Source organism: Onychomys torridus, chromosome 17, assembly GCF_903995425.1.
Source record: "Onychomys torridus chromosome 17, mOncTor1.1, whole genome shotgun sequence".
NCBI lineage: Eukaryota > Metazoa > Chordata > Mammalia > Rodentia > Cricetidae > Onychomys > Onychomys torridus.
In genome coordinates this window covers 38,750,204-38,857,873 of record NC_050459.1, presented here as the reverse complement: position 1 = coordinate 38,857,873, position 107,670 = coordinate 38,750,204, and the positions used below count along the sequence as shown (strand labels likewise).

At 41.8% G+C, this 107,670-nt stretch overlaps 2 protein-coding genes across 3 annotated transcripts; both read left to right on the top strand.

Annotated features, from left to right (window-relative positions):
* Window positions 1–5,842: 5,842 nt before the first annotated feature.
* On the top strand, window positions 5,843–56,235 carry Fam149a (family with sequence similarity 149 member A). 2 transcript variants are annotated; one of them, XM_036166657.1, is made up of 14 exons: window positions 5,843–6,772; window positions 35,016–35,123; window positions 35,368–35,506; window positions 36,782–36,924; window positions 38,370–38,495; window positions 39,665–39,838; window positions 41,101–41,291; window positions 41,641–41,795; window positions 43,942–44,054; window positions 45,553–45,756; window positions 49,544–49,664; window positions 51,366–51,494; window positions 51,582–51,660; window positions 53,793–56,235. In XM_036166657.1, the coding sequence occupies exons 1-14, from the start codon at window positions 6,177–6,179 to the stop codon at window positions 53,864–53,866; spliced, it is 2,352 nt and encodes a 783-aa protein (XP_036022550.1). In that variant the 5' UTR covers window positions 5,843–6,176; the 3' UTR covers window positions 53,867–56,235. The 2 variants fall into 2 exon arrangements, with proteins under 2 accessions (XP_036022550.1, XP_036022549.1); XM_036166656.1 differs by lacking the exon at window positions 5,843–6,772 and adding an exon at window positions 31,761–32,343.
* A 12,223-nt stretch (window positions 56,236–68,458) lies between these two features.
* On the top strand, window positions 68,459–92,282 carry LOC118568885 (cytochrome P450 4V2). The gene is made up of 11 exons (XM_036166413.1): window positions 68,459–69,023; window positions 73,088–73,200; window positions 76,913–76,998; window positions 77,646–77,836; window positions 78,359–78,428; window positions 80,135–80,261; window positions 82,756–82,941; window positions 88,277–88,379; window positions 89,365–89,499; window positions 89,603–89,782; window positions 91,170–92,282. The coding sequence occupies exons 1-11, from the start codon at window positions 68,810–68,812 to the stop codon at window positions 91,337–91,339; spliced, it is 1,575 nt and encodes a 524-aa protein (XP_036022306.1). The 5' UTR covers window positions 68,459–68,809; the 3' UTR covers window positions 91,340–92,282.
* Window positions 92,283–107,670: the final 15,388 nt, after the last annotated feature.

The following is a 107,670-nucleotide window of genomic DNA, read 5'->3' as shown; positions in this document are numbered from 1 at the left end:
TGCAGTTCTAAGAGTGAGTTTAGATCCAGGTACCATCTTCTCTTCTAATTCTTTTGTATCACACCTGTTCTTTAGGAAAATACATTAGTTTTAGACTTTAACATTGAGAAAGAATGAAACACACACTGTTGTTGGTGCAAGGAACTACCAAACTGTGGCTACACTTTTACGTTAGCTGTGTGACTTTGGAGGCTCTGGGACCATGTCTTCCTCCCTCACCCTCTACCCCTCACCCCCACCCCACCCCCGCCCATAACCATTCTGTGCCAGGGGTTTAAAGGGCTGTTTTGCTTAGCCTGTTTTGGGAGAAAATGATCTCAAGTGGGAAAAACACTAAGCCAAATGAGATTGCTCTTCCTTGGAGAAACTGTTTCCTAAGCACTTGCAGAAAAAACAGTCCCTCTAGACTTTGCTGATAACAGTTCTACCTGGCAGCTCAGTGCTCAGTGCCTCTGGAGTCTCTTCTGACATCATCCATCTCAGGTGGCTTCTGTGACTCTAGGTGACCTTGAGGTTTGTTCTCTTTTATCCTATCCCAGCCTAGAGAGTGGAGCCAGCAGGATGGGCCTGTCTCCACATATTTGCTTATTAGGGATACTGGTAATGTCTCAACTCACTAATAGTGTATATCAAAGGGAGAGGTGGTATTTAAGAGATGCTCCAAGATTGTGTCCAGGGTGTAAGGTTTTCTGCTGATCATGGCATAGTGGATTTTGACCAGTGTACCTTTGAAAACATCCACACACTCCAAACTTCAAGGATAGATCAGCAATTTTATATTATGTCTCCCACCCTCCTTTTATTCTTACTTCATTTTGTTTACCTGTAATTAATCTCTTTTCTTCTGTCTTTAACTTTCCTGGATTTACTTATGCCTTTCTCCAGTCATGTTGCAATGACTTGGGTGTGTTTTGTGTGTTTCCTAAGAATCTAAGTATTGAGAAACTTGCTCCACAAGGGGGTAGTATTAGAGATGCAATAACACATTGAAGAGGTAGGTAGATCCTGGCAGAAGGTCCTTGGTTCAGGTTTTCAATGGGGACTAAAGTCATTCTTATATGACTTTTTTGTGGTTCAATATAGAGGATATTTATCAAACAAGCAACAAGACCAGCTCCTTGTGTTGTCTGCTTCCTGACTTGAAAAGGGAACCTTCCTCCATAAATGCTCTTCCAGCTACCATTTTTCATGAGACCGGCACCTCCACCATGCCATTTAGACTCTCAACCTTCAAAACTATGAGTGCAGTAAATCTCTTTCTTATGAAATGATCCCATCTCAGTTCAGTTAACTAACACGTGAGAAAATCTGGGGGAGAAAACAAAAACAAGCATATGCACGTAGCAGCTATTATTCTTTTATTTTATGACCCCACAGAAATCCTATGTATGCCATGGACAGTATCATCCAGAAGTGTGATAGCTGAGTTTGAGAAGATTTAATGACAGCATTTGGAAGGATGAAAAAAATGCTCTGTGCTGAGTGTTGTGTACAGAGAATATTGGGAGTTGTGGACTCATGTTTCCCTTTTCATCTGATAATAACAGATGATTTGCCCACTGTTTAACAGTTCCTCAAGAGAAGGACCATCTCACTCAGCTGCTCAGTGTTCATGTTGGTAAGAGTTTTCTCCGGTGCACCAGACTGAACGCACCTCGAAGGTGCTTTCCTCTGCAGCAGATCCTGCTTATTTCTCATACAATGAACATCACTACCTCTCCTTTACTGTGATGCTTAGACTGTTGAAGTGTCAATACACGAAGCAGTGGAGTCCTCCTCGGATGCTAGGGGATGCAGCTGGTCATGTTAATTCTCTTCATTGATCATTAGTTGAGAAAGGGCTTTGATTTAGGTCTCGCTAATGAGGCCTGAATGGAAGTTAGTTTAAGAAACTTCTGGAAAGTATTTTGCTCCTCAAAAGACAATGTGAACTAAATCTTCCTCTTGCCTTAAATGTAGCTATTTAGGAAAAGGTGGCTGGTATCACAACACCCTGACATTGTATAAACGAAAAGGAGAGAAAGACCTTGAGTCTCTGATGACATGGATAACTTACTTCAACAATCCTAGAACAAACAAAGGATGGACTTCCTGTCCTGTGAGCAACTTAAGCATCATGGTGCTCAAAGCTGGGTTTATAAGGGCTTTCTCTATGACATGGGACTCAATACACCCAGATTGCTTACTGGTCTGGTCCTTTGTGCTTTCTACTACATAATATCCACTATGGTATCCCATGTATATTGTTGTGATCCACAAATTGCTTGTCTTAATGCAGCTTGTGATGCCCTAAAAGTTTTATTTTCTTGTTATTTTAATATTTTTCCCTTAGGGAAACACATAGCTTTTAATCAAATATTAAGAAAATTGTCCCAGGGCTTTGTCAAAGTTCACATTTGTTGTGTTTAGCATGGAAAAGAAATAGACACATCCATTGAAAGCAATCAAGTTGTACAAAAATAAATCAACTTAGAAGTAAATACAGCTATAGTTCCTTATAGTCCTTTGTCTCTGGTTATTCAATGTAACCTGGTGTCACAATAGAAAAATTAACTGAATAAAAGCTGAGAGCTTGTTACCTGCTAAGCTCCATTTAATGATCTCTACTCCATAAAAAAATGTAACTCTCACAAGATGCCCCTAGTGGAGACAGTCAATTCATAAGCAAACTAATTTCTCTTGTTTGTTTTTATCAAATGTTAAGTTTCCAAAACATAAAATTTCTCCCTAGAAATATCATTATAATTTCCTAATGCTTTCTCAATGTCGTAGCTAAACATCAGAAGAAAAATAAAATCCAACACTTTGACATTCCTAATAGCCTGTCTAAAATGAGTACAGTCCCAGTACATGAATGATTTACTTTCCTTGCATTATTCTTGAAATAATGGCTCAGGCAGAGCATCATGGTCCATCACCTAAGGCTTGCATCATGAAAACTGCATGCTGCTGGTAATTAAGGATTAGCCTGGTAGCATCTCACATCTGTCTGAGAAGCTGTTGACAGATGAACAATGGATGTAAGAGACCCAGCATCTCGCTTAGAAGGGTTTGCTATGCTTGCAATTATAGGTCATTTTCAAAAGCAGTACCTGCAAACAAGAGGATCAATCATTCATCCACTGTCCCTTTATTTTTTTTATAAGGCTAGCTTTTCAGAAAGCCATATCCACCAGTTAACTGGCGCTGGGACTTCCTACAATGCCACCTCCCTTTCAATCACTTTCTCTAAGGATTAGAGACTACTGTTATCATCACTTGAATTTATAGCCATCTGTTTAGAGTCTATATACCTACTGAATACTATTCTAGAATTATAAGTAATAGTGTGATTGTGAGGGCTCCTCTCCAGTTAATTAATAGCCTAATCATTTCCCAGGGTTATCATAATAAATTCCCACAACTGGATGGCTTAAAATAGCACACTTCTGCAGGCTGCAAATCCTGCACTGGTTATCTGCAGAGCTGTGATCATCCCTGGGAAACCTATAAGTCAAGATTTTTCTCTTCCTCTTCCACCCTGGATGGTAATTTTCAGCTGTGGTGTCCCACACCTCTGTCACCACATGAGCTGAGGTTTTTTCCCATGTGACTGTTCTCAAAACCCTCTCCTCTTCAGAGTACATCACCCTATTTGATTAGGGTCCATGCAAATATCTAGGTCTGAACTTGATTATGCTGTAGCCCCATCACCCAGGTTTTTGTTTTATGGTTTCATCTGAGGTCAGCTGTGATCCAAAAATATTACTATAGTATAAACAGGATTTATATGAGTATATGTTGGTATGTATGTATGTATATAATATACATATCTCTATATATACATACATACACACACACACACACACACACACATATATATATATATACATACTATATAGTTATACACATACATATGAGAGAGAGAGTAAGAACAAAGGATCAGCCATTCACATAGCATTTATTGCAATCCTGAGGAGCTATATGAAATAGTTCAATGCTCTGATGGACTTTCCATACTTTGGGGACCACCTGGGAAGCTGCAGCATAGGGGAATGACAAGGATATAGAAAGTGGTATTGGCCAATGCCAGCCTGCTTCTGGTGGCCTTGTATTCTTCTAGAGTTGGCATAGCTTTTCTGGTCTGCCTCTGGCACCTTGGTCTCTATGGTCCACCACTTTTGCTCTTGGTTTATCTGCCAGTCACTCATCCTGATCCTTACCTCCAATCCTCCCATGTTGACTGAGACACACTCTTCCTAGTCTCAGAATCTAACTGAGACGGGGACCTTATTGCTCACTCGTTTTTTCATTCTCTCTGCAGATGCTCACTGACGTGGTGGTTCACATGCTGCCCTTGTTTCTCAAGGCTTATACCAACCACAACATATGATAGATAAGAAACTAGTTTTTGTTCTGTTTGTTTTTCTATACTTCAGGAAGAACATACCTCTTTACCTCTCGGTGCTTAAGGAATCTTGAAATTTGATAAAAGTGCCTCTGGCATGCACATTAGTAGGTTTGGAGGCGGTAAAAAGATCATAACCAGTTTTCAATATGCTAGGCACTAAATGAGTGAGCTGCTTATAGGAAAATGTGAAGCATGGCACTCTTATTTGCTACCGTTTGATAAATACCCCAACAGGTCCACGTGCTGAAGGCTTGGTCCTCAGCGGATAGTTAGTGCTACTTTGGAGTTGCTTGAAATTTAGGAGGTAGAGCTTACCTGGATGAAGTGGGTTTCTGGCAGCATGCGCTTAGGTGTTATATCTTGCCAGGACCCCACTGACTTTCTGTTTCTTGCTACCAAGAGGCAGTGTCATTCTTGCAAATGCTCCTATAGATGCCTCATCTTAGGCCAAAGTGATGAGACTTGAGCAACCATGACCTGACACCTTTGGCACTGTGAGCCAAAGTGGTATCCCCTCCTTGAAAAGTGTTTTATAAAACACATTGACATAGTAACAAGTAAAGAAGCAAAGAAAACTAATAGGCATGAAAACATGGCTCAGAATCCCATTTGTTATCTTGCGAAAGACAAAATTATATAGAGGTCAAGGCTGACTACTCCTCATATCAATGACTAAACCCTGTTCATGGCTTGTGCAAAACTTTACTCAACACAGGTCTCACCGTGCTGCAAGTGTTCACAGGCCTACTCTACATTTAATAAATATTCTATCAAGCTGGGTAGCAGTGGTGGCACACACCTTTAATCCCAGCACTCGGGAGTCAGAGCCAGGAGGATCTCTGTGAGTTCGAGGCCAGCCTGGTCTACAGAGTGAGATCTAGGACAGGCACCAAAACTACATGGAGAAACCCTGTCTCGAAAAACCAAAACCAAACCAAACAAAAATTCTGTCAAACAAGGTGAACATTGTTCCACATAAGCTCTCTTGATGCTGCCAGTGATAAACAGAAAATAATCTCGGAGTAACGGAAGATGACCCTGTTTCAAGTATATTCCCTCAATTTGCCTTCTTGCTCACCCACCCCACATTGAAGAACTGATTAGGAGCATAGTACATTTGGCCTTGTCAGACTGAATGAGTTCCAGAACATTCTGGAATTGATGCTTTTGCTTGGAGGGATTATGCTCAGTCTCCTAGCTCCTGGGGTGCCCGAAGCTGTAAGGATGATGGAGAAATTTGAAACTGTTGCTTTAAGGCAGGAGTCAAGGAAGGGAGCTGCTGTTTCTATTGTGGAAGCAGCCCAGGCTACAGTCTGGAGTCCAATTAGCAGGGAGCTTAGCAGGGTTTTGTTTAGCTTAGCAACCGCCTCTGCTGCCCCAGGGGCCAGCCAGGAAGGGAATCTCCAGTGAGCTCAGGGCATAATCTGTACACCAAACACTAGTCCTCTTTATCTCCGTGAGCCTGTTCCTTTAGAAGTCTCACTACCCTGTGAGACAGGCGGGATTGCTCCTAACAAAGGGTGGCCCGTGTCCCTTGGTCACAAATTTAGCAATCTGTGGTTCCATTGGGGAGGTCTGTCAGACCCTTGAGGAGCTAACCAGGTTGCTGTGGTGGAGAAAGAAGCCTCAGGCGCCCTGTGTGCCAGGACCCCAGGACCACGCTTGTCCCCAGGGCCGCCTGGTGCAGATCGCTGCAGGTGGTGGTGGATGGAGCCCTGCAGCCCAGCTCTTGGTGACCTCGACCTCCCTGTGGTGGCAGCAACGGAAGCCTCTCCAGGATCAAGGCATGAAGGTCGCTGTGTTGGACCTGGGGTCTCTCTTTGCCAAGATCTTCAAGACCTCGGCGTCCTCTGCTGTCCCCAGCCATCCTGGAGACTCCACGACCACAGGATCAGTGATCTCGGGAGCCAGCGTGTCGCTTAGCGAGGCAGCGACCCTAACTCTGCTTCCACCGCTGCCTCCAGATGCTGCAGCCTCAAGGGAGCCCTCCACCCCTCTGCACCCTGCCTTGCACCCCAGGAGCTCCGTGGCCACCCACAGAGTGGAAGCCATAGGGTGCCCGGGGTCTCTGCCCAGCAGCCCTGGAGCATCCAGAGTGCCGCCCCTAGCCCCCTGCAGCGGCTCTGCAGGCTCCGTGGCATCAGTGGTTTTGCCCGGCCCAGGCACTGTCTGGACGACCCTGCCCTCTGTCGCTGTCCCTGCCTGCAGCAACAGCAGTGCAGCCTCCAGTCCAAGGAACACCCGCCAGCTGACAGGTCCCGGAGAGCGAGAGTCCAGCACGTGGATGGGCCCAGGGCCTGTCCCCAAAACTCTGTTCTTCACCCTGCCCGACATCGGGGAGGAGTGGGTCTCTGACAGCGACTCCCAGGACGACCCAGAAGGGTGAGTCGCAGTCTGTCAAACTTGAACCCCACCTGACACACATCTCTTCCTAGGTTCATTTCCGCCCACTCCCAGGCTTTGTGGTCTTTTCCAACACAGACTATGGGAAACTTTTCCTGAACATTCTCAGAGTAAATTTCTATTAATCTGGGGAGAAGAGGGAGGGAGGGGCGGGACTGCCTGCTAGGTCTCTGCTACCTGAAGCATTGCAAACTAGTTGATGAGCCAGTTTTCACAGGGCTTTCTTTGGGACAGAATACACGGCGTGCCAGTGACCCACTCTACACCATAGCAGCAATGGTTTGATTTTAAAAACCTAAGAAACGGCTAAACAGCAGCTCTTCCATAGTTTCCAAGGATCAGCCAAAGTCCTTCTCATCCCAAGTGGGATGGCTTTCTTTTCCGCGACGTCTAGTTAATTTACATATGTATAGCATCATCCAATACAAAGGAGACCTGTGATGCTTGGGATCATGTCTCTCCCAGAGGTCTTGAGTTCCATCTTGGGCCCTGAGTTACTATAGAAATGTGGGCTGACTTCACCTGAATGGAAATTGAAGGCTATTTTCCTCAGTGAATACACTCTGTCTCTGTCTGTCTCTGTCTGTCTGTCTGTCTGTCTCTCTCTCTGTCTCTCTCTCTCTCTGTCTCTCTCTCTCTCTGTCTCTCTCTGTCTCTCTCTCTCTCTCTCTCTCTCACACACACACACACACACACACACACACACACGCACACATGCACACACACACACACACACACACACACACACGCACACATGCACACACACACACACACACACACACACACACACACACGCACACATGCACACACACCCTTTTGAAATCAAGAGCACAATGAACACATCATTCTTCCAAAAAAAATTCTAGACGCTAGCATGACAGTGGATTCTATTTTTTAGTGAGAAGAGCATATTGCTGTTTGTAAGTGCGTCCTTTTTTATCTTTTTGAATTCTTATAGAAGAAAGGTAAAATGGTCAAAGGCAGACCCCAGTAACCCATTTTCAGACAGGTTTCCACATGAAGGGTTGGGTGGCATACCTCAGCCATTTTCCACCTTCACCCAATAGAGTCTTGACTGAAGTCTTCTTGAAGACGGACTCTAATTCATTCACAGTGTAACTAGGTACAGTTTCACAAAAGTGCCTGACATCCTAATCAGTGCTTAAGCAGGGAATTACATAATAGTAAGTTAAATGAAGCCATTCATTTGAAATATTATATTCCAAAATGTGTTTGTCAACCAGTTATCTGCCCCCACCTCTCCAAGGAAAATCAATTGCACTTGGGAAGCTGCTCCAATTACCTAAGGAATTAAGCCTTTGTTATTAGCAACTGGCCCTTAACAGTTATACAGTTAATGTTTTATGAGCAAACAGATCAACACAGTGACCTTAAACTCTAGGCTCGGCACAAATAGATACTAGAACAGGCAGAAAAGCCAGGAAAGGAAGTGGCCTTAACCTTGATTCCTGCATATATGAGTTCGTGTTTGAATTTTCCAAAGCCTTTGCAAGAATTATTGTTTTAAATAACTGCATTTGGTGTTATTTGCAGAAGCTAATCTGTATTAGCAAATACATCTAAATTTACTGAAAAAGAAACTGGGTTTTAGTTGCTTCTAGAAATAAAATGCACTGAAGGTGTGGTTTTATTCAAAAATCTTCCCAATGATGCACCAACACTTTATAGCTGAAGCCAAAGGTATCAACAGAGGCAGACAAGCCGACAAGCCAAAGCATATAATTTTCTCTATAGATATGTATTTCTTTTCCTCACACCTAATTCTTTTCTCAGTGAAATGTAGAAATGAAGAGGAACAGGCTGATGTATTCTGTATTTTTTCCTTTATGCTGTTTGTAATATGGAATAACTAAACATTACCAGAAAATGAATTTAGATTATCTCCTTGTTGGCTCACCTGTCAGGAGATACATGCTGCTGGTGGTCTGCTTGATTATAATGTTAAAAGTGAACACTTAATTTTCAAAAAACCAATGGACCAGGGAAGAGAGACATGGTTAATGTGGAGATAGGGGGAGGCAAAGTGTGACTAGGGAGAATTGTGAATACATGTAAAACAAATGGGAACACATACCTGAGAGACAGATCCAACTCTGAAACCATAGCCCTCAGTTATAGAAGAAGATCTGAAATCCTGGGTTAGGTAGGTGACTAGAGAGAACCACACAGAGAGAAAGAAAGTCAGAGGGCAGAGGGGCACAGAAGATAGGTGGGTAGACGACAGATGAATGGACAGATGGTAGGTAGATACATTGATAGAGGATAGACAATCAACAGATGAGTGGGTAAGTAGATAGGGCTACCTTTGAGTCAAGGTGGAGGAAGCTGAGGTATTAATTTTGTCTTGCCTCACAGCCCTGGGTATGTATTCCAACCCTTTCTGTGTTGGCCTCCACCTCCTTCCCTGTACATGTTCTCTCTACGCTGCATTCTGTTTGCCTCACTCCCCACTGGCCCTTCACTCCTCTCACTTTACACTTCTAGTTCCCTGTAAAGGCTGCATGGATTTACTCTGCAAGTGCAAGAATTCCTAGTGATTGATATAACAGGTATACGAGTATTTAACACCAAGAAGGAAGAGTAGCTCCTTCCCTGCGATCAACCTCTGAATGTTTAGGGAAAATTCAGAATGCTAGTCATTACCCACCCTTTATACAGAAATTGTCCATTTTCACCCCCACAATATTGTGATCCAGTTACATTTTATGTTCTTTATTAGATAACCATGATGCTCATGGCAACACATGCTCATGAGGCATTTAGTACAAACACATTAAATGAATGAATGAAAATATTTTCTTCCTCATATGGTTCACTTTTATGAATTCTTAATCTCAAAAGCCAAGGAGCAATTTAATTGTCCTTCTTTAACCATGATTGTTCTTAGGCCAATTTGTTTTGTCGTCGTGGTATTTTCTCAGAGTAAGTAATGCTTTCTCCTGGGACTTGCTGTTCCCCAGCAATGACTCATAAGCTCAGCCTACAAATGTTAAGTGGCTATTACATTCTATTAGACATATGACCACGTCTTTCATTAAAACCTTTCATTAAAAGTCATAATCCTGGGCTAGAGGAATAGATAAGCTGGGAAAGTGCTTGCCACACAAATTCAAGGACCTGAATTCCATTGCCATAAAGTAAGTTGTGCACATAAAACAGGTTAAGGGTGTGTGCTTGTAATCCCAACACTGTGGAAGTGGACGCATTCAAATAACTGGACCTGGCTGATCTGCCTGCCTAGCTGTATCAGTGAGCTCCAGACCAATGAGAGACCCTTTTTCCAAAAACAAGATGGACAGAGTCCTTTGAGTTCCACATGCACATGCACACACACACACACACACACACACACACACACACACACACATGCACACACACTTGCATGCACACACATGCATGCACACACATACACACATGTATGCTCACAAATACACGAACACGCAAACTTACATGATTTTCAACATATAGCTTTTTTAAAACATAAAACAATTTTTGTCTTACTGCTTACAGACAGCAGCTGGCTTTAACTTTAAATTGTTCTCGTTATTGTATTTAAAAATCTTAAAACTGTGACTGAGTTAGTGTGGTTAGTCTCCTGCTGTATCTTGACAGAGGTATTTTTTCTATGTAACAGTTTGTATACACAACATGTGTATGTAACAACAACCACATGCTATGGGACTGGGATCCTTTCAAATTGCATAGTAGCAACAATTCACCCAAATTAGTACAAGTTTTTAGTGCATGTATTAAAGTCAGATTAAAGTAGATCCAAATCCTCTCTTATGGTTATTTTCTTTTAAGGAGTCCTAACAATGCTAACAGCTGTTCACCTCATTCAACTCACTTTCTCTTCCATTAAACTGGAAATAATCATCTCCAGTCAAGGATACTGCAGAGGTTAAAAGAGGCAATGTATAACATAAAAGTCCCTAGTCCAGTGTCAGCTTCACAGCTCAAGGCTTCCCTGTGCCTATGGAGCCTGGGCCCTTCGAGCATGCACAGGGATGTTGCTGGCACATCTGGAAATTATTCTCATCTTCCCACCTCTTGCTTATCCCAATCTCTGACCTGTTGGTTGTCTCAGACCTGCCTTTCTCTTCTACACACCCCTGGCATAGATCCACTCCGTAAACAGCTATTGCTATTATTTTAGAATGTTCAGGGGTTGGGGATTTAGCTCAGTGGTAGAGCGCTTGCCTAGCAAGCACAAGGTCCTGGGTTCGATCCTCAGCTCCAAAATAAATAAATAAATAAATAAATAAATAAATAAATAAATAAATAAAAAAAAATAGAATGTTCAGTATTCTGAATATAGTATTTATCACTCACAGTTAGCATCCTTTGTACAGAGTAGAGTTTTCTGCTACAATCTTCAGTAAAAGTTAGTTATTTTCCAAACATGAACCGTCAATCTATATATTACAAATACCTATACTATACAGGATCTGCAGGGAGTTAGACTTTGTCAGAGTATGAAAAAGGTTAATGATCCAGGAGAGGGCTTGAATGAATCTCCAAGAGCACGGAGCCAAAAAGGAGGGGTACTCATAAATCAACCTGCAGGGCAAGGGAGATGTCAGGGGATCTGAATTATATATATATGAAATTGGGGCATTTATTTACTCAGGATTTGGGAGAACATTCTAGAAGACTAAATCTGAGACAAAGCATAAGGGTGCAAAATAACATACCATGGGAGGAGATGACATTATTAAAAGCCAGCTTTTGTGTTCAGTTAACATGGGAAGAGCAACTGATGTGTTTATGCAGAGTAGAAGCACTTGCAAGGCCCATGGTATCAATGTAGACCCATGTAGAAAAGTCAGGACCAGGCCAGAGACAGAAGGATGGCAGGGACTTGCTGGCTGCCCGCTTTGCTTCAGGTTCACTGAGAGACTATGTCTCAAGGTAATAAGACAGAATGAAAGGACACAAGTCACATGTGTGTGCACACCATACCCACAACACACAGATACGAGGAGGAGGAGGAGGAGGAGGAGGAGGAGGAGGAGGAGGAGGAGGAGGAGGGGGAGGAGGCCATTGTCAATACTGGAAAGGGACAGGAGTCTGGATACAGATATAAAAAACTTTAGTATGACAACTATTACAAGACCTGGCAACACAGAGGAAAAAACAAAACAAAACAAAGGAAGCTAGAGGAAAAGCTGATGATACTTTCATGTACAGAAGGAAAATGTCATTAACACAGAAGAAGTAGGTCTGTCCAGAAGATGAGGAATTCATTTTGTGATGTACCTTGAAGTCTCAAGTAAATGTCTAGATAAGCTGGGAATTTTTGAGACAAATTTGGAAGAAAGGTAAGATCTGGATACATAGACAGCCTTCCAAGTAGCTGATGATGGATATGCACAGATTATGCATTCTCTAACAGTTGCCTTATATTAAACATAATACTTAATGTTCTTTATTTTTATCCCTGGATATTTTAAGATCTTTCAAAATGGGAAATGTGTTTCCCTTGTCTTGCTTGACAAATATTTCTCTAGTTACCTCTGTCCACAAAAAGAATACAAGCTAAAAAAAGCACTTATAAACTTCAATAAAAATTACTTTGTAAGTTGCTCTGATTATAATAATTAAGTATTTTAAATCATGTTTTGTATCATTCCCCCCAATAATTCATTTGTTACATTCTTAAGATATCTGCAACTACTTGAAATCATTTTATTAAAAAGCCCAAGTACTATAGACAGTTTGAGGAGGGTTAAGGTAGCCCTTACTAGATATATTTTTACTACACCAACAAAAATTTAAAGATACCAAGAAAAAGGCAGCTAAGTGATTAAACTTTGCTCTCTTATGTAGGCTGAAGAGTAGTCAAAGTGTATCCTATAGTTGAAGATGAGGTTTTCTAAATTGCTCAGATAGGTTGAAATTGAAGATGCTTAGCCATGACAATACAGACGCCAGCCAAGAATAGAGAGAAAGGAATTACTGATACCTTATGCTTTGCTCAGAGCTGATAATGTAAATTAATAGCCATGTGCTATCAGTCTCTATTAGTCATCTCAGTCCCCAATGGGAGTTTCTTTCCTAAGTCAGAGCCTACCTAAATAATTCCAACCAAGGAAAGCCTTTGACTTATGCATAGGAAGTTTCTTGTGTTACAAATGTGTGGTCTGTCGCTTAAAACTAGTGGGGGTAATGGTAATTCTCAACTCAAGCATCCTCTGTCACAATGAGGTCATTGGCTTTGTGTCCCATGAGGAGGTTTCCCCATGGCTTAAATTTAAATTTGTATTTGAAGTTTGAATGCTGCCAAAGAGTGGAAACTGAAACTCTGTTGCCTGGGATCATCCTTGCCTTGGTCTAGTCTGGAGCCATGTTCTGATGTGTTACACAGAACCAGGAGATTCATGGAGAGGAGGAAACCCACTTGTCATTTGATGTTTTCTGACATCACTGGATCCCCTGGTACATCATGTATTGTCCTTCACCAGGATGAGCTCACAAAGGCCCATCACATTAGAGGTGGCTTCCCCCTTGCTTCTGTCACATTCCCAGGAGCTGCTGGAGATGATAGTCTTGTGCTTTATCTGTTTTATGAATCTATTCAGAACAGCAGCAGCAACGATGACAGCAAGAACAACATACAGAAAAACATGTGCAGACACTCACACACACAGTCACACATATGTAAACACATACACATGCAAACACACACACAAACCATGCAATCACACATACACGCAAACACACACACATGAAAACACATGGACACACACACACACACACACACACACACACACAATCTTTTAGACTTCTCAAAACATGGGAAAGAACCAAGAAAAATGAAAACATGTGGAAAAAGACAACAGCTAAATTCAAGTATTCTTGTATTCTTGAATTTAACTGTTGTGCTTTAACCATAATATAGAGAACACTCTTGTCTCCTGAGTACAGTGCAAATAACTGTTTCATTTCATTTGATGATAGCAGATCACATACATGTATTTTGATATACAGAGTTTTATAATGTGTGTACAAAATCAAAATTCCCTAAATATTTTTGTTTTTTCTCTAAAGATTATTATGGCCTAATAAATAGCACCACATAGGCATACTTAGTAGGATATGACTCATTAAATACTGTATATGCTTTATTAAATAATCAAATAAACACTATTAATTAATACCATTGAAAAAAATCAGACTCTGCCCATTGATTCTGGAGAAGCAAAAGAAGCTAATAAGGATATCATATTATTTTATGCTAAATAAAGCCCTTGCAATGATTATATATATGAACTCAGAAAGGAAGTTCTTTGGCAATGACCAAGATAAATGTCATAAAGGCTTTCCCTATTGGTATTTGTTGAGGATAACTACAGCTAAATAAAATACAAATATACTGAAGAGTATATATATATGCATACATATATATGTATATATATATATATATGTATATAGACACATATGTGTATTGTTCCTAGAATTATTGTCTCCTTCAATTCGTATTATAATTTTTGAAATTATTTTCAAATAATGTAGTTGTTTGAAAGTGTTACTAAAATGGATGAGGATGAAGCCCCTCTGGAAGCTAATAGTTTATATTCATGTGTCTTCACGACTCTTGAAGAAGAAGTCTGTGTTGAATAAAATAAGTCACTATCTACAAATAAACACAATCATTGCTAAGTCAATACCTTAAAACAAAGCATAGAGAGCTATAGTGGTACTGTGTTAAGCACACTCTAAAGAAGCAGGTAATATATCCCCCAAGAAAAGTTCTACTTGGTCAGATGTGTGTTATGCTTACCAGTCTTACCATTTTTCTAAGTGTGCCGATGTGAACATCACTCAAATATATACTGTACAGATATTTGAAATAACAGCCAGAGGACTTATTGTCCACCAGTTACCAAATGCTACAGGGGTGCATTTTATACATTCTCAGGAGCCCTCAAGTACACAAGGCAGTAATATATTCCCATTTACAGATGAGGAGACCAGGCTAAGTATAAGAAATTGTCTATTTCCATACAGCTGATAATTCAATTCTAGTTGCTCACATGCATTCACAAGCCTCCTACACACACACACACACACACACACACACACACACACACACACCACACACAATGGGGTATTTTTGTATGATTAATTCAGGTGGAAAAGACATACCTCTACTTCTCTCTGCTTATAAAGAATTGTGTAATAGTTTTCCTGCAACAAACTGATTTTAATGGGAAAAGTATCTATTTTCTCAAAATTATGTAGCTGTTAGTGTCAACAAGGACACCACATAAGGCACTTAGTTTTGCCTATATTGAAGAGCAGACTAAAATACCAGTCATTGTATGGTCACACCTTTTTTAAAAAATGCACTTTATAGACTCACTTCTGGTTCATTTTTAGTCTGTACATACATGTACACATATGTACACTGAAACATTTTACTATACTATACGAGTAAATCAGATAATAACTAACTACTCTTCCTAGAAAAAAATGAAAAGGAGAAGCAGTTGGACAGACCACAGGCTGGGGAAAGTCTAGCCTGCTGTGTAGGCATTTTCTCAATTAAATGCTTCGGAGTCTCACTTAGGCGGCAGCATTACAATCAAATCTTGACAAATTGTATACTGGCCAGGTGCTGATATCCGTGTTTGCCTAATGAGGATCTACAGGACATCATTTTTGACCATTGATTTCTAAAGTAAATGAAACAGTTTTGAGGATCTAAAAAAACCAATTTTTTAAGTTTCAAAGTTTTTTTTTGAGCTGGGGATCGAACCCAGGGCCTTGCACTTGCTAGGCAAGCACTCTACCACTGAGCTAAATCCCCAACCCTCAAAGATTTATTAACTAATGATTTTTAAAAGTATAGTAATTTACTCCAATTCTTTATAATGATTTTTAATAGAACATATCAAAATCACATTGAAAGCAATGATGTCAAAGAAACGTTGTCTAAGTTCTGATGACCATACGTCTACATGGTGGATACTGTAGCAGCCACTTCTCATGTGCAGATTTGGGGTAAAAATAAAGCATGTGTGGTTGCCATTCTATATCCAGCAATTGTTTTGCTGAGTTCTCTCATCTGGCTCCATTTGATCTCTATTTTCATCCTTTTGTCTTTGTCTTGACCTAATGATGGAGTCCAACCTTGGGCTTGATGAATATGTTTGCCTCCTGATGTAATAATCCATTACATGTCTGAGAACACTAACTCACATACCCATACATTTAATCTTGTGGAATTTTCTGTCAACTGTCCTAACCAATCCAGATCCAGCTCACTGATCTTCACACGACCCTGACCTCCCGGCTGGTACCATGTCTAGATCTGTCCTGTCTACTCAGGAGACATAAATAGTTAATACTTCATTTCTCCTTTTTTCCTTTCAGTCAATGATTATTTAATGCCTTCAAGTTAAGTGTAAGTATTTCTGATAAAATGTCCACAGCAGGAAGAAAGACACCACGAAGGATTTTAAAATACAAACCTATTGCTAAAGAAATTAGAAGATGAATTCAGAACATGAGGTACTTCACATGGCTGCTCTTAGCAGTTCTTTCTTACAATGCTTTGGTGCCTGACAGGCATGCATGTCCTTCTGGACCTCCTGTGGCTGCAGTCTTCCCAGAGGAGAGCAGCTTAGCCACATCTTTAACTCAGGGTAGTGATGTTACTTTTCTGCAGCTGGTGAAGGAAACTTGGAAACATGTGGAGGACAGTCTGTGCATCAGCTGGCCAGGGAACAGGAAGCTCTACTGTAGGTGGGATGTAAATACATTGAGATGATTTCTCATGGGAGGAAGAGGGAGAGTTACTAGGCACCCTTGGAGGGGCTGTTGTCAAGTGGAAGTGAGATAACTACACTAGGGACTTAGAACAGTACTAAGTTATAATATAGGGGTTTAATACATGTCAGGTCATAAACATTAGTATTGTTAATAGAAGGAAACTTTGAGAGAAGGCATATTAGCATTTTTCTTACTGCCATGACAGAGTTTCTGACAGACCAACTTACAGGAGGAAGAATTTATGTTGTTTTGCAGACCAAGGTTAGAGTACAGCCCTCAGTGACCTACAGAGTAACCTACAGCTGGTGGCTGTATCCTCAGATTCAAATACTCCCTAGGCTCCCAAGATAGCACTGTGAGCTGGGGAACAAGAGTTCAAACATGGGAGCCTTTAGGAACAAGTCACATTCAAACCATAGCAGACTTGAGGGCCACAAATAACAATAATGCTTGGAAGCAAAGACCAAGAAATAGCATTGGATGGAGAAAGAGACATTGAAGAAGCAACATAAAAGACCTGCTGTATTCTTATATATAAAGGATTCCTGGGCCAGTGAAATAGCTCAGTCCATAAAAGTGCTTAGTTACTGCCAAGCCTGACAACTTGAGATTAATTCCTAGGACAGCAAGTTGTCTGTCTGGCATCCATACCTCTACTCCAACAAATAAATAAATAGAAAAATACACAAACAAATAAATGTGAATAGGTTTTTTTTAAAATTTAAAGGATTAATTCATTGTGTTCTGTAAACATCATATTTTCCATAGGACAAGATGGTGGGCTGGTCTCCAGCTCCCTGGAAGGCTGAATAATAATGACGTTAAAAAATTCCAACCATGGAATTTCTGCTCTTCCTATATACTTTGAGTGGCATTGCCCTTTGGGATCTGGAATCTATTCTTGTTATTAAAAATGGATTTTTAATATAAATTTTTGTTATTAAAATATTGTTTTTAATAATCCCATTTTAATTGTTCCCACAAAGCAAAAGTTTTTCACTGTTGTGTCCTTACTTTCCTAGTTCATATTAAGCATTCATGAGCAATTGTTAGCATATTTGCTTCACTTAAACCCTTAGTCTCCCCAGGAAAATAAGGGCCTATAAGAAAAAAGGGTGCTAGAAAAATAGTTTATTCCCTTATGCAAATCATGGACAAAGTTAATTTTACTTTTCCGGGAGGGGGTCCCACATTACCACTGATTTTGACATTCAGAACTGTGATTTGAGATGACTCATGGGTAAGAAGGAATTACACTCTGCAGCAGTTATTTTGGGATTTTCTGTCCTTTGGGAGAGATTCCACTAAATATTATAAAACAAAGGAAATGCAGAATCTTCTGTGGAAAACCTTAATACCTACTGTTATTTTCTTCTGATAGTAAAAACAACAACTACAACAAAAATCACACTGTTATCTTCATCATGCTGAAGAGCTAATCTTTATTTAATGGAAATGCATCTGCTGCATTCCAGAGCTTATTTGCTCCCAGAAGAAATTGAATTCAAGGTCAATATTGAATTCAATTTCTTCTTTATTATTTATCATATCTCAGTTGTTGGTAACGAGTGGCACACTTTGATTGTAGCACTATTAGTGCGTATGTGCTACAAACACGCATTGAATCCATGTATTTGCTGTCTTTGGTAAAAATGTTTGATTTTGCCCCACAGTGACTATGAAGCAGAAGGCAACTTGACTTTCCTTATAAATAATTAATGGGTTATTTTTGCATTAAATCACGAAGAAAAGACTATATGATTTGGTGAGGATTCTTTTGGAAGATGAATGGGCTTTCACATCACACGCTGTACTATATTTCCTACAAATTACCTCTGCTTTACTTCCAGCTGCTATAGACTAGATTGTTTCAGACCAACTACCAGCTGTGAGCAACTGCTAAAGCTTAGAAACTTCAAAGCCCACTCAAGAGTTAAGATGAGCTGGAAATTGGCCAGCTTGCCTGGCTCTGAAACCCAGTTTCAGATCTCAGTTCCTGATTGGATTAAGGAGACCTGCAGTAGCCAGGGCTCACAGCTCAGTCTGTCTTAAGAAGGAAATGTAATAATCCTCTATGAGTTTAAGCTGCAAGCAACAATTCAGTACTGTTTACTAAGGACATCACTTACATATAAAGAAGTAGAAATGTTTACATGTGGGTTAAATGTTGGTACATATAATCATTCTAAATACAAGAGAGCCAGTGTGGGTTTCAGAATATCAGAGCAGGTTAGGCTTTCAAACAGGAAGCAAGAGCAAAAGTTACATGGGCTGTTACATAAAGATACAAGGACCAGTCTATGAGAAGATGTAAAAATTCTTAATTTATAAGCACCAATAAAATATACTGAAAAAGTATATGAAGATGCATCACTTAATGAATCTGAGGACATCAGTGCCTACTCTTAAGGTTTCCTCTACAGATTACAGATGCAAGAAAAAAAATGTTTGTGGTTTCTGTCCATGGACCATGGCAATGAAAATCAGATGGGAGGGTGCAGGGATCCTAAAACACAGGGTGAGATCATTTTTATAACCATGAAGTGAATTTGTCCAATAGTCAAAACTGCGTTTTAGTTTTAAATGCAGATCTAACATTTGAGTATATAAAAGATTAATACAGTCAAGAGAACTAAAACCGGGAAGTAAATCCAATAAATTACAGTGGGTAGTTGTGTACACAGAATTCTTCAGACTTTGTTTGTGCCAGGAAAATAATCCCAATTTCTTGGGAAAATCTGAACAATGAAATAGTTACTTTAACAGGTAGAAAATGTACTAAAAGTTATAGTAACAGCAAGCAAGGCAGCATGATACTGGCATTAGAGAGTAAAAACAAAGCCAGAAGCAGAGGTTTATGTATGTGGATGTTTGGTTCCTGCAAAGTTGGTATTGTGGCTATTGCTGACAAAATGGCTGGATATTCATCCACAGGCTCCTATGTTGAGTCCCCGATCCCCAGTGTTTTGGTGTTTTGAAATGGGTTCTCAGGAAATAATAAGATTAGATGGGTGGGATGTACCTAATAGGATGTGAATTCTTATGAGGTGGTGGAGATCTTTCTCTACTCTCTATGTACACAGAGAGGAGCCCATGTGAGCTCCCTGGGAGATGGTGACCTTCTGCAACAGAAACCAAGTCACTGGGCTCTTGATCTTGGATTTCCAGCCTCTGATACTGTTGGGGAGAGAGATTCTTTGAAGCATTCCTGTCTGTGGTATTTTGGTAAAGCTGCCTTATCTAGACAAAGGATATTTTATTCTTTGTAGCATCTATTAATTGAAAATAGACTTCACTATTACTGTCGCCTACATGAGTATAAAGCACTCTAACCATTTCCATCAACCCACCGCTGCTCTCTTATCCCTCATCCTCTTCCTGCTGGACCTTTCGTTTTCTCAAAGTCCCCATTCCTCTTTCTGTTACCCCCACCTCTCCCCACCTGTGGTAGTTTGATGTAATTGGTCCCCATTAGCTCATAGAGAATGGCACTATTAGGAGGTGTGGCTTTGTTGGAGTGGGTGTGACGTTGTTGGAGGAAGTGTGTCACTGTTGGGGCAGACTCTGAGGTCTCTTTTGCTCAAGCTTTCCTCAGTGTGTCTGCCAGTGGACTTCCTGTTGCCTGCAAGATGTAGCACTCTCAGCTCCAGCGCCACATCTGCCTGCACACCACCATGCTCCCCATCACGATGATAGTGGACTGAACCTCTGAAACTGTAAGGGAGCCCCCCAATTCAATGTTTGCTTTATAAGAGTTGCTGTGGTCATGATGTCTTCACAGCAATAGTAACCACAACTAAGATACCACCCCTTTCTACTTTCATGTCTTAAACATTTATTCCCCCTATGAGAAAATAGACTTTTTCTGAACCTAATTTTGCTTAATGGTTCCACGCATTTTCCTGCAGAAAAATTCATCCTTCTAAATCATTGACTAAAACCCTACTGTGTATATATATGTGTGTGTGTGTGTAATATGCATATATGTATTCATAAATACATTATATGCATATATTTATATGTAATATATATATATGTATGTTACACACACACACACACACTCACACACACTGTTCCAGGAGAAAACTTAAAACAATCATACAATCATGCCTGGGGATCGTTAAATATTGCTTTACTAACAGGGCAAAGTAATTCCTAGCTAAAATCACGAAAGATTTATCAATTGCACTATATTAAAATGAAGGAAGTCTTTTCATGAAACAGACCTCTTATGGGGAGATTTTAACTACCCCAAAAAGCTTTGTAAAGCCAGCTAGCCCTAGAATTGTGATTAATTGCCAGAAATAGCCTTTCAGAATTCCTTTTGCAGGTCAAATTAATGTTTGTTGCAGCTTTACTGATCATGTCTGTGAAAGACAGGAAGACAGAGACCTAACTTGTTACAGGGTAAGGGTTAGAAGCAAAGATCAAGGCACTACTCACAGCAGGAGCTTATTAATACTCTCCTTAGAGTTGTCCTCTCCGTACAATATCATATCCAGTTTCATCTACTTATAAATATATTTTTTAATATGCACGGGTGTTTTGTTCATTGTCTTAGGTAGGGTTACTATTGCTGTGATGAAAAAAAATACGGTCAAAGCATCTAGGGGAGGAAGAAGCTTGTTTCATTCACAGTTCCACATAATAGTTCATCACCAAAAACAGTGAGGACAGGAACTCAAGCAGGGCAGGAATCTGGAGTCAAGAACAGATGTAGAGGCTATGGAGGAGTACTGCTTACTGGCTGGTTGGCTGCTCTCCATGGCTCGCTCATAGAACCTGCCTTCTTATAGAACCTAGCTAGCATCACCAGCCCAGGGATGGCACCATCCCCAGTGGGCTGGCCCCTCCCACATCAATCACGCATTAAGAAAATGCTCTGCAGTTGGATCGTATGGAGGCATTTATTCACCTGAGGCTCCCTCCTTTCAGATGACTCTAGCTGGTGTCAAGCTGACATAAAACTAGCCAGGACAACTGACCCTTTGTCAACTGAATGCACAAACTCATCACTATTAACCTTTCCTTTCTTGTTCTTCTCCAAGATCACTCACTAATATCAACGTTTCAATATAAACATTCCGTTTTAAAAGTCACACAGTATTTAAATATTCAAACACCTAAAAATTCAATCTCTCTAAAATAGTCTTTTTTTTTAATCCAAGGTCTTTTAAAGTTCAGTCTTTCAAATGTAGACATCTGTCAAAGTAAATACTTTTTTACTTCAAGAGGGAAGAACCAGGACACAGTTACAATCAAATCAAAGCAAAACCAAACTCCAAAAGTGTAAATAACCCAATGTTCAGTTATGTGAAATTTACTCACAGTTTTATGGGCTCCTCCAAAGGGCTTGGGTCACTTCTCCAGCTCTGCCCTCTGCAGCACACACAACTTGTCTTCTAGCTCGGGCAGTCTCGACACCACAATTGCTGCTGTTCTTGGTGGTCATCCAACAGTACTGGCATCTCCAAAAATGCTGGGGTCCCTTGCCGCAACTGGGCTGCACTTTCACTAATAGCCTCTCCAGCTTTCTTCAGGGACTCCAGGATTGCCACACAGTGCCAAGCCTCAGCTGCTCTCCATGACCCTTCCATGTCTTCAAAACCAGTTCCACCTGGGTGACTCACATTACCAAGTTCCACTGCCAGCATGAGGCACAACCTTGGCCACCTGTGCTTCCTTCTGAAAGTTCACATGCCAGGCATCCATAGTTTGCAATGTTCTCAACATTTTTCTTTCTTCCAAGCTCCTACAGAACAGCTCACTCAATGCTCAATGGCGTTTCTAGCCCAACGTTCCAAAGATCTTCCATAATCTTCCCCAACACGGTCAGATCTGTCGCAGCAATATCCCACTATCCTGGTACCAACTTGTCTTAATTAGGGTTACTATTGCTGTGATGGAACACCATGACCGAAGCAACTTGGGGAGGAAAAGGTTTATTTCACTCACAGTTCCATATAACTGTTCATCACCCAAAGCAGTGATGGCAGGAATTCAAGCAGAGCAGGAACTAGAGGCAGGAGCTGATGCAGAAGCCATGGAGAAATATTGCATATTGGTGTTCTCATCTTGGCTTGCTCAGCCTGCTGTCTTGTAGAACTCAGGACCCCCAGCCCAAGGATAGCAGCACTCACAATGGGCTGGGCCCTCCCGCATCAATCACAAATTAAGAAAATGCCCTACAGCTGGATCTGATGGAGGCATTTTCTGAACTGAGGTTCCCTACTTTCAGACAACTTTTATCAAGTTGGCATAAATATTAGCCAGCACAACCACTTAACCACATGTGTGCTATGCCTAAGGAGGCCAGAACAGGGAGTTAGATCCCCTGGAACTAGAGTTCCAGCCCATTCTGAAAGACCCTGTTGGTGCTGGGAATCAAACTCTGGTCTCTCAAACAGCAGCCGGGACTCCCAAGTGCTAAGCCATCTCTCCAGTCATTCTATTGTGCTACATTTAAATGAAAGGAATACTATAAGGCATACTTGACTCTGAGACTAGCTTTGGGATGCTGAGGCTCGGATATCATGGCCTGAGGCCAACCTAGGAAAAAAAAAATGAAGTTTAGTAATGTCTGATGTTTTCTCTGGGGAAGGTGCTGCTTTTGAGACAGGATTTCAGTGTGTCTCCCAGACTGGCCTCAAGTGCTGGTATTGGAGGCATGTATGCAAGCTTTGGCTTTTTGTAAATTTGCTTTTGTTTTTGCATTCTATTATGAAGGAAAAACAAACCCTCAAATTATTTTACAATTCTTTGTCACTTAGAATTCTAACTTTTCCTTTTTGTAATAGATCTTGTAGACTTGCTCAAACTTTTAGAAATCATGACTATTCTTGTGCTCGCATAAAAGGAAAAATACAACCCAAATGAATTCCTCAACACTAATTATTATTATTATCAATAAGTGATTCCAAAGGGCCCTTTCTCTGCTTGGCATTTGTTTCTCACTCCCTATGTTCTGTGCTGGTAAGACACAGGAAGGCTAAGAAGGCATTGAGAATCAGAGCCACAGCTACCTCATCTTCAAGCTGCCTTTGCAGCTGTGTGGGATCAGCCTCCACGTGCTGCTGCTGAGGGGTTTGGATAATGTTATCTGCTTCTCCACTGTTCACTCGTTTCTAGTGTTGAGCTTGGTAAAGATGAAACAGGTGTCTTTGTTACTTTCTTACCGTATTGCTCCGATAAGACACCATGACCAAGGCAACGTGTAGAAGAAAGCATTTAATTTGAGGTTTATAGTTTGAGGAGGTTAGAGTCCATGATGGCGGCAGGAACAATTAGGGGCTCACATCTTGGTCCGCAAGTAGGCGGCAGGTAGTGGTCGCGAATGGCTCAAGTCTTTTGAAATCTTTGGTCTGCCTCCAGTAATAGACGTCCTTCTACAAGGCCACCCTCTGTGCCATTCCGAAACAATCCCCACCAACTGGGAACTAAATGTTCTAACTTAGGAGCCTATGGATGCCATCCTCATTCAAAGCACGGCACCATGTGTTCCGCATTATTCCTAGAACTCCTGTCAAGTTGGGGTTACTCTGAAAGCTGAGAGGTGTAGTGTTAGGTAGTAATACATACAAATGTCAAAAGTGTCATTCTCACCATTTTTAAATGCAATTGTGGAGTTGGGTAGATTTTAATGTTGTGCAACTGCCATCACTACCATCCATCTCCCCCCTCCACCTCCCCTACCCTGTTCCTCCTCTCCCATCCCCCCTCCTCCCTCCCTCCCCAGAAAACACCCCTATGCTTTCTGCCTCACACCGGTAGAACCTTGTATCATTTTTTTTTTCTTTTATGTCTTGCTTAGTTTACTTAGCATCATGCTTTTCAAACTCGAATTTACATTTCCGTATTTACTGCATGTACTGAACAGAACAGAACAGTTTAATGAATGTGAAGTGGGGGTGGTGGATCTCTCTCATGTTTCATGACAAGCACTGCAAGATTCTCACCCAGGTGTTTGGTGTCCTGAGACGCTGTGGATGGTAGACACACCCCAACGCCCGGGTGAAAACATGGAAAGTTGTGGCCTTTATTTTCTATTTCCAACCTCTTAAGCATTTTTTTGGTTGTCAACTAGAAATACAGTTGTATGTGAAGTGTTTTCAGGCCCGACTTTGTGCTAAGCGCTGTCTGTGCACGGCGGAAGAAGCACAGTCTCACTTCTCGTGAGGCAGGAAGCAAATACATAGTGCACAGTCAGCCCTAGAGTCTTGTAAACGGAAGCTCTCCTTTCACCTTTGCTCAGTGAAGGCCCCCACAGCAAGAAGAGGAACTTCTGTGTTCTCACAAGTGTACTGTGCCTGAGCCCTAAGTATTCCCCAGGTACCCTGGCCGGATGCAGAACCCAATGGTTCTGTATTCCCCAGTTATCCTGGCCTGATGCAGAACCCAATGGCTCTGTATTCCCCAGTTATCCTGGCCTGATGCAGAACCCAATGGTTCTGTATTCCCCAGTTATCCTGGCCTGATGCAGAACCCAATGGTTCTGTATTCCCCAGTTATCCTGGCCTGATGCAGAACCCAATGGTTCTGTATTCCCCAGGTACCCTGGCCGGATGCAGAACCCAATGGTTCTGTATTCCCCAGTTATCCTGGCCTGATGCAGAACCCAATGGTTCTGTATTCCCCAGTTATCCTGGCCTGATGCAGAACCCAATGGTTCTCTTCTATGACTGAAAAGAGCCTTCTTCCTCTCATGATCCCACCCAAAGACAGGGTGGGTATTACTTAGGGCAATAGTAGCAGGTCAGTCTGGCTGTTCACTTCATGTGCTAGAGCTAGGGTTCGCGTGCCTGGTTTGGAGTGACTGGTGGTGGGCCTCATTCTCTTCTGTCATAGGAAAGCTTCAGTCTGGTCCTCCTTATCATCCATAATCAGAAGGCTAGGGCTGGCAAGGTGGCTCAGTAGGTAAGGCTGCTTGCCGCCACTCCTGAAAACCGGAAGTAGATCCCTGGGAATCACATGGTGGAAGAAGAGAACCAATTCCTACAAGGTGTCCTCTGACCTCATGTGTGCCCTGGAATGCTTGTGTACACACACACACACACACACACACACACACACACACACAGAGAGAGAGAGAGAGACAGAGAGAGAGAGAGAGAGACAGAGAGAGAGACAGAGAGAGAGACAGAGAGAGAGAGAAATCAATCAATCAGTTCAATAAGCAAGCAAACAAAATAGAATAATCAAATAACCAGTATGTATTGGGGGATGAGTCCAAGCCCAACAATGACACGGTTCCTGGGCTCCAGTCCTTCGAGGGGTAGGGTGTAGTTGTGAATGGGACAGAAGGATAGAATCATCAGGCGGATGAATAGGAGTTATGACTCTCACGGGCTCAGCTTGGGTCCACAGAGAGCAGAACCCCTGAGATTTTGTGAGAAACCCAAATTCTCACCCCATAACTGCTGAAATGGAAAGAGTAAGGCAAGGTCTGGTGACCCCTTTCTCTGACAAATACTCAGGGGATACAGGTGCAGGTTAAAAACAGAGACCTGCAGAACTCAGCAGTGATCTGTGGGAACAAAAGTCAGCGGGCACATCACATTCTGTATGTAGAGTCTCCAGACTCGGAACTAACTATAATACTTAAGTTATCTCCATTTATAGGGTTTTGGGAGCATTTTTGTCCTTGTCATATTTTACCAGGGCTTTGAAGCTGAACAATAGATTTTGAAAGGATTATATGGTAATGGTTATAAGTATGACTAAAAGTATGAAGTGAATCTCCTTATGCCCTGTAGAGACACTCCACGGAGTTGTATTCAGGCTAGGCAAGGCAAACCAGTATGAGCAATAGGTTCCCAAGAGCCAGCCAAAGTGTTAGGAATACCCCTGCTCCCATTGTTAGGAGTCCCACAAGTAGATCAAATTACACAACTGTCACATAGATGTAGAGGGCCTAGGTTGGTCCCATGAAGGCTCCCTGGTTGTTGGTTTAGACTTTGTGTATTCCTATCAGCCAGGTTAGTTGTTTCTGTGAGGTTTCTTGTGATGTCCTTGACCTCTCTGGTTCCTACAATCCTTCATCCCTCTTTTCAGCAGGATTCCCTGAGCTTGGCCTAATGTTTGGCTGTGGGTCTCTGCATCTGTTTCCACCAGTCACTGGATGAAGGCTTTCTGATGACCATTGAGGTAGTCTCCAATCTGATCACAGGGGATGGCCAGTTCAGGATATGCATCTACTATTGCAAGGAGTCTTCAATGGGGTCATCCTTGTAGATTCATGGGAGTTTCCCTTGCGTCAAGTTTCTACCTTTCCAGTCACTTGTTTCAGTACTCTTGCCCTCCAACCACATCCAATCTGATCCCCCAAATTCCCATCTCCACCTGCCCCCAGTCCAACCAGGATATCTCTTCTATTTCCCCTTCCCAGGGAAATCCACTTTTTGTTACCTAGAATCTCTGGGTCAGTTGTTGTAGTCTGATTATCCTTTACTTTATAGCTAATATCCACTTATGAGTGAGTACATACCATATTTGTCTTCTGGGTTTGGGTTACCTCCCTCAGGATGATTTTTTTTCTAGTACCATCCATTTGCCTACAATTTTCCTGATGCCATTGTTTTTAACAGCTGAGTAATACTCCATTGTGTAAATGTACCACATTCTCTCAACTCTGAGATTCTTATACCTGTCAGAATGGCTAAGATCAGAAACACAAATGACAGCTTATGCTGGAGAGGATGTGGAGCAAGGGGAACACTCTTCCATTGCTGGTGGGAGTGCAAATTTGTACAGACACTTGGGAAATCAATATGACATTTCCTCATAAAATTGGGAAAAAAATCTACCTCAAGACCCAGGTATACCACTCTGGGGCATATACCCAAAGGATGTTCAATCATCCCACAAGGACACTAGCTCAACTATGTTCATAGCAGCTTTATTCATAATAGCCAGAACCTGGAAATAACCTAGATGCCCCTCAACCAAAGAATAGATAGAGACAAATCTTAATAAAGTAAATAAATGAGGTCAGAATGGGCCAATTTGGTTAAAACTGCTTGCCCTTGGCAATTTGCAAAATGTTGCTGACCATGTTTTTCTCTTCTGTGTAAGAGAGAAGAATCACTTAGCATAGTTTTGAAGCTTAGAAGTAGGATACTTACTGAATCTACCCACGGCAGATTCTAATACCATGACACATCCTGTGTGCTGTGTTTGCCAGATAATTGCCACAGAAAAGGTGATTTCTGATCTACACAGGATTCTTCAGCTATTCTGGAATGAAAATGTAGTAAATCTTAAGTCTTGGAGAAACAAAAACCAAAAACTCAAAAGACAAAACAGTAACAAAAACTTGTAGTATTATGTTCAGAGCAAGGATTATAATGACAAAAAGGGATATGGCGCCATCTATTGGCTCCCCTCCAGTGTTGGATGACAATTATTTCATGCCAGAGTCTTGGGTAGCCAGCAATAGGAGGAAAAGAATAAGGAAGGTTAATGTAAGTATTTTTAAGTATATTTTTTCAAATTTTACAATAGTTTCATATTTAAGAAGGCTCTATTTTTAACATCCATTACATTTGCCACAAAGAGCCAATCACCATTGATGCCATTGATGTTACTAATAACTGAACTCATTTTTTTCTGATTTCACTAGATTATTAGGTATTAGTCAATGTTCTCCAGAAAAATAAAACAAATTGGAAGCGCACGTGTGTGTGTGTGTGTGTGTGTGTGTGTGTGTGTGTGTGTGTGCAGCTGTGTGTATAAATGAATATTAATTTATACATGTGTATTCACTTGTTCTCTTCTGAGCAGTGGTGGACAGTCTAGAATATGGATTCTAGATTCTTTAGATCCATTGAATGAAAAGATTTTTTTCACTTTACTACTTCAGCAAGCAGTGTTGTTCTAGATGATGAAATTGGAGCAAGATAGATGTGAATTAAATGTCATAGGAATAAATTAAAATGGAACTATTTGGGTGTTGAAGAGAATCCACAGGAAATAAGAGTCAAGGCAAGAGATATGAATAATTAAGCAGTCCCAGTCCAGGCATGGACTAGATGATCATTGTCTCAGCTCAGATCCTGCACCTTGGTCATCTAAGTGCCCGAAGGTAAGACTGTCTGTCTAGGCAATACTAGGAAGTGGGCTCTGTGCAAGGATCAGATCCTAGACAACAACAAAGCTGAAATCAAGGATTTGGCTTAGAAGACCTCAGGAATAGCTGAAGCATTTTCTTATATCACATAGCTTTCAGAACTCAAAAAAAGCCTATCAGAAGCCTTAAGATAAACCCAAGGGCCAGGTCACAAATAAGAACGTGGCTTATAATTAACTCAGGGAAATCTGATGACATTGAAGTCATCAGCAATGTATAACAAGAGAGTGGCGTTGGAGGAGCAGTAAAGGACCCCACCATCGTGGACTAAAAGGAAACAGGCTTTTGGACCCCTTACCCAAACTTCTGGGAGGAAGCAGGCTGTGAGGCTACTTAATAGGTTGCAATGGCACAAGTATTTTCTCCCTGATGGTGACAGCAGAGGGTGGAGACAGCAGAATAAGAACCGGGGAGAGGACAGAGAACAGAAGTGAATATTCACCAGGGAGCAGTCAGCATATGCCTGCCAGTGCCTCCCACTGCTGTGTTTGTGGAAGAGGGTCAACATCATTCTTCCATCCCCACCCTACTGTTCACTCTCGGGGTAGATGGTTGATTGCCCTCTCTTGTAACTAGAGCTTTCAGGGCCAAAGCCATAGTTCTTGGTAGCTCCAATAGGCTCTGCCATCCGTTCCATATGTCAATCAAAATGAGTAATGGTGAAAGTATGGGTGAGTAATGGGAGGGGGTGGGCTTTATCCAATGTGACCATATTGGGAGGAGACCAATAAAGGGATTCAATAAGCCTACATTCATCCTCTGGATCCCGACATGAGTTTCATGTTTTATTTTGTTTTGTTGAGACAGGGTTTCTCTGTGTAGCTTCGGAACCTGTCCTAGATCTCACTCTGTAGACCAGGCTGGACTCGAACTCACAAAGATTCTCCTGGCTCTGCCTCCCGAGTGCTGGGATTAAAGGCGTGTGCCACCGCCGCCCGGCGAGTTTCATATTTTAAACAGAAGAAGTTGAGCAAGGGCCAAGACTGAATAATTAAGCACTCTTGGCCCAGATGTGGACTAAATGATCATTGTTTCAGCCCATAACCTGCTCTTTGGTCCTCCCTGGACATCCACAGAAGTCCCTATTTCTGGAAGGGACAAGATGGCTCTGAGAATATTACTTTTGCTCCAGGGTGTGACACAGTCCTCATGAATAATTAATTGCCTTCCCTTGGGCGTGGTATGTCCAAAATTTGGGACGATGGCTTATCTGTGCCTTCAGCTAAAACAAAGGTGAGAGACACAAAATGAAGACAGAGATATCAGTTTTCATCCTGCTTTTTTCAATCAGCCCTTGGGCGCAAGTGAGGAGTAGATACCCTTCAGCAATAACAGTTTTGAGCACCTGTTGGAGCTGCTTTGTTCAGACCTTTGGATGCAAAGGAAATGGCCTGTAAATAGCTGTGTGGTCCACAGTTGAGTGTGCTGACACTTCTCAGACTCTTGAGAGCACTTTAGCATGTTAGAGGCCAGGAGCAGTGTGATTGTGATTGGTTGGAGGATTGCTGTGGATCCAAGATGGCTGCAGATCCTTTGACATCCTTCCCGGTGAGAAGCGGGATTTGATGTCTCTGCCTTTGACTCCATGACTGCTTTAATAATAGTACATAGCAGAAGTGTCACCATACATTTTCAGGCCAGGTTTTGATGGAGTTGAGTGTCTGCTCGTTTCTTGGAGTCCTGTGCTACCGTGTTGGATGATGGCCATCCTGTTGCAGGAATTGTTTGAAGAAGTCTTGAGACTACACAAGAGGAAGGTCCAACTAAAATCAGGGTTTTAGCTACTTATTAGCCACCTCTCTACCCATTGAGTGGACACCTGCATGAAGCCAATATGGATTCTCCAGACCAGATCAGTCACCAGGTGAGCTCACATGGAGCAGGAAACAATCTTGACAGCATGTCTAAATTCTGTCAACTGTGAACATGGGGAAATGAGATTTTATATTTTTTAAAATTAAAATATGATTACATTGTTGACCCCCATCCATTTTTTTTTTTTTTTTGCCAAGCCTTCCCATGCATCTCCCCCTCACTCACTCTCAAATCCATGGCCTCTATTTTTTCAATTGTTGTTATATATACATACTTATGTAGGAATAAATAAATAATCCTAATTATATAAGTAAAACCTGTTCAGTCCATATAATGTTACTCATATGGTTGTGATTTCAGGGCTGACCATTTGGAATTGAATAGCCAATTTCGGGCTCTTCCCTGGGGAAGGCTCTCTCTCCCACTCTCAGCATTTTTTAGTTGCCTGTTTCTTTGAGGATGACGGCAATGGACTTGCTAACACCAAAGAGCAGATTCTCACAGGGTCTCAATCTTGGAGTTTTTTAGCTTGATTTTTTTGCAGCTGGAGATTGCACTCCAGGGTCTTATACATGCCAGATCAGCAGTTTACCACTGAGTTGCACATCTAAAACTATCGTTTCATTCCAGTAAGTTTGTTGTGCATTGGTTTTCAAAAGTAGATATCTGGGACACACACACACACACACACACACACACACACACACACACACATGCACACACACACACACACACACACGAACGTGAGGGCTCACATTTGTAATCTCAGTGGTCACTCAGGACTGCTACAGTTGGAGGCTAGCTCGGGCTACATAGTGAGTTCCTGGCTACTTCGGGCTACAAAGTGTGAGACCTCATCTCAAAGCATACAAGAAAGCAAACCATGCATTAAAAATCCAATGAGTCAAACAACAATGATGCTCTCTGGTTTACAGTAAAATGACTGGTTCGCATGACTTGAAGCATCATCTGTCTGCAGAAAGAGAAGCAGCACAGGAAAGGATGCTAATCTTGTGTGTCATGGGACCTAAAGCTCCGAATAATTGAATAATTGATCTTCTATTTGCTAGATCTGGGACGTGGTTATTTTAAACCTCTCTTGCCTTCTCACTTGAAACCTTGCATCTCACTGATGCGGGGAGGAGGGATGTGGAAATCTCCTACGGTTCTTTGCCTTTCTCTCAGGAATCGATATGCCATTTCGGAGAAGCTAGGTTGGAAGCACCGGGGCGTGGGAAATCAAGATTTTTAAAGAGGACTATGGGGTTAGCTCGGGGAGGCCATCAAAACTCTCCTTCCTGTATAAAGAAATCTGCGATCAGCCAGAGCAGAGAACAGCTTTTCCAGAGGTCCTGGCCGGAGAGGGCGGGAAGGGGCGGGGAGTGCGGGCCAGGATTCTGCCCACTCTAGTCCCGGCCGAGGCGGGAGGCTGGAGAGATCGGAGGGTCGGGAGACCTCGCTGTGGCATCCAGCCTCCGCCGGACCTGAGGGTCCCCGGCGAGAAGCCGTGCCCGGCGCCCCGCGACCCGCCGCGCCCATGGGCCCCTCTGGTCCGGCAGGGAGAGCCGCTGGCTGCGTCTCTGCAAACTCGCGGGTCCCGGGCGCCCCGCGGCGGCAGGAGCAGCTCTAGCTGGACTCGGGGCGCAGGGCTGGGCGGGCGCGGAGCTGAGGCCCGGGGGACGCGGGGACATGCGGCAGCCCTCGCCCCGCATGGGGCCGGCGCGGGAAGCCACCGCACCGGGGTGCCCAGGCCTCGAGGTTCCAGGCCTGGCCTGTGGGATCCCGGCCAGAGTCTGGGGCTGATTGTGATTGGGTAAGTTCATCGGGACCGGGTGTAATGAGTTCTAGATCATGGCTTGTTTTTTGGTTTTGTTTTTTTTTCTCTTGTGAGAAGTGCGTGTTTTTTCCCCTGGCCTACAAAGGCGCAATCCATCTATCTGGTCTGTGCGTTCCTTCCTGCATTCATTCATGAAATTGTGGCGTGCTGACATCAGCAGGCCTTCCCAAATGACGTTACTTCTTTGCTTCTCAAAGCGGCAATTATGGTTGCTTCTGGGGCTCCGGAGGACCACCCTTGGATGTGTTTATTACAGAGTCTAAAATCAGATCCTTTGCTGGCTTCAGTTCGGGGGTAGAGTACTTGCTTAGTTTGTATGAGGCCCTGTGCTCAGCACCCAGCCTTGTGTGTGTGTGTGGCGGGGGTGGGGGTGGTGGGGGTGGTGGGGGTGGGGTGGGGTGGTGGTGTCAAAAACAAAAAAAGAAAACTCCAGTGATCTGCATTTTAATCTAGAGACTGTGTCCATTGTATCCATTTCAAATACTCCTTTCAAACAGAAGAACGGTATTTTGAAGGCTGTGCGGATCTGAACTTCCACAGGGCAGTTGACCCAAGGTTTGCAGGTTATCAAAAACCCATCTTAAAAAATAAAAGTAAAAACAGAGTAAGTCAAGTGTCTGGAGGAACTACTGGAGATGACTATTCAGCCCTAACTTAGATAAGTCAGCAAGTTAGTTAGGTTCCATTCAGTCCACCCCAAGAGAATTTACCACTTGGTTTAAATTGTGCACAGGACAAAATTGTTACTATCTCTAAAATTTAAGCATCAGGAAAGAACTAACATAAAATTATCAAGTGTCTGTATGTTAGATTTCATAACTTTAACAGACATTGCACCAGATGTAAGTTTTAAAATACTTACAGCATGGAATATGTTCTGTAATTTGCATACTTTTTTCAGGCTGAGTAGATTATATAGGAGTTGAAAGTTCACAGGGGAGTAAGATGTTCAAAGCTACACATGGATTGACAGATCAGGGTTTGGCTAGAGAACAGAGGAACCTAAGGGCTAAAACATAATAATAACATAATATAAGAAAAAAGACCCTTTAGGATGTGGTTGGAATTCACCATGTTAGTACCTTCTGTGTCCTGGAAAGTGCTGGTGTTAGCCATGCTGCAGTGAGGTTACTCCTATCTTCTCCATGACCTTGGAGTCAATGATTCTAGGATACCGGGAAGATGGCTGCTGTATTGTCTACAGTTTACAGAAGTGGGTGTCGAGCTCAGGTGTCAGTGGCGGGTCCATTACACCAAAGTTTTAAAGTTTCTGAATGGCATGTTAGCTCACATGTAAATCATACTCCTTAATGTTCAAAATACATCTACTTGATGTAATGTTGGTTGATCATGGAAAAGCTGGTGTGTAGGAATTTCTTTGGTTACCTAAAAGTTGATTCACAATGAAAGTGGTTTTAAAGAAGGTTTAGAAACAACTGAACCAGAAAGTAGCTTATTAGCATAAGAGTTGCGCAGAGGGTGTGGCTCAGTGGCAGAGCATCTGCCTCACGTAGACAGTCTCTGGGTTCAAGCCCAACAACCCCAGAATAAAGAAAAGTGTATAAAGCCTTATACTAGGCTATGTCCTTTTCTCTGCTCCTCTCTAACACCTTTGCCTCAGAATTATTTAACTACCTAAGAGATATAAGTAGTAGGAATGGAAAACAACACAATTCTGTTCATCATTGTTGTACAAACAACGTCACTGGAAGGCAGATAGATGTTCAGATGGCGTTAATCTTTAAAAGAACCCCCTTTGTCGTAGGGGACTCTAAGTATGCAGGGAAAGGCAGGGTATGTTCCATTTATATATAAAAACACTAATGTTAAAAGTTAGGCACCACTTTAATTAAAAGCAATGCTGGCCTTTATTTTCCAAGCACGCTGAGTGGTGTCCTCATCTCCAACACTGAAAGCTGGAGTCTTCTCCCCCCCATCTTAAGTTAATATGTGTTTTATCTGTATGGAAATTATGATTCCTATTAGCAAACAGAAGTGGTTTACTGCCGCTACACATGCATAAGATATTTAGATGAGGGGGAAGTAAATGTTTTAGAAGGTTCATTGAAAAGGCATGTTAATCATTAACATGAACGGTACCACGTTGGTTTAATAGTTTACTTAGGTTTCAGAGACTCTAATTTTCCATTCCACTTTAATATGTCAGAGCCTTTTAAGACTCAGAGTGCACACCAGATAACAGTAGTAAAATGAGATGTTTGAATGCCTTCTGAGTGATTCAAAATAGTTTGGTGTATTTCAGAATTGATCTGGGATTGATGATCGCTGGCTGCTGTGCTCACTGGGGTTTATAAGCACGAAGGGGCCTGGTTAAGAGACAACAAGGACCTGGCTCATGCTCCACTGGCCAAGCCCTAGGCCTTGGAAAAGAACCATGTCAGAAGGACTGCCAACTAGCTGGATTTTCTGACTTTGTCACAAATAGCTGTTAATTATATTTTCATTGCATAAATATTCATGTAGGTTTATTGGCAACCTTGATTCTACAAAAAATTAAAATAAGGAATTCCTGGGCCTCAGTGGCAAGGGAAGAGGAGTGGCCCTGGACAGCAGGGGATTATAAATCAACGAAGGATGTGTGATCACGTTAGAGCCTTGTCCGACTTCATGATTTCCTTTCTTTTCAGAAGAGGGCTTTCGGAAGGACTCAGGAGGCACAGCTCTGTAAAGAGCAAAGATCCTCTGCCTACAAATTTTACACGAAACGTGCAGAAAGCCATTGACAAATATGCCAGGTAAGAGGTAATCATCTTAATTGCTGCTGGTGGCCCAAGCAAAACACATGCATAATAAACATGGGGGAGGGGGTCAGCGGGAAGGATACGTTACCGAGTGACTATGCAGCCAGTTTGCTGTGAACTTCGCAAACACATTTAAGGGAACGGGAAAGAGGAAGTGGACCTAGAGAAGTCAAGTCCATGCAGAATGTCCATTCCTCGCAGCTCATGGGATGCCTGTCACCTGTGTTCTTTCCTGCAGTGATCCCCCCTCATCCTTTTCATCCAGTGGGAGCCACACGCCCACTGAGGCCCACAATTCATGGCCTGGCTCTTCCACTCAGAGTTCCACCACTGGATTGTCAACAGAAAGAAGCTCAGTTTCTTCTTGGAGAGATGATGTATGTCTTTTTATAATTTCAGTAACTTGTGGGTGTGGTTTATGAGGAAGTCCTTTCTAGTAATTTATTCATTTGTGTATGTGTGGATGGATGGAGGATGTACATTCAACTGTGATGCTCATTCAGAGGTCAGAGGTCCACTTTGAATATCTTCTTCTGTAGTTCTCCATCTTTTTTGTTTGTTTGTTTTTTCTTGACAGGGTCTCTCACTGAACCTGGAATTAACCCAGGGATCAGCCTGTCTCTACCCCATGCCCCAGGACTGAAATTAGAGGTGCATGCTTCCACACCCAGCTTTCACTTGGGTGCTCAGGATCCAAACTAGGCCCTCACTTGACACAATGACCTACCTCCCAGCCCTAAGAATTGTTTTCTTATGTTCAGAAATATTTAATAATAATCTAAATATTAAGGATATCATATATTATATATATATGTGTGTGTGTGTGTGTGTGTGTGTGTGTGTGTGTGCATTTATACTGTTACATGTGAAAGTATCAAAGTGTCAAAATACAGAGAAAAAATAGATTTTCTGATTAACTCCTAGCCCAGAGTCCTAGCTGTTGTCTATTTTGTTTTCCCACAACTCTGCCTCCCATTGTGCTTCACTTTAAATAATTTCCTATGGCTAAAACTTAAGACAACACCTTGACAGTTAATGCAAGTAAGAGAAAGTTTTGGGAAAGCAAAAAGTATGAAGCATCTTCATGATTAGAGGACCCTGGTACCCCCACATGCACCCTCCCCCAAGCCATATATTTCACTTTTGCCTTCTGAGGCAAGCCATTAACCCTATGATGGCTATTTTATGATGGTGGGATTCTCATGTGTGAGTTATTTAGCTACAGTTCTGGGTTTTCTAGGATTTGCAGAATCCTTATTCTCCTTCGTTCTGCCCCCCCACCTCATCCTCCGGGATGACGACTATGTGAAGATGTGCATCTGTACCTATGAGGGACCTTAAATGAGTCATAACTGATGTTGTAAACCTTATCTTTATTTAACAGTTGATGAACTCAAGGCTTAATAGCATTGCCATTGGTCAGTTGTCATCGATCAGGAAAGTAAACATTGGTACACTGGTCTATCTAGCTACGGAGCCACACTTTTACCTTGTTTTACTCTTTCTTATTTAGTGGTCTTCAGTTTATAAATACTGATTATGAAGGCCATATTCCATAGCTTTTAGTGTGGTATCTGTGTGATGAGATCAAGCATTTCAGGGCCCTGTGACCATAAACTAACGGGGTATTTGAACATGTACTTCTGTTTTAGGAATTTGACAGAGTCAATGCTCAGAAAGTCCAGCAGCTGTTTTGGGAGGTTGAGGAAATGCTATTCGAAGGCAAAGTGAGTCCCCAGACCCAGAATCTCCTGGCTGAATGCAGTGAGTGGGCAAGAAGATCCCTCCATCTCAGGTACAGCAATGGCCATAAACATCTTCCCACATGGGGTTCTGATCTACACACAATTGATTTACTCTTATTCGGCCGTTGTGACTGAGCATTTATCCAGTCGGAGTACTTGTCCGGAACTCAATCCTTTCGTGACAAGTCACACCTTTCATAATAGGTCCCAAGGGAACCTTGACACACGGCGGTGTCACATGCCTTGAATTTGTCAGAAGCAAATCCAGGTCAGTCTCAGAAAGATGTCATATACATGGCAGATGCAAGACTCTGAGGAGTGACCCTTCATTTCCCCATTCACTCTGTGTGAGTGGCAAGTGTCTGTCATCACTGAGGGCGTGAGTGTGTGGGGTTGGAGGGGGGATGATAATGGTGATGTTCCAGAGACTGAGTGATCCTTTGCTGAAAAACTGGCTAGATGACCCTATTCTCTCTCTACTTTTCTCCACATCAGAGGAGACATTTATTATTATTATTTATATATTCAAGGTGGAAAAATGTGGATTTGGTAGAAAGGAAGCATTGCTTTCTCCATCCAGCCTTGCTACTTAGGGGGAAATCAGTTTTAGTGTTTTCGAGTTCTGTGCTGAGGAGAATGAATTAGAATACTAGCATAAATATACGTGACTTTCTGATTAGCTTCTCAAGGGAACTTAAAAAAAAAAAGATGTCTTCGCTAGCTGTGGTGATGCATGCCTGCAATCCCGGTATGTAGAAGGCTGACAGGAGGTTGTGAGTTGAAAGGCAGCCTGGGATACATAGTGAGACCTTCTTTCAAAAACAAACAACAACAACAAAAACCAACACCCCAACAGCCAACAACAAAGAAGTCTTGCCGACGCAGTTTTAAGCGATTCTTCCTGAGGCCTCTTCTTAAAGAATATGCCATGTGCGGAGGATAACTGGTTGTGAGTGTGCACTTTTCTGGGCATGGTGCACTTCCCAAAATGTCAGGCCACAAGGCTCCTATCTCTCACCATCATCTTACATTTTACTATGAAACCCCAGAAGGGAAGATAGAAAAAGAAAAGGAGCCTAGGCCAAGTGTGTGTCTATGCATTTTTATTCACTGGGCCTGTGCACTTGCTGCCTGTAGCAAGTTTCTCTGTGTGTTTCTTTGCCCTAGAAGTTCAGGTCAGGTATACATTTTCTCTAAACCATTCATCATTCCTGCAAGGTAACTATGATTCTGATTCTCACCTGACCAACCACTAAAGGAACTGGACACCTCTGCTCACCTCTCAGTCCAGGCTCTGAACAGAGAGCCCTTCTGCCTTCTTCAAGCCTGAGCTTTTTCTCCGACACCATGGTGATTCTCTTGACCCAGTGCATGCTACATCACATTCTGTGTGGCCTTCAGGATCATCAGCAATGCATTCTGTTTAAAGTCATGAAACATTTTCCCTTGTCTGCTAAAAACAATTGTCAGCTTCTTAATTTTTCTTCTCTTGCAGGCTGCTAGGGAGGCAGCTCATTCCACCAAGTGATGAAGGTTTCCGACATTTCCAGGGGACCCTGCCTACTTCTGCTTCCCACAAACCCTTACCTCCTGTTCCTGACCACATCAGCAGCATCAGAGAGTAAGTTTATATATGTAGTGTGCACATAAATAAATGAATGAATGAATGAATAAATAAATAAATAAATAAATAAATATTTTTACTCAGCATGGTAGTGCACACATGTAATCCGAGCAGAAGGAATGGGGAATTTTTAGCTACTTTGCAAACTTGAGGTAAAACCTGGGCTACATGAGACTCTGTCTCAAAAAACTTAACCCAAAAATATTTGTTAACATTATTGTAACTCTCCTTGTTTAAGTCATCCATGAGCCTTGGTTCCCACTAATTTGCATAGAGATCCAGCGAGGGACAATGTTTTTCACAAGATGCTTCTGATCCTAGATTGATGCTTTGCCTTTAGCGTGTTTGTGTGTGCGTACATGCAAAACATACATGGAATAAACACAAAAGCACCAGGGAGTTAATATCCATATATGTTTCAAAGACCTTGAAAGGTAGTCTCATGCAGAATCAAACACCTCATTGTGATGGGTTCTAAGCCTCAAGGCATACATGGAAGAAATGAAATTTCTATCCTGTTGTCTTTCGGTCACTAACATATTTTGATGACTCCTTTTGATGCCATTTATGCATATGGGAGATGGTGTTGTCACATCCCTTTTTAACTGCAAAGAGGATGTAGTTACATATTCTGGTTTATGATTTTAAGAAGCCTTTAAATTTTTTATGCTCTGGGGTTCAACATTTTAGAAGGAAGCTGGGAGTGGTGGTAGGTACCTGTAATTTCAGTGCTGGGAGGTGGAGGCAGACAAATTCCTGGAACTCACTGGCCAGGCAGCCTGTCCTTTTAGGCAAGCTCCAGGCTAATGACAGAACATATCTCAGAATATAAGGTGGGTATCTCTTGAACCAAGACCCCCAGTTGTCCTCTGGCTTCCACCTTCAAATACACACACACACACACACACACACACACACACACACACACACGTATACACACACACACACACACACACACACCTATTTGCATAGACATGGAAACACAGGTGCGCGCGCGCGCGCACACACACACACACACACACACACAAGTTCAGAATATAGGAATTTTGTCAAATGTAATATTTGGTTATGTGTACCTTATAAATAACTTACAAGCCTATCACTGCCATATAAGCATTATATCCTTTTGTTCTGTAAACTCCCATGTAGACTGTTTTTGCTCCTAGGTTGTGTATCTTTGGCTCTCAGATAGTCCCTGAGGAACTCTCAGCCTCTACCCTGATAGACTCTGATGATGGCACAGAGTTGAATGACCCCCCATCATGCTCATCCCTGAAAGAAGAGGTGTACCACGTGGATGGAAACATTGAAGAATATTTTGCTTTTGACGGAAAACAGGAGTAAATTGAATTTTATTTGGCATACTTCATAGTATAATACCAATTCACTATATGCTTTTAATATTTTGTGTCTTTGTTACTTATAGAAGATTCCTGTCCTTTTGAGAGAAAGATACCCCAAAAGTTTTAGGTCCTGGCATGAAGTGGAAATGCTAGAGCTGGGCATTTCTTTCTTCTCAACAATGTGGAGTTTGGTCTGGCATGCTAGTGAGAGTGGACAAGGACATTGGAGCCTCATGCCCTGGGGCTCCAGGTTCTTTACACTTAGCTTCCTGGGGGATAGAGAGGAAGTTCCAATATTGGTGCTAAATGCATATTTTCTATTAAACAACAGTGACATATCGTAAAAATTTTCCTCATGATTCAAAAGCAATACATTCAAAAGTCATGGGGTACTGAGCAAGTACTAGCAAATATATGAGAAGTCATATGGAACATCATTTCTGAGCACCATGGCTTTCAAATAGAAATCTATAGGAAAGCCACAAAATTCGAGAGAGAAATTAGATACTCTTGAATTATCAGTCCATCTCAAGACAAATAGAGATAGGAACTTGGCACAGCAAAATCGATGGTCCCCAACCATAGCAGGTCAAAAAGAGGGTGTTGTAACACTAAGTGCCTATGTTTAGAATTAAAGGGCCTGAGCTGATGAGAAGGCTTGTTGAGTAAAAGCATTTGCTGTGCAAATCTAATGAACTGAGATTAATCCCTGGATACTGTAGTGGAAGGGCAGAGCCTACTCTTGATAAGCTGTCTTGTGACTTCCACATGCAGGCCGTGGTACACATGCCATGTCACACATGCCCACACAATACACATCATATAGACAGACCATAAGAAGACATAGCAATAAAGAGAGACCTTCAGTAAGCTAATTTTACACATGAAAAATAGAAGAAACTAAGTCTCCAAATGGTTAAGGAAATAACAAAGATCAAAATAGAAATAAAGAAATATCAGTTCAAGGGAAAATGAATAAAACAGATCAGTGAAGTTGACATTTTTCTTCTCAGTTTTGTTTTTCCCAGTTCTGTTGACTTTTAATTAACAAATGAAAGTTGTATATTTTAAAAATAACAATGGGATGTTTACAAGGAATGTGCCCTACAAGGTAGATGGTATTAGATATATACATACATACATACAGACAGACAGACAGACAGACAGATAGATAGACGGATGATAGATTAAAAACACATAGGTAATTATTCGACCTTAATGCTGGCTATTTTAGTAATTCAAGTTGATTTCATCTTTAGTGGAGATGAGCATCTGGAACAAAACTCAACACTCCGCGGCAGGAAGTGGCGGCGACATGGGCTTCCTCCCATTTCCCCTCATGACTGTATCAGAGATGCTGTGGCAGCAGAAGTATTTGATCATCTTTGGACCAATGTGGTAGAACTTTTGGAAGATCTCATTAGAAAAACCTGGGAATCTGCACTCACAGGTACCGATTTCCAGAGTCTGGCTTCCGGGGAAGGATAGAAAAGACCATCACAGCCCTCACTCCTCACCTTATGTTTGGGCTGGACCCAAAACATGACTGCAATAAGAAGCAACCATTCTGCCTTATACACAGGCCATCTTTGATCACATAAAAAGACATCCTTCTTGTGGAGAGTTTTCTTTGTCCCTGTGTATAATCTGCTCTCCTATCTCTGATAAGATCATTACAGCAGCCAGATGTCCCCTGGAGTCTCTGTCCTCTGCTGCAGGGTTGTTTAATCAATGTCTGTAGCATAAACTCATGGTAACTCAGGACATACATTTCCTGTTGATTTTTTCTGTTGACACAGATGAAAAGAAACATAAAGAAAATTTGAAAGTAGCTGACAATAGGTCTCCACACGCTCTTGTGCCTCGTCTCAGCACTGATGTTTCCAGTGTCCCCCCGTCCCGAAGCTCTGAAACTCTGCACACATCCTTGACCCCCCACTTTAATCCACCCCAGGTATGTGCACTGACACTCTGTCTTTCTGTTCCTTTACTTTTATGTCTTTTGCATCTGCTTGTGAAGAAGAGAGTAATTTTAGTCACCTCACACCAGACTCCTATGTTTGAGGACACTGGATAGCTTGTATCACTATGCTTGATACAAGGAAAAAAACAAAACAACTTAAGATAGCAACAGTTGCCCCAAAAGGGTAGTAAATACAAAAAAAAGGTACTTGGTTGTTTGTCAAAAAGTTTAAAATGTAATGTGGTTGTTTCTTGGTGTCTAAGAGAATCACAACTTTCTTTAGTGAATTGGCATTGATTTGAGATATGGAACTAGTTCCTACATTTTAGGAGAGCAAAAAATCTTTTTTTTCTAAATATTTAGCCATCATAAATGATCTCCACCCATAAAGTGGAAAACGTATTAATGAGTATTCACAGAGTTCATGGAGCACTTATTGTTTATATTACATGTACCCTGTTAGATGTTTTGAGGAAGATACAGGGCTGAATGAAACTAGTCACTAACTTAGTGAAACAAAACCATGGCACAGGGTCAGAGAGCATACACTCTGCAAGGGATGGGGAAGGAAAGAAGAGAGGGAGGGAGGGATGGAGGGACGGGGGAACGGAGGGAGGGAGGGAGGAAATTGAAGAATTGAGGGAGACTTGTGTGTCTTGGTTAGAAATGGAGGGTTGAGCTTTTTAGAGATGACACCTGAGCAGGAACATGAAGAGACGAACAGCATGGGTAGGGTTTTGGGTTAGGCCATTTCAGACGCGGCACAGCCGTGTGTCTGTGAAAACAGATGTGTCTCAGACCAGCATTTGAACTGAGAGCTTAAAATGACAGAACACAGGAAGCCACAGGGCACTGGAGCAAAATCAGGGGGTTTGGAGTTAAGAGACGACGTGTGTCCTCGAGGTACTGTTTCATGTGTTAGCTCTTCCACACATTAGTCTCTACACATGTTGAGGGTAAGGGTATATGGTCTAAGGATTGTTCTCGGGCTCCTATTCTAGGAATACAAGAGAGATCACAGCATAGAATCTACATAAGCCCTCAATGCAGTCTTTCGTAATTTTGTCTTTATTTAAAGATGGAGTAGCAGGTGAGGCTAGAGAAGGTTGGCTTGTTCATGGGAATCTTTGGGGTAGCTGGGAGTCTGAACATGATGCTTAATTCTGCCCACCTTGTGTTGGGGAGCAAAGTAAAAAGACTATTTGCAAGTTTTCTCCTAGAGCTACACACCCTTATCCCCACCACACACACACACACACACACACACACACACACACACACACACACACACACGAAGAAGCAGTACAGTTGCTAGTTGAATGTCTAAGGATTTGTGCTTTACATATAGGGTACAAGTCTGGAGCCTGACGTAATGTGAGTCCTTTCCTTGCAAAAGCTCCCTGTTATTCTCTGTGTCATTTGTGCAGTTGGAAGTTCTAAGAATTCATGGGTTTTAAGCCATTCACTAGTGTATCAAGTAGACAGTCGGTATTGGCTTCCATTATAACCACATGCTATTTATATATTCCATTTAATTAAATTGCTTTAGATCATAAGTTTTGTGGGGCTCAGAGAAAAAATCCCATACCTTTTACAAAGCTGTGTAAGCCTAAATGAGTAAGATTTGTTAAACTGAGAAAGAAAGAAGAAAAACAACAGCAACAACAACAAAAGCCAAAACAGTAACAACAAAAAACCAAGAGACAAAATCCAGATCTAGCATGGAGTGAGTACATAAACAGACAACCTTCATAAGACTGAACAGAAACAGGCCTGAATGGAGACTTGTAGTTGGGGGTGAAGCTGAATCTTCCAGTCTAGCTTTGCTGTCTAGCATAAGACCTTAATGATAACCATTCTTTGCTTTTCCTCTTTGGAAGTAACTTTTGAAGTTGCTACTTGCTTGCTATTGCTTTTGGTCTCTGATACAGTCAATACACTAGCCCTTGCTTTGTTTCATATGAATATGAATCTATGAAGATGGCATCGATAGTTGTATCTATTTCTAAAAATGCTACCTCTCTTACGCTTTCCTCTCACTCACTGACTGGTGCCATTTGCTGCCTGCTAATTCCCACCAGGCATCTGTCAACAAAATGGCCTGGGTATTGATTTAACGATGCTATTCTGTTTTTAGTTTTCTCAGCTCCATCGCTTTTCCAGCAACTTCTACAGTGATTTGAGTGGCGTAATGATGATTCAAGCCAAGCCGCTGCAGCAGAGACCCACCTATTTTGCAGATAAAACACAGTAAGTGTTAAGAAAGAATTTCTCTCAACCATTGCCAGTAGTCTATCGTGGAGGTATCTTTGTGGATTTCTGGGGACCTCTCTAGCTCTCTGCTTCTTCCTATTCCCATGGGGTCTTCATTTATCATGGTATCTCTTTCCTTGTTCTCCCTCTCTGTTCCTGACCCAGCTGGGACCTCCCACCTCCCCTAAGCTGTCTTTCCACTGACCTTTGCTCTCCATTACCCCACCTCATGTTCAGTTTGCTCCTGTAGATCTCATCCATTTCTCTGTTGTTGGGTGATCCCTGTGTCTTTCTTAGGGTCCTCTTTACTAGGTAGCCTCCCTGGAGTTGTGAGTTGCAGTCTGGTTATCCTTTGCTTTACATCTAGTATCCACTTATAAGTGAGTACATACCATGTTTGTCTTTCTGAGTCTGGGTTACCTCACTCAGGGTGATTTTTTCTAGTTCCATCCATTTGCCTGCAAACCTCATGATGTCATTGTTTTTCTCTGTTGAGTAGTACTCCATTGTGTATATGTACCACATTTTATTTATCCATTCTTTAGTTGAAGGGTATCTAGGTTGTTTCCAGGTTCTGGCTATTACAAACAATGCTGCTATGAACATAGCTGAGCAAATGCCCTTGTGGTATGATTGAGCATTTCTTGGGTATATGCCTAAGAGTGGTATAGCTGGGTCTTGGGGGGAGATGGATTCCCAGTTTTCTAAGAAAGTGCCATATTGATTTCCAAAGTGGCTGTACAAGCTTGCATTCCCACCAACAGTGGAGGAGTGTTCCCCTTGCTCCCCATCCTCTCCAGCATAAGCTGTCTTCAGTGTTTTTGATCTTAGCTATTTTGACGGGTGTAAGATGGTATCTCAGAGTCATTTTGATTTGCATTTCCCTGATGATTAAGGGTCTTGAGCAATTCCTTAAATGTCTGTCAGCCATTTCAGCTTCTGTTGAGAATTCTCTCTTTAGCTCTATAGCCCATTTTTTAATTGGACTGTTGGGTATTTTGATGCCGAGACACTTTGCTCAGCCTTGGTGTAGGGAGGAGGGGACTGGACCTGCCTCAACTGAATCTACCAGGCTGGGAACTACCCAGGGGACACCATGCCTTGGAGGAGGTGGGAATAGGGGGGTGGATTAGAAGGGAAGGCTAGGGGGTGGGAGGAGGGAAGACAGGGGAATCTGTGGCTGATATGTAAAATTAAATTAATTATAAAATAAAAATATTTTAAAAAAGAATTACCCAGCATGCAAGGACAGAAGCAAATTCTTCTAGTATGAGCCACAAAATGATCACTGCTGTGTACTAGTTTGGAAGGGATGAGGAAAGGAGACCGTAGCTGTGAACTGTTCATCTCTTGGGCTTTCCTATTGGATTATCAATCTTTCTCCTCCGGCTCTTCATTGACATAGCAGTGGAAATGTCCATTTCTTCTGTTGCTGTGTGTCTCCTGCCCTCAGGAGATTTAGGTATGGGTACTTAACCCACATTTTCTTCCCCAGGAATGAGCAAGATGACAAAGTGTCTGGGGCAGGGGTTGGTGCATCTTCACGTCACCGACTGGGCCGCATCCCAGAGTCTCGGGGACTGCTGACTTCTGCCAAGAAAACACCAGTGCACAGGAGACTCCCTTCAATTGCTTCAGACCCACAGAGACTGAAAACCCCCACCGTCTGTAGTGATGAAGTACTGAGGGGAACAAAACTGTGAGTCTTGTTTTTTTTCATGGCAGACTGAAGGCCACAGGGGTCAGGGGCACTTGCCAGTCAGGGCTGGTGAACTGGAGGATCTGGTGAAAGGGTCCTCCATCAGATTTTACACCAGATTCTTCTAAATGAGTTCATCTGCTGGATTTTGTTCCAGCCATGTGCGTAGCTGGAGTAAAAGTCCATTCAAAGGCCAGAAGCTCAGGCCACTAGGAAAATTAAACTGATGGTAGATGAGCTTGGGTTAATTTATTGGCTTCATTTGTAAAATTGATCATTAATACTTCTAAAATTACAAAACCCTTTTTATGGAAGGGTTTAAGTAAAATAATGCACAGTCTTGCACTGGATACTAATGTTCTGGTCAATTACAGACCAAGCATATATAGACAGTGGTCACTTAAGATTGCCTTGACTCCTGACATCATAGCTGTTTGTGAAGGTCCACTGTGTGACGTTTACACGTGACGGGATGACCTGAGGCTGCATTGCTCCAGTAGTCCCATCATTGAGCTACACCTGGGTTATATAAAATGCTTAAAAATCAGCAAATAAAGGGCCAGGGTCTGGAGAGATGTCCCAGTGGTTCAAAGCACTGCCTGCTCTTCCAGATGTCACAGGTTTGATTCCCAGCACCTGCATGGTAGCTTACAGCTTACAGATTATGGTTCCAGTCCCACATGACCTGACTCCCTGTTCTGACCTCCAGGGGTACTGCATGCATGTGATACACTGACATACATGCAAACAAAACACCCACACACATAAAATAAAATGAATCTTTTTGAAAAGTTTAAAGGAGTGTTTTTTCACTTTGTTTAGAACAGAAAGAGCTTTCTTAGGAAATAACACTAGAGGTTAATGAGCGAATTATTTGTTTCTTCCTTCATCACAGAACTCCAAGGAACTTCCTTCTGACTACTTACTTGTCAGGAAATACCATAATAATAACAGCTGTTACTTTATTATTATTGTTTTTAATCAACACCCAAGTCAATTGTAATTATTCTGTACTACAAATCTCCATAGCATGCCCAGATCTAAGCTGAGGAAACAGACTGAAAGAAGCTGGAAACATCTTTCTTGCTGATGATCAAAGCGCTTGAAGGCACGGCTGGGGAGCCCCAGTCAATCAGTTGCTGAACTTTTCAGGAAGCATCCACAGCACCTCTTAGTTACTTTGCGGTTGATGTGAAGAGACACCATAACCAAGGCCACTTATAAGAGAAAACATTTATTAGGGCTTATGGCTCCAGAGGGTTAGCATCCCTGATGTCCCAGCAGGAAGTGCAGCGGCAGACAGGCAGGCAGGCATAGAGCTGGAGCAGAGATCCATATGATCCATAAGTACGGCAAGGCACGAGACAGAGAGGTTGATGGAGCTAACTAAGGTATGCCATGGGCTTCCGAAACCTCAAAGCTCCCCCCGGTGACACGCTTCCTCTAACAAGACCACACCTTGTAAACATTCCCAAGCAGCTCCAGCAACTGGGGACCAAGTATTTCACAGCACCATTTTCAGCTTTCTGGATGTCAGCTTTGGGCAGTTTGGGTCTGCTGCCTGTATTCATTCATTTAAGCTGTGTCCATCCCCCTTTTCTTTTCTCAGAATGGCCACCTCTTATGCTTTCTTTATGCCTTGCCCATGTCAGCAGCATACTGTCAGCTCCAGTCTTCATGAGGTTCACCCTCTGACTTTCACCCAAACCCACTTCTGTTCCCTACGGAAATAACTCTAGTCCCCTATCTTGTGTGTTCCCTCTGCTTTGCTCTCTCTCTCAACGTGGGTGTTTATAGTGTTATTCTTTCCGCTGTCACTAATGAGCCCTTTCAGGTCATTGCCCTTCATTGCTCGCCTGTGGGATGTTATGATAAGCTGCGTATCTACATGTCCAGCAGTGTTTTGTGTATAAGAATCCAGGTGTTGCCCCTTTGGGGAGACCTCTCCCTCTGACAATATGTAATTATTTACTGCTCGCTTCCCTTATCATGATTCTGAACGGCTTTTTCTTCACCCACCAGCATCCAGGGTTGCATCCTCTTACTGCCAATACTTTGTATCTATTTGTAGTTTTTCTTTTCTTTATTATTGTTACTTTGGTGCTGGGGATTGATTCCGGGGGCCTCATTCAAAAGCCCTACCACTAATCTATACCCTTAGCCTTGGTCTTTTTCATTTATTGAATCGATACTTTTTAAAGTACCAAACATTGTTGAATATGACAGCAGCATCAAACTATGAATAGAGAGGCTGCAGAGACAGCTCAGCAGTTCAGAGTACTTGCTGTTCTCCCGGAGGATCTGAGTTCAGTTTCCAGCCCCCAAGGTGGGCAGCTCAAACTCTGTATCACAAGCTCTGGGGGATCTGACAACGTAATCTGATCCTTCTCACACACATGTGGCAGACACGCAAATAAGCATAACTAAAAATAAAGATAAATCTTTTTAAAAAGTATACTAATCAAGGATCACTCGAGTCATAACTATTGGTTAATTTCCTATCGATTAATGTAGACTTTTACTGCTTCTTCTCTATTATTTCCCCTCTGCTCTAGAATTACCTGTCATATAATGCATCACTTTGTTATATAATTTTTTTCTGACATTATAACATTGGTATTTCCCACACTACAAATTTTTGAAAGTGATTTTAATGACCACAAATTAATCAAACGGCTCTATGGTTATTTAGTATTTGCTATTAGTGAAATTTCCCATTTGTTGTTTATATTATCACTGTGAAGTATAGTGAATGTTTTTTTTATCACTCTTAGTAAGAACAGGTTTAAATTGTTTCCTACTGGAACTGTCTAGAAGCAAAACTGTCAGGTCAAAGGTTATGAATATTTTTAATATTCATATTTTGCCAGGATGTTCTTTAGAATGGCTGTGCCTGTTTACAGATCACTGACAGCATAGGTTCCTCTCTCTTTCTCTGTAGCCTCTACTAGTCAAAAGTTTACTATTTTGAAAAGGTCATAATTTCATTACAAGTAAATAAATTAATTCAAGTTGTTTCTAAAATATCTATTTTATAGAAAACAAATGGCATATTTAAATACTGATGCCTGATAGGGATACTCTCCTGTCATTACTATATTTTAATTAGGATTTTTTTTCTCAAACCACCAAAAAATGAACTTGGCCACCAGTGTGTGAAATTCAAAACAAAAGTATCATGTGGATATCATAGCATCAAATCTATGAAAAACATGGAAAATGGGTCTGAGTTCTTCCTAGTGGCTATCGTTCTCCTGACAAACAGCATTTGCTCACTAATTCCACATTGCTTTTTAGCATCTTGAGTAAAGCTTTGCAATTGTCCTCATTTAATTCTGGGCTTTTATAATTAATTATATTCTTCATTGATGGTTCCACTCTGCAAATCTCTATCGCCGACAGATTACTATTCAGGATTACTGTTAATTAATAGATTAATATTCAGAATCTATACTACAGCACCTTGCTGTAAGCTGGATCATACTGCAGGGTTGCATGGCTCTCATTTGCATTGTCCTTAACTTCTCAGATCCTTTGGGGAGGATCTATCCTGAACACCTATGTTCTGCATACTTCCTAGCATAGCCATGCACTCAGTAGATGCAGGCTGATATTCATTGGTAAACACGGTCAAGATGAGTGGGCTTGCTTGCCCTGGCTTCATATTTACCTGCCTGAAATGCAGTTTGTCGTCACTGTTTTTAGAAGCGGTTGCAATCAGTAGCTCAGACTGTTCCTTTCTCTTCTGTGTGTTCTGGTGTTTACTTGTATGTTGTTGTCTTTACAGGCAAACCGGCATTGACCACTTGCCTTCCTCAGCAATTCCAACCTCCCGGAGCCGGTTACCCCCAATAGGCGCAGAGGCTGGAGAGCAGAACACGGCAGTTTCCGGATCCCGCCCTGTTTCTGTAAGATGAATTCCATTATAACTGCAACCATTTAGACAATCTGTGGGAAAACAATCTTGACTTTTGGAGAAGTCAGTCACGCTGAAGAGGGATCTAGTTGGCTGTGTTCAACACGTCTTCATAATCCAGTTCTAGAAACCGAATGGCTTGTGAGAGTCTAGAGCGAGTGAGGAGACTGATTCACCATTTTAGGAAATAATCCTCATCTTGAACTAACTTAGAAAGCCCAGGTGTTAAGGAAAAGACCTGAAATTCTGGCTGGTGTAGTGAAGACAAGAGCATAAGGGTGAGGAGCAAGCGGCTCTGTGCTTCAGTGTGTCCACACAGGTCCTGTGAGTTGATGCATGTTACTTCAGTGGTCCCCAATTGGTGATATTTTATTTGTGCTTTAATACCTAAGTTTTGCCTGGAGATCAGAGGAAATAGCAAGCCATTTTAAGTAAACAAAGAAGTCAGAAGTGGGGCAGTGGTATCACACGCCCTTAATCCTATCACTTAGCAGGCAGGATCTCTGTGTGTTCAAGGTCACACTAGGGAACAGAGTCAAGCATGGTGACAATCGCCTTTAATCTCAGTACCAACCATGGTGGCCTGGAGGTCTGTACAGACAGACAGGAAGTGACCGAGCTGTGTAGGAAGAGGAAGTGAGGTAGCTGGGCTAAGAGAGCCAATGAGAGGGCAGAACACCAAGGCAATAATGGCTTGGGTAGACAGGAAGTAACTCGCATTTGGAAGCTGCCGAGTTGGTGAGGTGAGGTTGGCTGGTGGCTTTCCCTATTTCCCTGATCTCTCTAAGGCTTCCACCCCTATATTTGGCTCCGTGTTTTTCATTTAATAAGACCTCTTAGAAATTCGTCTACACCCAATCTTAGTTCTCACTTCTTTAGGAGCATAATAGCCATTCCTGCATCAAGGATTCCTTACACGCATCAGATGCATTCATAAACTTTAAACGCCTTGCGCAAAGTAAGAGCTCAGTAAATCGTAATCAATGTCCTTTACATCTGCTCCCATTTTTATAGCTAATCTTTTCCATGTTTGTGCAGGGCAGAGCCAATCACCCAAACCCAGCTCTGGCACGCAATCATGGGGATGGGGACGGAGTGCTGCTGGCAGTGTATATGACCAGGCCTCTTGCAGGCTCACAGTAACTCCCCCACCCCACCCCCACTTTACTCTGTGTAAGCAACTTGTATCTGCAGGGCACAGAAAAGTTCCAGTTGTAGGAACATAAAGCAGAGAGGGAGAAAACAAAAGCTGGGTTTGTCTCACACACACCTCAGGCAGTGCCAGGACTCATTCCCAGAAGGCAAGCGCTGTGGAGCTAGACTGTTGAATCCTAGGATAAAGCAATCAATGAAGGCAGATGTCACAGAAACAAGTCTGTGTCTCAGAATGCACTGTCACATTTCTAGTACAATTTCATGACTACAGTTTTATGTGGGCAAGGTCTCTGGACCCCATTTGTATCCCATCACACCACAGCTTTATTGAGTTAAGTGACAGGGACACATACTTCACACACAGACTCATGTTTAGGTGTGTCCACAGCAAACTGTACACTTAGCAATGTGCAAATTAAAATGTTCAGATGAGTGGGTGATTGGATACATGAGTGAACAATTGAAACATTTATAGCTTTCTTTTCGATGTGATGAGGTTGTGTGTGTTCTTTAATAGAACATGTTGTCTTCCACTTAGTACAGGGGAAGGCACCCTCAAAACCGTGTGTTCAGCGCGATGCCTGACAGTGTGGAACGGTCGCCTCTTCGAGAAAGAACCATTGTCCTGGAACAACTTTCAAGGCCCAGCACCACACACACCTTCCGGGTAGGTTCTGTGTCCTCCTCTAATTTCAATTTTAAATAAGAACTGAAAACAATACAGCTCACCCCATTTTTCTCTTTCTCCTAACAGTCAGATACACCAAGAAAAGGTTCCCTGACACCCATGGAGTTTGTTGCTCACACTTGGACAGGTCAAAGTATTTTGACAGGTTAGCATCATCCACGTGTAAGGACAATGGTAGGAGCTGGGCATGGTGACATACTTCTGCCATTTCAGTGTTCCAGAGGCTGAGGCAAGAGGTTGGAAAGGTGGAGGCCACTCTGGGCTGCACAGTGAGGGTGTCAGAGACAAGGAGGGGGGAGAGGGGAGGAGGACACAGGCACACACACACACACACACACACACACACACACACACACACACACACACACACCGTGTGCACACGTGAGGAGAGAGAGAGAGAGAGAGAGAGAGAGAGAGAGAGAGAGAGAGAGAGAGAGAACAATGTGCTATTTGTGAGTTTTAAAAATTTCAGAAAATGAAATTGAAGATTATCTACCTTGATGCCCCTGCCTTGACCATGTAGGAAGGAAGAACAGGTGCATGTGGTCCATGGTTGGCCTGACCTCAGACACCATGCCAGACCATCATTTACCAACTGCTGAGTGGCAAGTGGCAATGGGAGACCTGCTCTTAATCAAGCAGGACCCTGCTCTCCTGAAACAAAGGACAGGCAGCCTTCAGAGAGGCCACTGTCTCCTTCTCCCATTGTGATTTCAGTCCTTCTGAATGAAACCCTTATTCTGGATCCTCCCTGAAAAAAATCCACAGTGACAGTGCTTGAGAAAATTAATAGAGACTTCTTACATGTTTTGCAGTGTAGGGTTTGACATAAAAGTACTTATTCTTGGCCTAGTGGATGAAGGAAGTTCTCGTGGGATAGGGACCAGTGATGTTTTGATTTTTAAAGTGTTGTCATATTTCTGTCCATGGAGGGAGCATAGCGTGGGATGTACAGATCTGTAAGCTCAGGCATGTCCCAACCTCTCTGGACAAGGTCTTCTGTTTTATGTCAAGCCATGTGGGTAAAATAATCCCTGGAAAAATCCATGACAAGGGAATAATAGCTAGTTGCTGGACATGCACCATTTTCTCAGAATTATAAGCCATTTTTGATAGGGGCAGCTGAAATGTTAAGGAAACATTGTTGGAAGAGAAAATTTTAATGTTATAATTCTAAAATTAAATTAGGTTAGTGTTGCATAACTCATTCATTACTGTTTTAGATCAGCCTTCCTTAGCCTAGTGACATCACAGATTTTAGAATTTTTGTTTTAATGAGAAGACTAACCCAGAGTCCTTTATGTATCAGATAAATGGGCCTACCATTTACCTACACCCTAACTTGTTTTTTAAGAAAGTCATGCAAGATAGCCCAGGCTAGCCTTGAGTTTATAATAACCGCTTGTCTCATCCTTCTGGCTGCTATGAGCACAGGTATGCTGTGTTCATGGATGCTTTAGTCCCTTGAGCTTTTCGTTGTCCTCTAGTTTAGTAGCTTTTTGATGCTTTTTTTTTTTATCATCCCTGGCAGCATTAATTGACATCATTAGTGATGATAGTACTTTGTCTTAAGAGCAGCCATGTTTCATGGTGTGTATATGTGTGTGTGTGTGTGTGTGTGTGTTATGGTGTGGTATATGTGCATGATGTCAGTTATTCTCCTCAGTCACTCCTCCCTCCTTTTTTTAAGCCTTGGCTGGCCTGGAACTCACTATGTAGACCAGGCTGGTCTCAGACTTGCAGAGATCTACCTACCTCTGCCTCCCAAGTGCTGGGATTAAAGGTGTATACTGTCACACCCAGGCACGTGACTTTCTTGTGAACTCTGCTTCCAGAACAAAGATCACTAGGAGCTACTGTCTTAGCTTTGTTTGTTCTGTGGTAGGAAAAAAAAAAAAAAAATGGAGATGGCTATCTCAGGTAATTGGGGGTCCATCTTTCATGTCTGGCACAGTGGTTCAAAGGTACCTTCTATCTCATCATCCTGGGCCTTAGACAGATGTCTGCAGCAAAAATTCTCATAAACCCCTCAGCTGGGGAGAATGCATCCAAGCTCCTGGGTTTGGTTGTGGGGTGGGGTGGGGGATCCCTTCCCCTTACTCAGGATTTTCCATGATGGCATTTGCATATGACTACTTTGTAGTTTATGTAAACATGACATTCAATAAAATATTTTTATTTTTCAAAATATGGTCTGCATGGAGCAGCAGACAGAGCACTCTTTGGAGGTTGAATTTTAATCTTTTAAGGCAAATGCCTGTGTGTCTTGTGTTTCAGGTTCACAGTATCTACCCAAATCTTACCAGAGAGCATCTGTGACTTCGAGAAAGAGGTTTCAAGTGGCGTCGTGATATCACTGCTCAGGAATTATGGACTTGCTGGAGCATGTGAGGCCTTGGCCATACCATTTGTCACTTGAAACTGTAGGAACCAGTATTACCTGGTGTCTGTACTCACCTCTGTCCGACAGCAGGAGATGGTGGGACACCCGAGAGAAACACAAGTGAGGAAGTACTGAGATTTGGACACTTGCATTGTAAAGAGAACAAAAGGTGAACTCCCTAACCCCTACGGGAAGCGTGCCTGAAGCTCCTTAGGACCTAGTACTTTGCTCAAAAGACCCAAGTGTGCCCTTAAATTCCCTCTTTTCATCACTTATACTTACAATGAGTGTTGGCACACTGATAATACGGGTGCATTCCCTAAGAATATGCCATTTTGTAACTGTAGACCATCATGTTTATTTTGGTGTCATTTGCTTAATGATTCCATCAAGACTAAATAGCAGCCGTATGTGAGACATTTTGTCCATTTGAAAAAGATTCTGGTTCTGCTACTCATTGTGCTGACTTTAAAATAATTGCTGCATATGCGATGTATAAAGTGATGGGTTTCATGATGAGATTTCTCACACCTTTGTTACCACTTGATGAGGCCCTGAATAGCGGAGAAATGCCTTGCAAACCAAGTGTGTTAAAACACAAAGGTAAACTAGTTTTCAGTGTCAAATGTAGGCAGTGCATTTAAAAGTCTCCCACATTTAAAGCTGAATATAAGCATAATCAAAATCTTTTGCATATGGCTCCAGCATTAGCACTGACGACTGGACCTCTGAGAAATGTAGCACCAGCAACCTGATGTCATCCCAACCTAGTCTTTGCTCCGATGTCACTTCTTCATTAGAGCCTCCCTGAGTCCTTGCTGAAAGCAGCAGTTCTCCCCACCCTTGGCCCTTTCTCCACTCTGTTTTCTTCAGACCATATGTCCCACCTGACGATTACAGTCAGGGAGTGGAGAACATGGAAGAAATGTCCATTAGAGGCAAGGCCCCTTTCTGTTACTTAATCCTGGTTTATTTTCATACACACACATCCCTAATCAGCATAATTTTTAATTGGATGATTACACTACATCAACATAAATCTCTTTCTCTAAAATAAACTTTACATATATACACATGTATGCACATACCATTTAAACATATGAGAGATGGTTCTCAGCATGTTTCCTGCTATAAGAAGTGGGGATCATTGTCTACTTAGAGATGTTTGGAAATTGACCTCTCTGTGAAGAGTCGATGCTCATTGGACCTGCTCTTTATGTAGAAGTGACTTCGGAGCTCTGTTCTACTTGACACTTTCTCCTTCACTCTCTCCATTTATTTACTACAGCACCAGGACAGGGTAGGTAGAGAATGGACACCGGTCAGGTTACTATATTGGTCCTTCCTTTCAGATAGCCACGGGGCATAGAGTGTCACTCTCTGTGCCTAGGGAGTGTGTCGAGTGCTCAGTTTCTCACATACAAGGGTTTCTGGATTGATGAGCGGCTAGAGTCCTGCCCACCGGGTGCCTGGCTGGCTGCTCTGTGGTCTGTTATTACTGCTAAGAGAGCCATCGACTCCACTCTCCATTCAGCCCCCTTTGTATCGGTTCCTAGGTGCCATCCGACTGTTTCTCCCTCAACCCGGTGTTAAAAAGGAAGTTAGCGAATGGGACTTCTAACAATACAATGGTGGCTCCAGGATAACAGTTCAATGCTAGCCTCACCGTGTTGGCCTTCAGAGGTTGGGAGGTGGAAATGTATTATTTCTACCGGCAATGAACTGCAGTAAAAATCAAACCAGGTGTTTTGATTGGAAAGCAAAGTACTGCTTGAAGGGAATCTAGAGACTCAGAGGTCTCACTGATTCTAAAAGTGACCTTCTCCTGGGACTTATTTTCATGCCTGTGTTAAAGGTATCTTATTTATAGGTGAAATGAGATTGTAAGTTAGTAAATGATGCTGTTTAGATTGAAAAGGGAAAAATCAGGGGCATGCTTTTACAATATTCTATTTTCATAAGCAAGTCTTCGGCTCTCTCTGGTAAAAATTGCAACCGGGAAATCACTTCTGAGAAAAAAATTCAGATGTGGGTTAGTGACTCTGTGAACTAAAATATCTTTAATTTATCCCAAACCAAAGAAAGGGTGAAAGAATTTAAAAATAGTTCAAGAAAATATAACATTTAATGGAAAATGGCAAGATTGCTAAAGAATATAAAAGGAAGCATGGATTTTTGCATTTGTGTTACTCTGAACTAGGATGGAGTTTCTTTACTAATTGAGAGGTTCACTTTAAATGCCATAAATCATTTCAGTATATTTTTATTATCCTTGCTTTCTTATAATGATGGATGATTGTTCAGTACTTTTAATCATTTAATTTTTAATAAAATACAAAATGCTAAAAGAGTCTGCAGAATTTCATTGAACTCATAAAAACATCCTTACATTCCCAATTTTATGAGTTCTGCAACTATCTTTCACTTTTCAGTTTCTAACACAGACATTTGTTCTCTTTCTTCCTTCCTTCCTTCCTTCCTTCCTTCCTTCCTTCCTTCCTTCCTTTCTTTCTTTCTTTCTTCCTTCCTTTCTTTCTTCCTTTCTTTTTTGAGTTAAGGTCTCATGTAATCCCAGGCTTGTGGTGATACTGTGTTCCCCAATTTATTGTGCACCCTAATAAACTTATCTGGGGCCAGAGAACAGAAAAACCACTAGATAGACATAGAGGTCAGGCAGTGGTGGCACACACCTTTAATCTTATCACTTGGGAGGCAGAGATCCATCTGGATCTCTGCGAATTCAAGGCCACACTGGAAACAGCCAGGCCTGGTGACACACGCCTGTAATCCCACAGGAAACAGAAAGGTATATAAGGTGTGAGGACCAGAAACTAGAGGCTTTTAAGCTTTTAGGCTTTTAGCAGCAGTTCAGCTGAGATCCATTCGGATGAGGCCTCAGAAGCTTTCAGTCTGAGGGTTCATGGAAACAGGATCCAATGAGGAGTTGTTTTGGTGAGGTTGACTGTGGCTTGTTCTGTCTCTGATCTTTCAGAATTCACCCCAATATCTGGCTCTGGGTTTTCTATTAATAAGACCATGCTACACAGGCTGGCTTCAAATTCTCTAAGCAGATGACCATGACTCTGAACACCTGGTCCACCTACCTCCATGGCCCAAGTGCTAGAATTTCAGGCATAGGCTACTACACCCAGATTACTCAATTATTTCTAACAGTTAACTTTTCCCAGACATTTCAAAATAGACGGATAGGTAGGCAGTAAGAGGGCAGGCAAGAGCAGGGGAGCAGGCAAGGGACAGAGTGTAAGAGCGAGAGACTGATTTGTGGAAGTTCCTTTCATTAATAGGTACTTCCAAAGAACACTTTGTTTTTAGAAGGTAACACTTCTGTAGCTGAAAGTTTTCCTGTGTCCCTCCTGGTCCACAGCTGCTCAGACCCAAGTAAACACACAGAGGCTTATATTAATTATAACTGCTCAGCCATTAGCTCAGGTTTACTACTGACTAGCTCTTACATTTAAACTCTGCCCATTTCTGTTAATCTATATGTTGCCATGTGTTCCGTGGCCTTACCTGTGTGCCAATACATGCTGCTCCCTGGATGGCGGGATGGCATCTCCTGACTCAGCCTTCCTCTTCCCAGAATTCTCCTTGTCTGCTTATCCTGCCTATACTTCCTGCCTGGCAACTGGCCAATCAGCGTTTTATTAAACCAGTGTACAGCAGCATTATCCCACAGCACACTTCTGTGTTGTACTCACCAGAAATATATTATTCTTTCAAATAGTAATTACTGTGTATTAAATGTTTTTCTTATCAGGCTCAACAAGACAAAGGTTTTGTTTCCAGAGAATCTAGATTCTAGGGGAAGAAATAAGCAGTAGACAAATTAAGTAGAGGTGGAGGGGCGGCCAGCAATCAGCGATACACAGAACCAGACAAGAGAAGGTGACTGAGCATACAACTTCATGTGGACAATCAGCCAAGGCTGCATTTCAGAGGTCATACAGTCAAAGGCCCAAAGATGAGAAGATAATCCATGGAAATATATATGAGAAGTCCAGAGTGAGCATTAACACCCAGGAGCAACACTGGGAATACTCAGGAGCAGCAGAGAGGCAAGGAGGGGTAATGGAGAGGTAATGGTAAAGAATGATTCATAAGATGACATCAGAGCAGTAGCAGAGTCTGAGTAAGATGCTTTTGCAGCATCATGAGTCATGGTCAGAAATGGGAAATTACTTTGGTTCTGAGGATGAAGGGAATCTCTGGCAAGAAAGCCTCAGGTTGCAGGTTAGATGGCAGTAGCTAGGCAGATGAGAAGCTGTTGGCTTTTAGATTTTGAAATTGAGCTGGTAAGATTTGATGTGAAGTGTAGTTGTGAAAAGGATCAAGAATGCTCTAGACCTTCTGCCTTTGTCTTGAAAATACAGTGGAATGGGAAAGAGAGCAAGAAGATAAGTATTGGGGCATGTTAGAACATATTGTGCTTTAGATGCACATTAGAAGTGAGATAAAAATGTCACAGTATTTGGATAGCTGGAGAAGTACAGACTGGAGGTATAATGTGAGTACTGTCACCATGTCCACCTGGTTGCAAGACCCCTAATGTGAATTGAAAGTCTGATAAGGAAATCACGCATTTAATTTATCTACCATACCTGCTAGTTTAGCTTACCTTGAACTTTCTCAGAGCACTGACACTTGGCCTACTGTTGGACAAAAATCATCTAATGCAAAGCCTTCTTTAGTACCTCCTACAAAGTATTGAATACCCGTATCCAAAATGTGCTGGCAGTACAGAGCTCCATATATTATGGTTGTACATTTTTTTCTTTATTACTATGTGTTTTAAATTTTATACATCAGCCATGGATTCCCCTGTCCTCCCTCCTCCTGCACCCACACCCACCTTCCCCCCCAGCCCCTCCCCTCCATTCCCATGTCCTCCAGGATCAAGGCACCCCTGGGGATTCATTTAAACCTGGTGGATTCAGTACAGGCAGGTCCTGTCACCTCTTTCCGGACTGAGCAAAGTGTCCCTGTGTAAGCCCAAGGTTTCAAACAGCCAGCTCATGCACTAAGGACAGATCCTGGTCCCACACTGGGTGCCTCCCAAACAGATCAAGCTATTCAATTGTCTCACTTATCCAGAGGGCCTGATCCAGCTGGGGGCTCCACAGCCTTTGGTCCATAATTCATGTGCTTCCATTTATTTGGCTATTTGTCGCTGTGCTTTTTGCAATCTTGGATTCAACAATTCACGCTCTTGCAGACCGTCCTCTTTCTCGACAGTTGGACACCTGGAGCTCCACCTGGGGCCTGGCTGAGGATCTCTGCATCCACTTCCATCAGTTATTGGATGAGAGTACCAAGACGACTGTTAGGGTGTTTAGTCATCTGATCACCAGACTAGATTAGAGCAGGCTTTCTCTCGACCATTGCCAGCAGACTACAGAGGATGTATCATTGTGAATTTCTGGGGACCTCTTGAGCACTCTGCCTATTCCTGTTCTCATGTGGTCTTCATTTATCATGGTCTGTTATTCCTCATTCTCCCTTTCTGTTCTTGATCCAGCTGGGATCTCCTGCTCCCCTAAGCTTTCTTTCCCTTGAACCTTGCCCTTCATTACTCCCGCTTTCGTCCAGGTTGTTCATGTAGATCTCATCCATTTCTCTGTCATTGGGTGATCCTTGTGTCTTTCCTAGGGTCCCGTTTTCTAGGTAGCCTCCCTGGAGTTGTGTAGCAGTCTAGTCATCTTTGTTTTACATCTAGTATCCTCCTATGAGTGAGTACATACCGTGTTTGTCCTTCTGAGTCTGGGTTACCTCACTCAGGATGATTTTTTTCTAGTTCCATCCATTTGCCTGCAAACCTCCTGATGTTATTTTTTTCTCTGCTGAGTAGTACTCCATTGTGTATATGTAACATATTTTCTTTATCCATTGTTCAGTTGAAGGGCATCTAGTTTGTTTCCAGGTTCTGGCTATTACAAACAAAGCTGATACGAACATAGCTGAGCAAATGCCCTTGTGGTAAGATTGAGCATTCCTTGGGTATATGCCCAAGAGTGCTATAGCTGGGTCTTGGGGGAGATGGATTCCCAATTTTCTAAGGAAGCGCCATATTGATTTCCAAAGTGGCTGTACAAGCTTGCATTCCCACCAGCAGTGGAGGAGAGTTCCCCTTGCTCCACATCCTCTCCAGCATAAGCTGTCTTCTGTGCTTTTGATCTTAGCCATTCTGATAGGTGTAAGGTGGTATCTCAGAGTCGTTTTGATTTGCATTTCTTGGATAATTAGGGATGTTGAGCAATTCCTTAAATGTCTTTCAGCCATTTGAACTTCCTCTGTTGAGAATTCTATGTTTAGTTCTATAGCCCATTTCTTAATTGGACTGTTGGGTATTTTGATGTCTAATTTCTTGAGTTCTTTATATATTCTGGATATCAGCCCTCTGTCAGATGTGGGGTTGGTGAAGACCTTTTCCCATTCTATAGGCTGTTGCTTTGTCTTGTTGACCGTGTCCTTTGCTCTACAAAAGCTTCTCAGTTTCAACAGGTCCCATTGATTGATTGTTTCCCTCAGAGTCTATGCTACTGGTGTTATATTTAGAAAGTGATCTCTGGTGCCAATGCGTTCAAGAGTACCTCCTACTTTCTCTTCTATCAGGTTCAGAGTAACTGGATTTATGTTGAGGTCTTTGATCCACTTGGACTTAAGTTTTGTGCACAGTGACAGATATGGATCTATTTGCAGCCTTCTTTACATTGACATCCAGTTATGCCAGTACCATTTGTTGAAGATGCTGTCTTTTTTCCATTGTACATTTTGGCTTCTTTGTCAAAAATTATATGTTCATAGGTGTGCGGGTTAATGTCAGGGTCTTCAATTCGATTCCATTGGTCCACATGTCAGTTTTTATGCCAGTACCAAGCTGTTTTTATTACAGTAGCTTGAGGTTGGGGATTGTGATGCCTCCAGAGGTTGTTTTATTGTACAGGATTCTTTTGGCTATCCTGGGTTTTTTGTTTTTCCATATGAAGTTGAGTATTATTCTTTCCAGATCTGTGAAGAATTGTGTTGGTAATTTGATGGGAATTGCATTGAATCTGTAGATTGCTTTTGGTAAGATCTGTCTGTAGTTCTCTTTCTTTGTGCATCTTTGTTTGGTTTAGGAATCAGGGTAATTGTAGCCTCATAGAAGGAGTTTGGTAATATACCTTCTGCTTCTATTGTGTGGAACAATTTAGAGTATTGGTATTAAGTCTTCTTTGAAGATCTGGTAGAATTCTGCAGTGAAACCATCAGGTCCAGGGCTTTTTTTTTTTTTTTTTTTTTTTTTTTGGTTGGGAGACTTTTAATGACTGATTCTATTTCCTTAGGGGTTATTGGACTATTTAAATGGTTTATCTGGTCTTGATTTAACTTAGGTATGTGGTACCTATGCAGAAAATTATCCATTTCTTTTAGATTTTCCAGTTTTGTGGAGTAGAGGTTTTTGAAGTATGACCTGATGATTCTCTGGATTTCCTCATTGTCTGTTGTTATGTCCCCCTTTTCATTTGTGATTTTGTTAATTTGGATGCTCTCTCTCTGTCTTTTGGTTAGTTTGGATAAGGGCTTGTCTATCTTGTTGATCTTCTCAAAGAACCAACTCTTTGTTTCATTAATCCTTTGTATTGTTCTCTTTATTTTTATTTTATTGATTTCAGCTCTTAATTTGATAATTTCCTGGCATCTGTTCCTCCTGGGAGACTTTGCTTCTTCCTGTTCAAGGGCTTTCAGGTGTGCTGTCAATTCACTAGCATGAGATTTCTCCAGCTTCTTTATGTGGGCATTCAGTGCTATGAATTTCCCTCTTAGCACTGCTTTCATAGTATCCCCTAAGTTTGGGTATGTGGTATATTCATTTTCATTGATCTCTAGGAAGTCTTTAACTTCTTTCTTTATTTCTTCCTTAACCCATTGGTGATTCAGTTGAGCATTATTCAGTTTCTCTGAGATTGTAGGATTTCTGTAGTTTTTTCTGTTGTTGAAATCTAACTTTAAACCATGGTGGTCTGATAGAACACAGGAGGTTATTCCAATTGTTTTGTATCTGTTGAGATTTACTCTGTGGCCAAGTATGTGGTTGATTTTAGAGAAGGTTCCATGGGGTGCTGAGAAGAAGGTATATTCTTTTTTGTTTGGGTGGAATGTTCTGTAGATATTGATTAAGTCCATTTGTGCCATAACATCAGTTAAATCCATTATGTCTCTGTTAAGTTTCAATTTGGCCGATCTGTCCAGAGGTGAAAGTGGGGTGTTGAAGTCTCTCACTATTGATGTGTGGGGTTTTATATGTGATTTAAGTTTTAGTAATGTTTCTTTTACATATGTGGGTGCCCTTGTGTTGGGGCATAAATGTTCAGAATTGAAACTTCATCTTGGTGGATATTTCCTGCGATGAGTATGTAATGTCCTTCATCATCTCTTTTGATTGATTTTAGTTTGAAGTTTTGAAGTTTCTATTTTGCTGGATATTAGGATGGCTACACCAGCTTGCTTCTTAAGACCGTTTGATTGGAAAGTCTTTTCCCAGCCTTTTATTCTTAGGAGGTGTCTGTCTTTGAATTTGAGGTGCGTTTCTTGTATGCAGCAGAAAGATGTGTCCTGTTTAATATCCATTCTGTTAGTCTGTGTCTTTTTATAGGTGAATTAAGTCCAGTGATATTAAGGGATATTAATGACCAGTGATTGTTCGTTCCTGTTGTTACTTTTATTTTTTGGTGGTAGTGTGTGTGTACTTCTCTTCTTTGGGGTTTACTGCTGTGGTGTTATCTATTGCCTGTGTTTTCATGGGTGTATCTGCCTTTCTTAGGTTGGAATTTTCCTTCTAGTGCTTTCTGTAGGGCTGGCTTTGTGGATAAGTATTGTTTAAATCTGGTTTTGTCTTGGAAGGTCTTGTTCACTCCATCTATGATGATTGAAAGTTTTGCTGGGAATATTAGTCTAGGCTGGCATCCATGGTCTCTTAGTGTCTGCATTATATCTGTCCAGGTCCTTCTGGCTTTCAAAGTCTCCATTGAGAAATTGGGTGTTATTCTGATGGGTTTGCCTTTATAAATCACTTGGCCTTTTTCCTTTGATGCCCTTAATATTCTTTCTTTATTCTGTACATTTAGTTGTTTAATTATTATGTGGCGAGGGAACTTTTTTGGGGTTCTAGTCTGTTTGGTGTTCTATAGGCTTCTTGTATCTTCATAGGCATTTCCTTCTTTAAGTTGGGAAAGTTTTCTTTTATGATCTTGTTAAATATATTTTCTGTGCCTTTGAGTTGGTATTCTTCTCCTTCCTCTATCCCTATTTTTCATAGGTTTGGTCTTTTCATGGTGACCCAAATTTCTTGGACATTTTGGGTCATGACTTTGTTGGTTTTAGTGTTTTCTTTGACTGATGAATCTATTTCTTCTACCGTATCTTCAACACCAGAGATCCTCTCTTCCACCTCTTGCATTCTGTTGGTTATACTTCTATCTGAAGTTCCTGTTTGTTTTCCTGTCTTCTGCTTTAATTGTCCTTTCCTCTAGTTTTTTATAGCGTTCTTCCCATTTTTTGTTTGTCTGTTCCTCTACTTTATTTTTGATTTCTTCTATATAAGGCTCTAGCCTCTTCATGATGTTACTTATAAGGTTGTTTTCTTCTTCTTCTTCTTCTTCTTCTTCTTCTTCTTCTTCTTCTTCTTCTTCTTCTTCTTCTTCTTCCATTCCGTGATGTTCAGGTCTAGCTGTTGGAGAAGGGCTAGGTTCTGGTGATGCTGTATTGCTCTTTATTCTGTTGTATGTACTTCTGCCTTGGCGTCTGCCCATCTCCTCTTGTGTTCGTTCTTGGTCTTATCAGTGTACTTGGTCCAGAGAGAGTTGACAGATTTAGGGAGCCTCTCTCTGGTCCAGATGGGAGCGCTGGTCCAGATGAGAGTGCTGGCTGGATAGGAGCTGGGGGGCTGGACTCTGAGTCTCGGGAAGTCCCTGGGGTCTCCTTATTTTGTCCAGATGGGAGCTCCTCTTGTCCAGATAGGAGTTCCTCTGGTCTCTGGTCCAGATGGGAGTTCCAGGGCAGGATGGAAGCTGGGGGCTGGTCTCTGAGTCTCAGGAAGTGGCTGGGGTCTTGGGCAAATGTGTGTGGGGGCAGGGTGTGGAGACTGCAGTGTCTCCCTGCAGTCTTGGAAAAGGGGAGCCTTCCTGCAGGTCCCGCCGATTGGCAGGAAACTGGGGCCAAGTTGGTCAGGTCCTCCCGGGGTGGCCTGTGTCCAGCAGTGGGACCCAGGCCCAATTGCCTCTCTGACTATGACCCAGGCACTCACCTCTGCTCCAAATGGGAGTTCCAGGGTGGACGGAAGCCGATGGTTGTATATTCTTACGATGACACAACTAACCTGTTACAATTACCCATCACTATATGAGACTTTTCACCAGCCATGGAAAAGTCAAAATTTAAAGTTCAAGACTGAATTTCTACCAAAGTGGAATTTTTTAAAGTACCATTGTAAAGTTAAAAAGTCAATGATGGGCAGTGACCACATATAATACTGTCCATAGATGGTATCATATTATGGATCTATGGGATCACCCAGGAGGATGCATGTAGAAAAATAGGGAGACCATTTTGAACCTTGAACCTTTTCAAATCTGGGATGCAAAGATGGTGTTACCTTGTAAATGGGCGGGGTTGCTTGAACTGTCTTTAATATTCCATGCACTGATTTAAGCGGGGGAGCTTATAATGCACCAATGAAGGTTCTTTCAAGTGGGAAAAGCCCCCTTCTGTATCAAATGATCTTCAGGAAGGGAAGTGTCAAGACACCTCCCTGTTGGGTTAGATCAGCTCTGTGAGGCTGACGACCAGGCAGGAGTGGCCACACATGTCACCAACCCACTACTTCCATGTCGGCAGTGCAACATGTGCCCTAAAGAACACGTTACACTTCCTGATGGGGATTCCAAGGGACAATAATGTTGTGTGCTTTGTTGTCACATGGCTGGCCTGTGGAAGGGTGTTGCCACACATCTCTTAATGTTCTCATCGTTCCCCAGTTTTGTTTTTGTTTCTTCTGCGGTAATGATTCTTCTCACACTGCCTTATAATACTTAAGTTTTAGACCACGATGAAGGGGACCCTTCCATCTTCAATATCTCTTGTAGCTGAAGTTTTCCTGTGCCTGCCTGGCTCCCAGGACCTCTCAGACTCAAGTAAACACACAGAGGCTTATATTAATTATAACTTCTCAGCCATTAGCTCAAGCTAACTACTTATTAGCTCTTACACTTAAACTCAGCCCATTTCTGTTAATCTATACGTCGCCACATTTTCCGTGGCTTTATCTGTGTGTCATTACATGCTGCTCCCTGGACAGCAGCGGGCTGGTGTCTCCTGACTCAGCCTTCCTCTTCCTAGAACTACCTCCCTGAAAACGGCTAGTCTCTAAGGAGGGACCCTGAAGGTCTAGTACAAATCATGCCTTTCCTTGTTTGGGAACTTCACTGTGCCTGTATCCTTATTTGCCACTTACTGAGACACACCTCCTTGTCTGTTTATCCCGCCTAAACTTCCTGCATAGCTACTGGCTAGAGTTTTATTAAAAACACTGTACAAAAGCATTATTCCACAGCATTCTCTCTTGCTCATCTATCTACACATTGGCTCACCTTCCCCACCCTAGGGCCAAATCTTCAATGCCCACCCTCCTCATTAATAAAACACTGACAAAACTCCTAAGCTTGGTGTCTAGTCTCTGTCTGTTCCACCCTAAATACACACATGAACTTGAACTACATCCCTGAAAACAGCTAGTCTCTAAGGAGGGACCCTGAAGGTCTAGTACAAATCATGCCTTTCCTTGTTTGGGAACTTCACTGTGCCTGTATCCTTATTTGCCACTCACTGAGACACACCTCCTCCCGCCTTTGAACAGACAGGTTTCCACTACAATTCTTGTTTGCCCACAGAGATTAGCATATCTTCCACTCTTACAGCTGTAATTGACCTCACAGCTCAGCTCTAGTCCTTTAAAGTGGAGGAAACTAAAGCCCACGAGACGTACTTAACAATGCTCAGTAAACATATGATTTCGTAAGGAAGTCTGGAAGTGATTCAATAATGTAGAAATAAAAAAAGAAGTCTAAATCCCCCTTCTCCATACCAGTTTCTTTCCAGTGTAGTTGCAAAGAAAAGTTTCCTCCCCATTATATTTATACATTAGTGATATATTGATGTGTGTGCATTGCATACCATAAAGTACAATAAACACAGTAAATTGGTACAATTCTTGAAAACAGGCAATTAATATCAAGGCTGCATATAGACATCATCTAGGACTTCTGCTCCTAGGCATATATATTCAAATGAAATACGTACATAATTGAGTGTCTAAGAAAAAGGACACTCATAACTATTTACAGCGCAGGAAACTCACAAACAATAGAAACACCACCATCGTTATGTTTTATGACATATATTAGTGTTCTGCATTCCTGTATGAATAAACACACTACTGTAAATAGTAATTTAATAATGCATATTCTGCTATGTCATTTGTTTTCCTTTGCTCTTCCACTTAGTAGTTTATGAACTTCTCTTCAGTCGGTGCATAGCGTTCTGATGGCTCCCTAAAAAAGTAACTGGAGGGGAGGGCAAGATGGCTCAGCTGGCCAAAGAGCTTGCCGCCAAGCTTGACCACCTGAGTTTGCTCCCCCAAACCTACATGGTGGAAAGAGAGAACCGTTGTCCTCCGACCCCCATGCTCTCATACATATATCAAATGTAATCAAAAGAAACTTTAATTGAGCCGAGGAAAGCCCCAGATGTGTTTTCTCCACATCACAGAGGCCACGCCGGTGTCTGTGGGCAACCGAGGAAGTCTCTGTGAGAAAATAACTGAAGAAAACGAGAGTCAAGACAGTCTTTGGATTTCAGTTTTTCTTGGCGCTCTACCTAGCATGCGGGGAGGGCCCTTCTACTAGGAGAGGACACTACCAGTCCTGCCCTTTCGTAAGGAGAATCGTGTGTAGAAAGAGGGGTGGTGTTAGGGCTGGGCACCCCCACAGGCAGTCAGAAAACAGGCGGGTGGGGGGTGGGGGGTGGGGGGGAGGTGGGGGGCATGGGGGCGGGAGAGCTTCTCGCTGGCTTTCCCTTCTGCAGGCTTGGTGGTTTTAGCTGCGTTTTGACTGTGCGTCATAGCTGTTGTTCCCTTCCCAAACCTTCCTCATCCCTTCTTCCATCCTCTTCTGATCCGAAACCTTACCTTTCCATCTTTTATCGCCCCCCCCCAAAACACACACTCCTGTTCTCTCAAGTTCTTTCCTGGACCAGAGGACTTTTGGGGAAGTGCCTAGAGATCATAATCTCCTTTAGCTCCAGTGTCTCAATCGGTCGGTCAGCTGACACTCGCTGGACATGTGGCTCCCCTAAAGTTCTAGGTCACCGGAAGGTGGTTGCTGTGCCTGACCCTGAAGCAGAAACCATCTCCCTTGGGCAACCAGCCCTGCCCTAGGGCAGCAGCTGCTGCTGCAGGTTACGTAAGGACAAGTGAATTTGGAATTCCAAAGACTGCCTTTCAACACCCATGACTCTTCATTTGAATTATTTTATTAAAATTTTAAAATTTATTTTACATACCAACCACAGTTCCCCTTCCTCTTCTCATCCCGTTCCCTCCCCCTACCTTCTTTTTACCCCCCTTTCCTTCCCCGCCCCCATCCAGTCCTCAAAAAGGGTAAGGCCTCCTATAGGACTTATATCAACTTGAGGCAGGACCAAGCTCCTTCCCGCTACATCAAGGTTCAGCCAGGCATCCCACCATAGAGAATAGGTTCCAAAAAGCCAGCTCATGCACCAGGGACAGATCCTGGCCCCACTACTAGAGACCCCACAAACAGACCAAGCTACCTAACTGTCTGTCCCCCACATGTACAGGGCCTGGGTCGGTCTCATTGCAGACTGCCTCGCTGTCGGTTTAGAGTCGGTGAGCTCCCAAGATCTCGGGTCAGCTGTCTCTGTGGGTTTTCCCATCATGTTCTTGACAACACACACACACACACACACACACACACACACACACACACACACAGCTGTCTCTGTGGGTTTTCCCATCATGTTCTTGACAACACACACACACACACACACACACACACACACACACACACACACACACACACACACACACTGGTCATATAATACCTCCTCCCTCAGAGGTTAGGAGCACTGACTGCTCTTCCAGAGGTCCTGAGTTCAATTCTCAGCAACCACAGGATGGCTCACACCCATCTGTAATAAGATCTGGTACCCCCTTCCGGCCTGCAGGCATGCATACAGGCAGAACTCTGTATTCATTTGAGATCCGTAATCCCTGTACACCTGGCGGGGGAGCGCTGTTGCAAAATCCTAAACAGCCCACCTTAGCCGGTCTCAGGGCGTCCAGAGCTGGTGATGTGAATTTCTAGTTTCTTCTCCATCGACAAACTGAGAAACTGTCCTAAATTCGACCTCCCCTGTCCTCTTTCCACACCGGGAGTTTCAAGTGCGTTCTGAACTTCAGACTCAGAAGCTGTTCCGGGTCTTTCTTTTGCTTTCGCTAGCACCCAAGAGGCCAGAGTAGATTACGTAGGCTCCAGCGGCGCATCGTAACAATCCAAAAGCGCTTCATTTTAGCTTCAGAAACTTTGTCCCCAGGGTCTGGCGGCGGCTGCAGCGGTGGCGGCAGAGCTCCTGGGCTCCAGAGCAGGAAGACCCGAGCGGACCGGACGTGTCCTGGGTACTCTCGCTGAGCTCAGAGCTCCTGCATCCCAGAGATCCTGAACTGGTCCCCTGACCCTGTCGCGTGAACTTGGAGCAAGACCTCCGTCACTCCGCCGCACCTCGCAGCTGCTGATCGCCACCCGCCCGCTGCCAGCAAGAAGAGAAGAGTATCCGAGAGATGATGTGGCTTTGGCTGGGGCTCATCGGGCAGAAGCTGTTGCTCTGGGGCGCGGCGAGCGCGATCTCCGTGGCCGGCGCCACTCTCCTGCTCAACATCCTGCAGATGGTGGCGAGCTACGCGCGGAAATGGCAGCAGATGCGGCCTATCCCATCGGTGGTCCGCGCCTACCCCTTGGTGGGACACGCGCTGTTGATGAAGCCCAATAGCACAGGTAAGGGTTTGTGCAAGGTGTCTGTACTCTGACCCGAAGACTACTAGGCTACTTGTCAGTCTGGAAAAAGCCTGTCTAACGGAGTCCTCCCCACCCTTGCCACACTTGGGGTCCTCACGTCCCTGAGACCCACTTTCTCCCTGGCTGCTAAGAGAAAGAAGAACTCTTTCACCCCCAAAGAATAGATGCCCAGCTCTCCCAATTCCAGATTCCACGCTCGTGCCTGCCAAATTGCTGTGTCTCTCCCAACCTATAAGGAGCATAGGAAACACACGTGTGTCTGTAACAGATTGCAGTATTTCCAAGCACCTGTAGCTCCCTCAGCCTTTCCTCTTTTCCCGGTGTTTCAGAGGTCTCCTTCCTCCTGCCTTGGTTTACAAAGTGTTAAGGAGGAAAACTCCCTTGGAAAGCTGCACCTATCCTCAAACTTAATGCCGCTCCTCTTTGTCTGTTAGTTAAGAAAACAGGAGAGCAGCGGTTGTTTTGAGGCTTGCACCACCTGGCCCAGACATTGTTTGACTTGACCAATGGTTAAAATCCTCTTGGTCTTTGTATTTTGATCCTTCTGAGGAAGTTTTGCAAGGCTTCTTCAGCAAACTCTCTGCCTGAGTCTTGAGGCAAATTTTATGGCCAGTTTCAAAAACCTAATTTACTAAAGAATGAACTTTTAAAAAACTCGAAATAAACTTTTAAAAATATTTTACGCACTTTTTTGTTCTATTGACGTAAAAAAAAATACACGTAGTGTGGTATTTGTGGTGCCCTGTTGGGATAGTGCATTCAATCTTAACATTACATTTCCATGCCTGTGTAAGTTAGGATGCCCAGAACTGAGGAAATAATCCAGCATGGTACATTTTAAAAGATCCTGCATCAGAACCTATCCTTTCTTCAGACTGATTATTTATAGTTGCTTTACAGGCTGGTCATCAACTTTAAATATTTTTAAGGTCCTTTATTTTCATTTCTGTGACCCCAGACAAAAACCAAACCCCCAGGACAACTTGCCATGAATAAACTGGGGACATCATAGGAAAGTGTGTACCAAAATATTTTCTAGCAGAAATCCAAGGAAAGTTGTCACCTAACAATCAACATGGCTTATATGAGAATGTACCCACCAGCACATGTAGATATGTTAAAACCACATTGGTAACATTTATGCTGTTTAGTTGCCCATACTCAAAAGGAAGCTAAATTCACCTTCCACTCTGAGACTTGAAAGTATACCCTAACAATTCCACTGTGAAAATCATGGAAGACAAAATCCAAAACCCAAAATGCCCAGTGGGGAATAAAAGAGCTATTTTTAGAAAGCCAGACTCTCAGGAAACCATTCGGTGTTTCTGTCATGTACAGGGGAGTCCCATCACGTTTAGTAGAATGAGACCCAGCGAGGCATTATTTTGAGTGTGTCTGTAAAGGGTTTTTCCAAGGAGGTTAGTTAGTGTGTGAATCTGAGTGGCCCAGCTAAGAAACACTCATCTTTCACATGGGCCGAATCCCAGCACCCAACCCACCCTGAGTACAGAAGAAACAATACAGAAAGCAAACTGGTGTCCCTCTGAGCTTTTCTTCAGTTACCCTGGTCATCAGAAGTCCAGGCTGGCCAGCCTTCAGACTTAGTAGTACTCAGGCAAGCCCCTGGCTTTCCCCGACACCTCTTCCCCAGTTTTTTATGCATACATTTCATTTTGCATCTCTCGAGGCTGTTACTTCTGAAGGTATAAACTGCCCAAAGATTCAGAGTTTGTTTTGTTTTATTTATGTTGGTCTCAACACAAGTGCATTACCACAAGGTCGGCTTTTTGAGGAAGCACTGTATGTGTGTGTATGAGAACACTGAAGCCTCCTCAAAGAAGGAGGAGATCTGCATCCACCAAAGAAAAATCTCCTTGAGGTCTCAGCTCTTGGGGTATCTGCATTTCCCCATGGTGGGATTTCATCCATGTCGTCATCACACTTCTGTTTGTCTGTCATGACATTTCAAATGCCAGCAAATGTGCACTGAGGTGCAAGCCATTACAGTGACGGTGATATGTGTTTTTATGTTTTCAATTTGACCCATTTCTTTACGAACACAGTTAATCTGCTTATGGTTGTCATTAATACATCTGGGTGTTTTGATTGTAAAAAACATACATATGACTACTTTTTTGTTGCATAAAGTGGACTCTGAGGCATTCTAGTGTTTTTATACAGTTTTCAAGTAAAACACTTTCTGAAATTTTAAGGAAATATCTTTTATATAATTTTAAAATCTTATTTTTCTGTAATTTCATTTTGAGAATGTTAGTCCTTCAGGGTTTTAGAGTTTAGATATTTTGGTCTTTTCTGAATTTCCTCACTTGGAATTATAAATGTTTGGGATCAAAATTCTACTTGGAAGGGTCATAGCCTTAGAATCTCTCCAACTTTACCCTTGGTAAGACTCATATTTTGGGGAAATGCATGAAAATCTCTAATGACTAAGGCGAGTTGAAAAAGAACTTCGAGCTGATGGGATTCCTTAAAGTCCTTCTTCTTGGAGTGACTCTGAGTGAGGAGAATGGCCACTCATAGAGGGACGGCTTATTCAGTCAACAAGTGCTGGACTAGGGGATGAGAAAACTGTTGCTCAATCTTCACTTATGAAACTGACTTATTTGGGAAGTTGTTGAGAACTCTCCAAGCTAAGAGTTTTGTTGCTGTGCTTACTTGTTTCATTTATAGAGTTAACTATTGCAGTTAGTTGAGGATTAAAATGTAATTTGAACCTAATTTCTGGGTCACTATCTAAGACGTTTATAGTAAGTCCTTTAAGTGTCAATCAAGCATTTATCGAGACCTTTTGATAGTACTGAGCTCAGCAATAGTGGGCCTATCAGAACACTCTAGGATGGGATCTCTGTCCTGAGTTACTCTGTCCCTTACATAAGAGGCTGTGACTTTTATTCTGTGGCTGGTGTCCAGATCCAGGCCTGGGTGACCTTACTCTGGGTATTGCATGTAGGCTCCAGATGCTGGCATCTAAACTCTTACATTTGCCCGTCTTTCCTGTTAAATAACCAACTTTCCCTGTCGGGCCCAACTCTGGGACCTGACTCCCTCCAACCACAGATTCAAATGCCCTCATCTTCCCACCACATAAGACCAAGGCAGGAAGAGGTAAATGTGGAACAGAAACCAACAAGTTGATAGAGCCCACAATTTAAAAATATTTTAATACATATATACACATATACGTATGTGTGTATCTGTGTGAGTGTATGACATATATGTGTGAGTGCCTGTGGAGGCCAGAAAAGGATGTTAGCTCCCTTGCAGCTGGATTTAAGGTACTCTGCTATGAGTGGTGGGAATTGAACTTGGGTCCTCAGGAAGACCAGAAAGTGCTTTTACCCACTGAGCCATCTTTCCAGCTCTAATTTTTGAAAGTTTAAAGCAATCTCTTAATTTAAATAATTTATTTACTGATTTATTGTGAGTGTTTGCGTAGGTGTGTATGCCACAGTGCATGCGTGGAGGTCAAAGGTCATCTACCTGCAGTCAGCTTCTTCCCCCCACCAAGTGGATCCCAGGGATCAAACTTGGGTTGTCAGGCTTGGTGGTAGTAGATAACTTCACTGGCTGAACCATCTTCCCAGGTCCTTCCCTTCAGTTTCAACAATGGTTTTTTAATCTAAGAAATGTTTGGAGTTTCTTTTCCAAGTGTGTACAATGGTTCAGATGTCAGGTTCTGGGGTCTTGGGACAAAGCCAGGTTCTACCATTTTCCAGCTCCATAGCATTGGGTACTGATTTATTAAGAATGTACATTTTACCACACCAAATCCTAATAATTATCTTACAATAACTTATATCATTGTTGTATTTATTTAAAGGACAGATAATATTTTTAAATAACCTTACAGATACAGGAATGTTGCAAAACTCATGAGTGCTCACATCATCTCCCAGTTTCCTTTAATGGTGATATATCACATACCTCATATATTTGTTGAAAGGAGTTAATGAACCTTTGTACAATTCAATGAATAAATTCTTGTCTCCATTGAGTTTAGGACAAAATATTTTTTCTTCCAGACTTTTTCCAGCAATTAATTGAGTACACAGAAGAATTTCGACCCCTGCCAATCATTAAACTTTGGATTGGACCAGTGCCCATGGTGGCCCTTTATAAGGCAGAGAATGTGGAGGTGGGTAATTACTATTATAGTGGATAGTGCATTCTATAGGCTATGATGTAAGAAGTTCATCAGAACATAAGGAACAAATACATCTTCAAATTTCATTACACTCCATCCATAGAGCATTTCACCCAGGAGGTGATTCAGTGATTTCTTATGGCAATTCAGTTGCACTCCTGGGAGAATAAATCCGCAGAGCTATATGTATTTCTCACTAGGTCTCAATATACATGTTCTCCTTTTGAAAGAAGTCTTCTGAGAGATTTCAGTTGTTGTTGTTTTGGTTTTTTAGTGTCTTGTTTTGTGTTGGAGATTAAATCTATGGCCACTGCATGTCATGTTCTTCCGTTAAGGTCTACTCCTTTTTCTATTTTCTAATTTTGAGACACTGAGTGGCCCAAGGTGGCTTTGAACTCATCCTATAGCTCCAGACTACCCTTGAACTTGTCTGTAGCTCTCCTTCCTCAGCCTCCTGAACAGCTAGTGCAGTGGCCTTGCACCAAGCCTGGTATACCAGGCAGTTTTAAGAGTTCAAAATTCATAACTAATAAAATAGGGGTATTTTCAGGGTCTCATATTATATCAGTAATAAATATATTACTGTACTGGGGATGTGGAGCATAAGGAAAAGAAACTTGAAATTGTTTGCCCAGTAGCAAGCCTGGAGTGTTCTAACCTGATGTCTGGAACAGAGGCTGTCTTAGTTATTTAGTTCTCCTGATTGTGATGAAATACCATGGCCAAGATCAAGTATAAGAGAAAGATTTTAATTTGGGGCTTATGGTTCCAGAGGGTTAGAGTCCATGACTATCATGGCAGGGAAGCAGCAGGCAAGCAGGCATGGTGCTAGAGCAGTAGCTGAGAGCTCACATCTCACTCCACAAGAATTAGAGAACTAACTGGAAAAGGTATAGAAAAGGCTTTTGAAACCTTAAAGCTGAACTTCAGTGGCACACCTCATTCAACAAGGCTGCACCCTCTAATCCTTCTCAAACAGTTCCACCAACAAATATATGAGCACATAGATATGCTATTCTCATTCAAACCACCATAGAGGCTAGGCTCTCCATTTATTAAACAGTATAGTAAATATGGTACCGAGAAGGAATGAGGAACTTTTGTTTCAATCATTTTTATAGGATTGTCCTAAAGTGAAAAATTGTCTTTCTAACCCTTTTGACTCAGAATAACACATAAAGTCACAACTAGATATTATCAATGCCTGTCCACACGCTTCTTTCAACATTTTGTGTGTGTGTGTGTGTGTGTGTGTGTGTGTGTGTGTGTGTGTGTGTGTGTTTGTGTTTAGGTGTGTGTGGGGTATCTGTTGCTCTCAATATCTTGATGTTTTCAAGGAATGGTTTTAGGTCTAGTTACTATTCTTAGACACACATAAATTATTCTGAGTCAGAGGCATGAGTGGGTTACAGAAAACAAGGAATATGGTAATTCAAGAATGCAGTCAGTTGAACTTATAGGACTTAATTACATTGGGAATCCAAAGTAGAGTAAGATTGATTCCTTTGTTTTTCTTAAAGATCCATTCATTCTAAACATATAGAACACTGAATACACAGCATATAAGCAGAATGAAAACACAGTCATAAATGATCTCTAGTCACAGTATTAACTTGTTACAGATGGGGTGGAAGTTTGATTTGTAACCGCAAGCTACAGGCAGCATTCTTAGAAAAATTATCCCTACAGTCCTACAGCTGTATTAATTAAGGGGCACATCAATCAAAGTGGCCATTGATGTGGGTGTTGGTAGTAGTGAAGTAAGCTGGTGGAGAGGCATGAGTTAGCATTACTCTAGTTTTAGTGATTCTTGGAAAAAGTGGAATGCCTTTTAAACTCAGGAGAGGGGCCCTCTTCTGCAGTCAGGTTGTCTTCTGGTGCCAGCCCATGGCTTTTCCCAGTCATACTGAGGACTAGAGATGGTCTGGTAGGAGAAAGCAAAGGCATGGAGCCATAGCTCCAATTAATGGGTGGACTAGGATGTAGCTATTTGATGAGTTCTCGAGGGAGTTTATATAAAACCATGTGGGTTTTGTTGTTTTGTTCTCTCTCTCTCTTTGCAAAGTTTCTCTGTGTAACAGTCCTGGTTGTCCTGGAACTCACTCTGCAGACCAGGTGGGCCCCAAACTCAAGGAAATCCATCTACCTCTGCCTCTGAAGTGCTGGGATTAAAGGCATGTACCACCACCCCCTGGCTTACTTTGTTTTTTAAATAAAACTTCTTGCTTCTTAATGATCTTTTCCCACAGGTGTCAGGGAGGGAAATTGAGAAATACAGAAATCCTTTAGTCCCAGCTTTCATTTTTGTATTTGAGTTTTGAATAATAATTGGGTCCATTTAATTATGGCTTATCCTTGGCAGTTGTGTGGAATGCCACAGCAGACATAAATTTCCAAAGTTGGCAAAATGAGATAAAAGTTTTAGGAGCACCAGTAGGATATTAACTGTTTTCATTTGTTTAGGGACCCCATTACAGAGAAAGCTGGTAATAAGTATCTAGAAATAGTTCTAACAGATTCATGGGGTTTTGTAGTAATATAAAAACCTGAAAAAGTATCAATGCCAACATGAACAAAAAGAATGAATAAATGTATGTGAGTTATATTTATTGGCCAAAGATCATTAGGTTGAAAACCATGGGAGCTAACTCCTCTTGGGGTGGTGGTACCAATAACTGACGGTTGGTATAGACTAGGGTGATTTGCTGAACCTGCAGCTGTGATAACTGAAGTTATTTTTGTAAAGAAGGAATGGAAAGCAGGAGTTTGTTGAAGAAAGGACACAAATCAGTGTCAGCAATTTGGTTTCCTTCTGTGAGGGGCCGGGCACTCCTGCATTGATTGAACGGACATGTTGGGTTCGTCTAGAAGGGGACTTCAGATAGTGCTGACAAGAAGGAGTCTAAGGTGTGAACCAAGGTGGCTTGCAATGAAAGTGGGATGGCTTGAGCCACCCAGTGAGAATCTCTTGGGAGACTGACAGGTTAATCAGGGGGTTATCAGGAAGCACCCTTCACATCCACGGCTGTGGCAAAACCACTGTTATCAGGTGAAGACAAGTCTTTAGCTCTGGATGGACTAGCAGGGCAAGGGAGGGCTGAAAAGGATGGAGGATTGGGCCCATGAAATATATGTGGTTCAATAGAAGGTGGGGTTTTGTTTTTGTTTTTTGTAAATTTCATTTTTTTCTCTTGATGAAACTGTGTAGCTAGTCTGATTTGGTTCCAAAGAGTGAAATGTCCCCCCCTCTCCCCCTCTCCCCACCCCAAGTTTCTAAATCAAGGGTCCCATGGTCAGGGTACCAGAGGCAATATTTCTGACTAATGTTTTAAAGCTTATAAATTGATTTTAATGATGCCTTAGCTCCAGTTCCTTTAAATGCTTAAGTGCTGTGAATAAGTTTAAATTCAGGAGACAACTCCCCACAGTGAACAGAGAAGCCAAAGACAATCAAGACATTCACCTTTTCATTTTCCTCAGCTCCGTGTAGTCCCCAAGCTTGGATGACAATTTATTTGTATGCTTGAAGCCCTGTGCAGATTTCTTCTAGGAATGAGAACTAAATGAACCACAGAGAATAATAAATGTTGATAAAATATTGATCTGATCAAAATATTAGACCTAATCTAATGTTCTTACAACTGTGGTTGTTTTGATGTCTAAACCCCTCATTTTATTTTATTTGTTTTTATCTCTTCTTAAGGTAATTTTGACCAGTTCGAAGCAAATTGATAAATCATATATGTACAAGTTCTTACAACCCTGGCTGGGATTAGGACTTCTCACAAGGTAAGGCACTGATGGATGTTTTTGATAGACAACCGTCCAGATGTCTGGTAGCCTCAGCTGTGTCAATAGACAGTTTCTAGCCAGGCATGCCTATAACCAGTTATGAGTTCATAAGTGTGAAAACCACTCTAAGAATTAAGAGGTCTGCAGTAGATAAAAATGTGTGTTGAGGGGAAGCCTTGAAAAGCTAGTGGGCAGACAGGAAGCCTCAGGTAAGGACATAAATCAGCCTTGATCTGGCACCTGGAAATAAGCCTTTTCCCCAGGAGAGGGCTCAGCCAGAACACGCATTTAGTAAACTATGTTTCAGGATTCAAAGTAGACATTAAGTTTGAGTCACAGAGTATATAGGTGTCTGAAGACTGAGGCGCGTAGGGAGGGGCTGATTTTCAGAAATTCATCCTAGAAATGGACAAAATATTCTAAACACTTTCTATTTTATGAGAGTAATTTTAACTATTATCATAGAACAAGTTCCAGATATCAACACCACGGGAATAACTGAGACCATCACATGCCTTTCGAGATCATTGCGATGTTGTGGTTGAGGCTGTTTCAGAATTACATTGACTTGGCGGGGCTCATGGCTTCTGTGCTGTTGCTTTACTGCTCTCTAATTTATTATTATGTGTCTGTCCTGCTTGCAGTACTGGGAACAAATGGCGCTCCAGGAGGAAAATGTTAACGCCCACATTCCATTTTACAATTCTGGAGGATTTCTTAGATGTCATGAACGAACAAGCAAATATATTGGTCGATAAGCTTGAAAACCATGTCAACCAAGGAGCATTTAACTGCTTTTTTCACATCACTCTTTGTGCTTTGGATATAATCTGTGGTAAGTCTGATAAGTTTATGCCGTGAAAATTAAATGGCCTAAATAGACTATAAGATTCCATGGGTATGCCGGGTGGTGGTGGCCCACGCCTTTAATCCCAGCACTTGGGAGGCAGAGCCAAGCAGATCTCCATGAGTTCGAGGCCAGCCTGGTCTACAGAGTGAGATCCAGGAAAGGTGCAAAGCTACACAGAGAAACCCTGTCTTGAAAAACAAACAAAGAATCTGTGGGTAGGACAAATGAGGGCATTGGTTGAAAAGGACCCAGGATCCTTCAGGGTGGTGTTATTATAAGACTCTCCCCAAGAAGCCGCAGCCATTTCCAGGGGGATGACCCAAGCAGTCCCCTTGTCACCTTGCCTGGAAGGTCCAGGGGAAAGGATGACAGGAACTGTAAGTAGGAGGTGCTGAAGGGAAAAGAAGAGCAAAGAGAAGATAATAGAACAGGCTTCACCTGTCTCTCAGTGTCCCTGGCCACACAGCTGGCTGTGCAGTAAACTGTTGCTCCCATCTGAATTTGCAGAAACAGCTATGGGGAAGAACATTGGAGCGCAAAGTAATGGTGATTCTGAGTATGTCCGTACAGTGTATCGGTAAGTGTGTGTGTGTGTGTGTGTGTGTGTGTGTGTGTGTGTGTGTGGTCTCTTAACTTTCTTTAAAATTGCTATGATTTGGGCTTTAAAACCATTGCTGATCACATCCGTTTATGTGGTATTTGGATTGTGTTTGAAATGAAATTTTAAACTGAAGAGTCACTTCATAAGGTAGGCATCAGCTTTAGCAACAGGTAATTGTTATAAACTTAAATTATGGTATATCTGAGTGCTACAGAAATTTAAAATCGCTAATTGTACCCTGATGCCAAGTGACAAAAGAAAGATATGAACAATCCCAATAGCCTAATAGAACTCTATATCAGTTCTCAACCTGTAGGTTGTGACCCCCTGGGGGGGTCAAACAACCCTTTCACATGGGTCACATGTCAGATACCCTGCATATCAGATATTTACATTACAGTTCATAACAATAGCAAAGTCATAGATATGAAGTTGCAACAAAATAATTTTATGGTTGGGGGTCACCAAAAGATGAGGAACTATATTAAAGGGTTGCAGCAGCAGGAAGGTTGAGAACCGCTGCTCTAGATCTATACCACAGTACTAGCAGTGATTATTACCACTGTTCTGTGTGCTTTTTTTATTTGGAATTTTAAAATACCATTTATTTTCTTCCATAACTTCTGCATTGAGTTGGTGCTGATTTTGCAATTGAGGCAGTTTTTTATTAACTTGAAAAGTATGTGGAGTTATTCAACTAATAAGAGGGGGCTAGGATTTGATTTGATTTATAAAATCTTAATTTATCACTCAATTTCATCCTAACAAGTATTTACTGACCGTCTATGACCAGCCAGCCATCATATAGTCAGTTACTAGGTAGCTTCTAATTGAGAGACCACAGAGTGGTATGGGAGATGGCCATTGAACCAAGAAAGAGAAATTTAGGAATTTTAACAGTTGTTGACAAAGAAAGGATCAAGTTGTTACCAGATTGCAAAACATGGATATGTTCTAGAATATAGTGTCCAGGAAAGGCCCCTTCAAAGAGCGGTCATTTAGACTGTCCTGAGGGAGATTGAGGAGAGGTCTGTCTGCCTGTCATGTGAAATGAGAGGCAGGTGCTGGGAACAGCTCCATGACAGACTGCTACTTAATATGCCATTTCTTGTAAAAGACCGCTTATGTTTCTAAATTATATTTGCTTATTTTGTGTGTGTATGCATGAGTGTGGGTGTGCGTGTACCCCGGTGCACATTCGGAAACAGAACAGCTTGTAGAAGTTGTTTCTTTCCCTCTTCCATGTGTGTCCCAGGGTTGGAACTCAGAAGGTCAGGCCTGGTAGCAGGTTTCTTTACCTGCTGAGCCATCTCACTGGCCTCAGAGTTTTTAATGTCTTCGGAAAAGTGGTGGAGGAAGAGCATAGAACTTAGAGGCAGACTTATCTAAACTTTTGGCATAAATGCTCGAACATTCCTGGGAAGTTGTGAACTTGCACTGTAGAAACAAAAGCACTGGCCGGGTTTCATAGTGGGTTTTCACTTCTCTAATGCAGCCATTATTGCTTGAGCTCCATGCTCTGTCTAGTAGTCTCTTGTTCCACCATGTGGCATTAGACATGGATCTCTATTAGCCTTGAACACTAGTCAGCATCATTTCATTTATTGCTGTTATCAAGGCCAGGCTCCAAAGGTTGGGAGATAACCTTTCTGATATAAAAGGTACTGTTATCTTGTTTATAGGATGAGCGAGATGATATATCGTAGAATCAAGATGCCCTGGTTTTGGTTTGACCTTTGGTACCTTATGTTTAAAGAAGGACGGGAACACAGAAGGGGACTTAAGACCCTACATACTTTCACCAACAATGTAAGTTGTGTGTTGTTGTTGGTATTTTGCTCTTTCTTGGGGGTGGGGGGGAGGTGTGCCACCCAGCTCCCAAATACATCACACACGGAGGCTTATACTGAATTGTAAATGCCCGTCCTTAGCTTGTTTGGTTTCTTGCTAGCTTTCCTTAACCCGCTTATCTTCTGCCTCTGGGCTTTTCCCATTCTCTTAGTTCTGTAAATCTTACTCTTACTTCCTGTCTCACTGTGTAGCTGGGTGGCTGGCCCCTGGAGTCCTCCTCCTTCTCTGGCTCCTTGATCTCTTTTCACTTCCCGGATTTTTCCTTCTATGTATTCTTTCCGCCTGCCAGCCCCACCTATTTCTCTCTCCTGCCTCACTATTGGCTGTTCAAATCTTTATTAGACCATCAGGTGTTTTAGACAGGCACAGTAACACAGCTTCACAGAGTTAAACAAATGCAACACAAACAAAAGTAACATACCTTAAAATAATATTCTACAACAGTTGTGTGTGTGTTCGTGTGTGTGTCACTGTGTGCATACATTAAAATATACAAAGCATAGAATCAAGTGGAGTTAAATGAGTTCACAGTGTTATGCAGCTATTACCAAAAGTAGATTCTTAAGTCCAGGATTTTTATGTTTTTTTAATATACCCAAATGTAGGGCCATGGAGTAGAGAATTTGTTCCATAAAAGTTAAATAGATTAGTAATGCCAAAATGATTAATATTATATTTAAGTTACATATTTAACTGGCATCAATGAAATATTTGCTGGGTGTCATGTGCTGCACCCAGTGTTGGAAATAGAGAAATTAATTAGACAAGGATGTTCCCTATAGTACTGGAGAGTAGTCTAGGAGAGGAGGTTATCCATAACCATAATTACAGAGCATTCTATGGACTTATTAATACTTAATATTAATTAATAATAATTAATACTTAAACAGGGTTCTGGACAGAAGAGGAAAGGGATAGAGATCTGTGCATGAGTCTCATGGGAAATGTTTCAGGAAGGCAGTAGCTCTCATATGAAAGGACATCTAACCCAGTACATAGTATACTTCAGTGAAAATTAATTTGATAGTACTATTTTTCTTTCCAAACTGAAAATCAAAAGGTAGTAGGGGTTTTGTTTTAAACATAGGATATCCATCTTTGGGTGAAGACATGTTTATCAAAAAGCAAGGTTTAATTGAATATATAGAACAAATTGCAATGTGGTGAAATTTTCCCACTGAAATGTATCTTTTCTTTGCTGTAATTTTTGTTTAAAATATATTAGGATTGCCTCTTTGAGATAAGGACAAGCTACCAATGGGTCATGTAATTAAGCCAGTGGAAGTTAAGGGAATGAAATGCTGCCTTGAGTTGCCCACAGTATAATCACCAGGTATCAGGAGGAGAAGCAGTCACATTTCATAATCACACTTTCCCTCTAAATATAACAACATCAACATCAGTAAAAATAAGTAATGAAGTCCAGACTTCATAGACAGTGCCATTTATTTTGCAAAAAAAAAAGGGAAAAAATATATTGAGACATAAACACTTATAAACTCCACAAATAAAACATATTATTTTGCTCCCAAATTTCTGAGAATACACTCATTTAAGTGTCTTCATAGGAGAGTCACCCAATTATTCAACAGGAAAAAGAAAGTATGCATGATCACAGCAGGTGTATGGACTGTTTTTGTTGTTGTTGTTGTTTAGATGTATCTAATGAACCCTCCAGAATGCTTGCCAGTTTTCTTAATCTGGGTGGGGGAATCAAGACACAAAGGCAGACTCTGCCAACTGGATGGTGGTACTTGAGATTGTGGGGGAAATACACTAAAGCGCAGATACAAAGCATGTCATGTGAGGTGATAGGTGATGTGGGGACAAATGAAGGAAAGTCAGGCACATAGGGAGTGCTAGGGACCAGGGTAGGTGTGAGCAGGTAATGATCTCTTGTGTGGCTATCACCTGAGACCTGAAAGTGGCATGGGATCCAGTCACATGAGCACTGGAGGGCAGGGCATTCTGGGCTCAGAGAAGAGGAAGCAGGCGGGGTGAACTGGCTCATCAGCTATTGGTTCATTAGCTTGCTATTTCCTTTCTCCGTAACCAGATGCAATCATCAAGAGGCATCTAGAATTAGTGTATTCTGTGGCCGTCTCCTCTCCACTACTTACACTTCTCCTCATTAGTTCCCTCCCACCTCCAGGGGACTGTTTAGTAGACAGCGACTCTGTTCCCATGTTAGAAAGATTGCAAAAATAGAAAATTATGGGTTTCACCTAACATTAAATTCGTATGTAATAGTTTCACCACATGGCATTCTCAGCGTTAACCAGCCTTTGTTGCTTTTTCACAAGAGCCTAAGTGCTGTTGAAATAGAAAGAACAGGAAAAGTTTTGGGGGAAAATAAATTAAAGAAGCCAGAATATTTCATTCATAGGAAAATGTACCAGTAAGCCTCACCCAAAGTGCGAATTTTGTATTCAACGTTATTTACATCCTGCAGGTCATCGCTGAACGGATCAATGACATGAAGGCAGAGGAAGACTATAGGAATGCTGGCAGGGCTTCTGAGCCCCCCAAGAGTAAGCGCAAGGCCTTTCTTGACTTGCTTTTGAGTGTGACTGATGAGGATGGCAACAGGTTAAGCCATGAAGACATCCGCGAGGAAGTTGACACCTTCATGTTTGAGGTAATTTTGGTTGCCAGGTAATTTTCACTGTTGAAGCATTTCATAGCTCAGGTTTTACCGTGGTGGAGACACCTGCTCAACATACACACACACACACACACACACACACACACACACACACACACACACACATGAACTAGGTTTTGTCCCCAGCACCACAGAAACAAACAAACAAACAAAAAATGTGGGGGAGGGGGCTGGAGAGATGGCTCAGCAGTTCAGAGCAGAGGACCAGGTTCAAGTCCCAGCATCCACATGGCAGCCTACAACTGTCTGTAACTTCAGATTTAGGGAATCTGGTATCCTCACACAGACATACATGCAGGTAAAACACCAACCCACATAAAAATAAAATTAAAAAAACAAACTCCATAGAAATGGGACCATCACGGCTAGTGAAAATGATTGATATTAAGCTTGACCACCTGAGTTGGATCCCTACAACCAACATGGTGGAAGGAGAGCTCTAACTCCTACAAGCTGGATCTTTCATCTCCACATATGTGCCATACTATAGAACACACACACACACACACACACACACACACACACACACACACACACTAAATGTAATTTAAAACACCCCCAGTTTCAATGATTGTTAGAATCACAAGCAGAGATTTTAAAAACCAGTCAAATACTAAAGCAGTTTAGTATAGTTAGAAAACTTAATAACGTCTTCAGAAATTATAAAATTTAAAAACAGGGTGATGATAGACACATTATTTTTTATTAAGAAAATTTAAGGTCCCCCAGGCTTTTCCTTTAAGAAGACAAGAAACTCTCCACTGTCCTCAGTTCCCTGTGTCACCTTATGTTTCTCCTAGCCTCCCCATACAGGTCCTTTTCAGCCCTTTTAGAGTCTGGCACTTAGCTACTGCTGTGGGTTGCTTTAGACCAAGAGAATCTAACCAGTTTGTGATTCTAATGGGATTCCTGGAATGTTACTATTTCCTTAAAACCCTTCTTGCAAATATGCTTTAAACATTATAGGAATATTACAAAGAGCAGAGCTTTCTATATGTGTGTTGCAAAATTAAGGTTTCAGAAAGTCCTAGGATGTAGCAACAGCTTCCGAGTAGAGGAAAGGGAAACATGCACAGGAGTCTAAAGGGTCCCAGAGTGCTTGAGCATCACATTGCATTGACTGCTCTGTCTCCAGCCCTCTGCATGTACTGCTCATACTTCTGATTTTGTTTAGTTTTTTTTTTATTTCATTTCTAGCTGGCAAATAACCATTGTTTATGCTTCTGGAGTTCAGTGTGATGCCTTGATACACATACATGTTAGGGAATGTGCACATCATGTTAATTAACGTGCCCATCACCTTCACATACTTACTTGATTCTGGAGTGAGAACATGTTACACAATACATTGTAACTAATTATAACCCATCACACTGTGCAATAGATCATGATAATTCACTGTTTACATCTGAGGTTCTGTGCTTTTTGAGAATCTCTCCTTCCCATCCTCCCCAGACAGCAGACACTGGCCACAGCCTCTAGTAACTGTCCTTCCACTCTGAATGTCTATGAGCTAATTTATTTCAGTTTTTCCATGTTGGTGAGATCATATGTTACTTTTCTTTCTGTCTTGGCTTACTTTACTTCCCTAGAGTTGTCCATGTTATCACAGATAAGAGGATCTCCTAGTTTTTTAAAAAAGAATGCATACTATCTTGTTATGCATGCCCTACAGTTTTAAAATCCAATCACCTGTTGATATGCATCCCTGTTGTACAATCTATATACTCTGTACAGTTCTTATCAAGATCCTAATAAGTTTCTCAGAGAATAGGAAAACCAATCCTAAAATTCATATGAAACCACAAAAGACACTGAAAACCCAAAGTAATCTTGAGCAAAAAAGAATGAAGGAGTCATATTGGTTACTTTAAAAATACACTACAAAGTTGTAGTACACTACAAAACTGTAGTAATTAAAATAGCATGGCTATAGCATAAAAATATCCATGTAGACCAATGGTATAGATGAGAGATTCAAGAAATAATTATGCATTTGTAATCATCTGATATTTGACAAAGGTGCTGAGAATACACAGTGGGAAGAGCCTACATTAGCTGGTGTCTGGAAATTAGATAGCCACATGCAGGAGCACAAAAACTGACCCTTATCCCATCCTTTAAAGAAGAATTAACTCACACTGAATTAAAGAGGTAGCTGTGAGACATGAAACTGTAAAACTAATAAAAAATGTGGTGAAAGCTCCCTAAGGTCTGGTCTAGGAACCGATTTCTTGAAGATGATTTCCAAAAGTATAGGCAACAGAAGTAGAAATATGCAAATGGATTGCCTCATCCATTCTTCTCCAGAGAAGGGTTCTACCATGTAAGTGAGTACAGCTATACTAAGGGTCTGAAGACCTGGGCTCTTACTTACTTTGTGCCAGTGACCTAAATAGAATACCTCCTATCATTCCAGCTCTGATTTCCCTGTTTTGTAAAGAAAGACCTGGACTGAATCCATGGTTTTAAATTTCTTTTTTTTTTTTTTGGCCAGGGACAGGGAAGGTCAGTGGTAGATTACTTGCGTCCTATGTGTGAAGCTATGGTTCAGACTTCAGCAAAACAATTATCTTTTGTTTTGTTTTGTTTTTTTGAGACAGGGTTTCTCTGTGTAGCTTTGCGCCTTTCTTGGATCTTGCTCTGTAGACCAGTCTGGCCTTGAACTCACAAAGATCTGCCTGCCTCTGCCTCCCAAGTGCTGGTATTAAAGGCATGTGCCACCACCGCCCAGCTCAAAGCAACTATCTTAACTACCTTGCCTGAGTTACTTTCTGTGGCTGTGATAAAATGGCATGATCAAGAGCAATGTATGGAAGAGTTTATTTTGCCTTACGGTTCCAGAGGGTTAGAGTCAATGATGGTGAGGAAGGCATGGCCTACCTGGTCTACAGAGTGAGTTCCAGGAAAGCCGAGGCTACACAGAGAAACCCTGTCTCCAAAAAAAACAAAAACAATAAAAAAAAAAAGTACATCGAGAATCATAGAAGTCACATGACAATGCAGCAAATACATATATTATCAGCAGCATTTCACATTAAGCACTGAGATCTTACATCTCTGTTTTCCCATGTGTTTACATATGCACATATGTGTATATGCAAACCTACACATCTAATTCCCATTAGTAGCCATCATTTCCCTCTTGATGTTGTTCTTTATTGCATTGAGCAGGAGGCCCACCCTGTTCAGTTACTATACTGAGGCTTCCTCTGTGCACTGGATGTGGACTGTTCACTCCTGGCTCTCACGGCTGCAGGTTTCAACCATTAAACTGTTGAGATCATGAGCCCTCCTCTTCCCACTGATGTGCCTCTGTCAAGTCTGCTGTATGTCTTGCCTCATCCATAGGAAGCTCAGGAGACATCTCCCACATGCCTGAATCGGGCTTACACCCGTGTATTCAAGAGAAGCTGTTGAGTTATTAGGAGAGTGCTTCCTTGCTTGACTCAGCAGAGAGCTGAACAGCAGCACCTGGATCTTGTCTGCAGTCCAGAGTCACTTTGTAAAGGAATTGCTGTAGTTGGAGATCTTCTCTCCAGGTTCCACCAAGCCCCTGCGGTTCCATAACCCATGCATAAAATAATCAGTCAGACGCTTATATTACTTACAAACTGTATGACCGTGGCAGGCTTCTTGGTATCTAGTTCTTATATCTTAAATTAACCCATTTCTGTTAGTCTATAAGTTGCCACGTGGATTACCAGTACCTTACATCTTTCTTGTCATGGTCGTGGCTGGCAGTGTCTCTCCACCCAGCCTTCCACTTCCCACTGTTCTCCTCCTCCTTGTCCCGCCTACCCTATCCTTCCTGCCTGGCTACTGGCCAATCAGAACTTTATTTATTTTAGCCAATCAGAGCAACACATTTTACATACAGAACATCCCACAGCATTGCAGGTGTATGGGAATATCCCAGGAGATGAAAGGAGGAAGGAGTTGAATGCCTGAAATATGGAGAGAGTGGAGCATCAGGATGTCTCAACAGGGACTTGACTCCTAACTCAGGCCACTCCAGAGTTTCACAGCAGGGTGGTATGGTGTTGTTGTTTGTTTTTGCTGTTTTGCAGGGGCCTGCCACCCAGCTCCCAACTAAATCACACATGGAGGCTTATTCTTAATTATGAATGCCTGGCCTTAGCTTGGCTTGTTTCTAGACAGCTTAACTTGGCTACAAATTATCCCATCTATCTTTTGCCTCTGGGCTTTTATCTTTCTTTATTTCTGTATACTTTTCATTATTTCTTACTCTGTGACTTGCTGTGTAGCTGGGTGGCTGGCCCAGGAATCCTCCTCCTTCTTTGGCTGCTTCCTCTTTTTCCTTCCTCCCAGATTTCTCCTTCTATTTATCTTCTCTGCCTGTCAGCCCTGCCTATTTCTCTCTCCTACCTTGCTATTGGCTGTTAAGCTCTTTATTAGCCCATCAGGTGTTTTAGACAGGCACAGTAACACAGTTTCACAGTTAAACAAATGCAACATAAACAAAGTAACACACCTTGAAATAGTATTCTATTTACAGTCTTTCTTTTGTCATCAGACTTCGTGTTCATTTCCTACTTTCACTTCCTTTGGGGATGTTATTATTATTTTTTAACCTCTAAAATGTGAATGGTAGTAATGAACATTTCCTGAAGTTACAAAGATTAATTTCTACAAAATACTTAGCATTTTGCCTGAGACTCGCCAAGTACTAAATTGGCTACTAGCCATTTTCTTTAGGAGAGAGTATGCCTAGAACCCCACAAATATTTCTTAGTGTCCAGTACCAGCAGAGGAAGCCAGCCAAGACAGGACCTCAAAGCAGGACACTGAAGCAGAATACCAAGGAATGCTGCTCACTAGCTCGCTTCCACTGATGTTCAGTTACCTTTCTTATATAGCCCAGGCCCACTTGCCTAGGGATGGCACAGCACACAATGGGCTGGGGCCCTTCCACATCAATCACTAATCAAGAAAAAGGCCCCACAGACATGTTTTCAGGCCAGTCTAATGGTGGCAATTCTTCAATTGAGTCTCTTTCTACCCAGGTGTGTCAAGTTGACAATAAAACCTTACTAGTATAGCAATCCTCCTGCCTCAGCCTTCTCCCAAGTGCTGGGATTATAGAAGTAAGCCAACCCCACCCAGCTAAGAGGCTGTTGAGTATGTTTGTCTCTCACTGAGGTGAGCAGCTGCACTGAGTGATTTAGGTTCCGCAGACATACTGCAGCTATAGATAGAGGGGGAGTTCAATTTTGTCTTCACACACACCCCAACAGAACTGTGCTTTTAAACGTTCCAACACCAACACACCCTTGTATTTTTACAGGGTCATGATACAACAGCAGCTGCAATAAACTGGTCCTTATACCTATTGGGATCTTATCCAGAAGTCCAGAGAAAAGTGGACATGGAACTGGATGATGTGTTTGGTATGTTGGACCCCTTCGTTAGCTCTGTTGGGGGACCTAAGTCCATGGAAGCAGTGGCCATTCTTGACCCACAAAGTCCATGGAAGCAGTGGCCATCCTTGACCCACAAAGTCCATGGAAGCAGTGGCCATTCTTGACCCACAAAGTCCATGGAAGCAGTGACCATCCTTGACCCCCAAAGTCCATGGAAGCAGTGGCCATCCTTGACCCACAAAGATGGATAACTTTGTCATCAACAGAAGACCATGGTGTAGGACTCCTGCCTGCACCCATATCCTTGACAAGGCCTAGTAAATTTCCTAGCAGGCATTTGACAAGTGTCCTGACATGTAACTAACTATCCCGGAGTAGAAGCTAAGGGTACACAGATCCATGACTCTGTTCACGACGGTCCTAGAGTTTAATAGGTAAAACAGACACATGTACCTACAGCTTAGAGTCACGGGCTGTGCCTTTGAGCAATGCCAAGAGGATGCTGTGGGGGAGCCCAGGGCACAGGTGGAGAGAGTTATGAAGGGAGAGAGCTTTCTTGTGACTGCATCTGACAAGGTGAGAATGGCAATGGGGGATACAGCAGGAGGATTTGTTTCTGCTATACAGCAAGCACGATCATCTCTAAAATATTTTCAGCACCCCAAAGGAAGGCTATACTCTGAACCGTCACTCATCTTTCTTCCCCTTAGCCCCACCCCCAGGTAGCCACGATGATTTTTACTTCCTGTTTCTATAAATGGAATCACATAGGGCCATGGTCTTTGTAATGTGACCCTATTAACATATTAAAATGGAAGATGGTCTTGTCTTATCTGCTTTCTGTTACACAGACAAATGCTTCATTTTATCTTATTATCCACAATGTTAGAAATTCTGCTTTGTTGGTGGACATTTGACTTTCTGTGTTGTGGTCCCATGGTGCTCTGTGATGTCCCACCTCCCTGAGTCTAGGTAGGGCTTTATTTTCATTTTATCCATTTATTTTAACCAGGAAGGTCCCTGCGCCCCGTCACCTTGGAAGACCTGAAGAAGCTTAAATATCTGGATTGTGTCATTAAGGAGACTCTCCGAATTTTTCCCTCTGTCCCTCTATTCGCCCGGAGTCTTAGTGAAGACTGTGAAGTTGGTGGGTATCAGAGCAGGAGGGAGCAGGAGGGAGCAGGATGGGGGGGTTATGTGTCTCATGTCTATCTGGTAGAGTGTCCTGACACATCATTCTCTCTTGACAGCTGGTTACAAAATTGCAAAAGGCACAGAAGCAGTCATCATTCCTTATGCATTGCACCGGGACCCCAAATACTTCCCAGATCCTGAGGAGTTCAAGCCAGAGAGGTTCTTTCCTGAGAATTCCCAAGGACGCCATCCCTATGCCTACGTGCCCTTTTCTGCTGGACCTAGAAACTGTATCGGTTCGTATTCATGCAAGTGGGTTTGACCTTTCAGGCCCACGTGATAGATTCTCACAAGAATCTCTGAAGCATGATGGGTTCTGTTTCCTTCCACTTTATAGTTTCAAAATGCCGTTGTTAGGGGCTGGGAAGGCAGCTCAGTTGGTATTATGCAAACGTGAGAACCCAAGTCTGTCCCTAAGTGTGTGTAAAGCAGCTGGCTGTTGTGTGCACTTGTGATCCTGGTGGTGGGAAGGCAGGAAGGGTGGATCTCTGATGCAGAATACAGCAGAGAAGGCTTGAAATGATAGGAACTAAACCTTTCACCACTCAGCAGGGTAAGGTGTCCATGGGTCTTCCAAGGTTTCTCTGTTCATTTATATGTGGCAGCCTTCTCTTCGTGGCATCTTCATTTGGTATTTTCTCTGGGTGTGCTTGTGTGTGCCAGTCACATACTTATGAATGCACGCCACATGCATTACAAACAATTTGGGTTTAGCATTTGCAGCTCTTTATCACTTATATGAACGCAAACATTAATGAAATGGAGAGTAGATATAAATATATGGATCTGAGCCATATTGGTTTCTCTACAGCGAGTAAATGAAGGAGGCAATACAAAACCATCTAGAAGGGTTGGCAGCAGTTAAGAGCCCATATTGCTCTTAATGGGGATTTGAGTTCAGTTCCTGGCACCACTCACCCACATTTCGAGACTCATAGACACTAGCGATTCCAGGTCCAGGGGACCAGGACCTTGTATTTACATGCACACCCCCTTTCCCACTACATGTATACATACACACTGATTAGAAATTCTCAATTTAAATGAGCCCAAATTCATCTGGCTGTCAGTCATTCCTAGGTGTTCTCTGATACCCATTCTAATCCTGGAGTTGGTCCAGGATCTCTCAGAGATAGCCAGCCATCTACAGATGTGAAATCCTGTTTATAAACTGGCATAGATTTACACGTGAATTTTTTATATCTTCCAGTATACTTAAATCATCGGCAGGTTCCTATAATACTAGGAACAATGTATATGCTATGAAAAAAATTGTTCTTATTGCTTAGGGGATGAACAATGAGACAAAAGTGTATACTTGTTCAGTAAAGGTGTAATTTTAAAAACTATTCTAACTGATGGTCAGTTGAATTCATAGATATGGAATCTGTAGATGGGAGAGTCCGTGGTACTGCTGAAGTAGAGATTGCCTGGCTGCCACAGCTAAGCAGACTCATGTGGGTACAAGCAGAATGATTGGAACTTTTCAGTTTTAGCAGTCATCTCAGGGATTTGGTCCTCTGGCCCACGTGATTGGGAAGTGATGACTGTGTCACAGCTTCTTGTGTCTCAAATTTGAGTTGTGTCTATATTTCAAGTGATGGTCTTTACATTTACTTAAAGGTCAAAAGTTTGCTGTGATGGAGGAAAAGACGGTTCTTGCCTGTATCCTGAGGCGGTTCTGGGTAGAATCTAACCAGAAGAGAGAAGAACTTGGCCTGTCTGGAGATTTGATTCTTAGACCAAATAATGGCATCTGGATCAAGCTGAAGAGGAGATGTGAAGAACTCTAACTTTGTCCTTGAACTGTGACCTTATCCTGATGAAGATCATTCCATCAGAAACATGGTATTTGCAGTTTTTAGATTGTGAATCAAAAACTCTGAATCCTTGGACATAATGTTTTTTCTTGTCCCCACTGACCTGGTCCATCTCCAGAGAGTTTTTGTGTGTTTATCACCAACATAGATGCCACGCCACACCAGCTCTTGGTCTCAGAGCTACTGTTAGCTGAGATGGCACCAGAAATAAACATATAATAAAAATTATAACAGAAGGAACCATCAGCCTGTTTAATTTCATTTGTTAAAATCAAAAGACATAATTGCAATAAGATTTCAGAACTAAGAAAATATTCTTGTTGACTCTGAAATTCATATGGTATCATTCGAAAGTGGTGGGTAATCAAGCTCTTCAGCATCATGGGCTTAAGATTTTAGAGCCAGTGTCATTAGTTACGAGATAAGCAGTTGTCATGCCTCTTTCAGATTTTACCCTGAAAAGCATGCCGGACTCAAGTGTCAGGCACCTTGTTGACTGTATGCAAGGGTCTTCTTTTTATTTTTGGTGGAGTCACAATCACCGTCACAATCACCGTGTATGTCATGTCATTGGAAAAGATTCCTCTCGGCAACTTCCAACCTCTCACTTTCCCTTACAATATACCTTGGCTTTATGGAACCCAGGACCATGATTAGACGGATTAGAGCTCAGGATGTCTGCCTTCAGTGTCTTTTTTTGTAATTCCTCCATTTTTAGAAGAAGAAAAAAAAATCCCTGTTCTTTCATATTTAGTTACGCTGCAATAACACTTGGTTCAGGATTAGACATCTAATTAACTTAGCCCCTTGCCAAGCTGAACATTGAATCACATTCCTTGGACTTTAATTTTGTATATATTGCTACTATTTCTCACGCAATGACTTTTAGAAACTCCTTTCTAATAAACAATTTTTAACAGGATCAGTTGTGTGGCTTGTTTTGTTTTCAGTTTTCCATGGCCTAGCAAATTAGAAGCAAGAAACGGAAAGAATAGGATATGTATCCATGAATCAATATCGAAGAAGAACAGTATAACAAACAGCATTTGGCAAGCACCACAACATGGGTCACTCAGGGCAAAATTACCAAACAGACCTCGTAGACTCTCCAGAGAGCTGCAGCACACAGGACTCAAGCCCTAAGCTGATGAGGGGGGAAAAATACAAAAAACAAGAAGGGAGCTAGACACTTGCAGTGATATGTAAAGTAAAGCCTTTATGTCTGGATTTGAGTGAAATATATAGTAAAGCCTTTTTTGTTGGGCTTTGAGAGAAATGTTTCATCAGCAAAGCCTTTGCTGTGTTTGGATTAATCAGTAGAGGCTGAGAAATTGCTTTGAGACTGTTTAAACCTTCAAGAATTGTTTCTCTGGAGAGTCTGCTCTTAGCGCTATGTGAGAGCTTGCAGCTGCGCCGACCTTGTCTGAAGACACTCCTGGCAGACCAGGAGTTCTTACTTTTGATTATGGCTCATCCTAATCAAAAGAGACTGAGATTTGTGTGGGTTGTCTGCTCTCATGGGCAGAAAGAGCAAGATGATTTTGATAGTTGGAACCTTTCCCAGCTCCAATTAACCTTGTACATGTTTGAATAAAATGACTGGAGTGAGCTAGCCAGGTGTCAGTCTTTTCCCAAAAGAGCGTACCCCTCTGCTCCTTTGGAAAATGAAGGCTTAGCATCTTGGTGAGAGCATCTCTCTACTGCAGCACCTATGACCAAACATCAAACAATATACCCTGCAAAAGAGTTTCTGAAATGAGTAACCTCACTGTCTAGAAATTGGGAGTAAGTAGGAAGTCTCCTCCCAAAGGATTTGGAGTAGTTATTTGGTTTCACTAGCACAAATGGGCTTTCTCCCAATTTATACCACATATTAAACCCATGGCTTATAAGTTTTCATATTTTTTTAACAATTTACTTATTCTTTTATTTAGTATGTGTGTAGGTATGTGTGTGCACAGGCACCCATGTGTCACAGCATGACCTGCTTTCTCGGTGTAAGTTTTTATTGACCTAAGCAGGGTGAAGTCAGCATTCTTTCCTGGGGCTTGTCCAGCTAGAGTTGGAGGAAGATAGGGTTCATCTTCAGAAAAAAACTCCAGGTCATGGATTGACCCTCTGGAGCAGCTTCTAGGAGATGGAATGAAAGGGAGGAGAAGAAACAGAGAAGAAATGATGAATCTGAAGGATGCTGGGTTCCTACCACTCACTCCTCAGCTCTTTCAAAACCAAGGGCACTATACTGCCAGCTTGCTTTAGGAGAAGTTTGTTGTTGTTGTTGTTTGTTTTTGTTTTCATCGCCAAAAGTAACTCCATGTTTGTCCATTCAACTTCAGGGTGAAGAATCAAATCTCGTTATTGGGGCATCATCTTGGTTTTCATCCCATTTTCTTTCTGATGAAAATAATAACTCTTCTGTAGGCTATATCATTAGTGCAGACGTAGGCTAGTTATATCAGTGCAATAGCATTTGATAACATGCAAAGTTTCTTTTTAAAAGTTCTACCATACTTTTTAGATAGATCTAACTTGGCCAAATCAAAAATCTGGTTATACTTTCCAGACTATCCCATCATTTCTAACTAAGGTGGGCTCACTCTGGCTTTCCTTATGGGTAGCTGTATTACAGATTTCTGAATCAATACTGTCTCCTGTAATTATTAACAATGGACTAGTTGTGCTGCCTCCCCCAGTCACTTGCCCAGGAACTTCGGACTTTTAGGGCCAAATTCCACCTCTAAGACTCAGGCTATGCTCCATGGATCCACCTCTTGCCTCATCCACATTTCAGGCCAGGTTGTAGGTCTGAAGTCTGAAGCTTTATCAGGCAACATCTGAGCTCCAGGCATCTCTAGATTCTGATAAACCTAGAGTCCAGGCCTGCTCCTCATGATTAGCAATAGGCCAGTTCCTCAGGAGGCCAGTCCCAGAGGACCTAAGGCCCAGAATGACACTCATGGGATCAGGAGCCACATCTGTCCCCACGGAGTCAGTACTAGGGCCATTTCAGAGTTCCACAATACCATGGGACAAGCTCCACGCCTCCCCATGGATCAAATGAAAGAAATGGGTAGAAACTGGTCAAAAGGTACAAAATCTCAGGCAAGACCAATGTTCTGGGGCCTGTCATCCTTCCAACAACATTATTATCGACAATATATTATCTACATACTTGAAAACCGGTAAGAGTTGATTACATGCTCTCACCACAAAAAACGGTAAGTATGTATGTAATGTGGTAGGTAGATTTACTAGTTTGGTTTGCTTACTGTGTCCTCCTGTTGTATTTATAAAATACATCATCTGTGTAAATTAAAAGTAGCACTTGCTATAATTAACTAGTTTTAACCAGAGCAGCAACACAAGAACATTCATTAGAGTTAGGACTGGAGTGTCTATTACTCCACAATCAGTTTAAGCTCCTGTAAGATGGCATCTTGGCTGATAGTATAACCATGACTTACATGATCCCGGGCACCCACAACTGTGGGCAAAGGGACCACTTATTCCCAGTCCTGTTTGTTTGTTAAGAACAGTTAATTGCCCACACATGTAGTTAGTCACCATTGCCCTCTAACTCAGAAGGCAGGACTATCCAGGGCTCCGGGAAAAGACAGCAAACAAGCTGTGGCCCCAGATCCTAACAGTGAGCTGTTAAAGATACAGACGATCACAGAGTGAGCCAGCTCTACTACGGAAAGTGAATGAGTGAGGGCTGGTAACTGTAAGGAGGGAGCTTTGGAGCACAGGTCTGTTTGATGTGAGGATACATGGGACAGTATCATACTTAGAAAGTAAGGGGAAATAAGCTTAGAGGATGTTGGAAGGGAGGGTCCGGAGGTGAATCATCTTCCCACTCAGTCATTGGAAATATTCTCTCTCTCTCTCTCTCTCTCTCTCTCTCTCTCTCTCTCTCTCTCTCTCTCCCTCTCTCCGTCCCTCCCTCCCTCCCCTCCCCCTCCTTCTCCCTCCCCCCCTTCTCTGGAGGGGGGTGGATAATAGGCTTTTCCCCCAGCTGTTGGACAGTGGTGACTCTCAAGTCCTTGTCTCAGGGCTCCTGCATATCCAAGGCAGCACCCAAAAAGTCTCCCTGCTGCTCAGCCTCTTATACTTTGCAATTCTCCTTGTTAGAGCAGCACAGGTGGGTGACAGGGCTCAGCGGGTAAAGCTGCTTGCTGCCAAGCCTGATGATCTGAGTTTCACTGATCTCCAGAATTTATACAGCGGAAGGAAAGAACCAACTTCTCTAAATTGTCTTTGACATCAAGTAGTACACCATGGCTCATGCATGACACACACAACACACACACACACACACACACACACACTCACACACACACACACACACACACACACACAAAACTGTAAATAAAAAAGAGTAGCAGGAACCCTGTTTTAAAGGGCTCTCTGGTGATGAGATCTGACCTGACATTCAGGTAATCTCTACCTCGATGAGCTCAGTGTCAGCTGAACAGTCACCTTAATTACATCTGCAAAATTGCATTTCTTGTCAACCTTGGTCACTGAAACACAGTCTCTGCAGAGCTGCTGGCTCACAATGTCTGCACACTTCCCAGGGTCAGAATGGGAAATTTAGAAGAGGACATTTAGAACTCTGCCTACTGCTGGCTCTCTTCTATGTAATCAATTTTGTTCTCCCAAATCCATGAAGGAATTTTAGTTTTTATTCTATCTAGTTTTTGTTTTGTTTTGTTTTTCGAGATAGGGTTTTCTTGTGTAGCTTTGTGCCTTTCCTGGAACTCACTTGGTAGCCCAGGCTGGCCTCGAACTCACAGAGATCTGCCTGGCTCTGCCTCCCGAGTGCTGGGATTAAAGGCCTATGTCACCACTGCCTGGCTCTATCTAGTTTTTTTCCTATAATGGAGTGTAACTCCTATTTCACTGTCAGGAACTTTTGGACTAAGCACAGAAGTGTATTTATGGAGGTTTAAGTCTGGAATGTTGCCATGTAGGCAAGCAACCTCTGAGCAGGTCTGTTGTGTGCTGAATGCTTTTTATTTATTTATTTTTTTCCACCAGTATTGAGCTTGGTGGTGGATGAGATCACAAATTCCATTTTTTTTCACCTTCACGGAACAGAGTGTTTTGCTTTGTTGATGACTAACATACTGGTTAGTAACCTGCCTCTAGAAAGAAGTACAGCATGCTGTTTAAATATGCTGCTGTATGTGTGGCAGTCCAGAGATATTTATTGGCAGCATGATGCTTTGTTTCTAATAAATACAGCTCTGCATCCCAGCAACACAATCAAAGTATGTATGAGTCAACTCTCTCCAAATCTACTTTACCAGTGAAAACGACATACCGTGACTTTGCAGGCTAGAAAGCAGAGGAGATTTAGTGGTGAGTGATTATGGCCTTTAAATATTTTTTTAAAAAGCAAAAATAAAAAGGGAATAAATTATTAGTTATTAAATCTAAGACTGAAAGTTGAAAGTTTCAAGGAAGTGTATGCATTTTGTTATATCTGGAAACACTTTTCTAAAAATTAAAAATAAAATAGAGTTCCCTAAGGGGAACGAGGCAGTCTATAAATCAGCAAGTGTTTCCTTAATATAGAAATAGTGACAGAAAAATCTAAACCCTCTACAGAAGTGCCAGGCAGCAGGTTTCAGTGAGCTTTGCTGTACGGGGCCAGATATTAAAATCGTTTTTTGTTTGTTCTTTGTTTTTGTTGTTATTGGAGAGCATTCTGTAGTTAAAGGATATAAGTGGGCATAGACTGTGTATCAGTGAATGGGTATGACTGTGTTCCATTAAAACACTACTTAAAGAGCAAATACTGTACCAGGTTTTTCTTGTAAACTTGGCGTATCAACTAGGAATTGGGTAGAACTGAACATAAATATTCAGTGTTATAAAAAGGTAGAAAGGCAGTAACATATGCTTCGATCCACCTCCAGGGGGAGCTGTCCACCCCATCCCCACATTTAGGTGGGCCAACACACACACACACACACACACACACACACACACACACACACACACACACACACACACTACCAAAGCAAATAGATAAGGCTCAAGCTGCATATCCCCAAAGAAAGGGATGATGTGATCATTTTCTTTTTTAAGATTTTGCTTTAGATTTTTCTTTATATATACTTTTTTATTAAAAAGAAAATTTTCTTTCCTTTTACATACCAACCTGTTCCCCCTCCCTCCTCTTCTCTTGCTCCCCCCACCTATCCCCTTCCTACCCCCACCCCCTCCTCATAGAAAGGGCAGTCAACACAGGCTGTTATACCATGTTGGGGCTAGACCTAGCCCCTCCCTCCTGCATCGAGGCTGGGTAAGGGATTGTACCTTAGGGAATAGGCTCTAAAAAGCCAGTTTGTGGGGCTGGGAGAGATGGCTCAGAGGTTAAGGGCACTCACTGACTGCTCTTCCAGAAGTCCTGAGTTCAATTCCCCGCACCCACATGGTGGCTCCCAACCATCTGTAATGAGATCTGGTGCCCTCTTCTGGCCTGTAGTCATACATGCTGTATACATAATAAATAAATAAATACACAAATAAATAAATCTTTTTTTTTATTTTTTATTTTTTAAAGCCAGTTTGTGTACTCAGGGTAAGTCCTGGTCCCATTGCTAGGAAACCCACAAACAAGATGTGATCATTTTCATAACTGGAAACTTATACCTGAATTGTATGTTCCTAACATAAATCACAATTTTTCTCTTCAGGATAAGCATTTAAATGTGTGTCCTCCCCACATGTTTCACTTAAAAAAATAATTTTAATGGGTTTGTAATATAATAACATGTTTACATGTACACTATGAAATCATTGCCACTATCCAGTTACTGAACAGTCACCATCTCAGATGACTATTACGTATGTTAAGAATGCATGAGTGCCAGGGCACAGTTGTGTACACCTATAATAATCCAGCATTCTCAAGATCCAGAGGATGAAAAGATGGCCCACTCAGCTGTGCTCTGGAAGAGGACCCGATTCAGTTCCCAGCAACCACATCCGGCCTGTAGCTCCAGCTCCAGAGGATCTGTCGCCCTCTGCCCATCTCCATGAGCATCTGCATTCACTTGGCGTGGACACAGACACATCATTAGAAATACAATAAATGTTTAAAATTCATTCTCTCTCATTAATAAGTATATATTGAACTACAGTTGCAATAGTAGGCTGTGAGGTCTTGCAGTCTATTAGTCCCCCAAACTGAAACTTTGTATTCTTTGATAAACATCACTGATTCCACCAATTTTCAGACCTTCACAATCCCCTTTGTACTTGCTTCTACAGCTTGCCTTTTTTCAAATGCCACACATAAGCACATCTCTCCAGGTGGTCATATAATTTCATGTCTCCATTAGTTTTGTGTCACTGTAATAAAATACCTGATACTAGGTAATGTATACAGAACAGAGGTTTCTTTGGTTCCTAATTCTGACGGCTGGAGAGTCCAAACAGCATGGTGGAACAGTCTTTAAAGCAAGGTGACAGTCTCCTGCCTGGGTCTTCTGGCTGCATCACATGATGTCAGAAGTAGAAAAATGGGCAAAACCCATGTTAATTCTTCTTTAACTATACGGTAGAATTCATCAATAAAGACATTATGTTCTGAGTTTTCCTTTGGGGAAAGTATTATTCATATTATTATTATTATTGAGTTAATCATCTTACAAATTATTGACCTCTTCAGATTTTCATGATTTTTGTCTTACAGGTTCTAGATTCCTAGAAATTTGTTAGTGTATTCTAAGGTAAGTTGAGATACTTTTTCACAGTCGTCTCGTGATGCTTTGTATTTGTGTTGTATTAATTAATTGTAGTGTCTCCTCTTTGGTTTATGCTTTTGTTTGCTTATTTCAGAGTTCACCAAGCTCAGTTTCTCGATTTTATCTTTTCAAAAAAAAACAGTTCAGTACTATTGGTCTTTCCTGTTACTTTTCTGGCATCCGTATCACTTGCTTCTGTTCTGTTGATTCTGGGCTTAGTTTATTTAGTTTTTCTTTCTTGTTCTCTTACACAGAAAGGTAAATTATTTTAGTTCTTTCTGTCTCTTTAATGATATTTTTATTGCTGCAAATCCTTCTTTAGTAGATTTATTTTTGCTCCATTTATGTACATTTTGGGTGCACTGTGTTTCTACTTATGTTGGTCTCAAAATATTGTTTGGTTCATTTTCAATTTTTGTCTTTGACTCACCAGTTTTTCTGAAATCTGCTAATTTTCACATATCTGTGACTTTTTTTTTCATTTCCTCCAGTCACTGGTTTCTAGTTTCTTATATTGCTGTGTTTAGAGAGATGCTTGATGTGGTTTCAGCCTTCCTGCATTTGCTGAGAAGACTTGACATTGGTTTAATATGAAATCTGTCCTAGTGTGTGCTAGGACATCCCATGTGTGCTTCCACAGATGTGTTCTCTGCTGCTGCAACAATGCTCTGAGCACGTGCAGCTACGCCTTCTACATGTCCTCGAGGGCAGTGCTGACAAATGCTTTATTTATCCTGTGTCTGGGTGATCTGTCCATGTTGATCGCTTACTTCTTCTACTTCTCCCTTTGGTTCTGTTAATATTTCTTTATGTATTTAGGTGCCCTTATGTTGACTGCATCCACATTTACAGCTGATGAGTCCTTTTGGTGAACTTTTGCTTGTTTTATTATTATGTACAAGAGTCCCCTTCTCACAAAGGTTACTTTCTAAGATCCTTGGGGGATGCTTGAAACTCAGATGGCCCTGAGTTCCATGAACACTGTGGAGCTATGACCCTTGATTTGGTAACAGAAAACCGCTGACTGAATGTGGGTAGTGTGTATAGCAAGGATGTGCTGTACAAAAGAGTCAAAGATGTAGTGAAGAGCAGGTTGCTATGGGATCTTATCCAGCCTGCCATTTTACAGCTGTTGATTAGAAATTTATTTATCTATTTACATTTGATGATAATGAATGCTCTAGTACTTTACTGTATCCATTGTTTTCTGGATGGATTCTTTTTTCTTTACATCTATGTGCATTTCAGTTTCTTTATGGCTCTTGTGAAGTATAAATAAAACATCTTAACTGTTACAACTTAGAAACCATCTACTTTTAGACCTGTTGTACTGTCCTGGAGTGTCATCCTGGTTTGCACTAAGAGCTCCACTAATTGTATATGAACTTCCTTTGTATGTAAAAAGCTGCCTTTCTTTTTCTGTTTCTGAAACTGTCTCTTCATTAATGACTTCTGAGAGACTGAATATAATGTGTACTGATGAGACATCCTTTACACTTATCTATATTGCTGGATAATCATTTTGTCATATTTGAGGAGGGTTTTTTTGGTTAGTATTTCTTCAAAGATTTCTATCCCTTCTTCTGGGATTATAAGAATGGACAATTTCATGATGATGTTGTATATGGATTTTAGGTTTTCTTCACTTTCTAAGATTCTATTTTTATTTTGTCCTCCTGGGAATAATATAAGTGACCTGTCTCTGTGCTTACTGGTCTCTGGGGCACTGCCATTTCATTTGTGTGTTGTTTCCTGGTTTCGTTTAGTCATTAATTGTATTCACGTACAGTTCACTGAACCTCTTTGAGACAATTGTTTTGAATGCTGTTTGAAAGATTTTATTTTCAATTATGTGCATATGTGTACCTCTATGTAGGTGTATGTGCACACAAGTGTAGATGCCCACTGAGGCTAGAGGCATCAGATCTGCTGCCGCTGGAGGTCCAGGTAGTTGTTAGCTACATGGTGAGTCTGCTAGCAACTGAACTCAGGTCCCCTGCAAGACCAGCGCATTCTCTCAATCACCAAACCATTTCTTCAGCCCCAATGCCAAATTTATAATCAGACAATCAGCTAGCCCTCATTTATTTAGGGTCATGTGTGGGTTCTTTTTCCTTTTGGTGATGTTATTTTTATTTTGTTTTTCTGATTACTTTTGATCTTCTGGCTGTGTGCTGGAGTCTGCAGTTTTAGATGAGAAGCTATTTTAAATACAATTTTAAAATTCATTTATTCATCTATTGTGTGAATATGTGTGGGCACATGTACACTCACAGATGTGTGGGTATGGAGGTCAAAGGATACTTTTGGGGAGTTGGCTCTCTCCCTCTGCATAGGTTCTGAGGTCTTCAGGCTTGATGGCAAATGCCTTTACCCACTGAGATGCCTTGCAAGCCCCACAATTATTTTAAGCTTTTTAAAGCTTGCTTCACCAGGCAAACCTACTAGTCAGTTAGCTAATCAATAGATTCTGGGTTAGCTAACTGTCGAGTTAGAGTGTAACATGAATCTTAAAAGGTCTTATTAACCACAACAAAAAAACCCCAGAGCCAGGTATTGGGTGAATGCTAGAAGATCAGAGAAACAGAACAAGCCACAGACCTCACCTTGCCAGTTCCTCAGCTGATCTTGTTTCCTCAGATTGAAAGCCTCTGAATCCTCAACCGAATGGATCTCAGCTGAACTGCTGCTAAAAGATAAAGCTTAAAAAAGGCTCTAATTCCTGGTCCCCATGCTTTATATACCTTTCTGCTTCCTGCCATTGCTTCCAGGGATTAAAGGTATGTGTCACCATGCCTGGATGTTTCCAGTGTGGCTTTGAACTCACAGAGATCTAGATGGATCGCTGCCTCCAGAATGGTAGGGTTAAAGGTGTGTGTGCCACCATTTTCTGGCCTCTATGTCTATCCAGCAGCTGTTCTGTTCTCTGACCCCGGAAAAGTTTATTAGGGTGCACAATATATTGGGGGACACAATATCACCACATTAGAATTATATGTGTGAGGCTAAGTTTGAATTTTGAGTCCACAGAAAATAACCTGGCATCAGGGTACATTGGGATTATATTGATAGTCAAGTCCATAAGGTTCATGCCTGGATCCTTGGTTCAGTTGAGCCAGAATCCTATAGTTGAGGACTGTCTTAAAATGCTGACTTTGAAACTAACCTGGAAACTGAGCTTTTAGTGGCCATGCTTATATCCTTAAGCTTATGGGCATGGATTTGCCCCTGAATCTACAATAACTGTTCTGGAAAATGTCCCACTGGAGTGGGCCTGCCCGGTGGCTGAGCCTACAATTACCGTCTTGGAGCCTGGGTCTGCAGGGGCTGGCCTAATACTGGAGTTTCCCAGAATGGGCTTGGTGCTAGGACCTGTGAAAAGTGATGTTTGTGTCGCTCTTCTTTATCCATGCAGAGCACATCTCTGTGCTGTGCTGCCCAGGCTTGGTGGCAAGATGTCATGGTTAATGTGAAACTTCTAACATTCCTCAGTATATCTTTGTGTGAGTCTACATTCTCACCAGGTGCTGTAACCCATCATCTGGATTCCTCAGTACTTGGGAAGGCATTGCTGTGTGTGGAGAACTGTTCACATGGATTCTTCTGCAAAGGGAAGCATGTTAGAAACTCCAGCTCTGTCATTGTGTTTATACAACCTCCTGGAATCGTTGACATATTAAGTAGCTGAACCTGGACTGGGATGTTCAGGGATTGTATTGACAGGTTAAACAGTTGAAACTGATGCCAGAAGCCCAGTGTCAACACTGAAGCCAAGCAAATACTGCCTGCAGCGCCATATTCAGAGAGTTTGCAGACTGACTCCCTCCCCTCCACAGCCATAGAGGCAACTGTCCGTCCAGGTAGCCACTTTCTCTTATTCTGATCACCTCCTGTGTCACTTTTTTTTTAGTAGAACTATTTCTGCATGAAAGAAAAAGTCTATCGGTGTAATTCACTAATTTTCTGAAAATCTAGAAGGAATTGTTTTTCTTTGTAATAGTATTTAAACATACAGTATTTGAAAATCAAGAATGAGTTTTTGATTGGTTTAAAATTTTTAAGTTGGCTCAAATATTTTCAAAGATTTCCTTTATGTAGAGATTGTGGGTGATATTATTGTCCTTATTTATAATAATTTTGCATAAATTAATAAAAGTAATAAGTGTTTTAATTATTTTTATTAGCTCTCTTTACAAAATTAGTAGAAATAAAATCTTTAAAGTTAATAATAAATACGCTAATTGTAATAACAATGTATAATTGCAATAACAATAACTATAGTAATAGTAGTCCAAAGGTCTCAATTTATAATCTTGGGAAGCATAAAAAAATATTTTAATTTTTTATTTATAAAATATTACCTCCAAATCCTCATTCTGGTGATTGTGTGCATGGTTTAAAATTTAGACATTTACCAAAAATGCAAATTCTATACTAAATTAAATTGTATATTAAATGCATGGTAAATATGTTCTAAACTTAGCAGTTGCAAAATATTTTTTTTCTTTCCTAGAATGATTTTATTCAACCAAGTGGGTTATTTCATTTCCTTGTTTGCTACAGTGTCCTGTGGTAAGTATTAGCTATAGCAGTTAAAAAAAGGTATGTGAGAGAGGAATAGTTATGCAAAATATTCCACTCCTGGAGAAAGCCTTTATCCATACAGTTTGGGGGAAGGAGGCAGCTGCTGATAGCTCAAGGCAAGAACTTCTCTTTAGCTGCATTGCCCCAAATGCACATGACAGGGGGTGGGGCTCAGAGACAGCAGGCTCTTGATGCATTTGTTAGCAGACATTCCCATTTAGAGATTACTCTCTGGCAGAACCCCACCCCCACCCTCCATACTTGTTTTTGTTATCAGTCTTAAAAAACAAACAAACAAACAAAAAACAACAAAAAAAAAACAAAAAACAAAAGACCTCTACCTGAAAGACACCGTTCAGTGATTGAGTCCAATCCAAGTATCTGATGAGTATATGGTATTTTTAATATAAGGCATAGGGAGCTCTTTCTGAACTGAAGGTACTTGCTTTAGATTTAACTAGTGTATTGTCCCTTTGGTAGTCTGAATGGAGACCTTTCAGCACTAGGTGTCAGTGTTCTTTCTTTCTCTGTGTATTCCATTAGACTTTAGAGAATAAGAAGGACCCTGAACACCCTCTCTCAATGGTCGTAATAGAATGGTCTGTTATACAATGAAAGGCGGCTTCTGAGTCAAGGGTGACATACAATATGGCCACACCACAAGGATTGTTTTCTTGACTCTCAAGTATTTGGCAAGGTAAAGAGCTCTGAAGAAGGCTTATCCTTGTAAAGAGAAGTCATTCCTTTAGGAAAACAAAAAAACAAAAACACTTTTTCTTCCCTATCTGCTAATTATGCCTCCCTCTGTCTGTCCATCAACCCTACCTGCTCTTCTATGTCACAAGTATTGCCATATTCAAACCAATCAAACACAGAGGAGTACTAGCTGGAGAAGTTATGAACCATAGCTAAGAGAAAAAAAATGACTTAAAAATTGCGATCATGGTTAGGGAAATTAGAGATGAAAATACATACAATACTTGAAAATGAGTATTTTATGTAGTCCCAAAGTGTGAAATAACCATTGCTAAATTATTTCTCTAGTTTTTCATATTTTTCTATATGAATCTATTTTTATAAGTGTTATAAATGACTTAATAATAACTTTAACATGCCTTTGTTATTTATAGCTAATGTTAATCTAAACATTTTTGTTATCCATTCCTCTTTGTGGTATTTTGTGTGTACATGCATTCAATTTATAAATTAAATTTTTGGAAATAAAAAGTTTGATATAAAGGTGTAAATACTTTTGAAGGTTTATGGCACACATTATGGGATTGTCTTCCAGAAAGACATTCTCTGTTTGGTTTTCCACACAAGCATATGAGAGTGCTCAACTGTCCCACTTAGGACAGTACTAATAGGTTTCTGTTGCTTTGTAGTCTGACCTAGAGTCAGCTTCCTGCAGTGTCCAGATTTCTACCTGAGAAACCATCTCCAGGTGTTGGTCCACATGGTCCTGGAGATGCTATGTCTGCTCCTGATGCTCAGGCTAGAGCTTTTGACTCAGCCAGACCAGAGCCAGGAGCTTCAGACAGTGTTGGTGTGATGACCTAACCAAAGCTTGTCTTGTAACAGGCTTTTCATAGGCTTCTAGGGAGAAATTCAGATTTATTCTTATTTCCAACTTGACTTGAGCTTCTGGGCCTGCTGCTATTGTGTATCTTGAGACCAACATACCTCAACCATGTCTCTCTCATTCTCAATTGGTTGCCTCTTATTCTTTTATTATTCTTGTTACATATACATTTATACGTACACAAAAGTGTATAAATACAACTTGCTGAGTTTGTTTTGCTTGTGTGTATATGGTTTGTGTATATATGTGTATATTGGGCAACCAACGAGTGGGCTCATCTCTGGGAGAGGCTGATTCTTTTTTTTTTTTTTTTTGGTTTTTTGAGACAGGGTTTCTCTGTAGCTTTGGAGCCTGTCCTGGACTAGCTCTGTAGACCAGGCTGGCCTCGAACCTGACTCTGCCTCCCAAGTGCTGGGATTACAGGCATGCGCCACCACCGCCCATGCATGGCTGATTCTTCTACTCCCAGAAATCATTAGTTTCCCGTAGTTAGTTCTTTGTCTAAGAGTGGGACCCCATGAAACTTTCCCCCTTTCATGTTCCATGCCCATTGGTATTGCCGTTGTTCTGGTCTTGTTTACGTAGCCATTTCTTATTTCACAGAAGATTTTCTGGCATTCTAGCTATCATAATCTGTCTGTGCCCTCTTTCATTATGTCCCCTGAGTCATCGATTCAGGAGATGTGCTGTAGATGTAGCCACTGGGGCTGGGCTCCCCACAATATGTTGACCTCTGCATTGTGTTAAGTTGTGGTTTTTTGTGATGGTCTCCATTTGCTATAAAAAGAGGCCTTTATGATGAGGGATGGAGCTCCACTTATGTAGGGAAGGTGGTTCCTGCACCGCTGTCAGTTTTCATGTGCTTATAGTCATTTATGTTCCTTTGGTAAATTATCTCTTCATATCTGACATTTAATTGTTAAAATGTTCTAACATTCATATCTGTCTACACACACACACACACACACACACACACACACACACACACACACACGCATGCGCGCCACAGAGCGTGTGTGGAGATGAACAGAAGCTGGCTCTGTCCTTTCACTCCGGGCATTCTGGGGGTGAGACTCAAGTAACTAGGGTTGAGAATAAGCACTAGCTCCTGAGCCTTCTCTCTGCCACTCACCCAGAATTTTTAAAGTTAAGATGCTTTCCTTTCATAATTGATGGTATTTTCCTGTTTCTTTTTTGACCATGTAATTTTTTAATATGACTAAATAACATGCCCAATGTCCATGGATATGGGTCAACCTGAAAACTGAAAAATGTGATCATTGTAGATCATGTAAGTTACTAGGCTCTGAACAAACAACACTGTCGTCATCACATCATCATTGTCATCATCATCATCATCATCATCATCTTCATCATCATCATCATCACTGTTACCAGCTAAGGAGGATGAACAATTCTATAATTGCAACATTTCTAGCTACTCTTCTTCATTGGCTGAGTCACATGTTAATTTACCAAGACTCAACTGCAGGATAGGGACTTTCAGGCTATCACTGGTTACAGATTGTGTTTTTGTATGTGTCTGTGCAATGGGATGGCAGAGGAGTGTTTGTTCAATAATTATGAAACACTACCACATTAAAAACAAGTCTCTTTATAGCTACTGTTACCACTGGGCCTACTACTTAGCAAGGTGTTGTGCAAATGGGACAGCTCAGGATGTACACTTGGGAACACATATTCCCAGGAGCATCTACCCAGGAAAATCTGCTCTTTCCAAATATAAACCTGACCCAAGAGGTAGGCATGGAAACACCTCTCTGATAAGAAAAGAAACAATATTGCCAGTTTGACTCATCGAAATGGGACTCAGAAGCAGGATCCCCACACAGATAGAACACTGAAAATCTTAAATCTTCAGTGCTTAATGAACTACATGTTGTTGAGATACCTGTTCTTTGAAAAACAATGGTATCATAGATACCTAAAGGGAGATGGACAAGTTGCCACTGGAGTACTGCATGATTAATGAAAACCTGACTGGTGAACATGGACAGGCTACCTAAGGTGGAAAAGTCAGTAAAAGATTTGAGTTGAATATCTTCAGGTAAATTAAATCAATTGGAGACAGTTCTCTAATGATATGTGGGGTGCAGAATACCATACATAATAGAGCAAAAACAATATATGTTCCAGTCTATTTTCAAGTTAGCTTACAAATACACTTTCAGTTTTGCTTTTTATGTGAAAGATATTTATTTAGACTTTTCTTCCTTTTTATTGAAAATAGATTCTTTTCTTATACAATATATCCTGATTATAGTTTCCCTTCCCTCTCCTCCTCTCACTTCCTTCCCACCTCGCATCTTCTCCAGATCGACTCCATCTCTGCCTCTCATTAAAAAAGAATAGGCTTT

Coding starts and splice junctions, on each gene's coding strand:
- Fam149a (XM_036166657.1), top strand. CDS start 6,177: ATGAAGGTCGCTGTGTTGGACCTGGGGTCTCTCTTTGCCAAGATCTTC. Junction 38,496..39,664: donor CACATCAGCAGCATCAGAGA/GTAAGTTTATAT, acceptor TTTTGCTCCTAG/GTTGTGTATCTTTGGCTCTC. Junction 51,495..51,581: donor GCACCACACACACCTTCCGG/GTAGGTTCTGTG, acceptor TTCTCCTAACAG/TCAGATACACCAAGAAAAGG.
- LOC118568885 (XM_036166413.1), top strand. CDS start 68,810: ATGATGTGGCTTTGGCTGGGGCTCATCGGGCAGAAGCTGTTGCTCTGG. Junction 88,380..89,364: donor GGAACTGGATGATGTGTTTG/GTATGTTGGACC, acceptor TATTTTAACCAG/GAAGGTCCCTGCGCCCCGTC. Junction 89,783..91,169: donor TGGACCTAGAAACTGTATCG/GTTCGTATTCAT, acceptor ATTTACTTAAAG/GTCAAAAGTTTGCTGTGATG.